Genomic DNA, 107104 nt, shown 5'->3' on the forward strand with positions numbered 1-107104 from the left:
TGAATATTACTGGAGGGTTCCCGAGAATTGTCTTCAGGGGGATACCCTTTCCACTTTACCAGGTATTGAGTCCGTCTCCCCCTCTTTCGACAATCCACTATGGCCTCCACCTTGAATTCGTGGAGGTGGTGCCACTTCTCTTCCGGGAATGGGGCTTGGGATCACTGGTTTCAATAGGGATGAATGAAACACCGGGTGGATCTTGTATGAACTAGGTAGCGATAATTCAAAGGCTACTGGGTTTACCACCCTCTTGATCTCGAAGGGACCGATGAACTTGGGGTCGAGTTTTCGTGATGGGTATGGTAATCTCAGGTTAATAGAGGATAACCAAACTTTTTCCCCGATCTTGAAACTCGGACAGTTCTTCCTCCCTCTATTATAATATTCCTCATAGTCCCTCTGAGCCTTTCTCATAGCTTCTTGGATTTGTAGGAAATTGTTTTGGATTGATTTTACCCATTCTTGTACTGCAGGAGTGGAGACTTCGGGGACGGAATCTGGCAGGAAGGAAGGGTGATAGTCATAATTGGCCCAAAAGGGTGTTTGGTTGGTGGTGGAGTGTACCGAGTTATTGTAGGCAAATTCCGCGCAGGGCAGGAGAGAGGACCAATTGTCTTGAGAGCAGGAGCAGAAGTAACAAAGGTATTGCTCTAGTGTCTGATTCGTTCTTTCTGTTTGCCCGTTGCTTTGCGGGTGGTATGCGGAGGATAGTGAGGTCTTGATTTCCAGTGCTTTGCAGAGGTCCTTCCAGAATTTGGAGGTGAATTGGATTCCCCTATCAGACACAATGCTGGAAGGGACGCCATGTAGCCTCATGACTTCCTTGATAAAGATGCTTGCTGTAGCCGAAGCAGAAGGAGTGCCACACATAGGTAGAAAATGTGCCATCTTCGAGAGACGATCTACTACTACTAGGATTGTAGTAAACTGGTCAAAAGGTGGTAAGTCAACAATAAAATCCATAGAGATCTCTCTCCAAGGGCGTTCGGGAACAGGTAAGGACCTCAAAAGTCCCCAGGCCTTGGTGTTTGCCCCCTTGTTACGTTGGCAAGTGATACAGGACTGGACATAGTTCTTGCAGTCCCTTCTCCAACCCGGCCACCAGAACAAACGACTGATTAAATCGGCAGTCTTCTGGATCCCAAAATGTCCTGCCATCTTGTGGTCATGAAAGGTCTGCAAAATCTGGGGTCTTACTGAAGGAGGAATGAATACCTTGCTGTGTGCCCATAGCAAACCGTGTTTCCTTTCCAGGGAGGATGCTGTAGTTTTGGAGAGTTGGTTAGTGGCTTGTTTGATGGCAGTTTCTAGATGGGGCTGGATGATTTGGAGGAAGTTGTGTGGAGACAGAATAGTTGCGGGTTCAGGTGGTTCTTTGGCTTCTGGAAACATTCGGGAGAGTGCGTCTGCTTTCCCATTCTTGGAACCAGGGGGCGGAAGGTGATATGGAAATTGAACCTGGAGAAAAAGAGGGCCCAGCATGCTTGTCAGGGTCGGAGGCGTTTAGCAGCTCTGAGGTACTCCAGGTTCCTGTGATCTGTAAAGATCATGATGGGTTGAGACGCACCCTCCAGCAGGTACCTCCACTCTTCCAGTGCAAACTTTATAGCGAGAAGTTCTCGATCTCCGACATTGTAATTCCTTTCCGGAGGACTGAGTTTCCGGGAAGCGAAGGCGACTGGATGAAAGAGAGCCTTCGCCCCACTTCTTTGGGAGAGGATAGCACCTAATGCAGATTCAGAGGCGTCCACCTCCAACACATAGGGAAGGCTTGGATCTGGATGTAGGAGGATAGGAGCTGATATAAAGAGTCTATTTAATTCATCGAAGGCTTCTTGTGCTTGTGGAGACCATTGGAATTTGACCTGCTGGCAGGTCAGTTGGGTGATGGGGGAAATAATTGTGGAGAACCCCTGGATGCACCTGTGATAAAAATTGGCGAAGCCAACAAATCGCTGGACAGACCTTTTGTTTGAAGGTGCCGGCCATTCCTGAATGACTTGGATCTTTTGTGGGTCCATTGAGATTGCTCCTGTGGTGATGATAAATCCAAGGAACTGGATGGTGTCTCTTTCAAATTCACACTTTTCTCCCTTCAGGTAGAGCCCATGTTCTCTGAGGACGAGGAGGACCTTCTTGACGTGGGTACGGTGCACTTCTAAGGAATTGGGAAAAATCTGAATATCGTCAAGATATACTATCACGAAGTTGTCTAGATACTCACAGAATATATCATTGACCAGATGCTGGAATGTGGCCGGGGCATTGCAGAGCCGAAGGGCATCACTAGATATTCAAAATGCCAGAATCTAGACCTGAAAGCCGTCTTCCACTCATCCCCATTGCGGATTCGGACTAAGTTATATGCTCCCCGAAGATCTAGTTTAGTAAATATCTTGGCAGTTCTTAGGAGTTGAAAAAGTTTAGGGATGAGAGGAAGCGGGTACCTGTTCTTAATGGTAATTTTATTAAGTTCCCTGTAGTCCACGCAAGGCCTGAGAGAACCGTCCTTCTTTTCAACAAAAAAGATGCCTGCACCAGCTGGAGAAGAGGATGGTCGGATGAATCCCTTTTCCAGGTTTTCATCTATGTAAGAGCGTAGGGCTTCTAGTTCAGTCTCTGATAATGGAAAGATCCGACCAAACAGAATTTCAGAACCGGGTAGCAAGTCTATCGGGCAATCATAGGGCCGATGGGGTGGCAGAGTATCAGCCTTCTTCTTGTCAAAGATGTCCAAAAAATGATGATAGGCTGAAGGGACATGTTGCAGGTTATCAGGAATAGTCTGTATGGTTAGGCAGGAGGTGGACTTGTGGGAGGTCGGCAGGTGACAGTGCTGTGAACAGTAGGCAGATGAAAAGAGTACTTCTTTCTTGTTCCAGTTGATCTGTGGGTCGTGGGCTTGTAACCAAGGAAAACCAAGAATGATTGGAAACATAGGAGAGTGGATAACGTCAAAGCGAAGAAATTCGCAGTGACCAGAGTCTGTGGATGTCAAGATTGGTTCTGTTTCCTGGGTCACAGGACCAGAGCAGGGTAGGGTGTACAGTACCCCTGAGGGTGCAACAGCAGGTACAGGGCACGAAGGGGCACAGGTTGCCAGCAGGTGACTGGTATGCAGGAAGTCTTCTGAGGGAAGAGATGCCTGTGCAGATGGCCTTGGAATGTACTTGAAGAGAACGCCCGGCAGGGGTTCTAACACCTGACTTGTGTGAAGGTCTGGAAGAGGGCTCGTGCAGCAACAGGCCGAGGGTCAAACACAAGTAATCAGTCCAGGAGCCAGCAAGGCTGAATGTAGAGGATAATCCAGAGGCAGGCTGAGGGTCAAACACAGGTATCAGTCCGAGAGCTAGCAAGGCTAAGTGCAGAAGACAGAGGATATTCCAGAGGCAAGCCGAGGGTAGGGTTGCCACTTGTCCAGGATTCACCCGGACAGTTCGGGTTTGGAATCATGTGTCCAGGTTTCAGACTGTCTGCAACCCGGACACATTATTTAGACTGGCCTTTGGCTTCCCAGCAGGGTGGCTGGCTGCAGTTGTCTAAGCTGAGAGTGTCTGTTACTCTCTTTCACACTCCCCAAAGCCAGAACTAACCCCCCCCCCCAAACACATACAGACGGGAGAGGAGAGAGGACTCGATCTGCACCTCTTCCCCCCACCCCTACCCCTCTTTGTCTGCCCACACGCCAATCCCTGGCACTGTGCCTCAGAAAAGGGAAATTTGGGCCAGAAATTTGAAGTCCAACAGCCTCAGATCCAACTGGATGAGAGGTGCTGACTGTCAAGAGGTGAGTGAGCTCACCATCCATCTCAAAATCCAAACATCTGTGACTGAAGTCTCCCCCCTTCACTCTCTTGCCTCTGAGTAAGTACACTAAGGCAAATCAGGGTTCTCAGAGCACCCCTTATATCAGAGTTCCACTTTACACCAGAGGCCACAGTCTTTCCCCTTACATCAGAGTCCTCTCCGTACATCATAGTTCTCAGTGTTCCCCCTTAGATCAGGGTTCCCAGAGCATCCCTTATGTCAGAGTCCCCAGAGATCTCCCTTACATCAGAGTCTGGAGAGTCCCCTCTTACAGTGAAAGGGAACTCTGTGAGTTCAAATGTAAAGGGGGAACTCTGTGGACTCTGATGTAAAGGGGAACTCTTGTTATTAACTTCATATGATTAGAAATGTTATTTAGTAGCAAAATCTATGTATAGTTTATACTATAAAAAAAAAAAATAGCTGTGCGCCGCTAAAGTGTTCGGGTTTGACTTGAAGAAAAGGTGGCAACCCTAGCCGAGGGTCAAACACAGGTATCGGTCCGGGAGCCAGCAAGGCTAAGAGCAGGAAGTCCATTAAACAAGCCAGGGGTCAGGTCAGGAGAGAATCAGAGTAGTCTTCAGGCAATCCGGTTCACAACAGGAAGTGGTAAACAGGAACAGTAAGCAGAGGAACACAGGTGAGCTGAGGAGACAAACCAGCAAAGACACAGAGCAAATGGTTGCCTTTTATAGGCCTACCAGAGTGATCAGGTGATGTGCAAACCCGCCGTATCGCGCACCCGTGTACGCCTCTGCGCTGGTCTACCCCGCAGGCACACAGGGAAGCACCGACGTTGAAGTCTGTTGATTCTCTGACACCTCCTGCAGTCTCCTGCTTCTCCTCTACCTCTCCCAGGCATTCCGATACTGCAGGAGGAAGATGGAGTGAATGATTGTTCTATATGCAGCCGCCCCTACCGCTCCTCCTATCCAGGTTACAGGGGAGGGGCACAGAACATGGCTGCACTCACGTTTTCTGTTGGCTTCAAGTTGTCAGGACTCAGCAGCAGGTGTCTGCTCTGGCTCCTCCCCCTTCATAGTCACGCCCCCTGGTACCGATGGCTGACCTATACGGGCTGCTGCGGAGGCCGAAGGCTTCTCATCTAGCTCCACCCCCTCTATGTTGCCCCCTGGTGCCGATGGGCTGAGTTTAACTGGCAGCCAGGCGGCTGCGGAGAGGCTGCATGAGCAGCGCGGGCTCAAAGAGCTTTGTGCCCTGCATGGACTTGCAGCCTGGCGGCCCCGGCGGCATTTGCCCGGTTTGCCCTTTGGCCAATCCAGGCCTGACTCTGACTTAGACCCCTTTTACACTGGGGCGTTTTTCAGGCGTTTTTCATAAGCCGCAACTGCAATCCCAATGTAAAAGCCCGAGTGCTTTCACACCGAGATCCCTTTCACACTGGGGCGTATTTCAGGCGCTTTAGCGTTAAAAAAAAGCGCCTGAAAGATGCTGCAACTGCAATCCCAATGTAAAAGCCTGAGTGCTTTCACACTGAGGCGCTGCGCTGGCAGAGCCTCAAAAAAAAGTCCTGCAAGCAGCTTCTTTGTAGCATTTTTGGAGCGGTGAATACAACGTTCCTAAAGCGCCCCTTCCCATTGAAATCAATGGGAAGCGCCTGTAAAACGCCTGAAAAACACTATTGGCAGCAGCATTTTGTGGGCGCTTTTAACCCTTTATTTGGCCAGTAGCAGGGGTTAAAAGCGCCCCAATAACGCTTGAAAAACACTGGTAAAGCGATGCTAGTTTAAGCGGCGCTTTACGAGCGTTTTTTGGGCGCTGACATTGTGAAAGGGCTCTTAAAGCACTTGGGCTTTCACATTGGGACTGCAGATGAGGCTTCTTTCAAGCGCTTTACAGGCGCTTTTTTAACGCTAAAGTGCTTGAAAAACGCTTGAAAAACGCCCCAGTGTGAAAGGGGTCTAACTGCTGCAAAAGTCCAGAATAGAAACCTGTGCCTGAAAAAAATCCTCAAAGGATTGTCTTACCTCTACATCTTCCTGGAGAGCCAAATTCAGTTTCCAGGTACCCCTTCCCCTAGTTTGAGTGTCCGAGGCATTCAGAGCCACAGACTCCCTCAAATCAGGAGACGAGAAAGCAGAGTTCACCTTTAAAAAAAAAAAAAAAAAACTAACTATCTATGCTACTCCATACCCTCTCTGGAATATGAATCCCATGCTGCCAGGGCAGTGCTTAATATGCACATCTACCAGGCCTGCTTATCTCACCATATCTCTAAGAAAAAATCTATTGTAACCCTGTCTATGGAGCCTCTCCTGTCTATGAAGCCTCTCCTGTCTTCAGGCCTAATTATGGTGTTAAAGTCACCTCCAAAGACAACCTGCTGGGACGTAAAAAGGAGGCATTTCCTGCCCCATTTTGACTGCGGTCCATAGATATTGATCAGGCGCAGGTTCTGCCCCCTTACAGAGACGTCCAAGACCATGCTTCTCCCCATTTCTACCTCAATTATCCGCCGGAAGATTACCATATGGGTTTTAAAAAAGACGGCAACTCCGCTACAGGGTTCAGCTACAGGAGATCAAAAGGAGGAACCACATATCCAATCTCCTTTTTGCTAGATGGACATCGGCCAAATTATTGAGCCAGGTCTCTTGCAAAAATAAAATCTCAGCATCAAACTCACTGAGAAAAAATAAGGCAATATCACAAGCTCTTGCAGATTTAATGCTGGCGACATTAATGATCGCCATCTTTATCAGAGTGCAAACTGCCATCAGGATGATTGGGGTAGTCGTTTCTTAACCACACTTTACCACACTCTCATCAGACTACAGTACTCCCCCCTCATCCATTGATTATAAAGAGAAAGATGTATCAGACATCTCATCACCTGATAAAACTGAAAAAGTGTTGCAAAGAGGAACCCCTCCTGGGTCTTACTCTGAGGAAAAAATGCCCCTCTACTTCCTACAGCATGCCCCCTTACATCCTTCAGAGTGCCCCACCACCAAGGTGGTATAGCAGTGGCTGACAGACTATCAGGAGGTGGTATTGCACTCCTCTCCTGTACATATTACCCACTTCCATACACTCCACACTCCTCTCCTGTACATATTACCCACCGCCATACAATCCGCAACCCTCTCCTGTAGATATTACCCACCTCCATAAACTCCGCTCTCCTCTCCTGTACATATTACCCACCTCCATACACTCTGCACTCCTCTCCTGTACATATTACCCACCTCCATACACTCCGCACTCCTCTCCTGTACATATTACCCACCTCCATACATTCCGCACTGCTCTCCTGTACATACTACTCACCACCATACACTCTGCATTCCCTATTTAACATTACCACATTCTGCACTATATAAGTCATCTCAGACTCTCTTTAACAATACCCCCTTTAAGCCAATATTTAGCGCAATTTAAAACACTGTCTACCACGACGCGCTTTGCGCACCATATTGTTGTTCTTCTTGATGCGAGTGTGGGGGGTGTGTCCCTGACTGGAAGTTTGGAAATGTGGTCACCCTACTCCCCCACCAGCATCAATCAGCTCTGCTGGAACACGGGGAGGCTCAGGTGAGGCAATCTCTTTGCAGATGACAGCCATACTGCAGACATCCCAACCTGCAAAAACTAATTTAATGGAGGTTTCAAACTCATTTCAGGGAGGTGACGCTTTGCGCAGAACCCCTAATAAAATGCAGCTTTACCAGTGCCAATGAAATGCAGCCTGATCAGTGCCAATTAAATGCAGCTATACCAGTGCCCAATCAAATACAGCCTGATCGCACAGCTGCTGGGGCTGGCCCTTGGGTCTGGCTGCTGGAGCTCGGCTGCTGGTCCTGGGGTCTGGCTGCTGGGGCCAAGGGTCTGGCTGCTGGAGCTGGGCTGCTGGTCCTGGGTAGGGATGAGCTAAGGCATGTTCGCATGGTCCACGTGCAGAGCCCGCCAGGAAGTTGGCGCAGCGATGCACTAATCACAGGCAGTGAGACATTGCCCCGATGTGCGGCAGCAGAGATGGGGCAATGTCTCACTGCCTGTGATTAGTGCAGAGCTGCGCCAACTTTCTGGCGGGCTCAGCACGTGGACCATGCTAACACGCCTGAGCTCATCCCTAGTCCTGGAGTCTGGCTGCTGGGGCCAAGGGTCTGGCTGCTGGAGCTGGGCTGCTGGTCCTGGAGTCTAGCTGCTGGGGCCAGGGGTCTGGCTGCTGGGACCAAGGGTCTGGTTGATGGAGCTGGGCTGCTGGTCCTTGAATCTGGCTGCTGGGGCCAGGGGTCTGCCTGCTGGGGCCAAGGGTCTGGCTGCTGGAGCTGGGCTGCTGGTCCTAGAGTCTGGCTGCTGGTCCTGGTCCCAGAAGGAAGGGGATGGGCGGAGGTGGGCTGAGGCGGGGGGGGGGGGAACAGCCCAAACTGCTGTCCCCAGCCTGCTGCATGGGTACTTTTTTTGGGGTCGGTCCAGGCCAATTCAGCAGGGAAGGAAGGGGTTGGATGATGACAGAGAGAAGACTGTGACCTGCAGGCTGTAGCAATTAAAAGAACAAAAAACTTTCCCCTGTCTAGTGGACTCTTTCACCACTTTCAGGTGCTGCTGTGCGGTGATCTCCTGTGTGACAAGTACATGACAGTCCCAGTCTGGCCCACAGATTGATATAGAAGGGACTGTCATGTGCTTGTCGTACAGGAGATCGTTGCGCAGCGGCACCCGAAAGGGGATTCCGTTTGACAGGGGAATGTTTTTTTTCTTTTAATTGCTACAGCCTGCAGATCACAGTCTTCTCTCTGCCTCCGCCCACCCCCCTCCTTCCCTGCTGTATCGGCCGGACCAACCGCTGGACTCCATCCGCTGGATGAAGGTCAGGGGGCCATGTTCACCCTCAATCCCCTGGCTGGTTGCCGCTGGTGATTCCAAGGCCTTGCATGGGGGAGAGGTGCGGAGGCAGATGGACCCGGGTCATCCATTACCTGAGGCTGCTGATACATGGAACTTGCTGATGACTGGCTGGTAAATCTCCTCTCATTATCAAACTTTTTCTTTAAACATTCCACTTCTATCTTTAAGCTTTTCCAATAATAAGGCTTATAGGGGCATCAGTCCAGGCACCTGGCGGATCCAATTTTTATTGTCGGGATGACACTGTGCCTGGACTAATTACAGTGACGTCAGCAGAGAGCGGACTTCAGAGTGCTCTCTTCTGAAAACAGGTAACAGGAGTGCAAAACGGATATCCTTCCTGTGACCCAGAGGAGAAGTACAACCAAACGAACTTAGGCTCGACTTCTCCTTTAATTTAATAAATTCAATGGGTACACTCACATGTGTCTCTGCTGACATGAGCTTGCAGGCAAAATCAGAAAGCCGAGTCGGTACTGGCTGAAGCTCCGAGCTACAAGTTGGAACCCAGCAGGTGTGATCACCTTATGTCCTAGCCTCGTCCTATGCGTTTTGTCATTTGACGTCCTCCAGGGGCCCTCCATAGTGTATGCTTGTCTCAGTTAACAGCACTAAAGACTATAGACGATATAATATATATATATATATATATATATATATATATATATATAGGATATCTATAGCACTATAGGTGAGACGAAAGCAATACACATGTGCCATCATTTCTTTTGTTTTTTTTGTTTTTTAAATAAACCAGAATGTTGTACTTTGTATTAACTTACCTATGGTATGGGCATCTGAACGCTACTTATGTTACCCTATTCTCTTAACAACAATAAAAACATATTTGACTCTAAAAATAAACCAGCATGTTGGAGCGGGCACTTTCAGTTGCGGCACAAAAATCTTGTGTCACAGCTGGTACACTGATGCAAAAACTGAACAACCCGACAAATGACAAGAATTTTCATTAGATTTTTGACTTGTCTATGGCTTCCCAATGCCGCGTACACACGATCAAACAATCCCCCCATGTGTGGGCTCCAGCGGACTTTTTTTCCCCAAAAGTCCGGTGGACTAAGAAAGTAGTTTTGCACCAAAATCCGGCGGACAATACGGCCGTGTGTGTGTGCTAGTCCGCCGTACTTTTGAAATGAACGGACTTTTCCCGCACGGAGAAAAGTCTGTTCATTTTGAGCACGGCTCCAGGTAGCTGGGACCAGCGAATGAAGCGTTGCTGGCCCCGTCACCTGGTATGGACTTAAAGGGGAAGCCCTACGCTGAAAAAACGGCGTGGGGGTCCCCCCCTAGGTCCATATCAGACCCTTATCTGAGCACGCAACCCGGCCAGTCAGGAAAGGGAGTGAGGATGAGCCGTACCAGGCCACGTGCCCTCAACATGGGGGGGTGCACCTTGTCCGCATGTTGATGAGGACAAGGGCCTCTTCCCGACAACCCTGGCCGTTGGTTGTCGGGGTCTACGGGCGGGGGGGCTTATCGGAATCTGGGAGCCCCCTTTAATAAGGACTGTGACATCATAATGGGCGGGGACATCACCCGGCGATGTCCCTATATAAGTCGCCGCACGGCGCGTGCCTGTCATTGTGGCCAGAGACAGCGACGAGTCAACAGCTCAAGAAGAGAAGACGAGAAGAACAGAAGAACAGAAGGTGGTGATGAAGACAGCGGCGATAGAAGGCCCGGGCCACCGCTTCTAAAAGAGCTAGAAGAAGGCACAGAGGTCCGGCAAGAAGAACCGAAGAGGGGGACAAGACCCCCGAAGAGGGGGACAAGACCCCCGAAGTCAGAAGAAGAGGGCGGCGACGAATAAGAAAGCCGGGCTCCTCCGCTAGTAAAAGAGCTAGCAGAAGATAGCGGAGGAGTCCGGCGAGAAGACCCCCGAAGACGGAAGAAGACCCCCGGAGCTGTGCAATAATCTATTTTTAACCCTTGTGTGTTGTGTTTTTTCTACATTTTTTTCACAGGTGAATGGTTAGGGGTACACTGTACCCCATACTCATTCACATAGGGTGGGGGTCCGGTATCCGGGGGCCCCCTTATTAAAGGGGGCTCCCGGATTCCGATAAGCCCCCCGCCCGCAGACCCCGACAACCAACGCCCAGGGTTTTAGGGAAGAGGCCCTTGTCCTCATCAACATGGGGATAAGGTGCTTTGGGGTGGGGGGGGCGCAGGGCCCCCCTTCCCCAAAGCACCCCCCATGTTGAGGGCACGCGGCCTGGTACGGCTCAGGAGGGGGGCCACTCACTCGTCCCCACCCCCTTTCCTGACCGGCCGGGTTGCGTGCTTGGATAAGGTTCTGATATGGACCTGGGGGGGACCCCCACGCTGTTTTTTCGGTGTAGGGCTTCCCCTTTAAGTCCATACCAGGTGACGGGGCCAGCGACGCTTCATTCGCTGGTCCCGGCTACATGGAGCCACGCTCAAAATGAACAGACTTTCCTCCATGTGTGGGGGCAAGTCCATTCATTTCAAAAGTACGGCGGATAGTCTGCTGGAAAAGTCCCGTGTGTGGGCAGGTCCGCTCGTTCAGACAGGCCGGCGGACTTTACGGTGGTTTGTCCGCCAGGCTAAGTCCGCCGGATAGTCTGATCCTTGTACGCGGCATAAGTGTCATTTCTGTCTACTGCTTCGTTCCTTTACTATCAGCATGAATCACAAGTTTTCCTGACACCAACAGAAAAATGGTGACAAGGGGAGAGAGCTCCAGCACAAAGCCTGTGATTGACAGCCTCAGCTCTGTTCCTGTGTGCTGTGTGAAGGGGGTGTGTGTCCCTTCCCTCCAATCAGCTTCCAGAGCTCTCCTCACTGAGCTCTACAGCAGCCTTTCTCAACCTTTTCAACACAGAGGAACCCTTGAAATAGTTCTATGGTCTGGAGGAACCCCTGCTAAAAATTAGAACACAACTCGTGATACATTAGTGTGATGGTCAGTAAGAGGAATGTTCCTAAAACTTGTGGTCATTGGGAAGAATTACCTGCTTACAGATAGCTAAAAAGATCAATGGTGTGAGTGGGAACTTATCTGAGAGGCAGAAATTTCCCAATGCTGAAGGAACCCCTAGAGACCTCTGGAGGAACCCTGGTTGAGAATCACTGCTCTAGAGTGAGACTTAAGCTCACCACCCCCTCAGACTTGCTTTATAAAATCAGCAATTTGAATGGCTGTAGAGAAGACTGCAGATAAACAGGTACAACTTATGTGTATCTCTGTGTATCACCTGAGGCCGGTCACTTCACTGGGTGTAGGTAAGGGTTTACAACCACTTTAACATAGAAACATCTTATGCAGAGAATGAAGGCGGTGTGTGTCAGTGCTGCAGGTAAGAATAACAAACCTGGTGTGGAATTTATAGTATTTTTCCTCATAGCTCTACAAAGTAGTCAGTTGTACCTGTTATTGTATAATTTATCCCTAGCAATTTGCTTGCCTGTCCTTCAAGACAGATTTCAATCCGAACCCCCTCCCCCCCTTCTTTCTTTCTATTTAGATAAGGATCAGTTTTGTTTAACCACTTCAGCTCCCTTCATGACCGGGCCATTTTTTGTACTACGGCTCTGCATTACTTTAACTGACAATTGTGCGCGCACGTGACGCTGTACACAAATAAATTGTACGCCCTTTTTTTCACACAAATAGAGCTTTCTTTTGGTGGTATTTGGTCACCTTTGCGTTTTTTATTTTTTGCTCTATAAACAAAAAAAAAAAAATTAAAAAAAATATATATATATATTTTTTTACTTTCTGATATAAAAAGCATCCAATAATTATTTTTTTTAAAAATCAAATTTCTGCAAAAATTTAGGCCAATATGTATTCTGCCACATGTTTTTTGATAAAAAACAAAACAAAAAAAAACAATACGTGTATACTGACATTACATATACATTTGCACAAACGTTATAGCGGCCACAAACTGTGGTATATATATATATATATATATATATATATATATATATATATATATATATAAATAGGTTTTTTTTTTTTTCTTTTAGTAATGGCGGCGATCAGCGACTTATAGCGGGACTGCAATGTTGAGGCAGACAAATCAGACACCTGACACTTTTGACACTTTGTTCGGACCAGTGACACCAATACAGTGATCAGTGCTAAAAAAAAATATGCACTGTCACTGTACTAATGACACTGGCAGAGAAGAGGTTGACATCCGGGGCAATCAAAGGGTTAAATGTGTTCCCTAGAAATGATTACTCGCTGTGGGGGGGGGGGTGCTTTGGCTGGGGGAACATAAAGATATGTGTCCCTGCTTAGCAGGAACACAGGATCAGCACATTCCCCTCTCACAGAACAGTTCTACTTTTCACCTGTACGATCGGCGGCTCCCGGCGAACATCGTATCAGCCAAACCTGCTGATTGGCCCCCGCTGTGTCCAATCACAGCGGGAGGGGGTCGCCGGCGGCACGTGCATGCGCCACCCCCCCAGACCGGGAAGTGCCAGATCGCATTCTAGGTACGTGATCTGATCAGGCAGCCCTGTCACAGTAAATCTACAGTGGGCAGTCTGCAACTGGAATAAATATGATAATACTGTATATACCAATATGATACTATATATACTATACCTTTATTTTATGTTCTTATTTATATTGGCACCATACACACTGTTAACAACTGTTATCCATAATATCACTTGTACAGAATACATATGAAAAATTGCACAGATAATCTCTGGTGGTTATGTGATCAATAGCTGATTTTTTTAGCTGAAATTATTAACCACTTCCTGTCTAGTGACGTACCCGTACATCGTACCCGAAATTTTGGTGGTTGTACTGGGATGATGTGCAGCTGTAGGCATCACCCCGGTAGTGTTTTTTAGAGCCGACCAGGCTCTCTTGTAATAGCAATCAGAGCAGCTCACCAGCCGCTCGATTGCTATTACATGCAGCGGGAGGGGATGTCCCCCCATCCCCCTCCCCCCAGCCGCCTTCCGCGGCTCTCCTGTCCTGCCGGGAGACCCGAGAGACTATCCGGTGCATCCACTGGTTGACTTACCAAAGTTGCAATTGCCTTTGATCAGCTTTTCATAATAGCAACCCGGTAGCGATGACATGAAATCACTTCTGGTTTACTTGAAAACCATCCACGCCATTTATTGAAATTCAAAAGCATTCAGATACGCCCATCTTGGTGTTTTGAATGCTTTTATGTGCAGAGGAGGGATTTGGGGTCTTAAAGACCCCAGATCTCTCTATAAAGAGTAGCTGTCACAAGGATGTTTACTTTCCTTGTGACAGCAATAAAAAAATAAAAAAATGAAAGCAACAGTTTTAAAAATAAAAAATGAATAATAAAAAAAATAAATAATTCAAAGTGCCCTTGTCCTCCGGTGCTCACACACTAAGGCGAACGCATGCTCTGGTCCCGCACACAAGCAAACAGCGGAGGTCATGCACATGTGAAGTATTGACGAGAACGTCAGATCATGGGCAGTAGAGCTGCACGATTCTGGCCAAAATGAGAATCACAATTTTTTTTGCTTAGAATAAAAAGATCACGTAACTTTTGCGGCGTAAAATCTTTCACATTATACGAAAAAAAATTGGGCTAACTTTACTGGTTATTTTTTTTTTAATTCATTAAAGTGTAATTTTTTCCCAAAAAAATGCATTTGAACGACTGCTGCGCAAATACAGTGTGACAGAGAATATTGCAACAACCACCATTTTATTCCCTAGGGTCGCTACTAAATATATAATGTTTGGGGGTTCTAAGTAATTTTCTAACAAAAAAAAAAAAATGATTTTAACATGAAACCACCAAATGTCAGAAAAAGGTTTAGCGTTTAAGTGGTTAAACTTCCCTCATTTACACACCAAAGTGTATTCCTAAAGGACAAATCATTACAATGTTTATACTTAAGTTCCACTGCTAAGAAAAAAAATATAAAATATTATAATATATATATATATATATATATATATATATATATATATATATATAATGTTTTGGAGTTCTGAGTAATTTTCTAGCAAAAAACTGTATATCTGTCTTTGTATTTGTATTGAAAAATAATATATTGAAAATATAATATAATATATATATATATATATATATATATATATATAATGTTTAGCAAAAAACTGTATATCTGTCTTTGTATTGAAAATAAAAAATTACCTGATTAAAAAAAAATTATAAAATATATATATAGTTTTGGGGTTCTAAGTCATTTTTGAGCAAAAAACTGTATATTTGTATTTGTATTAAAAAATAAAAAATGACCTGATAAAAAAAATAATAATAAATAAATTATAATAATAAAAATATATATATAACATTTTGGGGTTCTCAGTAATTTTTTTAGCAAAAAAAAAATACTGATTGTTACATATAAACAAAAAGGAACAGAAAATAATTTACCAGCCGCCCCAATTCTGTCAGCATTGCAGAGTAATTGTATGTGATATTTATTTCGGGTGGACTTCTCCTTTAAATGCATAACCTACATGCATAGAGAGTGTGGTACGGGAGTTATGTGGTGGTTATATTTACAGTATTGTGTTTCCTGCTGATAATTACTCTTCTAGTTCCTCTTTTAACCTTCCTTGTTGCCGCTGCAGAACTTTGTGCAGCTCGAGGTGCGATGAGAACAGCCAGCGATGCGGTAAGCGACTCTTCACTCTCATATTTCCGACCCCAAATTGGTGACTTTAAAAAAACGTTATGCTGGGGGCCGAAGTTCTTTGCCAAATCCCCGCCGACCCCCTATTAAGTGGACCTTGTGCCTTCTCTCTGCCTTCTGTCTCATCTGAGATCCCACTGTTTGTTGAGTGTTGTAGCTTACAACCATGCCCTGCAAAATAATATGGGGTTCAGGTTTCAATTCAAACAAGCTTTATTTAAAAGAATGCATTTCATGACTGCAAAGGTGTGTAAAAATGCGGTGCAAAAGGAGTCCTGAGCTGCTCAGGGCAGGTAGTGCTTAACATTCTCTCTAACCGCAGGTTCAGCTCACAAAGCAAAGGTCAGTGGTTGGTAAATTGGTATGCACGTCTGTTATTTCCAGTCATTTAACTGTCATAGTCAGTATACAAGATACCAGATACACTTTGCTACAATGTAAAGTAGTGAGTGTACAGCTTGTATAACAGTGTAAATTTGCTGTCCCCTCAAAATCACTCAACACACAGCCATTAATGTCTAAACCGCTGGCAACAAAAGTGAGTACACCCCTAAGTGGAAATGTCCAAATTGGGCCCAAAGTGTCAATATTTTGTGTGGCCACCATTATTTTCCAGCACTGCCTTAACCCTCTTGGGCATGGAGTTCACCAGAGCTTCACAGGTCACCACTGGAGTCCTCTTCCCCTCCTCCATGACGACATCATGGAGCTGGTAGATGTTAGAGACCTTGCGCTCCTCCACCTTTCATTGAGGATGCTCCACAGATGCTCAATAGGGTTTAGGTCTGGAGACATGCTTGCCCAGTCCATCACCTTTATGCTCAGCTTCTTTAGCAAGGCAGTGGTAGTCTTGGAGGTGTGTCTGGGGTTGTTATGTTGGAGTACTGTCCTGCGGTCCAGTCTCTGAAGGGAGATGATCATGCTCTGCTTCAGTATGTCACAGTACATGTTGGCATTCATGGTTCCCTCAATGAACTGTAGCTCCCCAGTGCCGGCAGCACTCATGCAGCCCCAGACCCAGGGGCGGACTGACCATTGGGCCACTCGGGCACTGCCCGAGGGCCCCAGGCCACTAGGGGGCCCCATCAGGGTTGCCAGCCTCAGTAAAACCAGGGACAGTTTGTAAAAATCTGTGTTTTTTTTTACATCTGTATCTGAAATTTGCCTTACCAACATCCTTTTGGTCTAAAAATCCAGAGATTATAGCTGCTCCACCTCTCCAGTACCTTCTCAGCCAATAGAAACATGTCTGTGTATACTGTGGGTACATGTATGTGTATAGTGTGTGATTGTGTGTGTGTATACTGTGTGGCCCCATAAACTCAGATTGCCTGGGGGCCCCATAATCTCCTATTGCCCGGGGGCCCCATGAGTTGTCAGTCCACCCCTGCCCAGACCATGACACTCCCACCACCATGCTTGACTGTAGACGAGACACACTTGTCTTTGTACTCCTCACCTGGTTGCCGCCACACACGCTTGGCACCATCTGAACCAAATAAGTTTATCTTGGTTTCATCAGACCACAGGACATGGTTCCAGTAATCCATGTCCTTAGTCTGATTGTCTTCAGCAAACTGCAGGCTTTCTTTTGCATCATCTTTAGAAGAGGCTTCCTTCTGAGACGGCAGCCATGCAGACCAATTTGATGCAGTGTGCGGCCTATGGTCTGAGCCAGTGGCAGCCTGTTCATAGAGGGCGCATGGGCGCCGCCTCCCCTATCCATGTGTCCGGCTCCCTGATCTACATATCAGGGCACCGGACTATGGCAAGACACCTCTTTATCACTTTCCTGAGCCAACAAACGTTCCAGTTCCCTATTACGATCTACTTCAATAGCCCAAATCACCAAGGGAAAGCATGTCAGTCAGTCTCCAGTGTTGGGAAATCACTGTCCGTGCCACAGCAAGGAAGTGGCGTGGCACATCTTTTCTAACTGATTTTATGGGGCCTGGAATTATAGCTAGGAGAGCTACCTCTGGTGAGGGTTGGAGAGTTGTCGCCATCAGCTTGCAGCACAGATCAAAATTGTTTTGCCAAAATTGCCGTACAGAAGTGCAGTCCCACCAGATGTGAAGTAGGGTGCCTCTAGAGCAGTGGTCTCCAAACTATGGCCCTCCAGCTGTTGCGGAACTTCATGTCCCATGAGGCATTGTAAGCCTGTGACATTAACAGACATGATTAGCAGCATGATGGGAATTGTAGTTCCTGAACAACTGGAGGGCCGTAGTTTGGAGACCCCTGCTCTAGAGGATAGGCATCTCCAACAATCATTTGAGGAAGATGGATTGAAATGTCTAATAGTTGCCCGGCATCTGTACCATCTGGTTACTAATTTAAACCCCTTTTCTTGGGATTTAGTTGCCAAGGAGAGCTTATGTGTCAGTATGAAGCATTTCAGGCTATGCGTGATATAGGATGTTGCAGTTCTGATTCCAAAGTCAGCGTGTACCGCAGGAGATCAGGAACGGAAACATGGAGTAGTAACGAAAAGTTGGGAAACGACATGGGTCCAGGGTGGGTCGGCCTGCAGGAGCATATCGTCAAATCCCGATGGTTCCGATACCACCAGGAAGAGAAAACTATGGATATAAGATAGGGCTTGTCTCCTCTGAAGCCATTGCATTGGACAGTGACAAAGCGATCGAGAAGGGGACTCTGTCATTAGAGATGGCTCTACACGGAGGACTTGGTCAAGTCTCCTACATCCCTCCTTACGCAAAAGTCCAAACTCCAACTTACTCACGGCCGATGGGAAAGCAGGGGTCCCAAAGAATGGAGTTATGGGGCCCAACTGTTTAGACACAGTACTAGCTAAGATCACTGAATCCCATATTTGAAGTGTCTGGCGAGTAGGATCAGCCAAAGGAGACGTATCCCTTTACCACCCATAGTTTGGTTGTAGTATGGTGGAACCAGTCCACCAGATGTGTGAGTACACATAAGAATCCAGGACGCCAGCCCCCCCCCCCCCCCCCCCCAGCTTTTGTGAGAGACAAGGTATCATATTTTCTCCTGAGATGCCCAAATAAAATTAGAGAACAATCAACAAAGCTTCCTAAAGTTCACAAATGTTTTTAAATGCTGCGCTTCAACAAGAGGAAAAAAATGCCCAGGCTGCTTTGTAACATGCCTTACTCACTGTATGTGCTGTAAAGGCAGTAAAACTCACTAAATTCGCCAAATAAATACCAGGTGCATCAAAACAAAAGGTGTGCAAAGTCTCAGTAGAAAAGCCTGCCCCCTGCCAGCATTGTGCAGAAAAGCTGTCTGTGTTTAAGCAGTGGCCTCTCTGCAGAGGTCCGACACACCCCCTGATGGGTCAAAGCGGAAGCTCAATAATTAGCAGAGAGAATGAGCTTTGCTACAGAAAGCAAATAGAAGAGTGTAACATTTATTAAAAGGGATATACGTGAAAAAAAGTTAAATGAATGCCACATATATAATAGAGGGGGAGGTGGACAATTACCCCCCTAGTTATGATAAGTCCAGCTACTCCATGGAAAGTCCATATATTGTATGTCACTTATATGAACTGTACTTGAACAGGCAGCTCCACCAGAGACAGGAGTAAATCTCTAAAAAACCAAAGACACACAAATGAGTACGTGTGATAAGATTATGCAAGTTTCCATTTGGCTGTTGTCTACTGCACTTAGTGGCGCCCCCCGTGTGTGTTTTTGTGTTCATGAGCTTTGCTAGTAGCCAAGACTTTCCTGAGCACACATGAAGCCGCACATCAATACAGACCCACTATTATTGGACCCCCAAAGCGATTAACCCCGCCACACGGGGTCCACTCACGATCCCCATGTAGGGTTGCCACTTTTTCTTCAAGCCAAACCCAAACACTTTAGCAACAATTGTTTTTTTAAAATCATACTCTATAGGATTGTAAATGACTAGGGACACCTTTGGGCGCTCCAAAGGGAATAGTGAAGTGGCGTGCATAGTGCCCCCTCGCTCTCCTATCAGGCATTGTTCTGAGCTACATTCCTGTCTGAACATTGTGTCCGGGTTTGAGATGGACTGAATTGGGACATGATTCAAAACCCAAACTGTCCAGGTGAATCCCGGACAGGTGGCAACCCCATGATTGCAATCTGAGGGGCAGGATGAAACGTGTTGGAGACGTGGCCTAGTGGCAGCCCAGACTAAGACTGCCAATTTATTCCAGTACTAGTAGGACTGCATTGATGCGCAGCTTCATGGGATCCATCCTTTGCTCAACAGTTGTTTGGAGCTGAGCCAAGCTCTGTCCCTGGCTATGCACTCACAGTGGTGGACACAGGATTGCTTTCTCTTCTAGCCTGAGCGGCTTGCATTTTTCGCATCCGTTCACAGCCAAGCCTTTCTGTCTGACTCAGAAGGGGTCGAAGCTCTGCAGAGAGACCACAGATTCCAGACAGAGAACAAGGATTCTTCTCTGCAGCATGCTGGCAGGGAGTCAGGCTTTCCTACCTGAATGTGGCTGCTTTAAAGAAAATGAAGGGTTCATTCACACGGGACACTTTACTGCAGGTCTGTGTCTTCCCAGCACAGGGATGCATACCAGCGCCAGCATCCCATTCATTTCTATTGGGACCCGAGGTCACAAAGACATAGCCGCTGTGTCCTAATATGACATATGGGTGAGTGTAGGTGTGGGTCCACGAGTATATACAAGGTGCCTTTAAGGACCCACGCTCACCCCCATGTCATATTAGGACACAACAGCTGTGTCCAAGCAGCTGTGTATACCAATAGAAATGAATGGGACACCGTCACGTGAATGCACACAACATCTCTGCATCCCAGGGAGGCTCAGACTTGCATGGGGCCCATAGTAAAGCGCCCTCTGTGAATGGACCCATGCACATGGAATGTATTTAGTTGATTTAACCACTTGCTGACCGCACTGTAGCTGTTATTCGGCTATAACGCAGTCGGACAGTTCTGGGAGGCCATCATATGACTTTATTACATGATCAGCTGAGCCCAATTACAGCTGATCACGATGTAAACAGAAGCCAGTTATCAGCATTCCTTTCTTCATGCTGACTGACAGCGTGATGAGAGGAGAAGAGAGCCAATAACCGGCTTTTGTAAAAGGGAGATCTACACTGATAATCAGGGTACTAAGTACTAGTGTCCTGATTTTCAGTGCAGCCTCAACAGTGTCTTGATTTTCAGTGCAGTCCCAACAGTGCCTATCAGTGCTGCCAATCAGTGCCTCCTCATTTGTGTCACCCATCAGTGCCGCCTACCAGTGCCACCTTTCAGTGCCACCTATCAGTGCAGCCTCATCAGTACCCACCAGTGCAGCCTCATCAGTGCCCATCAGAGCAACCAATCAATGCCTATCCATGCCAACTTATCAGTGCCCATCAGTGCTGCCAATCAGTGCCTCCTCATCAGTGTCACCCATCAGTGCCGCCTACCAGTGTCATCTTTCAGTGTTGCCTATCAGTGCAGCCTCATCAGTGCCCACCAGTGCTGCCTCATCAGTGCCCATCAGAGCAACCTATCAATGCCTATCTGTGCTGACTTATCAGTGCCCATCAGTGCTGCCAATCAGTGCCTCCCCATCAGTGTCACCCGTCAGTGCCACCCACCAGTGCAGCCTCATCAGTGCCTCCTCATCAGTGCCCACCAGTGTTGCCTCATCAGTGCCCATCAGAGCAACCAATCAATGCCTATCCATGCCAACTTATCAGTGCCCATCAGTGCTGCCAATCAGTGCCTCCCCATCAGTGTCACCCGTCAGTGCCACCCACCAGTGCACCCTAATCCGTGCAGCCTCATTAGTGCCTCCTCATTAGTGCCCACCAGTGTTGCCTCATCAGTGCCCATCAGAGCAACCTATCAATGTCTATCAGTGCCGAATCATCAGTGCCCATCAGTGAAGTTGAAAAATTGCCTGTTTGCAAAATTTTATAACAAACTATGAAAAGGTTTTTTTCAAAATGTTCAGTCTTTTTTAGTTTATTTAGCAAAAAAACAAACAAATAAAAACCCAGTGGTGATTAAATACCACCAAAAGAAAGCTCTATTTGTACGGAAATTTTTTTATAAAAATGATGTTTGGGTACAGGGTCGCATGACCACGCAATTGTCATTCAAAGTGTGAAAATTGGCCTGGGCAGGAAGGGGGTAAAAGTGCCTGGTAGGCAAGTGGTTAATCTGAAAAGTCAGTTGGGCTTTAAAGGGAAACTCAACTCCTTAGAAATGTTGGGTGTGTCCCCAGCAATGCGATGTACCCTTCTCCAGTGATGGAAGGGTTGCCCTCTCGGTCTAATGCCCTCTTCATTGGCCGGGACAGAATGACGAAACCGCACAGGTGCGGCTCAGTGTGCACTGTTAGAAAAAAAAAAATGCTGATAAGACGGGAAAAACATTTACGACAATTTACGACAGGTTTCTTCTGGCATAAAAATTCGACCTGTTACCATTGACTTCAGTTTCACTTTATCTGTAAGATAAAACAGCGGGGAGCAATCAATGAATAAATATTGTAAAGTTTTTGGTGTGTTAGTCAGGATTGTTGATAAGCTCAGTCCGGGCACCACACAGTACACCTCATTGGAGGTCAGCCATAGAACATTTTTTTTTTTTTCTCTTGGTCACACAGAGTCCATCTGTCTGTGTCGTCCCTCGACTTCTGCTTTTTCATTCGCTTTTTTCGGAAGTGTCTTCTGTGAAGTAACTTCATGTAAATGCAGTTTATAAAAAGAGAAGTTGTCACCCACTCAGGGGGTCAGCCCAGTTTTTGCAATTTGCTGCTTTTGTTATTTTTTTTATTTTTATTTTTTTCCCGAAAATGACAAGTCGTTGTGTTTTTCGTTGTAGATAACTGGTGTTCTGACAAGAAGAGGTTCTGCAGGAGCTGCTGTGGAAAAGGAAACCTTCAATCATCCTGGAAATGGAACTTCTCTGAGAATGTTGATTACTTCATCTTCTCCCTTTCTTCTATCCCTGTAACGCATTGCACTTCCGTTTATCGCTGTCAGTCCCTCGCTCGTTGCCGCCTAGGATCCTTCAACATGGGCTGCATGCAGGCAAAGCCATCCACTAATGTATCCCCCAAGGAGATCGATCCCCCTAACAATGCAGAAGTCTCCCGCTATGTGATAGACCCTATTTCAAAAAATCCTCCGGTAAGTGGAAGGGGTGGGGGGTTCGGGTAAAGCAAAACTCCAGGCAAACAGCTACATGAACATATAAATTAAGTGAGCTGATGCAACTTGTGAGACCCCCAAGCAGGGGCGGACTGACCATTCGGGCACTCAGGCACTGCCCGAGGGCCCCATGCCACTAAGGGGCCCCATCAGGGTTGCCAGCCTCAATGGAACCAGGGACAGTATGATAAAATCTGTGTATTTTTTTAAATCCCAAGATTATAGCTGCCCCGCCTCACCAGTACCTTTTCAGTGTGTGTATGTGTATTATGTGTGTGTATATTGGGTGTCTGTGTGTGTATACTGTAAGTGTGTGTGTGTATACTGTGTGGCACCATAATCTATTGCCTGGGGGCCCCATAATCTCCTATTGCCCGGGAGCCCCATAATCTCCCATTGCCTGGGTGCCCCATAATCTCCTATTGCCCGGGGGCCCCATAATCTTCTCCTATTGCCCAGGGCCCCATAATCTTCTCCTATTGCCCGGGGGCCCCATAATCTTCTCCTATTGCCCGGGGGCCCCATAATCTCCTATTGCCTGGGGGCCCCATAATCTTCTCCTATTGCCCGGGGGCCCCATAATCTCCTATTGCCTGGGGGCCCCATAATCTTCTCCTATTGCCCGGGGGCCACGTAATCTCCTATTGCCCGGAGGCCCCATAATCTTCTCCTATTGCCCGGGGCCCCATAATCTTCTCCTATTGCCCGGGGGCCCCATAATCTCCTATTGCCCGGGGACCCTATGAGTTGTCAGTCCGCCCCTGCCCCCAAGTCAGATGACACCTGAAGTTCAATGTCTCTCTATGAGAGCCGTCTTAACTGATAGGTTAGCCATGGCCATGCCTGACAAGGGGGACCTGCGTGGCTCTGAAACGTTGCTCTACACCGTTTTGTGATGTGATAATTTTTGGATGAAATTGATGATCCTTGGTGTGCTGGCGAATATCTACATGTGGCCAAAAGCAGGACACAAATAATAATTTTCACAAAGTCTGCTGCTTCAGTGTTTTTAGATCTTTTTGTCAGATGTTCCTACGGAATACTGAAGTATAATTACAAGCATTTCATAAGCGTCAAAAGGCTTTTATGGACTTACATGAAGTTTAAGCGAGGGGTCAATATTTGCAGTTGTTGACCCTTCTTTTTAACCACTTCAGCCCCGGACCATTTGGCTGGCCAAAGACCAGAGCACTTTTTGCGATCCAGCACTGCGTCGCTTTAACTGGCAATTGCGCGGTCGTGCGATGTGGCTCCCAAACAAAACTGACGTCCTTTTTTTCCCCTACAAATAGAGCTTTCTTTTGGTGGTATTTGATCACCTCTGCGGTTTTTACAAAAAAAGCGACGATTTTGAAGAAAAAGCAATATTTTTTAACTTTTTGCTATAATAAATATCCCCAAAAAATATATAAAAAAACACTTTTTTCCTCAGTTTAGGCCGATACGTATTCTTCTACATATTTTTGGTAAAAAAGATTTGCAATAAACGTTTATTGATTGGTTTGCGCAAAAGTTATAGCGTCTACAAAATAGGGGATCATTTTATGGCATTTTTATTAATAATTTTTTTTTACTAGTAATGGCGGCGATCAGCGGTTTTTATCGTGACTGCAACATTATGGCGGACACATCGGACACTTTTGGCGATATTTTGGGACCAGTCACATTTATACAGTGATCAGTGCGATTAAAAATGCACTGATTACTGTGTAAATGTGACTGGCAGTGAAGGGGTTAACCAGGAGGGGGTGCTGCAGGGGTTAAGTGTGTCCTAGGGAGTGATTCTAACTGTGGGAGGAGGGGCTAAATGTCACGACACTGATCACTGCTCCCGATCACAGGGAGCTGTGATCGGTGACACTGTCACTAGGCAGAACGGGGAGATGCTTGTTTACATCAGCATTTCCCCATTTTTCCTCACCGTGACACGATCGTGGGTATCCCCGCGGACATCGAGTCCGTGAGACCCGCGATCACACTCATGGAGCTCACGGTGGGCGCGAGTGCCCACAATGCCGCATCTTAAAGGGCAACGTTACAGGTATATTAATATGCCTGTACGTGCCCTTCTGCCGACAGGGAGCGGTGATCAGTGACAGTGTCACTAGGCAGAACGGGGAAATGCTTGTTTACATCAGCATTTTCCCGACCCGCGACCCTACTCACGGAGCTCGTGGCGGGCGTGCACAACGCCAGCGGCGTGCACGCGATAGCACAGCTGCAAATTCAAAGGGACGTACAGGTATGCCCATTTGTGCAGCCGTGTCACTCTATCAACGTAAATCTACATGCGATGGTCGGCAAGCGGTTAAAGACCTGCAATTCTCCCTGGCATGTTGTGAATCAACTTCTGGGTCACATCCTTACTTATGGAAGCCCATTCATGCATAATCAATGCTTGGAGTTTGTCAGAATTTGTGGGGGGGGGGGGGTTTGTTCACCTTTCTCTTGAGGATTGCCCACAAGTTCTCAATGGGATTAAGGTCTGGGGAGTTTCCTGGCCATGGACCCACAATTTACAATTTTGTTCCCCAAGCCACTTAGTTATCACTTTTGTCTTCTGGCAAGGTGCTCCATCATGCTGGAAAAGGCATTGTTCCTCACCAAACTCTTCTTGGATGGTTGGGAGAAGCTGCTCTCAGAGGATGTTTTTGTACCATTCTTTACTCACATTTTGCACTTAGGCAAGATTGTGAGTGAGCCCTTCACTCCCTGGGCCGAGAAGCAACCCCACACATGAATGGTCTCGGGATGCTTTACTGTTGGCATGACACAGGACTGATGGTAGCGCTCACCTTTTCTTCTGTAGACAAGGTTTTTCCAGATGCCCCAAACAATGGGAAGGGGATTCATCAGAGAAAATGACTTTACCCCAGTCCTCAGCAGTCCAATCCCTGTACATTTTGCAGAATATCGGTCTGTCCCAATGTTTTTCCTGGACAGAAGTGGCTTCTTTGCTGCCCTTCTTGACACCAGGCCATCCTCCAGAAGTCTTCTCCTCGCTGTGTGTGCTGATGTCCTCACACCTGCCTGCTGCCATTCCTAATGAAAGTGGGAGTTCCACCGTTCTTTTGTTTTTTTTTAAAAGCCAGCAGTTACAAATACTGCAGCTGCTGACTTTTAAAATAGTGACACTTACCTGTCCAGCGCTCGCGATGTCGGCACCCGAAGCCGATCTCTCGATCGTCTCTCGGGTGCTGCCGCCGCCATCTTGGGTATGGGAATCAGGAAGTGGAGCCTTGCGGCTTCATTTCCCGGTTCCCTACTGCGCATGCGCGAGTCGTGCTGAGCAATAGGGATGGTCCCCGCTGTCTCTGGGATCCGTGTGTTTCCCAGCAGGCAGCGGGGGACCTGCGGAAAGGGGCGTAGATTCTGCGGAAAGGGGCGTAGATTCTGCGGAAAGGGGCGTACCTTCTGCAGAATCTACGCCGGAAGTGGGTGCAGATACCTGTACTGTACAGGTACCTGCACCCCCCTCCCCCCTGAAAGGTGCCAATTGTGGCGCCAGAGGGGGGGGAGGTTCCAATGAGCGGAAGCTCCACTTTAGGTTGGAGTTCCGCTGTAAGCTCTGCACTAGTGGTGCCCCGATCCCGCAGCTGAATCATCTGTAGGACACGGTCCTGTCGGTTGCTGGACTTTCTTGGGCGCCCTGAAGACTTCTTCACAAATGCAGTGGAAATGTTTTTTTCTTATGGGATTACATTTATTTTCATGGCAAAGAGGAACTTTGCAATTAATTGCAATTCATCTGATCGCTCTTCATAACATTCTGGAGTATATGCAAAGTGCCATCATAAAAGCTGATTGTGAAAATTCTCAAAACTTCTGTCCAACTTTAGAAAAGGTTCCTGCGCTACTTTGATGTCTGACTCTGATACAACTTTAATGCCACAGTGTAAGGCCTGATTCACACTTATGCATTTTTAGTGCTTTTTGCATTTTGCAGATTTGCACTACAGTCCATTTAACATGGTTTCCTATGGAACACGTTCTGTAGTGCAAATCTGCAAAATGCAAAAAGCACTAAAAATGCCATAGGTGTGAATCAGGCCTAAGGCTCGATTCACATCTATGCATGTTGCTTTTGAGCGTTTTTGCAGTGCTTTTTGCGGTGCTTGTTGCGTTTTTGGACACGTGTTTTTACCGCGATTTTGCCGCATTTTGCGTTTTTTTTTACACTGTGGCTGCTTAGCAATCAGATATATACAGTGAAAAAAATGAAAGAAAAAAACGCAAAACGCAAATCGCGGTAAAAAAGCAGTACTTGCGTTTTTGATGCAGGTCCATTGACTTCTATTACATGCAAAACGCTGCATTTTGCATGAAAAAAAGTCCCCGACCCTTTCCAAAAACGCAGAGGCACAAAAATGCATTGATGTGAACATGTTCCATAGGAACCCATGTTAAAAAATTTCCTTGCATTTATGCAAAATGCATCAAAAAACGCGCTAGTGTGAATCGAGCCTTATGGTGAGATCCCTAGGTATTATTTTAATAAAAGATGCATAGTAACGCCTGGCGGGTGGGCCTCATGGCGAGCGGCTGCATATATACGCCCCTGTTAAAACAACTTACCGTACTCCCGGCATAGTAGCAGGCAGGTACCAGAAAGCTCCCGCTGCATACTAGTGATCATGAGCTTTCTGATCATGTGACCGCCGTGACAGCCAATCAGATTTTGCACTCTCCAGTTTTAGTAAATCAACCAAAAGTGTCCCCATTGGAAGAATTTCTAATCTCTTCCTGTTGTGGTGACAACTTCATCTGTTTTTGTTTCATTCAGTCACAGTGACAGCGGTCGTTATGACAAATCAAGAGGGTACATATCCCTAAGGCCCCTTTTCACACTCGTGCGACTTGTCCTGCGACTTGGGACTGCAAAGTCGCATGACAAGTCGTACCCCGTGATTTCCAAGGAATAACGTTCATATCTCTGCGACTTCAAGTCACAGCGACTTCAAGGCTGCATTCACACTCCAGCATTTTGAATCGCTGGCAGATTCGACCGCGTGGTTAAAGCAAGGCAGAGCCGCATCGCAAAAAATGGCCTGGTCATGAAGAGGAGGGGTAAATCTTCCGGAGGTCAAGTGGTTAAAGTCTATTGAAAAAACAAAAACTTTTATTTTTGCCACTGTCAGGTTTTTACTGTACCCTGTTAGGCCCCTTTCACACTTGTGCGACCTAAAAGTTGTGCAATTATTGCAGCAACTTTGACATGATTTTACGAGATATTGCAATCGCAGTGCGTGTCTGGCAACCTGTCAGGCCCCTTTCACACTTGTGTAACATAAAAGTTGTGAGATTTTTGCCGCAGCTTTGACGCGACTTTCCTGCGACTTGAAGCAATGCCTGTGTAATCTCGAGGTCTATGAACCTCAAGTCGCATCAAAGTAGTGCAGGGACTACTTTGGGCTGCATTCACACTTTTTAGCGTTTTGAATCGCGGTCAGATTTGTGATTCTGCCCACGATTTGAAAGCGCCGATGTATGAATGACAAATCGCGGGACTCGCATTTGAGCTGCCATTCATTTGAAGGACACCTAAAATCTCAGGTGCGGGTCTGCCATGATTGTCGTGCGATAAATCGCACTGCAATCGCGGCAACCCACATCGCAGGAAGCATGTCGCCCCAAAAAAAAAGTTCGGGAGCTACTTTTGGGGCGACATGCTTCCTGCGATGTGATTTGGCAGATACGCACTGCGATTGTAGGTGTCATCTCAAATGTGAGTCCCGCGATTTGTCATTCACACATCAGTGCTTTCAAAACATGGGCAGAATCGCAAATTTGCCCACAATTCAAAACGCTGAAGTGTGAATGCAGCCCACATTAGTCCCTGCACTACTTTGGCCCGACTTTGATGCGACTTGAGGTTCATAGACCTCAACATTACACAGGCATTGCTTCAATTCGCAGCAAAACCGCATCAAAATTGCAGCAGAAATCGCACAACTTTTAGGTCGCGCAAGTGTGAAAGGGGCCTAACAGAGTACAGTAAAAACCTGGCAGTGGCAAAAATAAAAGTTTTTGTTTTAGATAGAGTTTAACCACTTGACCTTCGGAAGATTTACCCCCCCCCCCTTCATGACCAGGCCATTTTTTGCGATACGGCTCTGCATTACTTTAACTGACAATTGCACGGTCGCGTGACGCTGTACCCAAATAAAATTGACGTCCTTTTTTCCCCACAAATAGAGCTTTCTTTTAGTGGTATTTGATCACCTCTGCGGTTTTTATTTTTTCCGCTATAAATAAAAAATTAACAACAATTTTGACATAAAAACAATATTTTTAACTTTCTGCTATAAAACATATCCGATAAAAACAATGTTAAAAATCACATTTCTTCATCAGTTTAGACCAATATGTTTTTTCTGCTACATGTTTTTGGTTAAAAAAATCCCAATAAGCGTATATTGATTGGTTTGTGCAAAAGTTTTCGTGTCTACAAACTATGGGATAGATTTATTTATTTTTTACTAGTAATGGCGGCAATCAATGACTTTCACAAAAAATATTGCGGCGGACAATTTTGGACACTAGCTGACACTTTTGAGACTTTTTGGGAACCAGTGACACTAATACAGTGATCAGTGCTATAAATATGCACTGTCACTGTACTAATGACACTGGCTGGGAAGGGGATAACATCAGGGGCAATCATAGGGTTAAATGTGTGCCTAGCCAATGATTTTGTGCACTGTGGGGGAGGTGCTTTTACTATGGGAAGGCAGAGATCTGTGTCCATGCCTTGCAGGATCCCAGGATCCATGCATTCCCTACTGACAGAATGGCAATTTGCCTTGTTGACAGATCGCTGTTCTGCCTGTGTACTGAACAATCGGCGGGTGCCGGCAGACATTGAGTCCGTGGCACCCGCTCGTGGGCTCCCGCTATGTGTGATCACAGCAGGAGCGAGACCTGCCAGCGGCGCACATGCCCGGGAGAACTGGATCAGGTATATACACAGTATCTCACAAAAGTAAGTACACCCCTCACATTTTTGTAACTATTTTCTTCTATCTTTTCATGTGACAACACTGAAGAAATGACACTTTGCTACAATGTAAAGTAGTGAGTGTACAGCTTGTATAACAGTGTAAATTTGCTGTCCCCTCAAAATAACTCAACACACAGCCATTAATTAAAATTGTGAGGACAAAAAGAGATATCAAAGACACTTAGTGGCTCAGTAGTGGATATCTCAGTTGTAACATTTTATAAGGGCACAGCCATTAATGTCTAAACCGCTGGCAACAAAAGTGAGTACACCCCTAAGTGAAAAGATCCAAATTGGGCCCAATTAGACATTTTCCCTCCCCGGTGTCATGTGACTCGTAAGTGTTACAAGGTCTCAGGTGTGAATGGGGAGCAGGTGTGTTAAATTTGATGTACTCGCTCTCACTCTCTCATACTGGTCACTGGAAGTTCAACATGGCACCTCATGGCAAAGAACTCTCTGAGGATCTGAAAAAAAAGAATTGCTGCTCTACATAAAGGTGGCCTAGGCTATAAGAAGATTGCCAAGACCCTGAAACTGAGCTGCAGCACGGTGGCCAAGACCATACAGGTGTCAAGCGTGTGTGGCGGCAACCAGGTGAGGAATACAAAGACAAGTGTGTCTTGTCTACAGTCAAGCATGGTGGTGGGAGTGTCATGGTCTGGGGTTGTATGAGTGCTGCCGGCACTGGGGAGCTACAGTTCATTGAGGGAACCATGAATGTCAACATGTACTGTGACATTCTGAAGCCGTTGCATGATCCCCTCCCTTCAGAGACTGGGCCACAGGGCAGTATTCCAACATGATAATGACCCCAAACACACCTCCAAGACAACCACTGCCTTGCTAAAGAAGCTGAGGGTAAAGGTGATGGACTGGCCAAGCATGTCTCCAGACCTAAACCCTATTGAGCATCTGTGGGGGATCCTCAAGTGGAAGGTGGAGGAGCACAAGGTCTCTAACATCCACCAGCTCTGTGATGTCATCATGGAGGAGGGGAAGAGGACTCCAGTGGTGACCTGTGAAGCTCTGGTGAACTCCATGCCCAAGAGGGTTAAGTCAGTGCTGGAAAATAATGGAGGCCACACAAAATATTGACACTTTGGGCCCAATTTTCTCACTTTTGTTGCCAGCGGTTTAGACATTAATGGCTGTGTGTTGAGTTATTTTGAGGGGACAGCAAATTTACACTGTTATACAAGCTGTACACTCACTACTTTACATTGTAGACAAGTGTCATTTCTTCAGTGTTGTCACATGAAAAGATAGAATAAAATATTTACAAAAATGTGAGGGGTGTACTCACTTTTGTGAGATACTGTATATATGTGATCTATATATATATGTGAACTGCCTGCAGCGGTTAAGCCAAAAAAAAAGAGGACAAGGGAGGTCACCCTCCCCAGCAGCTACCTGGTTGATCCTGCCAGGAACATATGCTTGTCTCAAAGAGTAGGCCATGCACGTGTACACATGGCTGTAATGAAGCTGCCAAAGGCTCATTAACTGCTACAAAAAAATGTAGGACAGAGCACCTTCATCAGCTTCAAACTATTTTGTAATCTGCAGAATAAGCAGGAAGCTGTATAAATATATAGAATGTGCCATTGAGAAGGAAATGAGAGTATAGTAAAATGCCACAAAGTCCATTGATGTCAGGGTGAACCTTTGTGACCCGCAGAGAGCTGTATAGAGGTGTGTTAGGTATAAGGAAGTAATGGAAATATTGGCGCAGTCACATACACAGTCCAATGACCTGAAGATGTTATACATATCAGTCAGCACAATATCACTAACACAGGGCTTTGAATCTAAGAGCCTGTTAAAAAAGCTAGGAGCCAGTTTGTGCACGTGCGAGGTAATATGTAACATGTATATGGCAATCAATGTTTTCATGCGTAGGTGCCCCAACGCTTGCGTTTACGTTTGTACGTGCGTATATGTGGGGATGGGGGCCTCAGAAAATCCCCCTATGTGATGATTTTTTGGTGACAGGTTCTCTTTAATGAGGAATGCCGGTTCTAAACAACCCTGGATGTCTCCCCTGTGCTCCATTGAATTGCATTGCATTACATTCTTTCCTGGCCATGCTGGGGAAACTGTCAACTGGGACCCCGGAAGTGAGGTCATACACGTCGCTTCTGGGTCAGCAACAAGATGGGGAGGAGAGCGGACCTGTGTCCTCTCTCCTCCCTCCCCTCTACCCTGCGGCATCTTCTATGCCGAGACATAGCTAGGGAGGGGGGGGGGCTCTTTACTCGTCATACACGTCGCTCCTGGATCAGGAACAAGATGGGGAGGAGAGCGGACCTGTGTCCTCTCTCCTCCCTCCCCTCTACCCTGCGGCGCCTTCTATGCCGATACATAGCTAGGGGGGGGGGGGGGCACTTTACCCGTCTTACACGTCGCTCCTGGGTCAGGAACAAGATGGGGAGGAGAGTGGATTTGTGTCCTCTCTCCTCCCTCCCCTCTACCCTTGGGCACTCAATAAATAGCGGGGGGGGGGCACTTTACCCGCCTTACACTTCGCTCCTGGGTCAGGAACAAGATTGGCAGGAGAGCAAACCTGTATCCTCTGTCCTCCCTCCCCTCTACCCTGCGGCGCTATCTATGCCGATACATAGCTGGGGGGGGGGGGGCACTTTACCCATCATACACGTCGCTCCTGGGTCAGGAACAAGATGGGGAGGAGAGTGGATGTGTCCTCTCTCCTCCATCCTCTCTACCCTGGGGCACCCAATACATAGCGGGGGAGGCACATTACCCGTCTTACACGTCACTTCTGGCTCAGGAACAAGATGGACAGGAAAGCAGACCTGTGTCCTCTGTCCTCCCTCCCCTCTACCCTGCGGCGCCTCCTATGCCGATACATAGCTAGGGAGGGGGGGCACTTTACCCGTCATACACGTTGCTCCTAGGTTAGGAACAAGATGGGGAGAAGAGTGGATGTTTGTCCTCTCTCCTCCCTCCCCTCTACCCTTGGGCGCCCAATATATAGTGGGGGGGGCTTTACCCGTCATACACGTCGCTTCTGGGTCAGGAACAAGATGGGGAGTGTCCTCTCTCCTCCCTCCCCTCTACCCTGCAGCGCCTGCTATATACGATACATAGCAAAGTGGGGGGGACACTTTACCCGTCATATGGTTGCCCGAATGCCTCCACCAGACAAGTGATCTGTAGGCAAGCGTCAGGGCTAAATGTAAAAAAAAAAAAAAACCTGCTCGCCGCTTCGAACAGCATGTCCCATGTGTCGGGCGGTACAAGTTGTGCGCCCTGCAACAGTCAATGGGCTGACAAAAGCCCAGGCGCCAGGACCCAATTTCTAGTCGCCATGGTGACCTGGCGCTTGGGATTTGTCAAACCCTGCATTAGCAGTAGTATTAGATGCACTCACACGTATCCCCTAGGTAGGAGGAAATGGAAAAATTGTCACAATCTCATTTATTAGGGTCAAGCAACTTCAAAATATTTGCCTATAACAGGAAAGCTGCACATGCAAAATTCTCTGATGTGCTATTCTGGACATCAGAGGATTTCTCATGCACAGCTTTCTTTTCAAAACCAGCAGGCACTTACATCCTGGATCTTTATATGAGTCATAAACCCCACACCGCTTACTGGCATCCAAAATCCCTTAAAGGGCCAGGAGGAAAAATTGGACTATAAAGGCCAAACATGGAGAATACAATTCATATAAAAAAAAATCATACATTTTATTATATAACATATTAGTATAATATATCATGTATTTTTATTTATGGTTAAATACCAGTAGTGCTTTGGGTAGAGTAAACCCTATACGTTTATACAACAATAGTTGTTAACAAATTTAGTCGATTACAATGCTGATGTCCTCATGTGTCAACGCGTTTCACCAAGATTGCTTCATCAGGATGCATGAAAACATTACAATAGGATATCTAAACAAAAATAATAACATTTAAATACAATACAAAGAAAACATAATAATAGAATGTACAAATGCATTCCCTACATAAGACATACCTCAGCACCAAAGCACCCACACACTCGCTCAGTGAATGCATTTGTACATTGTATTATTATGTTTTTTTATCCATTTGCTGACTGCCTACCACATATTTACTGTGGCAGGTTGGCTCTATTGCATGAAATCACATACCCGTACGTCATTTCGTGCAATAGTCACTGGATGGCGCGCACGTGCTGCCAGAGGCGAGACTGGACACAGGGAATGCCAATCAGCAATCTTTCCCCAGTCACAAAGTATCGGTGATCACAGAGCATGCTCCCCACGCGCCACAGGAGGCGCACAAGCACGGGAGGACGTCCATGTATGCCCGTCTTTCGGCTATATCGCGGGCATCAAGTGGTTAAGATATTAAAGCGGAACTAAACCCTCCTCATTTTTACAGCCAAGGAAACTGCCAACTTAGGCTCTGTTTGATCTGAAGTTGCCATGGTTCTGAACCTGTGATCAGTTATGACACCAGCCATTTGACGGATTGACAGTTCAGTTGAGAGCACAAGCAAGTGTGACAGTTTTCATGGCATGCTTTGAATGTAACCATAGTTGTATGCAGTTTTTTTTTTGCATTAGGGTGTGCACCCCAAAGCTCAAACACACATGCATGTGAGTGTCTACATATATATGGCCCTGGCACAGTGATGCCCTCGCTGCCACACAGAGCAATAATGCTAATGTGCACTAGGTGATTAGGGTGTGACCAGGCACACCCAGCACACCCTGTGTGTACGCCTATGAATGTAACTGTTTTGGGGTAACAGTTAAATTGATGGGTTTAGTTCCGCTTTCTAAAGTGCTATTTAAAAGGAGAAGAGCAGACTGAGCTGTGAAAACTGAGATATCAGCAGTGTTTAATCGCTTGGTTCTCAGTTTTAGAGCCAGTGGGGGACCGATGCTGCATTCAGCTAAGCAAGTACGACAAAAAAAAAAAAACATACTTCTCTTTTAATACAATTTTTTTTTTACAAACCATTACATAAAATAGTGCACTATACATTCAAAACCATGCTACAAAAATTTAGAACAGAGCACCTCCAAACTGGGCCCATCCACATCTATATTGCAGAGAAGATGTAGTATCAAAATCCATACAGTATAAGTACAAATATGTGTAAACCTGTTGTTGGGTTCAAAACACCTTGATGTGTTTTACAGACAATCCATTTCTTCGGGATTAAAAGGGTTGTTAACCCTCATGTCTTCTAATAACTGGCTCTCCAGCCCCCGTTTCTGTCCTGTATTCCCTCGCCAGAGACGTGCTTTTCCCCTCTGCCCGTTGTCTTGGCTCTTGATTGGTTAGATTGATAGCAGCGCAGCTATCAATCAAATCCAATGACACAGGTGTCAGAAACCACGAAATCAGACCGAGACAGAAGTACAGTTAAATCACACTTGTTTAATAATAATAAAAGAAAAAAGAACAAACGTAGTCAAAACATAGCCAAAGTTCAGTAACCGAAACGGACAGTCAGCAAAGCCAGAAGTCAGGGATCAACGTAGTGGAACAGCAAGCAGGATCTGGAGCCAGAAGGGATGTCAGCAAAGCAAGTCTTTAAAGTGGTTCTGCACCTAAAAAAAAATTAACAGCCAGCAGCTACTAATATTGCAGCTGCTGACTTTTAATAAAATCACACTTACCTGTTCCAGGGTCCAGCGATGTCGGCGGCAGATGACGAGCGATCGCTCGTCTCTCTGCTGCCCCCGCCGCCATCCTCTGTCAGGGAATCGGGAAGTGAAGCATTGCGGCTTCACTGCCCAGTTCCCTACTGCGCATGCGCGAGTCGCGCTGCGCGTCTCTGCTGGTCCCCGCTGTGTCCTGGGAACTGTGTGTTTCCCTGCACACTGGGGGGGGGGGGGGGGCAGGGCGTCTGCGGGGGTCTACGGCGGTCTGCCCGGAAGTGGGTGCAGATACCTGGATTATCCAGGTAACTGCACCCCCCTCCCCCCTGAAAGGTACCGATTGTGGCACCGGAGGGGGGGAGGGATCAGATTAGCGGAACTTCCCCTTTAGGGTGAAGAACCGCTTTAAACAGGAACGCAGGAGACAGGCTCTGTGATGTTGACCAAGGCAAAGGCAGAGATCCACTGGACTGGACGGCTTAATTAGGCAGGACTGATGAGCAGGATATCATCAACAGCTGAGTAACTGTGGAGAGATAGGAGCTGGCAATTAGCTGACAGCTGAGCGGCCAGCTCAGAGAAGGAAGGGCTGAGCCCAACCCTGACAGCCGTGGCCGAGTCCTACATTCGGCGTCTATGGAATGTGCACCCGCAAGGTAACCCCCCTGGGAGAGCGCTTCTCCTAGGGGGTTATACGATGCAGGGAGGAGCTACCAGTGCCACGGGGGACCCCGGAAGAGGAGGATCGGAGCCACTCTGTGCAAAAGGAACTACACAGTGGAGGTAAGTAAGTAAGTTTGTTATTTAAAAAAAAAAACGAAGCCTTACAATCACTTTAATATCATAGATGAGTTCCAGGCATGGTACATTTTTACATAATTACATTGGTCCAGTTTGGATGTCTGTGGAAACAGGAAATCACTGTATAAACAAATCTACTCCAGTCATCTGATTTGGAGGGACTGTCCCTGATTTGTTACAATGTCCCTCTGTTCCTCATTCCTCCTCATTTGTTTCTCATTTTGGTCTGATCTATATAGATGTATATATAATGCACTTTTTATCTATCAAAAAGTGTTTTCCAGTGGTAAACCTTTCATGCAATTTCTAAATTTCTGCTTTTGTAAATTCCAAAAGCCAATATAAAAGGAATAATAGTGGTTAAAAAAAAGCACTTGTGAGTTTAACCAATCTTGTTTTTTTTGTACAATTCTCCTTTAAGGGGGCGTGGCAATGGGGTGTGTCCTATACCTGCATACTTTTGCTGATAGGTGTCCCTCATTCCCAAACTTAAAAAGTCGGGAGGTGTGATCTCTACTAGCTTCAGGGTCCCATGCTGAGTGGCTGACCTGATGCATTGTAAACACAGGAGGTCAGCCACTGACTACGGGCACCACTGAGTGAATGTGTTGCATTTTCTGAATGAATGCAAAGTGTTCCCTGGTTGGACGAGACGGAGAGGCGGGGCGGTAACATTACATATGGAGTCCGGTGCTAACCTTATTAAGTAACATTTTTGATACCCAATTGCATTAATAAAAGTTCCCTCCAGAGTCTTCTTTTCAATTTCTCTGCAACAATGAAATAATGTGGTATCAAAAATAGGCGGAGCTTTACGAGAAAGCGCCATCATACACACGTCCCTGGGGGGGGGGGGGGTGGAACCCGTCATACAACACTGAGTGTGTAGGAGAGCGAAAATTGCTAAATATAGATAGGTATGTGTTGAAAATCAACATCCCAGACTTTTTTTTAGCTTAGTTTCGCTCAAAATATCACATGTTATGAGATTTTGTCATGCGTCTTCATTACTCTAATGCAGTTTTCCACTTCATACCTCCAAATAAACCTCCAAATAACACACTATCTTTAGTAACTGCTGAAGGGTTAGTCAGCCGAGAGAGCGTGCCGCGCATGCTCCCGGCACAGTTAACGAAAAGCTTTACGATCATTGGACCGCCGTGACAGCCAATCACGGTGGTCACGGGATCATAAACCCCACCCCGCTTACTGCCATTCAAAACCCCTTAAAGGGCCGGGAGGCTCCAATAGGTTGAAGGATAAGTTCCCCTTTTATAACATGTTACACCCATATTCAGGGTATATGTTACAAATTACCTGCAAAGAAAAAATGTGCATTTATTATTTTTTCCTAAAAGCTGAACTTATCCTTTAGTTTATTTCTTTCTTTTATTATTTCAATATTAAAATTCTCTCAGATAGAAGCAGTCCTTCTGGATCGGCACATCCTTGGTAAAACCTTGGAAGCCGTCTCAGGACCCCACGCTGTAGGGACAGTCTATAATGTTGCTTTAGGCGCTGGATCCTGCTTGGGTACTCCTCTCAGCACTTGGTGCGAAGCGTGTAGTTAGCCGCAGGGTGCTATACGGTTCCAGTGCTGTGGGGTTTCTAATCTGCCCCATTTTTTTTTTTTGCGAAGTTTAGAGACATGTTTATTTATGATACAGAATTTAACCTGGAAGATGCCTGCATGTATTGATAAAGAGGCGCACTGTTAAGCCCTTGTACACACGGTCGGACATTCTGACGGAAAATGTCCGATCGGACCGTGTTGTCGGATAAACCGACCGTGTGTGGGCTTCATCTGACTTTTTTTAGTCGGAATTCCGACCAACAAAGTTTGAGAGCTGGATATAAAAAATTTCCGACAACATGATCCGATCTGACTTTGACCGATCGTTGGTAGAGAATTCCGATTGGACAAAGTGCCACGCATGCTCAGGCCAAAGCTATTGGCTACTAGTCTGAACGTAGTCCTGTCGTAACTAAATTACTTCATCACGTTACGAACGATCGGATTTTCCGACCGTGTGTATGCAACACCAGTTTCGGACAAAATACAATGGATTTTGTTGTCGGAATGTCCGACCATGTGTACAAGGGCTTACTGTTTGATTGCAAGACGGCAAAAAAGTAAAACTACTCTGTGGTTGCAAAACAGACCCAAACATTACTGCTAATATTTATTTTTATGCCAAATAAATAAGCTTAGTTAAACCTCCTATCTATTATCATCATGCAATAAAGTAATAGAGCATCCTGAGGATTCCTAGTTAACAGCCCCTTTGAGTAAAGTGCACTACATCCCTCATATGTGACAAATATAAATGACAATCATGGCCAACATCCGTAGTGTATAAATTAGAAAAAAAAAAAGGAAAAATTGGACTATAAAAGGCCAAACATGGAGAATACAATTCATATTAAAAAAAAAATAAAAATCATGAATTTTATTATATAACATATTTAAAAAGAATATACATCATGTATGTATATTTATGGTTAAATACCAGTAGTACTTTGGGTAAAGTAAACCATATAGGTTTATACAACAATAGTTGTTAACAAATTTAGTCGATTACAATGCCGATGTCATGTGTCACACGCGCGCCATCCAGACGCTATTGCACGAAATGACGTACAGGTACGTGATTTCGTGCAATAGAGCTGACCTGCCAGTGTAAATAGTTGTTAACAAATTTAGTCGATTACAATGCCGATGTCCTCATGTGTCAACGCGTTTCACCAAGATTGCTTCATCAGGATGCATGAAAACATTACAATAGAATAGCTAAAGAAAAATAATAACATTTAAACACAATACAAAGAAAGCATAATAATACAATGTACAAATGCATTCCCTACACAAGACATACATCAGCATCAAAGCACCCACGCACTGTCTCGCTCAGTGAATGCATTTGTACATTGTACTAAACCCTCCTCATTTTTACAGCCAAGGAAACTGCCAACTTAGCCTCTGTTTGATCTGCAGTTGCCACCGTGGTTCTGAACATGTGATCAGTTATGACACCAGCCATTTGACGGTTTGACGGTTCAGTTGGGAGCACAAGAAAGCGTGACAGTTTTCATTCATGGCATGCTTTGAATGTAACCATAGGCGTGTGTAGTTTTTTTGCATTAGGGTGTGCACCCCGAAGCTCACCCATGAGCAGACTGAGCTGTGAGAACCGAGATATCAGCAGAGTTCAATCGCTTGGTTCTCAGTTTTAGAGCCAGTGGGGGACCGATGCTGCATCCAGCTAAGTACATACGATAAAAAATAAAAAATCCCATACTTCTCTTTTAACACAATTTTTTTTTTACAAACTATTACATAAATTAGCGCACTATACATGTAGGACAGAGCACCTCCAAACTGGGCCCTTCCACATCTATATTGCAGAGAAGATGTCGTATCAAAATCCATACAGTATAAGTGCAAATACGTGTTGTTAGGTTCAAAACATCTTGACGCGTTTTGCGGACAATCCACTTGTTCAGGGTTAAAGCCTCATGTTTTTTCACCTTAATGCACCCTATGCGTTCTAGTGTTCCCTGGTTGGACGAGACGGAGAGGCGGGTGGTAACATTACATACGGACTCCTGTGCTGACCTTATCTAGTAATATTTTTGATACCCATTTGCATTAATAAAAGTTCCCTCCGGAGTCTTCTTTTTCAATTTCTCTGCAACAATGAAATAACGTGGTATCAAAAATAGGCGGAGCTTTACGAGAAAGCGCCATCATACACATGTCCCCGGGGGGGTGGAACCCGTCATACAACACTGAGTGTGTAGGAGAGTGAAAACGTGCTAAATATAGATGGTGTGTGTTCAAAATCAACATCCCAGACTTTTTTTTTAGCTTAGTTTCACTCATATCACATGTTATGAGGTTTTGTCATGCTTCTTCATTACTCTGATGCCGTTTTCTACTTCATACCTCCAAATAAACCTCCAAATAAACCTCCAAATAAACACTCCATATAAACACTCCAAATAAACCTCCATATAAACACTCCCGGGTAACTTTAGTAACTTCTGAAGGGTCAATCAGCCGAATCTGAGAGTTATAGTCTCCGGTTCAGAATATGATGAAGAGATAACGCTTGTATTCCTTTCCCACCCTGGAAGGACAGAGCGAGCGAAAAAGTCAACAAGACTTCCTCTTATGGGGCCAAAATGTGTTTTGTGTGGACTGACCCCATAGAGAGTTCCCCTTCGTACTGTCCTGAGTACTGAGACAATGTAAAATGGCCCTAAACTGTAACCACATAGAAAACCTGCGACTGATTGATACAGATTACGATGTCTCCATGTATTTATTTGGCACCTCCAATTAAGAAAATATGAATTTTGGTCTCTCTGCAGTGACTAGGCTTCCTCCTAGGCACATCATAGATCGGCGGTCTCCAAACTACGGCCCCAGGGCCGGTTGCGGCCCTTTGCTTGCCTTTATCCGGCCCTTGGGGTACTATTCCTCCCACTGATAGGAGACACTATTCTGCCAACTGACATCAGCTATGGGGTACCATTTCACCCAATGAAACCAACCATGAGGTACTGTTTCTCCATCTAATACCAAATGTGGCAATGTTTACTCCCACTGATACCAGGAAAATTTCCACCCCCACTGGCCAACACCAATGATGAAGCACTATTCTTCCCACTGACACCAATGATGGGGCACTATTCTTCCCACTGACACCAATGATGGGGCACTATTCCTCCCACTGACACCAATGATGGGGCACTATTCTTCCCACTGACACTAATGATGGGGCACTATTCTTCTCACTGACACCAATGATGGGGCATTATTCTGCCCACTGACATCAATGATGGGGCACTATTCCCCCCACTGACACCAATGATGGGGCATTATGCTGCCCACTGACACTAATGATGGGACACTATTCCCCCCACTGACACCAATGATGGGGCATTATGCTGCCCACTGACACTAATGATGGGGCACTATTCCCCCCCACTGACACCAATGATGGGGCACTATTCCCCCCACTGATACCAATGATGGGGCACTATTCTTCCCACTGACACTGATGATGAAGCGCTATTCTTCCCACTGACACCAATGATGGGGCATTATTCTGCCCACTGACACCAATGATGAGGCACTATTCTGCCTACTGACACTAATGATGAGGCAATATTCTGCCTACTGACACTAATGATGGGGCACTATTCTGCCCACTGACACCAATGATGGGGCACTATTCCTCCCACTGACACCAATGATGGGGCACTATTCTTCCCACTGACACCAATGATGGGGCACTATTCCCCCCACTGATACCAATGATGGGGCACTATTCTTCCCACTGACACCAATGATGAGGCACTATTCTGCCTACTGACACTAATGATGAGGCACTATTCTTCCCACTGACACCAATGATGGGGCACTATGCAAATGCAAGAAAGGAGGGGCTATGGACCTTTTAGGTACAATTACAAAAACTATTGAAATTTAAAAATATATAATTTTTATTTACAAATATAACAATAAATTCTTAGACATCTTTAAAAACTCAGAAACCATCACAAATTGATCACAGAAGATGTTACCGCTCTGATACCATAGCCATAATGTAGTTAATAGTAGGGAGAGAAGACAAGCGCAATTAAGGCCGGAAAACCAGGGTACCAATTATTTTCAGGTGAAAGGTAGCTTAGTATAAGAAGGCCAAGCTAATCAAACAGGCAGTCAAAACGAGTAAAGCCAATTAACCGTAAATATAATTATCTTCCAGCCAACGCCACGAGCGGCAAAGCCATACAATGTATTCAGAAGACATTGTATCGCTTTAACAGCCTTAATTGCGCTTATGCGGATTTCTTTAATTTATTTATGTTGACTTTAGCCTACTATAATTAATAGTGCCTCCTACATTAAGCCTCTTTTTTCAGTGTTCCTGTGGCTGAAAAATAATGATACATTTGCCCCTCCCCCCCTTTCTGCTGGGATATTGCAGATTTATACTTTAGGTGTTATTTCAATACCACCATAAATCTTCTTTATCTCTTTGCTACAGCTATCATAACTAGCTCCAGAAGAAGCGTGAAGACACGCGAAACGCGTCGAGCATGAGCATAGCCCCAGCATCTGACCGTCCTTGATGTTCCCCAATTTTGTCCATACACCGTTTCCTGGATTGTTTAATATTCAAGAGAATCTTCTCTCCCCACTATTAACTACATTATGGCTATGATATCAGAGCGGTAACATCTTCTGTGATCAATTTGTGATGGTTTATGACTTTTTAAAGATGTCTAAGAATTTATTGTTATATTTGTAAATAAAAATTATATCTTTTTAAATTTCAATGTTTTTCGTAAGGGTCCTTTCACACGGGATGGATCAGTGATGATCCGCCCCATGGACATCCGCTTGCTCAGTGAGGATCGCTCCGTCGACTCCGCTGAGCAGGAAGATGACAGGTCGGTCTCTGCACACTGCGCTGGGATGGACCTGTCAGAGCGCCGCTCTCCCTTATGGGAGATCGGATGACGACGGACCTGTCAGAGCGCCGCTCTCCCCTATGGGAGATCGGATGACGACGGGCCTGTCAGAGCGCCGCTCTCCCCTATGGGAGATCGGATGACGACGGACCTGTCAGAGCGCCGCTCTCCTCTATGGGGGATCGGATGACGACGGACCTGTCAGAGCGCCGCTCTCCCCTATGGGAGATCGGATGACGACGGGCCTGTCAGAGCGCCGCTCTCCCCTATGGGAGATCGGATGACGATGGACCTGTCAGAGCGCCGCTCTCCCCTATGGGGGATCGGATGACGACGGACCTGTCAGAGCGCCGCTCTCCCCTATGGGAGATCGGATGACGACGGACCTGTCAGAGCGCCGCTCTCCCCTATGGGAGATCGGATGACGACGGGCCTGTCAGAGCGCCGCTCTCCCCTATGGGGGATCGGATGACGACGGACCTGTCAGAGCGCCGCTCTCCCCTATGGGAGATCGGATGACGTCGGACCTGTCAGAGCGCTGCTATACCCTATGGGAGATCGGATGACGACGGACCTGTCAGAGCGCCGCTCTTCCCTATGGGAGATCGGATGACGACGGACCTGTCAGAGCGCCGCTCTCCCCTATGGGAGATCGGATGACGACGGACCTGTCAGAGCGCCGCTCTCCCCTATGGGAGATCGGATGACGACGGGCCTGTCAGAGCGCCGCTCTCCCCTATGGGGGATCGGATGACGACGGACCTGTCAGAGCGCCGCTCTCCCCTATGGGAGATCGGATGACGTCGGACCTGTCAGAGCGCTGCTATACCCTATGGGAGATCGGATGACGACGGACCTGTCAGAGCGCCGCTCTTCCCTATGGGAGATCGGATGACGATGGGCCGCAGTGTCCTTCGTCACCCAATCCGATCCGCAGACGGATGGAAAAGTAGGTTTTTCCTCCGTCACACTTGTTCGGATCGGAGCAGGTCGGGTGTCAGCAGGCTTGTCACCGCTGACATCCGACGCTCCATAGAGGTCTATGGAGCATCCGTTCAGGTCCGCCTAAAAAACTGACAGTTCAGGTCCGCCTAAAAAACTGACAGTTCAGGTCCGCCTAAAAAACTGACAGTTCAGGTCCGCCTAAAAAACTGACAGTTCAGGTCCGCCTAAAAACTGACAGTTCAGGTCCGCCTGTCAGTTTTTTAATGAACGGATCGGTCATGTGAAAGAGGCCTAACTGTGCCTAAAAAGTCCATAGCCCCTCCTATCTTCCATTTGCGACTTTGATTCAGGACGTGGCACGCTTACCTATCAGTTCTGTATCCACCATACCACTTGGTGCGTTGATACATTTACCCCTTTTTTCATAATGATGGGGCATTATTCTTCCCACTGACACTAATGATGGCGTACTATTCTTCCCACTAACACTAATGATGGGGCACTATTCCTCCCACTGACACTAATGATGAAGCACTATTCTTCCCACTGACACTAATGATGGGGCACTATTCTTCCCACTGACACTAATGATGGGGCACTATTCTGCCTACTGACACCAATGATTGGGAACTATTCTGCCCACTGACACCAGTGATGGGGCACTATTCTTCCCACTGACACTAATGATGAAGCACTATTCTTAACACTGACACTAATGATGGGGCACTATTCTTCCCACTGGCACTAATGATGGGGCACTATTCTTCCCACTGACACCAATGATGGGACACTATTCTTCCCACTGACACCAATGATGGGACACTATTCTTCCCACTGACACCAATGATGGGGCACTATTCCTCCCACTGACACCAATGATGGGACACTATTCTTCCCACTGACACCAATGATGGGACACTATTCTTCCCACTGACACCAATGATGGGGCACTATTCCTCCCACTGACACCAATGATGGGACACTATTCTTCCCACTGAAACCAATGATGGGACACTATTCTTCCCACTGACACCAAGGATGGGGCACTGAAGCACAGAAGGAATTTGCGATACTATTATTTCTTAATACCCTGTTTCCCCGAAAATAAGACCTAGCGTGATTGTCGGTGATGGCTGCAATATAAGCCCTACCCCCCCCAAATAAGCCCTACCCTGTTTCCCCGAAAATAAGCCCTACCCTAAAAATAAGACCTGCAAGAACTTTAACTTGGGCTTATTTGGGGGGTAGGGCTTATATTGCAGCCATCACCGACAATCACACTAGGTCTTATTTTCGGGGAAACAGGGTAGCATCCCAAACATGGGGCGATTTTGCTTCGATTGACGAATGACAAATTGCGGTACAATCACAGAAAAAATTGTGACCGAAAATGCTCCGTGCCAAGATTTGGTACATGCGCTTCTTTTTCAGCATTTTTGGAGCAGAGTGAGGCCAATTCAAATGAATGTTGCCACTTCAAAACCGCTCACGTAAAAAAAACAAAAAAAGCTAAAAAAAATAAAAAATAAAAAGAGAGCAGCTGCAGATCACTGAGCTGTGAACTGAACCTCCTCAGAATGCTAAATTTTGCACTTGTCAGCAGATTTGAGGTTGAAATTTAAAGTGGAATTTCTGCTTGAACCATGCTTGGGCCGGCCCGGTCATCAGATCCTGCAGCTCTCGTTTCTCTGTTAGTGCAGGCCTGGTGCAAGGATTTTTGATACCTTAGGCAAAACCTCATTTTGCTGCCCCCCTTGGCTCCACCCTCTTTGCTCTGCCCATGTATACCCCACCTTTTTAATGAAGCCTCACCAGTGTCCATCAATGCATCCTACCAGTGTCCATCAATGCATCCTACCAGTGCCCATCAATGCAGCCTCACTAGTGCCAATCAATGCAGCCTCCCCAGAGCCCATCAATTCAGCCTCACCAGAGCCCATCAATGCAACCTCACCAGAGCCCATCAATGCAGGCTCACCAGAGCCCATCAGTGCAGCCTCGCCAGAGCCCATCAGTTCAGCCTCGCCAGAGCCCATCAATGCAGCCTCCCCAGAGCCCATCAATGCAGCCTCACCAGTGCCCATCAGTGCAGCCTCGCCAGAGCTCATCAATGCGGCCTCACCAGAGCCCATCAATGCAGCCTTACCATTGCCCATCAATGCAGCCTCACCATTGCCCATCAACGCAGCCTCACCAGCGCCCATCATTGCAGCCTCACCAGAGCCCATCAATGCAGCCTCACCAGCGCCCATCAATGCAGCCTCAACAGAGCTCATCAATGCATCCTCAGCAGCACCCATCAATGCAGCCTCACCAGCGCCCATCAATGCAGCCTACCAGTGCCCATCAATGAATGTTTTCTTGCTTCCATTTATTCGGGAGCCAGGACACAATCCTCCGCCGCCATTGCGCCTCTGACACTATGTGCGAACAGAGAAGCGACTGCCTGCTGATGCTGAAACTTAGTTTCTTGCTGCAGAGAGAGGAGAGTAAGAACCCCAGTGGCCAGGCGCCCTAGGCAGCAGTGCGCCCTAGGCGGCTGCCTAGTTTGCCTAGTGGTAGCACCGGCCCTGTGTTAGTGAGCAGCCAGCTGCAGGGGAGAGGAGAGAGGGCTGACAATGGCTGGGCTATGGGTTTGGCTTGGGTGACATCACCATTCCTAGAATTCCTAGCCATTGTGACATACTCCGTGACACAGAGGAGCTGGAGCTGCAGGTTCATGTGACTGGACTGGAGCGGGCTGAAGACAGATAAGTATACTTACTTGTTTGCTTAGGAAGAAGGCAATATAGGAAGCAGGAAGGAGGGGGAGGGGTATTATGGTTAGGCAGGACATTCACTTTAAAGCCTATCTTCAGGCTTATTCCCAAATAAGCTGCGCTATACTGATCCGATAAATGCTATGTGAAGCAAATGAGTGAATAAATAAAGCATGAAATCAAAAAATATTAACAAAGTGCAGACAGGGAAATGCATATACTAATGTTCAAATATTAGTCCATCATCCCATCAACAAAAAACGTTTTGCTTGTAATCTCCAACGTGTTTTAAACACACCACACCGATATAGGAAAAGTGTCATCAGAGTTTGCAGGAAAAAAGAGGACTTCCACCACCAACACTACTGCCGCTTACCAGCTACACTGATCCCATCTCAGAGACCAGATATCGCCAAATCAAAAACGCTTCCTCTGAGTCAGGACTGCATGGAGGGTGTATCCTCTTTAAGCGCTTGGTTCAAATGGTTAGAAGAATCCTACGGCCACACCGCTTATTCCAATGGTTAGAAAAATCCTACGGCCACACCGCTCATTGCCCAGCACATATAATAACGAAAGGAATCGCCATAGTGTGATATAGTCACGAAATTTAATATAATAAAAAAGATTGCACTTACATCAAGTAGAAAAAACTTTGCTTTGTAAAACAAACAAATTCGCCGGCCGGCTTAGTAACGCTGCCCGTCGCTTCCGGGTCCAGCGTAGATCGCGGTGACGTCAGTACGTCGCTCCTCCCTACGCCGTTTCGTTATAGGTAACGTCTTCCAGGGGCACTTACCTATAACGAAACGGCGTAGGGAGGAGCGACGTACTGACGTCACCGCGATCTACGCTGGACCCGGAAGCGACGGGCAGCGTTACTAAGCCGGCCGGCGAATTTGTTTGTTTTACAAAGCAAAGTTTTTTCTACTTGATGTGAGTGCAATCTTTTTTATTATATTAAATTTCGTGACTATATCACACTATGGCGATTCCTTTCGTTATTATATGTGCTGGGCAATGAGCGGTGTGGCCGTAGGATTTTTCTAACCATTGGAATAAGCGGTGTGGCCGTAGGATTCTTCTAACCATTTGAACCAAGCGCTTAAAGAGGATACACCCTCCATGCAGTCCTGACTCAGAGGAAGCGTTTTTGATTTGGCGATATCTGGTCTCTGAGATGGGATCAGTGTAGCTGGTAAGCGGCAGTAGTGTTGGTGGTGGAAGTCCTCTTTTTTCCTGCAAACTCTGATGACACTTTTCCTATATCGGTGTGGTGTGTTTAAAACACGTTGGAGATTACAAGCAAAACGTTTTTTGTTGATGGGATGATGGACTAATATTTGAACATTAGTATATGCATTTCCCTGTCTGCACTTTGTTAATATTTTTTGATTTCATGCTTTATTTATTCACTCATTTGCTTCACATAGCATTTATCGGATCAGTATAGCGCAACTTATTTGGGAATAATTATTTGAATTGTGGGTATCTCACGGTTAAAGCTGCTGCTGCGTTTATAATTCACAATTTATTTTTTTTTTTATTTTTTTTTGTTTCATTACTTCACATTAAGTTTACATAGGAACAGCGCTGTATTTTTTAGGTTTTTATTCTATCTTCAGGCTTGCTTGTATCACCCCCCTCAGTCCCACTGTGATGCTAGCCGTCATTCAGACTGGAAGACTGAGGCCACCTTGTGGCAAAGAGAGAGTACTTCGGGGGGGGGGGGGGCAGTTTTGGATTGAACATGAATGTTGCAGTAAGCACTGCTTTTTTTTTTTTTTTTTTTTTTTTTTACAGTAAAAGAAAAGCTGCTTGAGGTTCTGATTATTTCTGTGCTCTGCCAAAAAAAAGTGTAAAAATAAATTATCAGTCCAGGCTAGTTCTCTTCTCCCTTGACCATAGAACGTCTTCCGCTTTTCTCCTCCTTATAACTTAACCACTTAAGGACCAGGCCTATTCTTTACACTTGGTGTTTACAAGCTAAGATATATATATATTTTTTTTTTCTTTGCTAGAAAATTACTTAGAACCCCCAAACATTATATATTTTTTTTCAGACACTCTAGAGAATAAATTGGCGGTCATTGCAATACTTTATGTCACACCGTATTTGTGCAGTGGTCTTACAAATGCAATTTTTTTGGAAAAAATACACTTTTTTGAATTAAAAAATAAGAAAACAGTAAAGTTAGCCCAATTTTTTTATTTTTTTTTTATTATAAAAGATAAGGTTATGCCGAGTAAATTGATACCCAACATGTTAAAAATTGCGTCCACTCTGCGACAAACTTTGACGCTTGAAAATCTCCATAGGTGAAGTTCAGAAATTTCTACAGGTTACCAGTTTTGAGTTACAGAGGGGGTTTAGGGCTAGAATTATTATTATTTTATATTATTATTATTATATATATTATATTATTAACGATCGCAGCGATACCTCACATGTGTTGTTTGGACACCGTTTACATAGGCGGGCGTGACTTACGTATGCGTTCACTTCTGCGCATGATTGCAGCGGGACGGGAAGCTTTAAATTTATTAATTTTTTTTCTTATTCATTTTACTTTTTGTTTTTTATTTTTAGACTGTCCCTTTAAAAAAAAAAAAATTGGGATCACTTTTATTCCTATTACAAGGAATGTAAACATCTCTTGTAATAGAAAAAAAGAATGATGTCAGATCTGGGGGTCAAAAAGACCTCAGATCTCACATTTACACTTAAATGCAATAAAAAAATAAAAAAAATTCCCCTTTAAGACCATTTGACGGAAGTGACATTTGGCGTGGCTTCCGTCATCCGATGGTATGGAGCCGAGTGGGGGCCATCTTTCCCTCACTCGACACAGTGCCTCTGGATGAAAAGGATCAGATCGTCTCCGTCACCACCGACGGCTCAGGTGAGTGGCAAAGAAGACTGCGGGGGGTTAACCTCACCCGCCACCGATAAAAATGATCTCACGGCCGAATCCACTTTTATCTGACCGCCCGCCATTTTTTTTAAAAACGGGGTTATGGGAGCTATGTGCTGCCATAACAACGGTATTCAACGTCAAAGTACCGACGTATAACGGCGGCGGACAGTCTGGAAGTGGTTGAAGAATATGCAAACCCAACACTTGGTATGCCTGATATGTGGCTGCTGTACCACGTACCTGTATGAGAAAGACTCCTGTATGTTTGTATTGCTTCCTTTGAGTGAATCCCCTTTTGATCCTGCTAGTCCCTCTGCTTTCCTATTAAAAAACTGACAACACTTGGAATGAGAGCACAACGTGGTCAGATCTCTAGCTGTGCTCAGAGCGAATCGAATAATCAGACTTTTGCTGACACGCCCCTTCTACACAGCCAATTTACTGAGAAGATCAGTGTGCTGCTGTTTCTCTTCCCGAGCTCCTTATGTAGCTGAGAACAGAGGGAATGTGATCACTTATAAAAAAAGGAACAAAAAGGGTTAATAATATTTTTTTTTAATCTTTACACGCTTCTTTTGCCTTACATTGCTATTTTAAACGGAAGGGGTTGTTTTAGAGGGTGAGAGTTTAAACATTTTTTAGGGGTCCTTTCACACAGGTTTTACCAGTTCAGTCACATTTTACTGCTAAGAAGAAAACTGCTGAATACGGATTCAGGTTACATCGGTGTACATCAGCTTCATATCTGTCTTTAATTCATTTTAGTTTATGTCACTTCACTAATCATATATTGTAGTTTAGTCTGGATCCATGTGAAAAACTGACTGGCAGCTCCAGACTGATCGCCCAAGGGAGGCAAAAGAGCCCAAGGGGGGCAAAGGGGTCCAAGGGGGGTGAAAGGGTCCAAGGGGGGTGAAAGGGTCCAAGAGGGTCAAAGGGGTCCAAGGGGCGTGAAAGGGTCCAAGGGGGGTGAAAGGGTCCAAGAGGGGCAAAGGGGTCCAAGGGTGGCTAAAGGGTCTAAGGGGAGTGAAGGGGTTCAAGGGGGGTGAAGGGGTCCAAGGTGGTGTGAAAGGGGTCCAAGGGGGGCGAAAGGAGTCCAAGGGGGGCGAAAGGAGTCCAAGGGGGGCAGAAGGGCCAAGGGGGGGTTGTTGGGAAGTACATCCGGGAGAGAACTCAGGCACTACTGACACTTCTCGGGATTTCAGTGCAGCAGTGGCACTGTGGTGTCGGCATACTATAGGAAAAGATGAGCTCACTGAATTTCTGACAGATCAGCAGCTTCTTTTCTATATGTAGCACTAGGAGTTGCGGACGTTAGGGTTCTCCACTACTGTGCAGCCAGTCACTTAGCATTTCCTTCATTCACTCCAACACAGAAATATCAGTCCTTGGCTTGTTTTGTGGTTTTATTAGGGGATGATAACTTTGGTGGGGTAGGGAAATTATGGGATGCCCAACTTCAAAATGTGCAAACACAGAATAAAGGGACAGCTTCCTCCCTATTTACACAGATCGTGTTCCTTCTTCCCACACAAACTTGGTTCCTTCGTACAGCACCTGCTGTTTCTCTCCAGGTGGGACTAGCAGTATATCACTAGTTCAGCAAAGGCTCATTACAGGCAGAAGCTCTCAGCCTCTTTGGCAAAGCACTAGTAATGGAGTGAACAGCATAACTCAGTCCCTTCTGCTTCCCTGTGGCCACTGATCCCAGCTCCACTTGCTTGCAGAATGCTAACCAGCCGGGCTGCCACCAGCCACGCCTAGCTGATCTTCATCCCAGTCCTCCTGAATGAATCTTTGCACCAGTTCTGCATGACTGCCTCATACACATGGAGATTCCCCAGGGCAAGGTTAGATGAATACTTGGCACACCGTGGCGTTAAAAAGAGCGCAGCTAACAGTCTCTCCCCTTGTCTTGTCACTGCACCCATGCAGGTCTACTCACTGTCTCTGCTTGTTCCTTCCCATCATGAATATCTTGAAATGCCTCCTGTGGTGGAATCCTTCCAGGCCAGTTTTCCTGAGCTCCAGCCCTCAAGGACCATGACTGCCTCCCTCAGCACTGCTTCTCCATCTACCACCCGAACCCCCTGCTGGCAGGGCCCATGTCTATTTATGGGATCTCCTTAGTTCCCTTCCAGGCCCACTCTAGGGGATTGGTCAGGGGTCCATAGATATTCAAGACAGCTCCTCCTCACTCCCACCCACTAGTTCCAGAACATTCTCCAATGCTCTGGAAATGGAGGGGGGGGGGGGGTATCAGAGAGTTGCCAGGATGAGTCATCCAGCCCTGGCCTCTAGTAACCCTGACCCAACCAAATGAGGTATAGTTTACATACACTACTACTACTAGTAGCACACACACTAGAGCAATGATGGCAAACCTTGGCACCCCAGATGTTTGGGTGGGCCTTAAAGCAGAACTAAAAAGAATAAAAAATTGCTAAGAGCCAATAAAATACACTTACCTGCCAGCCCTTCCTTCTGTGAGCTGGCTGCTCAGCTGTTGGCTAATTGCCAGCTCCTATCTCTCCACAGTGACTCACCTGTTGATGATTTCCTGCTCATTAGTCCTGCCTACTTAAAGAGGAAGTAAACCCTGATGGGTTTACTTTCTCTCCCAGCAAAGGTAAAGCATAATGGGCTACTATGCATCGTATAGCAGCCCATTATGTGTCACTTACCTGACACAGGAGCCAACGCTGTCACCGCTGTCCCCTGTAGCACAGAGCGTCCATCTTCTTCCGGGTATCGCTGCTCCGGCCACTCACATCACCGGAGCAGCGATGACGTCACTCCCGTGCATGCGCACGGGAGCCGCCACTAACGGCATATCTCTGTTAGCAGCGCCATGCTGCTAACGGCGATAGTGCACCTGCGTGCCGCTGTCTTTTAGTAAATATCTCCTAAACCGTGTAGGTTTAGGAGATATTTCTTAGACCTACAGGTAAGCCTTAATCTAGGCTTACCTGTAGGTCAAAGTGGTTTGTAAGGGTTTACAACCACTTTAAACCATCCAGCCCAGATGATCTCTGCCTTCGCCTTGGGCACATCTCTAGAGACGCTCTCCTGTGTTCCTGTTAAAGATTTGCTTGGCTGACATTCCTTCTGGCTTCAGATCCTGCTTGCTGTTCTACTATGCTCCTCTCTGGCTCCCTGATGTTTTGGCTTGTCTGACTATCCATTCCGGTTCTGGCTATGTTTTAACTACGTTTTCTCTGTTTACCTTTTTATTATTATTATTATTATTATTATTAATAATAAAACAAGTGTGATTTAACTGCACTTCTCTCTCAGTCTGGTTCATGGTTTCTGACAGTAGGCGAAGACCATGAATTCAGAAGATGCAGTCAATCCACTTGTTGGTAATATTTCTTCCAAAATGGATGAGCAGGATCACCGCATGGATCAGTTTGCCATGGCGTTACAAACGCTCCTGAGCCACACGGCTCACCTGGAATCCCTCACTGTGGCTGCTCCGGTACAACCTGAGTCGCAGGCCATCCCTGCTGCCGCTCCGTCTCTGGGCAGACACCCGCCTCGTATATTACCTCTATAAGAGGTATGTCTGGTTCCGCTCCACTTCCCCAGCGATTTGGGGGCGATCCAGTTCACTGCAGAGGGGTTTCTCACCAGGTTGAGATACACAGGTCACATGTAGGGCAGCCCATTCACGTCAATGAGCTGCCCTAAGTGTGAGAAATGTGGGAAAGAAGTGACTCTTTTCCAAAAATCCGACACCCCACTGCAGCACCATGCAGTTCGGTATGCGTTTAAAAAGGTGCACTTTTGCAGATGCATGGGGTGCCATTTACAATTACTGGCACCGCCACACATCCGCTGAAGGGCAATGCATTTTTCTGCACGCCGGGAGAGCATGCAATTTTGCATGCATTCCCAACACGCAAGAGATCTGAACATAGCCTTAGGTTTCCGTATTGAACTGCGCAGAGTGGCAATGTTGTGAGCGCATTTCGGATCTGCTGACTTTCTTATTTCTGTCATTGCTTGCAGACAGGAAGAGGGAGCAGAGTGAGCAGGAGGATGACCTCATCAGTATGCCGACACTCCTTCTTTGTCCTGCAGTCAGTCAGTGGTTCACTGACCACATTGTATTGTATTACCTACAGTAGAGAAAAAGGAAGAGGCCACTAACCTGGCCCTGGTGTCTGGCAGGGGTGCCTGGATCCCAGGGACCAGCAGAATAGAATGACTCAATCTTTGGCTGTAATATCGTTCACTTATTTGTATAATGACTACTGGTTTCTTTTTCCCCGAATTTGGCTTTAAAATACAATAACACTTTGGGTAAAAAGGGAAATGGTAAAAGTAAAAAAGGGTCACATGATCCAGGTTCCCTTTTTCTAATATGTAATATGGAAAGTAGTGTGCCTTTTCCTGACGGGTCCAGAAGCAAATCATCAGCTAATTCCAATATTTGGGCAGCATTCAACAAGCAACAATGCTCCTCTTTTATCAACCGCTCCTTTGTTAAAGGACTGTCTATATGGCCTGCTAATGGCCAATCATATTCAAGCTGCACAGGAAACTGAGACATGGAGAATGAAGGTTTACATTTGATTGGTTTCTAGAGAGATTTGGGGTAAATGAGAAGAATTTTTTTTTTTTTTGCAACCAGTTAGAAAAAAAAAAAAGTTTTCCTTTAGGCCGGGTTCACACCACAGCGATGCGGGAACGCCGTGAATCCGCGGCGTTTTCCCGCATCGCATTACTCCCGCCGGCAGTTCACACTGCCCTATGCGGATGGCTGGGAGTGTCAATGATATGTTAATGACACCCCCAGATCCGTCCGCATATCGCAGTGCGATCTGCCGACTCGCACAGGAATCGGATCGCATGGTGTGAACCCCCATGCGATCCGATTCTGTTGCGGACCAAAAAAAGGGTCCCGTGCGAGTTTGCTGCGGGAGCGATGCGAATTCAGCCATACTATCTGTATGGCTGAACTCGCATCGCTACGGAGATCGGATGTGATTTGCGGTGCGAATCACATCCGGATCTCCCCCCCGCAGCAGTGTGAACCCGGCCTTAGGGCCCATTCACAGGAGGAGCTGCATGTGAAGCGCGTGGGAATGCTATGCGCTTCACATGTAGTTCTGTGCAGTGCGATTTCAGCCCCATTCATTTTGAGTGGGCTGAAATCGCACTGCACCAAAACTTAGTGCATGCACTGCTTGTTGAATTGTGTGCCAACTGCATCGCATTGGAACTTTTGTATCATGCAATCCGGTGCAGGCGAAAGCAAAGCAATACCCCAGCAGAAGATCGCAAGGGGCACGTGGCTCTCCCGCACTGTGTTTTAGTGTGGATGGGCCCTAAAGCACTCTCTGCGTTTACTGCTTCAGGACCGCCCACCGCACTTATACAGCAGCAAGGCAGCCTTGCGGCGCTGGACCACCCCCCCGACGGTGCTGTCATTCGCTACAGCACAAGCCGATCGGAGGGTCCCGGCCAATGATTTATGGGCAGAACTCGCTGAGCGAATGACAGAAGAGAGCCCTGTGTTGGTAAACAACACAGAGCTCTCTACAGACAGCAGCGTTAGGGTCGCCACCTTTTCTTCAAGTCAAAACCGAACACTTTAGCGGCGCACAGCAATTGTTTTTATAATATAAACTATACATATACTTTGTGATTAAATAACATTTCTAATCATATGAAGTTAATCACAAGTGTCCCTCTTTGCATCAGAGTCCACAGAGATCCCCCTTTACATCTGAATCCACAGAGTCCCCCTTTTACATCAGAGTCCACAGAATCCCCTTTTTACATCAGAGTCCACAGAGTCCCCCTTTTACATCAGAGTCCACAGAGTCCCCCTTTTACATCAGAGTCCACAGAGTCCCCCTTTTACATCTGAATCCACAGAGTCCCCCTTTTACATCTGAATCCACAGAGTCCCCCTTTTACATCTGAATCCACAGAGTCCCCCTTTTACATCTGAATCCACAGAGTCCCCCTTTTACATCTGAATCCACAGAGTCCCCCTTTTACTTCTGAATCCACAGAGTCCTCCTTTTACATCTGAATCCACAGAGTCCCCCTTTTACATCTGAATCTGCAGATTTCCCTTACACTGCAGACTCTGATGTAAGGGAGAACTCTGGGGTCTCTGACACAAGGGATGCCTTGGAAACCCTGATTTACTGGAGAACACTGAGAACTCTGATGTATGGAGAGAACTCTGATGTAACATTGCTGCCTCTGGTGCAAAGGGGAACTCTGATGTAAGGGGTGCTCACTCAGAGGCAGGAGAGAAAACAAGGGAGGGACGGGGAAGACTTCAGTCACAGACAGGGATGGATGGTGAGCTCACTCACCCCCTGGCAGTCAGCACCTCTCATCCAGATTTATCTGTGGAAGCTGGGCTTCAAATTGCCGGCCCCCACTTTCCTTTTCTGAGGCACAGCGCCAGGGATTGGAGTGTGGGCAGACACAGAGGGGTATGGGTGGGAGGAAGAGGTGCAGATCCATCCCTCTCTCCTCTCCCATCTGTATGCGGGGGGTTGGGGGGGGGTGTAAGTGCTGGGCAGTGTGAGAGAGAGTGTAACAGACACTTCTGGCTTAAACAACTGCAGCCAGCTACCCTGCTGGGAAGTCATAGTCCAGTGGGAATGTGTCTGGGTTTCAGACAGTCTGAAAACCGGACACATGATTCCAAACCCAAACTGTCCGGGTGAATCCCGGACAGGTGGCAACCCTAAGCAGCATTGTGCACATTTTTGTTTTGTCCCTGAAAAGGGAGTACAAACCCGGCCATTAAGCAGTAAAAACAGCACACATGGTAAACATTGTTAGGCACACAGTTAACCCTTTGATTGCCCCTAAATATTAATCCCTTCCCAGCCAGTGTCATTAGTACAGTGACAGTGTACATTATTAGAACTGATCACTGTATTAGTGACACTGGTGATGTCAGTATTAATCAGTTCCCCCCAGCGTCAGTTAGTGTCCGATTGACCACCGCACTATTGCATCCCCACTATGAGCTACTGATCACCGCCATTACTAAATAAAAAATAAATAAATATAAATTCCAGTATATATACCATAGTGTGTAGTCGTTATAACTTTTACCCAAGCCAATTAATATATACTTGTTGGGATTGTTTTTACCAAAGACATGTGGGAGAAATACCTTGTGTTTGGCCAAAAAAAATAAATAATTTAGGTGTATTTACTTTCCTTGAAAATACACATTTGATCAACAGCTGAGCCAATATTGTGCAACATAAACAATTGCAACTATCACCATTTTATTCTCCAGGGCCTCTGCTCTCAGGAAATAGATACTGGTTCAAAGGCAGTGTGCTTTTTTTCATTTATTTACCTATTGGAAAAAAAGCAGCATAGGAAGTGAGACTCCATAACAATTGAGGACAGATCTGGAAACTGAGACCCCCTTATAACCTCAGCATCGTTTTTGGCAGGCCCTTGAAATGCAAACTTTGAATACTTGACTGGCGTCAACCTTGAAGACATTAGTGTGGTTAATGCAAACGTTACGTGTGAATTCCTCAAAAGCCTTTCTGCTTCCTTGTGCTGCACGTTGATGAGACGGCAAAAAGGTTTCCTTCTGCGTAACCAGCACTGCTTCCTCATTCCCCTTGCATTGCATTATCCAAGACCTTTCTCACTTGCAGTTAATGTTTTACTCCAAACTACTACAAATCTTTCCTCACAGCAAAACTATTTCGTTTTCTGTTCAGGTGAATTTTAGTTTTTTGGTTATCCAGCTGATCTCCAGCTATTACTTAGATTGTGTAGGGTTTGGAAGTTTAAAGCTGAACTCCAGCCTTCCCTCCAGTCTTCCCCAGTTGTACCAGTTCTTCTCCTGTACTGAAATGTCTTAGCCCCTGTACACACGGTCGGAGATTTCCACAACCAAATCCGTCGGATTTTGCCCGTCGGGTTTTGTCCGTCGGATCTTGTCCGAAACTGTTGCATACACACGGTCGGACAAAGTTGGAGAAAAATCCGATCTTTCAGAACGTGATGACGTAATTTCGTTACGATGGGACTACATTCAGGCTAGTAGCCAATAGCTTTGATGTAGGAATTTGATCTGAGCTTGCGTGGCACTTGGTCCGATCAAAATTCTCTACACATGATCGGATTACGTCCGACCGGCCCAGTTGGTCGAGAAATATTTCCAACATGTTGGAAAATTGGGTCCGACGGATATTCCGACGGAATCAGTCCGATGCATACCACACACAGTCGGATTAGTTGGCAAGTATGAGGCAGCTGCTTTGGGCCCCACAAGAATAACAGGGCCCAGGGCAGCTGCCCCTTTTGCCCTGCCTTAAAGACGGCCCTGCCAATAGGCCGCCTAAGTTCCACCTATTCCTGTAAGCTGCCTTGGTTTCACCCATTGCTATGGGATTCCTTGGATACACATATTCCTACAGGCTGCCTAGGTTTCACCTCTTCTTGTTCCTTTAGGCTGCCTTGGTTTCACCTATTCCTACAGGCTGCCTTGGTTTCACTCATTCTTATTGGCTTCACATATTTTTATAGGTTGCCTAGGTTTCACCTCTTCATATAGGCTGCCTAGGTTTAACCCATACCTATAGGCTGCCTAGGTTTAATCCATACCAATAGGCTGCCTAGGTTTCCCCTACTCCTATAGGCTGCCTTGGATTCTCCCATTCCTATTGGTTTCCTTGGCTTTACCTACTCCTATAGACTGCCTTGGATTCGCCCATTCCTATTGGCTTCCTTGGCTTTACCTTTTCCTATAGGCTGCCTTGGTTTCACCCATACCTATAGGCTGCCTAGGTTTCACCTTTTGTTTTGGGCTGCCTAGGTTTCACCTTTTGCTTTGGGCTGCCTTGGTTTCACATGTTCTCTTATAGGTTGCCTGGGATTCACCTTACAATACCCATAGGCTTCCTAGGTTTCACCTACTCCCATAGGCTGCCTAGGTTTCACCTACTCCCATAGGCTGCCTTGGATTCGCCCATTCCTATTGGCTTCCTTGGCTTTACCTACTCTTATAGACTGCCTTGGATTCGCCCATTCCTATTGGCTTCCTTGGCTTTACCTTTTCCTTAAGGCTGCCTTGGTTTCACCCATACCTATAGGCTACCTAGGTTTCACCTTTTGCTTTGGGTTGCTTTGGTTTCACCCATTCTTATTGGCCTCCATGGTTTCACATAATAATGGTTGCCTAGGTTTCACCTCTTCCTACAGGCTGCCTTGGTTTCACCCATTCATATGGGCTTCCTTGGCTTCACCTATTCTTATAGGCTGCCTTGGTTTCACCTATTCCAGTGGACTTCCTTGGCTTTACCTATTCATATAGGCTGCCTTGGTTTGTGTATTTTGCTTTGGGCTGTCTAGGTTTCACCTTTTGCTTTGGGCTGCCTTGGTTTCACATGTTCTCGTATAGGTGGCCTAGGATTCACCTTACAATACCCATAGGCTTCCTAGGTTTCACCTACTCCTATTGGCTGCCTTGGTTTCACCCAATTCCTAAAGCCTACCCTGATTTCCCTTGTCCTTAGGACATGTTCATTTCTGGAAATCCCCTGGGGACATCACGCAGAGATCGTCTCTATTGTTTTGGGAAGTTGCTTAAGAAGTTGCTTCATCATCATGTTGCAGATTAAATGGTAGGAACTTGCTTCATCTAGTAGGGCTGTATTACATAGGAGGGGAAGTTTTGACACTTCTTTGGTTCCTATTTTTTTGCAGTCACAGGAAATTATTTAATGAAGGTTTCTTGTCAAATATAAGCTAGAAAGACAGCTTAAAGCAGAACTATCACTTACAGCAAATTGATAACTTGACACTTCGGGCCAATGCACAAGTGAGTGTGACAGTTATTCGCGGCATGGCTTGAACGTAGCTTTTTTGGCAAACAGTTAAATTGATAAGTTTAGTTCCGCATTACCCTTGTGAATCTGTACTTTGTCCCTTTAGTACATACCTTCCTACCATTCCTACCATTCCTTCACCCCCTCTGCTCTTTTCAGCATCCTGGAACAAGAGAGGGTGCCCCGTGGTCCTCCTCAACCATAGCTTACACAGGGCTGCGGACTGTCCCCTCCCCCCCCCCCCCCCCCCCACACTTGAAAGCAACTTGATCACAGCTAAAAGGAAAAGGAATAAAGGTCGTGCATGTAAAAGAAAAACGTTAATATTGCCTTCTTGAATGAATGAAATACTTGTATAGCGCACAATGCGAACCGAATCGCGAACTGAATCGCCTTCTTCTGCTGCGTGTCATGGCTTTTGCTCTCTACAACTTCCAAACTTCTTGGAGTATCCGAAGCCTTGGTCTCCTGCTGAGCTCAGAGGTTCCTTCAGTCAGCCAATGTGTCGGTAGAAGTCCTAGAGAGGAAACACAGAGCGCAGAGGTAGACCAGGCAACTGACTAAACATGCGTGGGTCGTTTCTTTATGAATCTAAAGTCGTACGAAATTCTTGTTATTTGTAGATTTAAATGTATCCGAATAACAATAGTAATGAATTCCAAGGAGTCAGAAATAAATAAAAAATGAAACAACTAAATATATTTGTTTTATTTGGTTGATGCGATTTGTGAATATCTTGTTGTTTAGGAGCAGGCAGTCGCCTCGTCCTAAATCATGACTCATCTGCTGTCAGCGGGCTTCCCAGCTGACAGCGGAATGTAAACTAAACAGCCCGGAATAGCTGGTTGTTAAGGAGCGGGAGACCGCTATTGTGACTGTAAACAAAAGAAGAGTCGGCATTAGGAAAAAAAAAAAACAGCGTGGGGGGTTCCCCCAATCCATACCAGGACCTTCAGGCCTACCCTCATGTTTAGCTGTCACTGGCATGTCGCTTGGTAAGGTTCCCCCCTTGCCCCCTCCCCTTTCCTGACCTGCTGGGCGGCATGCTCGGATAGGGGGCTGGTATGGATTTTGGGGGGGCACACTTTTTTGGGGGGGCATGGAGTTCCCCTTAAAATCCATACCAGACCTAAGAGCCTTTTTTGGGATCTTGGGGGGGGGGGCACACATTATTTTTTTTGCCAAAAAGGGCTGGCATTTATTGGGGAGGGAACCCCCGTAGTTTTTTTTTCTAATGCTAGAGTTTCTTTTGTTTACATTCTGCTATTAAGGATGTGGCGGCTGCCTAACAACCAGCTATTCCGGGCTGCTTTGTTTACATTCTGCTGTCAGCGGGGAAGTCTGCTGACAGCAGATGAGACATAGTAGGGTCGTAAACCCTTGCAGTTTTTCACCTCAATGCATTCTATGCATTGAGGTAAAAAAACCTATTGTAGTGCACCAGCTCCTCAGAGCCCGCCTTTTACTTACCCGAGCCCGATCGTTCCTGCGCCGGGGACGAGCACCCCCGCTCCAGCCGGTATGTCCCGGGTCCTAATTGGATAGATTGATAGCAGTGCAGCCATTGGCTCCCACTGCTGTCAATCAAATCCAATGATGTGGGAGCCGGGGGCAGAGCCGAGTCCTGTTGTCTGTGTCAATGGACGCAGAAGCAGGACACGGGAGTGCGCCCGCATTGGTCCCCCGAGGGAGAGCGCTTCTCTGACGGGGCACTCGAGAAGAGGAGGAGCCAGGTGCGCCGCTGGGGGACCCCAGAAGAGGAGGATCGGGCCACTCTGTGCAAAGCCAACTGCACAGAGGAGGTAAGTATGACATGTTTGTTTTTTTAAAAAAAACTGAACGTTTACATATCCTTGAAGTTCACAGGAGCCACTCTCTCCTCAACAACCAGATATTTAAATGACATAATGAAAATTTTTCAAATCGATTCTAACTTTTTTTGACAAGGTAGGCATGGGCATATAGAGACTTCCTAAGCTCCTCATCCCCTCTCTGAATGGGAGCCACTTTAAAAATGTCACCAGCTGCCCGCCACTGTGCACTCTGAAAGGACATGTTCCAATGCCTACGGGCTACTAATTGCGAGTTCACTTAACGTGGTTGCAAACCTCAGACATGAAATATGTACAAAGCATGTCCCTCTATAGTGTGAACTTGAGTGTGATTCAATTAAGAGCGCTGTTATTTCTGCCTGCTACTTCGTTCCTCTGCTATCTGCATGGATAACTTCTGACATGTTTTCCTGACACCAAGAGAAAAAAGGTGACAGGGGAGAGTGCTCCAGGAGACTGGCAACCTCAGCTTTGTTTCTGTGTGCTGTGTGAAGGGGGGGGGGGGGGGCATCAGAGTGTAAATTCAGCTCTCTACCCCCCTTTTCCTGAATGCTCATACAAGCTTTATAAGTTCTGGATTTTGGGGGGCTGTAGAGAAGAGGAGACCGCAGATAAACAGGTACAACATATGCAGGAGGATTTGTTTCATCTCTGTGTATCATCTTAAGCCAGTCACTTCACTGGGAATATGTAAGGCCGCGTACACACGCGCGGACTGTTGGCCCAACTTTGTCCGTCCAACAGTTTGAGCGAACAGTCCGCTCAAACTTAGCATGGACGGACATGGCCACACACGACGGACGAACAGTTTGCTGAAACCGTGCGCGATGACGTGAACGGCACGTACGACGGGACGAAAAATACGACGTCCTATACACTGCAATGCAACCTTCCGACGTGGAAATCCTTTCTGAGCATGCGCGAGACTTAGTTGGCCGAACAAGCCTACACACGAGCGAACAGTCCGCTGAAACCTTGTTTCAGCGGACAGTTTTTCGGAATTTCCGTAAGACCTTTATTCGGCCAACTGTCCGCTGAAACTGTCCGCTGAAGCCCCACACACGAGCGGACTGTCCGCCCAAACACTGTTCAGCGGACAAGGTTGGGCGAACAGTCCGCGCGTGTGTACGCGGCCTAAGGGTTTACAACCACTTTAAATCTGGAACGTATTTTTGGTTTGGTTTATTTCTCTGTATACATATATAGTTACAAACTATACGGTATAAACAGTGCCTTGAAAAAGTATTCATACCCCTTGAAATTTTCTACATTTTGTCATGTTACAACCAAAAACATAAACGTATTTAATTGGGATTTTATTTGATAGACCAACACAAAGAGCACATAATTGTGAAGTGGAAGGAAAATGATAAATGGTTTTTAATTTTTTTTACAAATAAATATGTGAAAAGTGTGGGGTGCATTTGTATGGCGCCCCCCGGAGTCAATACTTTGTAGAACCGCCTTTCTCTGCAATTACAGCTGCAAGTCTTTTTGGAGATGTTTCTACCAGCTTTGCACATCTAGAGAGGGACATTTCTGCCCATTCTTCTTCTTTGCAAAATAGATCAAGCTCTGTCAGATTGGATGGGGAGCGTCTGTGAACAGCAATTTTCAAATCTTGCCACAGATTCTCAATTGGATTTAGGTCTGGACTTTGACTGGGTCATTTCATCTCATGAATATGCTTTGCTCTAAACCATTCCATTGTAGCTCTGGCTGGATGTTTCGGGTCGTTGTCCTGCTGGAAGGTGAACCTCCCCCCAGTCTCAAGTCTTTTGCAAACTTCAACAGGTTTTCTTCTAAGATTGCCATGTATTTGGCTCCATCCATCTTCCCATCAACTCTGACCAGCTTCCCGGTCCCTGCTGAAGAAAAGCATCCCCACAACATGAGGCTGCCAACACCACGTTTCACAGTGGGGATGGTGTGTTCCGGGTGATGTGTAGTGTTAGTTTTCCGCCACATATAGTGTTTTACTTTTAGGCCAAAATGTTCAGTTATGGTCTCATCTGACCAGATCACCTTCTTCCACATGTTTGCTGTGTCCCCCACATGGCTTCTCACAAATGGCACTTTTTCTTTCAACAATGTCTTTCTTCTTGCCACTCTTCCATAAAGGTCAGATTTGTGGAGAGCACGACTAATAGCTGTCCTGTGGACAGATTCTCCCACCTGAGCTGTGGATCTCTCCAGAGTTACCATGGACCTCTTGGCTGCTTCTCTGATGAAGGCTCTCCTTGCCCGGCCGGTCAGTTTAGGTGGATGGCCATGTCTTGGTAGGTTTGCAGTTGTGCCATACTCTTTCCATTTTCAGATGATGGATTGAACAGAGCTCCGTGAGATGTTCAAAGCTTGGAAGATTTTTTTAGAACCTAACCCTGCTTTATACTTCTCCACAACTTTATCCCTGACCTGTCTGATGTGTTCCTTGGCCTCCATGCTGCTGTTTGTGAACTAAGGTTCTCCAACAAACCTTTGTGGGTTTCACAGAACAGCCCCTAGAGGCGATTCAGTTCGCATTGTGCGCTATACAAGTATTTCATTCATTCACAGAACAGCTGTATTTACTGTATATTGAGATGAAATAACACACAGGTGGACTCTATTTAATCATTAGGTGACTTATGAAGGCAATTGGTTCCACTAGGTTTTAGTTAGGGGGTATCAGAGTAAAGGGGGCTGAATACAAATGCCTCCCCACACTTTTCACATATTTATTTGTAAAAAATTCTGAAAGCCATTTATCATTTTCCTTCCACTTCACAATTATGTGCCACTTTGTGTTGGTCCATCACATAAAATCCCAATAAAATACATTTACGTTTTTGGTTGTAACATGACAAAATGTGGAGAATTTCAAGGGGTGTGAATACTTTTTCCAAGGCACTGTAGAAGTCGGTTTATAAAAAATAAATAGCACACAGTTTCGATTATTTATGTTAAGCTGATAACATTCAGTTCGCAAAACTGTGAAATTTTTGGAATTTGTGCTCCATTAGGAATGAGAAAATGACGTTGTGTGTTGTATTATTTTTTTCAGAAAAAACCTAAGGAGAGCTCAGCTGGTGGAGGTAAGTGCCCTGAGTGCACCTAGAACCCCCGATAACCACCTTTGTTTGTGCGGAAAGCCATGAATTCATCCAAAATGTATGTTTTTTTTTATATATCGGTGGAGCCACACAGGCCCCGGTTTGGGTCTCCTGACAATATGTTTGTTTATCTGTTAACTTGCAGGGGAAGAGGGGGACCTGGTGGCTCTCTATGACTATGACGGTGTCCACCCTGAAGACCTAACATTTAGGAAAGGCGATTATTTCCAGTTACTGGAGGAGTAAGTTATACCAATTCAGTCACCACCTGACCACTCGGATCCTTTCTTCTCTGAATGCTTTACAGATCTACAGTATGTGTAGGAAAGGAAAGTGTCTGTGTTGCCTGAAGAAGTGTCATGCCGCGTACACACGATCGGAATTCCGGCCAGAAAATGACCGATGAGAGCTTTTCATCGGAAAATGCGACCGTGTGTGTAGGCTCCATCGGAATTTAGCTATCCAAATTTCCGCCAGCCAAAAATTATAGCATGTTCCTAATTTTCCCAACGGAAAAACTTTCTATCGGAAATTCCGATCGTGTGTATGCAATTTCCGACACGCCAAAAACCACGCACGCTCAGATTCAACTACGAGACGGAAGCTATTGGCTACTGGCTATTGAACTTCCTTTTTCTAGTGTTGTACGTTACCGCGTTCTAAACGATCGGAATTTGGTGTGACCGTGTGTAGGCAAGACAGCTTGAGCGGAATTCCATCGGAATTCCGTCGGGAAAACCATCAGAGCTTTTTCCGACGAGAATTCCGATCGTGTGTACGCGGCATAAGGGCCCCTTTCACACGAACAGGGCTGCACAGTGGTGTAGTGGTTAGCACTTTCACCTAGCAGCAATAGGGTTGCTGGTTCAAATCCCGACCACGACACTATCTGCCTGGAGTTTGCATGTTCTCCCTGTGCCTGCGTGGGTTTCCTCCAGGTACTCCGGTTTCCTCCCACACTCCAAAGACATGCTGGTAGGTTAATTAGACCCTGTCCAAAAAAAAATTGGCCATTGTATGTGTTGTAACTGTGTCGGGACCCTACAGGTTAAAGGACCGCGTAAAAGCTGCTGGACACCAGTGGCAAGAAAGCGCCCTGAGGCGATTCAGTTCACATAGGTAGCGCTATACAAGTCATTCATACACAAGGTCCACCTGTCAGTTTTTTAGGCCGACCAGAACGGGCGCTCCATGCAGGTCTATGGAGCGACAGATGTCAGTGATTACCATGTCCGCTGACATCCGATCTGATCCGCTAAAAATCAGACATATGGCGATACATTCGCATTCCGTGCTATCGGATGAAATCTGATCTCTCCATAGAATTGGCGGCGCTCTGGCAGGCCCCTCCCCGCTCAGTGAGCAGAGACAGACCTGTCATCTGCCGGCTCAACGGAGATCAACAGAGAGATCTCCTGCTGAGCTGGCGGACAGAGCTGAGCGGATCCGCCTCGTGGGAATGAGGCCTTAAAAGCCAACCTCAGTTTTTTTTTATTTATTTTTTTATATGCAGTCATGCTCTTTTTCTAAAATAAAAAAGTGCCTTTTGCTGCACCATGTAGCTTCTCCAGGCGCTGTCCTCCACACACGTATCATGCTGTGGTCCAGCACCAGTCCAACCCTGGGATAAATGACATCCAGCGTTATTCAACCCACTTTTTGTGAGTCCGGGGAGTCACGGACCCGCCCCTTGTGTGTTATCACATCACCTCAGTGTCACAGCACACTGCTGCAGAGAATGCGATGCCAGGGCCACTCTCAGCACCATTGAGGACCACTCAACCACAGAGAAGAGGTGAAGAGGACCCTCCATGTCAAATGACTTGGCAGAAAACATCTTCTAAAAAGATATGTATGCAAAAAAAAAGTTCACGCGGGTGCTGTACAGGTGATCTGTAATTGGGCTTTAGGCTAGGTTCACACATGTCCGGTGCAAATTTCCTAAGCTGCAATTCAGATGTGGTTCAGATGTCAGTGGTTTGTGGGGGACTACGGGCAGGGGGCTTATCAGAATATGAACCCCCACAACCACCAGCCAGGGATGTGGAGAGGAGGTCCTTGTCCCCCAAAGCAACCCCCTGCATGTTGTGGGCATGTGGCCTGGTATGATCCAGGAGGGGAGGCACTCGCTCAACTCCCCTTTTCCTGCCTGCCAGGCTGCACGCTCGCATAGGGGACTGGTATGGATTTTGGGGGGACCCCACCCCATTTTTTTTTATTTGGGTGTGGCAGTTCCCGTCATAATTCTTTTGGGGGGAGACCCCACGCCATTTTTTTTTTGTTTTGTTTGGTGTGAAGTTCCCCTTAAAATCCGTACTGGAAAGAGCCTGGTATGGATTGGCGTGGGGGGGGGGGACTTCTACAAAAAGAGATTTCATATCTAATTTGTTTTAAAAACTGATCCAATATGCGATTCGGGTGCTTTCCCATAGAAGGCAACGAGCCTGGAATTCACATTTGAACCGCACTGCAGTGTTCAAAAATTGCACTGGACTATTTTTAAATTTGCAGCAAATTTGCACTACCGCTGCACCGCATATATGTGAACTGGCTCTATAATTGAATGCGGTTCAAAACGCATCCAATTCGCATATACACTATATTGTCAAAAGTATTGGGACACCTGCCTTTACATGAACTTTAATGGTATGCCAGTCTTAAGTTGGCCATACGTTTTAAAATGTTCTTATTCAAGTTCCTTTAGACGCCTTTCACACTGGGGCGCTTTGCAGGTGCTACAGCGCTAGAAATAGCGCCTGCAAAGCGCCCTGATGGAGCTTCTCCACATGTTTATGGACCTTGCTTTGTGCACTGGTGTGCAGTCATGTTGGAACAGGAAGGGGCCATCTCCAAACTGTTCCCACAAAGTTGGGAGCATGAAATTGTCCAAAATGTCTTGGTATGCTTCCCTTCACTGGAACTAAGGAGCCAAGCCCAACCCCTGAAAAACAACCCCACACCATAATCCCCCCTCCACCAAATGGTTTGGACCAGTGCACAAAGAAAGGTCCATAAAGAGATGGATGAGCAAGTTTGGGGTGGAGGAACTTGACTGGCCTGCACAGAGTCCTGACTTCAACCCAATAGAACACCTTTGGGATGAATTAGAGTGAAGACTTGCGGGCCAGGTCTTCTCGTCCAACATCAGTGCCTGACCTCACAAATGCTCTTCTGGAAGAACGGTCAAACATTCCCATAGACACACTCCTAAACCTTGCAGACAGCCCTCCCAGAAGAGTTGAAGCTGTCATAGCTGCTAAGGGTGGGCCAACTCAATATCGAACCCTACGGACTAAGACTGGGATGCCATTAAAGTTTATGTGCATGTAAAGGCAGGTGTCCCAATACTTTTGACAATATCATGTATGTGAAAGGAGCCTTAAAGTGGAATCTAAACAAAATTGAATTAGTTGTTGGGAAAGTTTTAAAATGTTTTTTGTGCCTAAGCAGCACCCTGAAAATGTATCTCTTGATTGAAATTTCTTGAAACTTTCAAGATTCTGAGTGTGCCTAGAGCCGGCCGTGGGTTCAAATCTCAGCCAGTTCAGCAAGAATTGACTTGGGTACAATCAGCATGTTGGATTTTTAGGATGCGATTAAATAAAAAATCGCATCATCTATAGCTGGCTTAGGCACTCTTGTGCCTACATCCTTAAAGCGTCATACCTGCAGTGTGAGATCATCGAAGGCATTAATACCTCTGAATGCGAGTCTCAGGAGACTGGAAGTGAGATTTGATGAGGTCACCACTGTGCTGTTCACGGTCTCTCTTCCCCTTGCTGGAGGCTGCGACATGAGGAACTGCTGGAGTTTCTGTGCGATACTTGTGCAGTTTGAGTGCACCGCGGTTTTAGCCAATTCGTTTGAATGGGCTGAAACCGCACTGCACGAAAAGTAAGTCCATCCACTACTTTAAAAAAAAAACGCACTGCAACCAGATTGCATGTTACTTCTATACCATGCGACCCGCTGCAGGCAAAAATACTGCGTTTGAGGTTTTGTTAGCATTGCTGCAGACCACAAGCGCAGTGTGTTTTGAACAACAGTGCGGGAATGTGGAATGCGGGTTTCCTGCATTGCGTTCTGGCCTGCTGCAATGTTACAAATGATTTACATTCCTAAAAAAAAGGGTGTAACATTTCATATTAACGACAGTCAGTCTATGTTGACATCTATGCAGCTGCGCTTGATGCGTTTTTCAGGCACATTTTTCAGTGCATTTTGCGTTTTAAACCGTCAGTTTTGCGGGTTTTTTTCCTCTTTAAATGCACTGTATATAGCTGGTTGCTAAGGAGGGGGCTGGGAAGCCAGCCGCCACGTCCTTAGCAACCGATGAGTCAGGTTCCCCGCTGAAAGCTGAATGTAAAACTAAATTTGCAAAAAATAAAATAAAAAAATGGTGTGGCGTGGGGGTCCCCCCCCAAGATCCGTACCAGACCCTTATCTGAGCATGCCACCCGGCAGGTTAGGAAAGGGAGGGGATGAGCGAGCGTACCAGGCCGCATGCCCTCAACATTGTTGGGAGGTGGGTGCTTTTAGGGCAGGGGGAGCTCTGCACCCCAACCCCAAAGCACCTTGCTCCCATGTTAACGAGGACATGGGCTTCTTTCCGACAACCCTAGCCAGTTGTGATCAGGGTCTGCGGGCAGAGGGGCTTATCAGAATCTGCCATTGAAAATGTGCAACAAGTTAAAGAGGAAGTAAACCCTGATGAGTTTACTTCCTCTTTCATTCCCTGCAAAGGTAAAGCATAATGGACTACTATGCATCGCATATTAGTCCATTATGTGTCACTTACCTGACACAGGAGCCAGCGATGTCACCGCTGTCCCCTGTAGTCCGGCGCATCCATCTTCTCGGTGGGGTCTCGCAGCTCCGCCGCTGTCATTCAGCAAAGCTGCGATGACGTCACTCCCGCGCATGCGCACGGGAGCCGACACGCGCGGCATCGCGCGGCATCTTCGTCATTGACGAAGCCGTGCTCAGTGCGCCTGCGCGCCGCTGTCTAAGTGCCTGTCTTCAGGCAAATATCTCCTAAACCGTATAGGTTTAGGAGATATTTCTTGGACCTACAGGTAAGCCTAGATTAAGGCTTACCTGTAGGTCAAAGTGGTTTGTAAGGGTTTACACCCACTTTAACAAGACTTACAAATTCAACACTGCCACAAATGTGTGGAAAGTTATAGCAATATCTAGGAAAAGTTTTACATAAATAAATAAATAATGATCATTGTAAGCACGAATGCTATTGTTAAATGGTTTGTCACATCTCTGTAAATGATACATTCTGCTGGAGAGCTTCTGCATTTGAAAAGCAACAGACTTACTGGCTGGATCACCAGGTGACAATAAAGAGAAAAAACAAAAAAATAAATAAATAAATAAATGAATGCAGCCATCACATCAAAGAAATGGTAAGCTGCAATTGGGTATAATACTGCTTTAAGCTTGATATAGATGCTCAGGAAGACATCTGACCATTTTCAATATGACTCGCCCTAAGGGACCAAAGGTGCACAAAGTGTGGCTAAAACCTCAACCCAGGACAGATATGAATCAGGCAATCTGAACAATTTCCGTCATTAACTACTTGAGAAACGGGTCTTTTTCCGGAGAAAGCCGTGACTTGTAAACTACCTTCTGTTCTCAGAAGGAAACTCTCTACAACTTCCACACATGCCAGCTACAATCTGGTTGGCCATTATGGGCAATGCAGACACTTTCTTGTACTTGTTTTTATAAATCCAAGTCTGGAATATATGAAATCCTCCACGAAGAGCCTTTTTCTCTGCAATTACAAAGTTCATTTGCTGTCTCTGTAGGTCCGGGGAGTGGTGGCATGCACGCCTAATACACACAGGAGAAGAAGGATATATTCCCAGTAATTATGTTGGAAAAGTTAATTCTCTCGAGTCCGAAGAGTAAGTTACATCTATAGTTTATCATTTTCGTTTTTTCCCAATATTCCATGGACTAGTTGTATGTGCCGGAGCACCTGGGAGTGGGATTTTGCTGTTTTCCTAAAACACCTCCATATTTACATATGTACATAGTTGGCCTGGCTGAAAAAAGACACAAGTCCATCCAGTTCAACCAATAGAAGCAAATATATATATATATATATATATAGCTGGGGTTTTTCGACCTTCCTCTGGATCAACTGTATATATATATATATATATATATATATATATATATATATATATATACACACACGCATATATATAGATCTATATATATACACACAATCCTATACCCACAGTTGATCCAGAGGAAGGCGAAAAACCCAGGCAAAGTATGATCCAATTTGCTCCAGCAAGGGCGATGACCTTAAAGTGGTTGTAAACCCTTACAAACCACTTTGACCTACAGGTAAGCCTAGATTAAGTCTTACCTGTAGGTCCAAGAAATATGTCCTAAACCTATATGGTTTAGGAGATATTTGCCCGAAAACAGGCACCGCTGTCTACGGCGCATGCTCCATAGACAGCGGCGCGCAGGCGCACTGGGGGCAGCATTCTCAACGACGGAGCTGCCGCGTGTGTCGGCTCCCGTGCGCATGCGCGGGAGTGACGTCATCGCGGCTTCGCCGAATGACAGCGGCGGAGCTGCAAGACCCCACCAAGAAGATGGATGCGGCGGACTACAGGGGAAAGCAGCGACTTTGCTGGCTCCTGTGTCAGGTAAGTGACACATAATGGACTACTATGCGATGCACAGTAGTCCATTATGCTTTGCCTTTGCAGGGAATGAAAAAGGAAGTAAACTCATCAGGGTTTACTTCCTCTTTAAGCCCAACGTTCACATTGGGCCAATTTGTGACATGTCAAATCCCATGCCAAATCAGTGGCATTGGCACCGTCCGAATTCATGCGACGCCGACTTTGCCGCGCAGTACGATTCCCAAAAGTAGTTCCTGTACTCCGGGGGTGATTTCAATACAAGTCTGTGCACGAACCCCCACAGATGTCCCTGAAATCAGACTGCATTGCCAGTTTGAAAACGTGTGAGTTCAGGTGAAGGCTAAAATGAATAACTCAACACCAGGTTCGTTATAGGGACCCCTTATTTATTTATACATGGTGATCATATCCCCCTTATGTATTTATACATGGTGATCATATCCCCCTTATGTATTTATACATGGTGATCATATCCCCCCTTATGTATTTGTACATGGAGATCATATCGCCCTTATGTATTTATACATGGAGATCATATCCCCCCTTATGTATTTATACATGGAGATCATATCCCCCTTATATATTTATACATGGAGATCATACCCCCCCCCTTATATATTTATACATGGTGATCATATCCCCCCTTAAAGTAGTTGCATAGTCAAATTTGTAACTTTTACCTACAGCTAAGCATATAATAAGGAATTACCTGTAGGTAAAAAAAAATATCCCCTCACAATGAGCTGCTGACTGCAGCAGCACATGCACACAGGGGATTCTCGGCTGAAAGCCCGGCAGATGCCGGACCCTGCCGGAAAGAAGTCTCCCGCGAGCATGCGTGGGAGTGACGACATTGTGGCTCCAGCCACTCACAGCGCCGGAGCCGACATACCCGGAAGACACGCCGCGGGAACATGTCAGCTCCCTCGGCGTGGATCGGTTGAGATGCTGGTACCTCGTTCTAAGGTAAGTATTTCATAATGAGCTAGTATGCGCTGCATACTAGCTCATTATGCCTTTTGCCATACAGGTGTGGAGATATGTGAATCGGTTCCATAGAGAGCCGGTCATCGCAATGGTGTGAACCCAGCCTAAAAGTTGGACTTTACTAATAATGTTGAATGTTGTGCTTTCCTATGCAATTCTATCTTTTCCCCCAGTCAATGACCTTTAGCTCAGAGCCCTGCCCAGAACATCTCACCATTTCTCTAGCCAATGACTTGTAGCTTAAAGTGGAACTAAACCCATCAATTTACATGGCAGGAATCTAACACTCCCATTGGTTGTGCTTTCAACCAAATTGTCAAACCATCCAATGGCTGGTGTCGTAACTGGTCAGCTGTGCAGCACCATGGCAGTTGAAGATCAAACAGAGGCCAACATGGCAGCTTTCTTGGCTAAAAAGGATAGCGGAGTTTAGTTTTGCTTTCCAGAAGCCACTGCATCTCAGGAGGAAGTCTAGTCAGGTCTTATAAGGGAGAAGCTCAGTTACCTTGGAGCTGTGTTTGACAACCTGCTTCTCCTTTGAAAGTTTGGTGGACCTATTGGGGAGATTTATTAAAACTAGAGCACTCAGAATCTGGTGCAGCTGTGCATAGTAACCAATCAGCTTCTAACTTCAGCTTGTTCAATTAACCACTTGCCGCCCGCCGACCGTCAAATGACAGCTGGGTGGTGCGGCTCTCGTTCTGGGTGGCCGTCATATGACGGCCTCCCAGAGTGGCTGATTTTGCATATGCATATGCGGCAATCGCGGCCGTGCTTTGTTTATAGGACATGGTTAAAGAGCCACGGCTCTTTAACCATGTGATCGGCTGTATCCAATCACAGCCGGTCATATGTAAACACAGAGATACCGGTAATCGGCGCTCCTCGCCTCACTCTAACAAAGTGTGAAGAGAGACGATCACCGGCATCTTCTCACAGAGAACATCTAGGGATGTAATCAGGGCACTGATCATTAGGGCCCTGATTACAATTAAGTGCCCACTAGTGCCAGCAATGTGTGCCCACCACTGCCAGCAATCAGTGCCCACCACTGCCAGCAATCAGTGCCCACCACTGCCAGCAATCAGTGCCCACAAGTGGCAGCAATCAGTACCCACAAGTACCAGAAATCAGTGCCCACAAGTGACAGAAATCAGTGGCTATCAGTGCTGCGCATCAATGCCCATCACTGCTGCCCATAAATGCCACCCATCAGTGCCGCCTATCTGTGCCCACCAGTGCTGCCTATCAGTGCCACATGTCACTGCCACCTATCAGTACCCATAAGTGCATCATATTAGTGCCTCCTCATTAGTGTCACCTCATCAGTGCCCATAAATGCCGCCTCATCAATGCCCATAAGTGCCACCTCATCAGTGCCCATGAGTGCCACCTCAAAATTTACTGACAGAAACTAAGAAAAGCGTTTTTTTTTTAAATAAAAAATGTCAGTCTATTTTTTTTTTTAGGAAAAAATAAAAAACCCAGAAGTGATTAAATACCACCAAAAGAAAGCTCTATTTCTGTGAAGAAAATAAGAAGGTCACGTGGTTACACTGTAGCATGACCGCACAATTGTCATTCAAAGTGTGACAGCACTGAAAGCTTATTAATGGCCTGGGCAGGAAGGGGGTGTAAGTTCCCTGTATTGAGTTGGTTAAAGAGGTGTTCCAGCCTGAAATTTTTTAAGAGTCAGCAGCTACAGTACAAATACTGTAGCTGCTGATTTTCACTATATGGACACTTACCTCACTAGGGAGCCTGTGATGTCGGCACCGCAGCCAATCTTCAGAGCGGCTGTCGGGTGCTGCTGCCACCATCTCCACTAAGGGAAACCTTTCGGCTTCAGGGCCCGGTTCCCTACTGCGCATGCGCGCTGCGCTTTCTGATTGGCGGAGGAGGTGGGTTGCTGCGCCTTCTCCCGAAGGCAACTCCTTCTCCCTGTCAAAAACAAATGTGGCACTGGAGGGTGGGGGGGGGGGAATCAAATAAGCGGGAGTTCCACTTTTGGGTGGAACTCCGCTTTAAGACCCCTTTCACACTGGGGTATTTTTCAGCGCTTTAGCGTTAAAAAAAGTACCTGTAAAGCGCTTGAAAGAAGCCTCATCTGCAATCCCAATGTGAAAGCCCGAGTGCTTTCACACTGAGATCCCTTTCACACTGGGGCGTTTTTCAGGCGCTTTAGCTTAAAAAAGAGCACTTGTAAAGCGCCTGAAAAACGCCCCAGTGTGAAAGGGGTCTAAGCTTTGACAATACAACCTAGAAGCTGATTAGTTACTATGCACAGCTACACCAGATTCTGAGTGCACCGGTTTTAGTAAGTCACCCTCATTGTGTCACTAGAGGACAGCTGACTACAGGTTGGAGAGACAAAAAGAGCAAGAAGGAAACCTACAGGCAGGTGGTCTGGGCAGACAAAAGCAAAATTAAGGCAGAATAGGTATAAGACCAGAGCTTCAACACAGTCCAAATCAAATGAGCGACTCTGTGTAGCGCACACAGATAAGAGTCAATCAGAACCTTTTGATCAGGCGCAAAGCTGAATGTCCAGCAGTATATTTAAGCAATACTGATTGAGGCAGGTGTGCTCTGAAGCTCAGGTCATGCTGCAGTGCGCACCTGCCCCAATCAGGATTGCTTAAATATACTGCTGGACATTCAGCTTTGCGCCTGATCAAAAGGTTCTGTTTGACTCGTATGCTGAGTAATGACCAGCAGATGGCAAAAGGTTCAAGGGTTACACAAGATGGCATATGCTAGATAAGGGTGGAAACTAGATTTGGGCACTAAACAGCTAAATTTTCATCTGGAATTCCAGATTTATAGTAGTTGTGTGGAAATAGGAAATAGCTCGGGCTGCTTTAAACATGATAGTCTCCTCTTGTCCTGATGAAGTAAAGGGATGGGGCACCTTTGGATTACCATATTTTATTTTTCAGGTGGTATTTTAAGGCAGTTGGAAGGAAAGAAGCAGAACGGCAGCTGCTGTCATCTGAGAATCCGATTGGAGCCTTCATGATACGGGACAGCGAGACTATGAAAGGTGAATGAATGATATATTGCGGTATGAAATCTTCCCTCATATTAGATCGGGCAGCATTGCGCTCGCTTCCACATACTTTTATAGTAAGCCCAGAGTTGGACTCCTCGCCAACCTATCATAGATACAATGTGGCACTATTACTGTCTCCAGTTATTTTTATATCCTCTTCTTTTGACTTTCAGGCTGCTACTCGCTATCTGTCAGAGACTACAACCCTAAGACTGGAAACGCAGTTAAACATTACAAGATTCGCACCTTGGACGATGGCGGATTTTATGTTTCACCAAGGAAAACTTTCAAAACTCTGCACGACCTGGTCAACTACTACCAGAGTAAGATCCCAAACTCTGTTCCTCTTTTATTAGTATAAAAACATACTTCTGACCACTTCATCCTATTCTGACACTTCTTACATATATGTAAAAATATGCATTTTTTTTTTAATAGAAATATACTTAGAACCCCCAAACATATATTTTTGAAAGCAGAAGCCCTAGAGAATAAAATGGTGGATGTTGCAACTTTTTGTTGTGCTGAGTAAATAGATACCAAACATGTCTCTCTTTAAAATTGCGCACACCCGTGGAGTGGGGGCAAACTTTTGTACATTAAATTATCCATAGGCAACGCTTTAAAGTGACACTAAAAGGTACAGTTTTTTTTTTTTAATAACAAACATGTCATACTTACCTCCACTGTGCAGTTCATTTTGCACAGAGTGGCCCCGATCCACCATTCTGGGGTCCCACGGCAGCTCTCCTGGCTCCTCCCCACAATAGATAACCCCCTCTGGGAAGCTCTCTCCTGAGGGGGTTACCTTGCGGGCACGCTCCCGTGTCATACACTCAGTGTCCACAGCCGCCAAATGTATGACTCGCCCCCATCCGCCCCCCCCGTGCCCGCGTCATTGAATTTGATTGACAGCAGTGGGAGCCAATGGGTGAGCTGCTATCAATCTATCCAAGGAACAGCCGAGAAGTCGTGGAGAGAGCGATGCGAGATCGTGCCTACACAAAAATTCAGGGGTTCCGGAAAGTAAAACGGGGGGGGGGGGAGGGGCTGGGGGGCCGGACACTGCAAGGTGTTTTTTCCCCTTAATGCATAGGATGCATTAAGGTGAAAAAACACGAACCTTTACAACCCCTTTAAAATCCTTTACAGGTTACTAGTTTAAATTTACACAGGAGGTCTGACGCAAGAATTATTGCGCTCATGATAATTTTGCAGTGATACCTCACATGTGTGGTGCGTGTAAGGACAGGGGGATGGGGCGCTCTTATTTTTTATTTTTATTTTTTATACTGTCTCTTTACATTTTTTGCGAAAGAATGGAGAAACCCCCTAAGGTGGAAAAACCCTTAGGCGGTGTTGTTGCCTTTAAAATCCCGTTAGGGGGTTTCTCCATTCTTTCTACATACCAGGGATGTGGCAACCACTTACCACTTTCTAACATAGTGAAAACATCTCTATCGTTACATTTTTTTAAAACAACTTTATTGCCATCACAAGGGATGAACAACATCCTGTCATACCCCAGATCTCTCCTCTGTCCTTAAAAACATCTGATCAAACCAAGCTTGGTTTGATCCTTTTACTTTCCCAAGCCATGTTTGTTCACATCCTTGCGAAACCGGGAAGTGACAAGATACGGCTGTTCTTTTTTTTTGTTTTTTAGACCATAGAGATGATTGGGGACATTCTGGTCTTCAATCATCTCTATGGTCAGCTGGCAGAACCACTGGCTTCAGTCCTGGGCTTCCTGGTGGGATGGAAGAGCCCCGGGGAGGGCTGTCTGTAAAAGAGATCCCTCTGCTAATTAGACATGTGAAATATTTTGTTTCGGAATTTTGTTTTCGTCCAAAAAATACATTTATTTAGTTACTCCCAAAATTCATTTTTATTTATTTTGTTTAGTTAAAAAAATGCATTCATCCGAAAATCCAAAATAATTAAGGTTGAATCTGTCATTGAAGGCTGATGGTGTCTGTCGAATGTTCTAAGAAGATTTGACAGAGCAGCTAAACTGTACAACGCCGCAAATCGTACATTTCCGGGCGAATGTTCCGCCTATAAGCTATAGTAGAATTCTAATGTTGTATGACACTAGTAATAATTATATTTATTAATTATTATTACTAGTCAACCAACATTAGAATTCTTTTATAGCCTATGGGCGGAGCATTTGACCATAAATGTCCGCTGGCCGCGACTGCTTCGTCGAATCTTCATGTTGAATTTTTTCTCTCTGTGTCGAATAATCTTGGACTAATAGAGTTAGGTTAGGCACATTCAACCTTTTTTGCTATTGTCTCTATAATGTCGAATCTTTTCTCTCTATTTTGAATCTTTTCTCTCCATGTAGAATAATCTTGAACTAATACAGCTAAGGTTAGGCACATTCGACCACCGGTTCACAGATCGCTATTGTCGAATCTCCTATCTATATCAAACTGTTGCAAGGAAAAAATTAAAACAAAGCATTTGTTTATGTCGGATCTTTCGGTTTTCTGATTCTGCACGTTCGTTATCGTTTGTTAAAATGATAACGAAAATACCTGAAATTCGGACGAAAATGCATTTGGGTGAAAACGAATGCACATGTCTACTGCTAATTAGTCACTAGCTGATCGACTTTACAACAAAGAACATTGTTGGCTGAAAAAAAAAAAAAAATGATGCCTGTCTGTAGGCATCATCCTGGTATAACCACTTCAACCCCGCCACCTACTGGTACATCACAGAGGCTGAAGTGGTTAAGATCATTCAGAATCATCTAACTTTTGGATGGAGTGGTACTTGCAAATCATTATTTTTGCTATACTGTATACGCATGTTTTGTGTTACTCATCTGAAACCTCTTTGTTGTGTGAGGAAAATGTCATGTGTTAACTCTTTTTTACACTTTTCTTGATCTTTTTTCTTTTTTTGTAGACAACCTGGATGGCTTGTGCCAGAAACTCACCTCAGCGTGCAAGTCCGATCGTCCAGAGAAGCCATGGGAGAAGGATGCCTGGGAGGTTTCCAGAGATTCGTTGAATCTGGAAAAAAAGCTTGGCGCTGGGCAGTTTGGTGATGTTTGGTTGGGTAAGCCATACATATCTTATTGTGCTTGAAAACTCAAAGGATGAAAGAAGCCCCCAATAATAAGCAGCACTATCTACATCTGTTTCCGAAACCATTCCTGAGATTCACTGATAGTGCAGATCTTCTGGGTGACACGAGTAGGATTTGTATGGATCGCTAATAAATATGAACTGTTGGTAACATTTGGGCTGCTTTCGAAAAAAAATTAACGTGAGTCTAAAGGCAGAACGTTTTTTTACCTGAACGGAGAAGTGCAGCCAAAGAATACAGCAGTGCATTTCGTTCTGTACCCCTGTGACCCGTTTTCAGCAGACAGCGAGCCAAAGCCCGCTGTCAGCTGATGTCACAGAGCCGGTCCTGGCTTGGGAAAGATCGCTACCATATGGTTGGGATCCGCCCACATGCTTGGACCGGCAATCCCACCCCCCCCCCCCCCCAACCTCCACATTTCAGCGCTCCAGTGAGTGCTGGAGGGGCAGAGCAGACAGCAGTGACTGACAGTCAGCCAGCTCTCTGTTCAGGTGGCTCAGAGAACCAAGCGATCAGCAGTGTTTGAGCGCTCTGTTCTCAGCCTTAGAGCTGGCGGAGGACCGATGCTGCAACTCAAATTCCCATATTTTCCTTTTTCTTTTAGAAAGAGTCCATGTTTGAGCGCTCTGTTCTCAGCCTTAGAACCGGCGAGGGACCGATGCTGCAACTCAAATTCCCATATTTTCCTTTTTTAGATCAACTTCAGTTTTTTCGTTTTTTTTCTTTTAGAAAGAGTCAAACCTTTTGCTGAAATATACAGCTTCTCCAGGCGCTGCCCTCCACAGACTTGTCATGCTGTGGTTGATCATGATTCTAAAATTAATAATAAATCCTGTACTTGGGCGGCACAGTGGTGTAGTGGTTAGCACTCTCGCCTAGCAGTGAAAAGGGTAGCTGGTTCATATCCTAACCATGACACTGGCTGCCTGGAGTTTGCATGTTCTCCCTGTGCCTGCGTGGGTTTCCTCCGGGTACGCCAGTTTCCTCCCACACTCCAAAGACATGCTGGTAGGTTAATTGGCTTCTCTCCAAAAAAAAAATTGGATCTAGTATATGAATGGGGACCTTGGCTTGGGGGCTCCTTGAGGGTGTAGGGACCGATGTGAATGTGCGATGTACAATGTGCAGGGATAGGGACAATTGTAGACAGGCACCAACACTCACTCAGGTTGAACTGGATGGACTGGTGTCTTTAGTCAACATTGCTAACTATGTAAACTATGTAAACTTCTCTTTTAATGTAAATCTTCTGCAAGCAGCGAGTATAAGTACAGGAAAATTTAAAGAAAGCTTTAAAGCAAAATTATTGCATTGACCTGCATGGAAAATTATCCTAATTATTATTATTAATATACAGGATTTATATAGCGGTTTTCTCAGTGCTTTACAACATGAGGGCAGACAGTACAGCTACAATGAAATTCAATACAGGAGGAATCAGAGGGCCCTGCTCTGTATTACATCTCTGTACTGATGTAGTACAGAGTGACACAGAGACACATAGGAGGTTGTCGCCTGGTCCCATAAGCAGAATTAGAACTTACTGCATACATACCTCACAACTTTTTGCGATGGCAATGAGGGACACCTATTAGCCAAAGTACATAGGCAATGAACACCACCCCCCCGCCCCACCACGCCTCCTTAAAGAAGAATTATACAAAAAAAATATTAGTTAAATCGGAGTTCCACCCAAAAATTGAACTTTTGCTGCTCTGGTTCCTCCCCCCTTCCAGTGCCACATTTGGCACCTTTCAGGGGGGAGCAGATACCTGTCAAATCCAGGTATCTGCACCCACTTCCAGAGAACGTAATGTCTGGCCCCTCCCGCTGCCTTCTGGGAGACACACAGGTCCCAGAAGACAGCAGGGACCATTCAAAGAAAAGTGCAGCACGACTTATGCCGCGTACACACGGTCGAACTGTTTGACGTACTTAGTCCGTCATACAATCCGACGGACAATCCGGCGTACTTTCCACTGAACGGACTTGACCACACACGGATACACAAACAGTCCGATGAAAGTTTGCGCGATGACGTACAGCACGTACGACGGGACTAGAAATAGGAAGTCCAAGACACAGCAAAGCCCTGTAAATCCTTTCTGGGCATGCGCCATTCTTAGTCCGTCGGACTAGCATACTGACGACCGTATTGTCCGCTGAAACCAAAGTACGACGGAAAGATTTTTGGAAAAACCGAAAATCTTAGTACTCCGGACTGCACGCTAAAAAAGTCCGCTGAAGCCCACACACGAGCGGATTGTCCGCTGAAATGTGTTTCAACGGACTAAGTACGTCAAACAGTTCGACCGTGTGTACGCGGCATTACTCACACACAGTAGGAAACATTTAGTGAAGCCATAAGGCTTCACTGCTTGTTTCCCTTAGTAACGATGCCGGCGCCAGCACCCAGAGCCAAGGGGCAGGTTGGCTTTGGGTGCCAACATCACGGGCTCCCTGGACAGGTAAGTGTCCTTATATTAAAAGTCAGCAGCTGCATTATTTGTAGCTGCTGACTCTTAATTTTTTTTTTTTACCCAGGCGAAACTCCGCTTTAAACCCGCGAGTGTTTTTTTATTTTTACCACTACTATTTCTTTATACTGGCTCTTCAAATTTAGTAATGCAACAATTTAAAAAATTGGATGAAAGGTTTAGCACTGGGAAACACTTTTTGAAAGATAAAAAGTGCATTTTATATACAACTATATAGATCAGGGGCTTTGCTCCAAATACGGGACAGGTGGGAGCTATGCGCATTGGACGACCCAATGCAGATTTAGAAGCGCAACAGCCTTTTTTTTGTGCAAAGTTACTGTTTATGGTTCCCATTTTCTAAAGGTCATACAGATATGAAATAATTAAGAAATAATTAAGAAATAAAAAATATGAGCCACTTCTTTTTAGCATGTGAATGGCGGGGACAGACGCACGCGTGATTCCATGCACGTGAGGCTGAGTCTGTTTTAGGAGATCTGCTGATTTTCAGATTAGCAGTCTTCACAGCCTTATGGACAAAGACACACTTGTTTATAGATAATATAGACACATAGACACTGCCATCAGAAACTATAGAATTTTTTTATATTATGCAAACCCTAATTATTATTATTATGTAAACCCTAAAAATTAACTCTTATTTGCTCCCCTTCGCTCTGTAAAATTTACCATTATAAGCTACTGGTCATATCTAGTTAGCATTTGTAAAAAATACCTGTTGGTCCTGCCTAAAATACAGTGCTGCCCTGTGCACTTTGCAGTCTTTTCTCTAGCAGTCTTATTGGCTCTGCTCAGCTGTATGAACTACTGGGAACAACTGAACTACAGAACACCTCCTGCTCACGTTATCAAAATTGAGAGAGGGGTGGTGTCCTGTAGTTCTGTCCTTGGGTTTCAATGCTGTTCCTCCATAGCTACAGTAGAGAGAGTGAGCTTTGTCACCCTAGGACAGGATGTGTGTTGCTGTCAGGATCACTCTGTGAAAATAAAGGGGGAAAAAAGCCTAAAAATCGAAAACAAATGCAGCATTACAACTAAATGCAGGTAAGCTGCAATATATAATACAATTTTGTTCTTGGGTTTGAATAAGCTTTAAGGAAGGGAAGTAGTGGCGGTCGCTAGCCATCGATCACACTATGGACCATACATGAATGATGTTTTTGCAGATGACGGGTGGAGAATTCGAGGGTGGGGATGAAGGTAAGTAGTTTAGTGTGCAGGCTATACAGAGGGGAGTTTGTTGGTATGTTTAAAGTGGTAGCAAACTCAAGTGGTTCTAAAGGCTTGAGGTTTTTTACCTTCATGCATTGTATGCATGAAGGTAAAAAAACTTCTGTGCATCGGTCCCCCAGCGCCCCCCAGCGCCCCCCCCCCCCCAATACTTAACTGATCCAGTGATGTGCACAAGAGACTCGGCTCCCCAGAGACTCTCCCTCCTCAGTGACTGAGACATCAGCAGGAGCCATTGGCTCCTGCTGCTGTCATTCACAGCCAGTGAGCCAATGACAAGAGCAAGGGGGCAGAGCTAAGCTGAAGGTAAGTATTTCAGTGTGCAGGCTTCACAGAGGGGGGGTTTGTTGGTATGTTTAAAGTGGTAGTAAACTCATGCCCCCTCGCTCTTGTCATTGGCTCATTGGCTGTGAATGACAGCTCTGCTCTGCCCCCCTGTAAATGGACACACAGAGCCACGGTTGTGGTGCCCCCATTGCAAGATGCTTGCTCTGGGGTCACTGGGCAGGAAGAAGGGGCCAGGAGCGCTAGCGGGGGGGGGGGGGGACCTGAGAAGAGGAGGATGGAGGCTGCTCTGTGCAAAAAATTATTGAATTTTTGCGAAGTTGTCCTTGTAGTAAACTGCATCACAAAAAAAGAAAAAATGTGGGCCCCCGGGCAGTTTAAGTCATAAAACTGCATACCAGCACTTTATGACAAGCTTACCTGAAAACAAAGCCCTCCAGCAGAGCGCTGTCACCGCTGTAGGCTCTTCCAGCTTCCTTCCAGGTTCATGGGCTTCGGCTGTATGAATGTCCGAGCCTCGATGACGTCAAGGCCGTGGCACAGAGTTTTGAATGGCAAGCACAGTCCATTCAGAGCCCAGTGTGTATGCACCAGTGACGTCACTCACTGCTGCTAAAGTAAATATCTTCTAAACCAGGGGTCTCAAACTGGTGGCCCTCCAGCTGTTGTGAGACTACAAGTCCCATGAGGCATTTGAAGGCTGACAGTTACAAGCATGACTCCCTCAGGCAGAGGCATGATGGGACTTATAGTTTTGCAACAGCTGGAGGGCCGCCAGTTTGAGACCCCTGCAATCTAAACGGTGCATGTTTACTGAACCTACAGGTAAGCCTTATTCTAGGCTATAAGTAAAAATTAACCGCATGAGTTTACTACCACTTAAAACATACCAACAAACCCCCCTCTGTGTAGCCTGCACACTAAAATACTTACCTTCATCCCCACTCTCTAATTTCCTGCCCGTCACCATACAGCCTTTGCAAAAACATCATTCCTTCCTATGTATGGTCCATAGTGTGATGGATGGCTAGAGACCTCCATAATTACAGATCATCCACAGAAGATGAATAGGATGTGTGCAGTCGGCATAGTACCATGCTAGGATGATATTCGTGCAAAGGTGCTGGGCAGGAAGCTTTTATGTAGACTAGGGATGAAGGTAAGTATTTTATTGAGTAGCCTACACTGAGGGAGGTGGGTATATTTACAAAAGTTGTCCTTTAAAAAGCATTGAGGTGTTTTCATAATACACCCATACCTACAGAAATCAACCCACAAATTCATTTTCTGTGCCTATTTCTTGCTCCGGGCCGCTAACTTTCCTCTCCACTCCTTCATTTAGCCACATACAATGGGCACACTCAGGTGGCAGTGAAGACGATGAAACCAGGAACCATGTCTCCGGAGGCCTTCCTCGAAGAGGCAAACATGATGAAAACATTACAGCACGATCGCCTGGTGCGTTTGCATGCTGTGGTGACACTGGACGAGCCCATATTTATCATCACTGAGTACATGCAAAAGGGCAGCTTGCTGGATTTTCTGAAGAGTGACGAAGGCAATTCTCTCAAGGTGCCGCAGCTTATCGACTTTGCCGCTCAGGTAAGAAGCTAGGGATTATTGAAAAACATTTGTCTGCTTAAAATCTACAGGGGGCAGCACCTGTAGCTATATACTAGAGGAGGTGGTAAAAGACTGTAGACATGCTGCAGGGTTTGTTGAAGGCTGGAAACTTGCTGCAGAACACAGCAGATAAAAGGATGTTGAATATGCAGCTGTAAGAGATTTCGGTCATTACTGCCCCTTTGCAAGTCAATGCTCCTACTTCCCCTACTGGAATCTGCAAAGGTCCACAGGCTGGGCACCAGAAAAGGGCTTAACTACAGGGGTCACAAGGGTCACCATTACGACCCAACGCCATGCTCCAGGGGGCCCATGGGGCTCCCCACTGCACCTGGACAGGAGGGGCAGCTTATAGAGAAACAGATGCCCTCCATGTTCCTCCTGAAGCCACCGAATGCTCCCTTCTCCTCCTCTCCCTCCTGCAGTAATTCAGCAGCTGCAGAAGGAACATGGAAGGCATCAGTTTCAGCTCTGTTGGGTTCCCCCCTCCCCTCTCCCGCCAGCTGCTGCAGGGGATATGTCAGGATGGAGAGCAGGGAGGGGGCTGGTAATTATGTTATTCACTGACATCTTCCTTATCCGAAATGACTCTGTGCATTCATAACTTTGGCATAGTAAACTATGTTTACTTTGCTTCAGTTTATTAATGAATGTGAAGCTCTATCCAGGGATATTCCTATCCATTCATTCTGTGCAGCTGAAACTGGAGGACACAGCCCTCAATCTCCTTTCTGTCTCAAAAGTGAAACATCGGAGGTCTGATAAGAACCCTGATATTTCATTAAAATCAACAACAGGGCTCCTAAAAAATAATATTGAAAAAAAAATGAAAATGGCAAAAAATTGAAAACTACTGACACCAGCGGTGGAACTACCTGGGTCGCAAAAGTCGCACTTATGACCGGGCCCTGACGTTCTACCACTGGGCTCAGAGTCAAGGGCTTGGAGGAAGGGGCACCCAGCCAGGGGTCAGTGGGGGCCCTTCTTGGTTTCTTGCACCGGAGCCCTGAAGGTTCTAGTTACGCCTTTGGTACCAGAGATCTATACAGAAGACATTTGTATAAAAACAAATTGTGTTGCTAAATCAGAAACTCAGAGGCAGCATGAAAGTTTAGGAAGGTAACCTGGCTGCAACATTCAGACCTTAGGTGACCTCCTGCCCCTGACAGGTAAGGCCGCGTACACACGGGCGGATTGTCTGCCCAACTAAGTTCGTCAGACAATCCGACAGACAGTCCGTTCAACTTTTGAATGAACGGACTTGACCACACACGATGAGCAGACAGTCCGCCGAAAGCTTGCGCGATGACGTGTACGACGGGACTAGAAATTCGACGTCCAATACACTGCAATGCAACCTTCGGCGTGTAAATCCTTTCTGAGCATGCGCCATACTTAGTCCGTCCAACTTGCCTACACACGAGCGGACTGTCCGCTGAAACCAAGTTTGGACGGACAAAATTACGGAAATTCCGAAAGACTTAGTCCGTCAGACTGTCCGCTGAAACTAAGTTGGGCAGACAATCCGCCCGTGTGTACGCGGCCTAAGTGTCATTCTAAGGGCTCATGCACACATTTTTGCAGCTGCTTTTAGGCACGTCTGGCATTTTCTTTTTCTTTTTTTTTTTTACTGCCTCTGAACTCTTCTCCATGTTAGCCTATGTGTCCATGCACACATAAACTTTCAGAGGAGTTTGGAGGCATAAGTGTTTAGGGGCATAAAAAACAGCGATGTCCATGCGTCCAGGAGCAGAGGCTGTTTGGCTGTAAAAATGCAAAACACTGAATAAAAAAACCTGCTTAACGCTGTAACAAGCTTTTAGCCGTTTTGGCCGTTTTTACATTTTAGGAAGTGTTTTTACTGTAAAAACGCTTAAAAAACCTAGAAATCAAAAAAACACAGCTAAATACTCTTAACGACCGTATTGTCCGCTGAAACCAAAGTAAGACGGAAAGATTTTTGGAAAAACCAAAATTCTTAGTACTCCGGACTGCACGCTGAAAAAGTCCGCTGAAGCCCACACACGAGCGGATTGTCCGCTGAAATGTGTTTCAACTGACTAAGTACGTCATACAGTTCGACCGTGTGTACGCGGCATTAGATGCTATTTAAAAATGTAGCTAAAAGCATGTCCAATTTCCTCTCCTAACCAACACATCAGGTCCAACACCGCACTCAATACTCTCCTCCTTCTGCCCTGTTACCACCGAAGAAGTTGACAAACTCCTCTCCATGGCCCACCTTACCACCTGTCCCTTGGACTCTGTCCCCTCACAATTACTGCGACCACCTAACTGCTCTTTCCTAAACTCCCTAACCCACATCTTCAACCTCTCTCTTTCCTTTGGCACCTTTCCCTCCCTGCTCAAACATGCACTGGCCGCCCCCATACTTAAAAAACCCGTTTGCCTCCAAGCTCATCGAACACCTTGTCCACAACAAATGAGTTGCTACCTCACTGACAACAACCTTCTCGATCCCCTAAAGTCCGGCTTCCGCCCACAACATTCCACTAAAACTGCCCTACTAAAACTCCCCACTCCTCCTCAGCAAACTCCACTCCCTTGGCCTCCATGATTCTGCTTTATCCTGGTTTTCCTCCTACCTATCTTCGCGCACTTTCAGTGTCACTTATGGCGCGTACACACGATCGGACTATCCGGTGGACTTAGCCTGGCGGACAAGAAACCAAGAAGGGCCCCCCCTGACCCCTGGCTGGAAACCGCCGGACTTTGAAGCGGAGGTCCGCCAGACTTTGCAAACGAGCGAACCTGCCCACACACGACCAGACTTTTCCGGCGGACTAGGTGAAGGCGGCAACATTGACTTCCTTCGCTAGTCCAGTCTACCTGGGGCCGCATTCAAAATGAACGGACTTTGCTCCGTGTGCGGGCAAGTCCGTTCATTTCAAAAGTCCGGCGGACTAGCACACAGACGGCCGGATTCGGCAGTCCGTGGACAAATTTTGAGTCAAAACTTCTTTCTAAGTCCGCCGGACTTTTGGGTAAAAAAAGTCAGCCGGAGCCCACACACGGACGAACTCTGGTGTCCGATCGTGTGTACGGGGCATTAAAATTCCATCTCCTCCACTCCCCTTCCTCTTTCTGTTGGGGTACCCCAAGGCTCCATCCTTGGGCACCTCCTATTCTCACTCTATACCTCTTCCCTGGGCCAGTTGATAACCTCCCATGGCTTCCAATACCACCTCTACACCAAAGACACCCAGATCTATCTCTCCACTCCTCAACTCATGGATCACAGACTTACTGAATGTCATATCAGTATGTATGTCACAGCACTTTCTCAAACAATCTTTCAAAAAACTGAGCTTGTTATATTTCCTCATTCCGGCCCCCCCATGACTTTTAGATCATTAAGATCAACAGCGCAACAATTAGTCCCACCACACATGCCAGGGTGCTGGGTGTAATCCTTGACTCTGACCTCTCCTTCAGCCCCCACATCCAATCACTGACTAAATCTTGCCACCTTAACCTCCGGAACATCTCCGAAATTCGCCCCTTCCTGACAAACGACGCCACAAAGCAACTTATTCACCCCTTCGTTATTTCCCGCCTCAACTACTTAAACTTTCTCCTTAATGGCCTACCCTTACACAGGCTATCCCCCTTCAGGCTATTATAATGGCTGCTGCTAGACTAATACACCTCACTTACCGATCCGTGGCTGCTGCACCTCTCTGCCAATCCCTTCACTGGTTCCCCCTACCCCACCGTATAAAATTCGAAATACTAATCATGACATACAAGACCATCCACAACATCGCCCCCAGCTACATGGGGCTGACCTGGTTGATTATACACTGAATAGCTTGTTTAGACATTGCAATGCATTACTGATAATAAATCTAAAATAATTGGTATGCATATTATATAATAAAATAATAATAATGTGTAGATTAATAATAATAACGAGTTGTAGATTTTCTAGCAACAGGACCTTCCTAAATGATTTATTCAGTCTATAAACAACAAAGTAAGCCCTTCACCTACATAACTACAATCCTTTAGTAAGATTATGGTATAGTTCACATTAATTACTTTTTTAATAACTTCTCCTACATAGTTGGAAAGTCTAAAGGAGGTGATGACTTTTCTTCTTTTTCACAGATTGCAGAAGGAATGGGGTTCATAGAGCAGAAGAACTACATCCATCGCGACTTGCGAGCAGCCAATTGCCTGGTATCCTCCACTATGGCATGTAAGATTGCTGATTTTGGCCTGGCTCGTGTGATTGAGGACAGCGAGTATACAGCCAGAGAGGGTAAGTACAGCCCACCCTACAGTATGTACTAAATAATGTACTACCATACCATTTAGCTTGCCTGTTTCTTGGAGACTCCATTGGTGAGACATCTTCTCTGATTTCTGGAGTTTGCTTGTAGGCAGGTGCAGTCTACAGTCTCCACTGCAGGTGGCGCTCGACCGTAGCGACAATACCGCTCTAGGGGGAAGTCATCAGAAACTGTGTTTCTCTATGGTTTCCTCGGTCTCCTGGAAACGTGATCAAGTTGGATGCACTGGATCCAAGTGACCCTGGCGGCCATCTTGGGTCATGCAGATTCTTTTTAAGTCCCTGCTCCCAGGTTTTGGCACACTTTTGGCGAGTGGCTAGTGTAGAGACAGGATACCCATCTGTCAGGGACAGCACTAGCCTTAAGGAGAGGTTCCAGCGGAGTAGGGAAAGAGTAGGGCCTACGTCTGCCTCTTCGGGAACCTTCCCTTGTGGTCCGACCGGCCAGGCCGCACTCACCTCCTCATTACAGATTCTGTCTACAGCTTGGATCCACAGACCGCTGACTCTGAACTGTTATAAGTGCCCCAGTTGGCTGAGCTTCCCCGCCGGACCTGTTTGTACTATTTGACAAGTTCTGTAATGCATCGTTGTTGGCAAACCGGGACTACATGTGCTTTCTGTCACTGCACCTACCCAACATGCATACCCATTGGACCCTTATGAGAATTTCCCACTTATCCTTCTGGGTTTTTAAGTATTTCATATCAGAATGCAACAGTAAGTGTGGGAACACCACAAGGTAGGCAGATCCAGTAACTACTGGGGGAAGCTATAACCTTGAAAATTCCCCAAAGCTATCAAGTGATTCAACCTAAAAAGATTCCATATTAATCTTGAAGATGGTATACCCATATACAATGTTATCTAATGAACTAGTGTTTTCTGTTGACTTTAACAGGAACTGTATCGCTTAGACATCACACATACAATGTTATTTAAAACCCAATTAAACTTTCATTTAAAATTTGTTTAATATGTCCCACTTTCACCTAAACAAATGATATTCAAAGTCTTAAAGTTCCTTTTCTTTAGAGAGGAATCACAGACTGATTAGAAAAGCCTGTCCTTTGCCAGCATGCTGCAGTGAAGGGCCCTTCCTCTGTGTGGAAGCAGTGGTCCCTCTGCAGAGGTTTAACATGTCCTCTTCTGAGTCATACTTATAGTTTTGCATTTAGCAAAGCTAATGCTCCCAGCTGATTGGACAGCTCTGACTTAGAAGGGGGCATCTCTGACTTCTGCAAAGAGAACATGTTTTCACACAAAGAGCAAGGTTTCTACTCTGCAGCTGGCTGGCATGGAAAGACTTTTCTACTCAAGATATGGCTGCTTTCTGTCAGAAATTCTGTAGCTTTGTAGCTTTGCTGCTTAACTGCTGACAGGCAACAGGAACATTATTCTACAGAGAAAAGACATCCATACAACATCTACAAATGTAAAGAAAACAAACTATGACTTTACACACCTTTGCAAAACATGTATAAGTCAGATGATCTACATAACTGCCAGCCAGCTAGCATTTTCAGAAGCAGCTCATCAATGGTTCTCTGTATCTCTCTCAATCAAGTCATGTGACATATTGTTTTTGTTTTTAAACAGGAGCCAAGTTCCCAATAAAATGGACCGCTCCCGAGGCTGCCAACTATGGCTCCTTCACCATAAAATCTGATGTGTGGTCCTTTGGCATCCTTATGACTGAGATAATTACCTATGGAAGGACGCCATATCCAGGTGAGGGAGCTGCATTCCCTCCAAAGGGTCAGCCAGTATTGTAGATGGTATTCAGTTAAACTTTCTAAATAGAACTGCTGATAGGAACAATAGCAGGGACAGTCCTGATGTTTGGCCTGCCTTTGATAAGCCAGTCTTTACTCTTTGCTGAGGACTAAAGCTGCCTACACAGCGAGGGAAAAAAGTATTTGATCCCCTGCTGATTTTGTACATTTGCCCACTGACAAAGAAATGATCAGTCTATAATTGTAATGGTTGGTTTATTTTGACAGTGAGAGACAGAATAACAACAAAAATATCGAGAAAAATGCATTTCTAAAAAGTTTTAAATTGATTTGCATTTTAATGAGTGAAATAAGTATTTGACTCCTTCGCAAAAAATGACTTAGTACTTGGTGGCAAAACCCACGTTGGCAATCACAGAGGTCAGACGCTTTTTGTAGTTGGCCACCAGGTTTGCACACACCTCAGGAGGGATTTGGTCCTACTCCTCTTTGCAGATCCTCTCCAAGTCATTAAGGTTTTGAGGCTGACGTTTGGTAACTCGAACCTTCAGCTCCCTCTACATATTTTATATGGGATTAAGGTCTGGAGACTGGCTTGGCCACTCCAAGACCTTAATGTGCTTCTTCTTGATCCACTCCTTTGTTGCCATGACCATGTGTTTTGGGTCATTGTCATGGTAGAATACCCATCCACGACCCATTTTCGATGCATTGGATGAGGGACTGAGGTTCTCGCCCAAGATTTGACAGTACATGGCCCTGTCCATTGTCCGTTTGATGCAGTGAAGTTGTCCTGTTCCCTTAGCAGAAAAACACCCCCAAAGTATAATATTTCCACCTCCATGTATGACGGTGGGGATGGTGTTCTTGGGATCATAGGCAGCATTCCTCCATCTCCAAACACGGCAAGTTGATGCCAAAGAGATTGATTTTGGTCTCATCTGACCACAATACTTTCACCCAGTTCTTCTCAGAATCATTCAGATGTTCGTTAGCAAACTTCAGACGGGCTGTACATGTGCTTTCTTGATCAGGGGGACCTTGCGGGCGCTGCAGGGTTTCAGTCCTTAACCACTTGCCGACCGCCGCACGACGATGTACGTCGACAGAATGGCACGGGCAGGCATATGGGCGTACATGTACGTCCCTGCCTTCCCGCGGGTGGGGGGCCCGATCGGGCCCCCCCCCGGTGCCAGCGGCGGTCGGTATCCGTTCAGGAGCGATCCGGGATGAGGGGGCGGCCATTCGTTCATGGCCACCCCCTCACGATCGCTCCTGACGAATGGAAGTGAAGCGTGACATCACTTCCTCTCCTGTAATGTAAACACAGGCAGAGGAAGTGATGTAATCTCTCCTCCGTGTCGGTATTTTTCGTTCCGGCACCGAGGAGAGAGGATCGGTGAGTTGCACCAACACACCACACGTACAGTAGTGCCAGGCACACTCTCACCCCCCCTTCACCCCCCCAATCACCCCTGCACCCCCAGTCACAGTGACACCAATTGCATTTTTTTTTTTGCATTGGTGTCATTTGTGACTGTAATAACTGTTAGGGCAGTTAGGGTTAGCCCCCTTTAGTTCTAAGGTACCCCCCTAACCCCCCCAATAAAGGTTTAACCCCGTGATCACCCCCCGTCGCCAGTGTCACTAAGGCTGGGTTCACATTGCAGCGGTTTATGAGAACGGATGTGATTCGCACCGCACTGCAGTGCAAATCACATCCAATCTCTGTGCGATTCGAGTTCAGCCATACAGATAGTATGGCTGAATTCGCGTCGCACCCGCCGCAAACTCGCACGGGACCCTTTTTTTGGTCCGCAGCAGAATCGGATCGCATGGGTGTTCACACCATGCGATCCGATTCCTGTCCGAGTTTGCAGATCGCACTGCGATATTGATCTGGGGGTGTCATTAACATTTCACTGACACTCCCAGCAGTTTGCATAGGGCAGTGTGATGCGGGAACCCGCCGCGGATTCGTGGCGTTCCCGCATCGCTCCAGTGTGAACCCAGCCTAATAAGCGATCGTTTTTCTGATCGCTGTATTAGTGTCACAGGTGACGCTAGTTAGGCAGGTAGGTATTTAGGTTCGCCGCAGCTTTTTATAGCGCCAGGGACCCCCATATACTACCGCATAAAGCCCCCTGATTGCCCCCTAGTTAACCCTTTCACCAGTGATCACCATATAACTGTTACAGGTGACGCTGGTTGGTTAGTTATTTTTTTATAGTTTCAGGGAACCCGCCATTATTACCTAATAAAGGTTTAACCCCCTGATCACCCGGCGGGTGATATAGGTTTGAGGGTCAGATAAGGTCTGCGTCGCCCCAGGCAGCGTCAGGTTAGTGCCAGTACCGCTAACACCCACGCACAAAGCATACACCTCCCTTAGTAATATAGTATCTGATCAGATCTATATTAGCGTCGCCAGCAGTTTAGGTTTCCCAAAACGCATTGTTAGCGGGATCAGCCCAGATACCTGCTAGCACCTGCGTTTTCCCCTCTGCCAAGCCCAGCCCAGCCCACCCAAGTGCATTATCGATCGATCACTGTCACTTACAAAACACAACACACATAACTGCAGCGTTCGCAGAGTCAGGCCTGATCCCTGCGATCGCTAACAGTTTTTTTTGTAGCGTTTTGATACAGTCGCTGACAGCCTAGGTGCTTTTTTACCTGTGAGTCTCACTAGTGTACCTCTAAATTTAGGGGTGTCTACTTTCCAAAATGGGGTCATTTGGGGGGGGTTTGTGCCATCTTGGCATTTTATGGCCTTCAAAACTGCGATAGGTAGTGAGGAGTAAAATCAAAAATTTACACCCTTAGAAATCCTGAAGGCAGTGCTTGGTTTTCGGGGCCCCGTACGCGGCTAGGCTCCTAAAAAATCCCACACATGTGGTATCCCCGTACTCAGGAGAAGCAGCAGAATTTGTTTTGGGGTGTCATTTCACATATGCCCATGGCATGTGTGAGCAATATATCATTTAGTGACAACTTTGTGAAAAAAAAAAAAAAAGTTTGTAATATTTCCGCAACTTGTGGCAAAATATAAAATATTCCATGGACTCAACATGCCTCTCAGCAAATAGCTTGGGGTGTCTACTTTCTAAAATGGGGTCATTTGTGGGGGTTTTGTGCCAACTTGGCATTTTATGGCCTTCAAAACTGTAATAGGTAGTGAGGAGCGAAGTAAAAAATTTACGCCCTTAGAAAGCCTGAAGGCGGTGCTTGGTTTTCGGGGCCCCGTACGCGGCTAGGCTCCCAAAAAGTCCCACATATGTGGTATCCCCGTACTCAAGAGAAGCAGCAGAATTTATTTTGGGGTGTCATTTCACATATGCCCATGGCATGCGTGAGCAATATATCATTTAGTGACAACTTTGTGAAAAAATAAATAAAAAAATAAAAGTTTGTAATTTTCCCGCAACTTGCGGCAAAATATAAAATATTCCATGGACTCAACATGCCTCTCAGCAAATAGCTTGGGGTGTCTACTTTCCAAAATGGGGTCATTTGTGGGGGTTTTGTGCCATTTTGGCATTTTATGGCCTTCAAAACTGTAACAGGTAGTGAGGAGTGAACTCAAAAATTTACGCCCTTAGAAAGCCTGAAGGCGGTCCTTGGCTTTCGGGGCCCTGTACGCAGCTAGGCTCCCAAAAAATCTCACACATGTGGTATCCCCGTACTCAGGAGAAGCAGCAGAATTTATTTTGGGGTGTCATTTCACATATGCCCATAGCATGTGTGAGCAATATATCATTTAGTGACAACTTTGTGAAAAAAATAAATAAATAAATAAAAGTTTGTAATTTTCCCGCAACTTGTGGCAAAATATAAAATATTCCATGGACTCAACATGCCTCTCAGCAAATAGCTTGGGGTGTCTACTTTCTAAAATGGGGTCATTTGTGGGTGTTTTGTGCCATCTTGGCATTTTATGGCCTTCAAAACTGTGATAGGTAGTGAGGAGTGAAATTACAAATGTACGCCCTTAGAAATCCTGAAGGCGGTGCTTGGTTTTCGGGGCCCCGTACGCGGCTAGGCTTCCAAAAAGTCGACCACATGTGGTATCCCCGTACTCAGGAGAAGCAGCAGAATGTATTTTGGGGTACAATTCCACATATAACCATGGCATGTGTGAGCAATATATCATTTAGTGACAACTTTGTGTAAAAAAAAAAATAATAATTTTTTTTTGTCATTATTCAATCGCTTAACCACTTGCTTACTGGGCACTTAAACCCCCCTCAGTCCCAGACCAATTTTCAGCTTTCAGCGCTGATGCACTTTGAATGACAATTGCGCGGTCATACAACACTGTACCCAAATGAAATTTTTATCATTTTTTTCCCACAAATAGAGCTTTCTTTTGGTGGTATTTAGTTACAGCTCGGAGTTTTATTTTTTGCTAAACAAACAAAAAAAGATGCAAAAAAATAAAAATAAAAAATCATGTTTTAATAGTTTGTTATACAATTTTGCAAACGGGTAATTTTTCTCCTTCATTGAAGTGCGCTGATTAGGCGGCACTGATGGCTGCATTGGTGGGCACTGATGGGCTGCATTGGTGGGCACTGATGGGCTGCATTGGTGGGCACTGATAGGCTGCATTGGTGGGCACTGATAGGCTGCACTGGTGGGCACTGATAGGCATAGTTAAGGCGGCACTAATAGGCACAGATAAGGCGGCACCGATCGGCACAGATAAGGCGGCACTGATGGGCAAAGATGGGCACAGATAAGATGGCATGGATGGGTGGCACGGATAAGTGGCACGGATGGGCACTGATAGGTACCACTGATAGATGGGACTGATGGGCACTGATAGGTGGCACTGATAGGTGGCTCTGATAGGTGGCACTGATGGGCGGCACTGCTGGGCACTGATGGGCGGCACTGCTGGGCACTGATGGGCGGCACTGGGGTGCAGCACCTTTGCGGCAGATTGTGGGCACTGTGGGTGGCACTGTTGGTGGCACTGCTGGATGGCACTGTGGGTGGCATTGTGGGTGGCACTGTGGGTGGCGCTGGGGGCACTATGGGCACTGCTGGGTGGCACTGATGGGGGGCACTTACTTTCATTCAGGATGGCACTGCGGTGGGCAGGTGGGCACTGGCAGGGGGCAGGTGGTCAGCTGTATTGCTGGCCGTGATCGGGACTGATGTCCCGAACACGGCCGCCGGTGATCGGCTTTTTTTTTCTCTCCTCGCGCTGTCAGCGCGAGGAGGAATAATAGCCGATTACCAGCTCCGTTCTGTCACATGATCAGCTGTCATTGGCTGACAGCTGATCACGTGATAAGGGGTCGGGATCGACCCCTAACACGGATCGGTGATCAGGCGAGTCTCATGGACTCTCCGATCACAGAGCGCGCCGCGCGCGCCCCTCAGGGGGCGCGCAGGCCGCTCGTAACCAGGACGACGTCAATAGACGTAGTCCTGGAAATGTAGGTCCGCGCTAATGCCGTCATTTGGCAATAGCGCGGATCTCAAGTGGTTAAAGGAAAAAAAAAAAATATATTCAATGGGCTCAACATGCCTCTTATCAATTTCCTTAGGGTGTCTACTTTCCAAAATGGGGTCATTTGGGGGGGTTTTGTACTGCCCTGCCATTTTAGCACCTCAAGAAATGAGAGTCATAAACTAAAAGCTGCGTAAATTCCAGAAAACTTACCTTAGTTTGTAGATGTGACAACTTTTGCGCAAACCAATAAATATACAGTTATTGACTTTTTTTTTACCAAAGACATGTGGCTGAATACATTTTGGCCTAAATGTATGACTAAAATTGAGTTTATTGGATTTTTCTAATAACAAAAATTAGAAAATATAATTTTTTTTCAAAATTTGCGGTCTTTTTACGTTTATATCGCAAAAAATAAAAATCGCAGAGTCAGTCAAATACCTTTAAAAGAAAGCTCTATTTGTGGGAAGAAAAGGACGCAAATTTTGTTTGGGTACAACATTGCATGACCGCGCAATTACCAGTTAAAGCAGCGCAGTGCCAAAGTGTAAAAAGACCTCTGGTCATTGACCAGCAAAATGGTCCGGTCTGAAAGTGGTTAAAGGCGTAGTGTTTTACCAATTGTTTTCTTGGTGACTATGGTGCCAGCTGCCTTGAGATCATTGACCAGATTCTCCCGTGTAGTTCTGGGCTAATTCCTCACTGTTCTCGTGATCATTGAAACTCTACAAGACCTTACATGGAGCCCCAGCCTGAGGGAGAGTGGCAGTTATTTTGTGTTTTTTTCCATTTGCAAATAATCGTACAAACTGTTGTCACCCTCTCACCAAGTTGCTTGGCGATGGTCTTGTAGCTCATTTCAGCCTTGTGTAGGTCGACAATCTTGTCCCCGACATCCTTGGACAGCTCTTTCATCTTGGCCATGGTGGAGAGATTGGAATCGAATTGATTGCTTCTGTGGACAGGTGTCTTTTATACAGGTAACAAGCTGAGATTAGGGGCACTCCCTTTAAGGGAGTGCTCCTAATCTCAGCTTGTTACCTGTATAGAAGACACCTGGGAGCCAGGAATCTTGCTGATTGATAGGGGATCAAATACTTATTTCACTCATTAAAATGCCAATCAATTTCTAACATTTTTGAAATGTGTTTTTCTGTTGTTATTTTGTCTCTCACTGTTAAAATAAACCAACCATTAAAATTATAGACTTTGTCAGTGGGTAAACCCACAAAATCAGCAGGGGATCAAATATTTTTTCCCTCACTGTACACAGGACAATCTTGTATTTATTAAAGGCCCCTGCCCCTGATGGCCTCTGTCTGGAGGAACAAATAATATGGGGTGATTTAAAAAAACTAAAAAAACTTTCCCGGTCACTGCTGTTCCCCCTCTCCCAAGGTAAGCAGCACTGGAAGATCCCACTTTTGCCTTGCCGTCCTCTGCATCTATTTTCAGAGACAGAAACTTTTCTAACATTACTGTTCAATGAGCACCAAGGCTTGACAGCTGCCAGAGGATGCTTGGACCTTGGCCGCACAGCCAGCTGTCTTTTCATGCATATGCAAGAAAATGTCACCAGCACACCAAGGATCTCCAGAATGGGTCCAAAGCTTTAATCAGCGATCACGTCGTTACAGCAGATTGCAACGTTTCGGAGCCACGCAGGACCCCTGCATCAGGCATGTGACAAAGTGTGATACAGAACAAAAAATATTTAACGAACCATCCACCAATCAGTGAACAAGAAAAAAAACTCAGCCCCGCCCCCTGACATCATAATGACTCTGAAACTTTGCAATCCTCTGTAACCATGTGATCGTTGCTTAAAACTTTGGACCCATTCTGGAGATCCTTGGTGTGTTGGTGACATTTTATTGCTTGCACTTGAATTGGTCCCAGCCGGTGATTTCTTCAGCACCCACTCATAAGCATAACCATTTCTACAGGAACGTGTGCATTGGAGAGTGCGTTGGAAGTTTTTATACATACGGGAACCCGATATGCCCAAGTAAATGCTCAAAAAAGGCCCACACGGTGCAACAACTCAGCTGGGTGTCCTGCAGAAAAACTACAATGGATTTGTGGCAATTTTATTTTTTTACATTGTATATGCTTTTAGCCCCTTTACACCAGCTCCCTTCAACTCTTCAAGGAGTTACCAGTGCCTGCGGCCGGTAGGCTGGCTCTCAATCATGTGATGACTGTGATCAAGTGTCCATCTTACCAGCTTTGTAAATAGTGATCGCAAGCTGTCGGTGACACCTTGGTCACACACAGAGCAGCAACGCTGACTAAAGTAGGATAAGGCTAGAGCCAAGATATTCCAATTAGACGCCAAGATACTCCAAGTGCCTAAAGAGTTATTTCAGAGATTTATGTATATATTGAGAGGATAATTCAAAATATTTTGTAGAAACCATCCTAGTAATCACATTACTAGGATAGAGGGGTGAAGTCATGTCCTTACTAGGATGGGGGAAGGGGCTCAACCGTTCCCCCATCCTAGTAAGGACATTACTTCACCCTCCCTATCCTAGTAATGATATGACCTTGTCCCCCCCCAACCTATTATTGGCATGGCTTCGCCTCCCCCCATCCTAGTAATGACATGACCTCGCTCCCTCCCCCCCATCCTAGTAATGACATGACCTCGCCCCCTCTCCCCATCCTAGCCCCCCTTCCCCCTTGCCTCCCTTCCCCCATCCTAGTAATGACATGACTTCACCCCCCCCCCCCATCCTAGTAATGACACGACCTTGTCGCCCCCCCCCCCCAACCTATTAATCGCATGGCCTCACCTCCCCCCATCCAGTCAATGAGAGCAGAGGAAGGGTGTGGACTGGGGAGAGGGCAAACAACTGGAAGCTGATTACTAGATTATAAAACTTGGCTGGGGTACTGGGGGACACAAGGCGGATTGGAGCTGGACTCCAGCTCTGGGATTTTGTGGAGGATATCAAATGTAATACAACAGCAGGGAACAGAGCTGTGGGCCCCCTGTAGCTAGGGGCGGGGTCACAATTGCAACCCCTGAGACCCCTGATGCTACTCCCATGCTCTAACTGATATTTACTGTTATCTTAGCTGTCCGAAGACGTAGACCGCAATAAAGACTTGACTATTTCTAACCATTCTGTATCCAAAAACCTTAAAACAAATGTTTTGGCTGGAGTTACACTTTAAAAAAGTAACTGACACTCTGCTTTCTTTCCAGGTATGTCAAATCTAGAGGTGATCACAGCTCTGGAACGTGGCTATCGCATGCCATGCCCAGGAAACTGCCCGCGGGAGTTGTACAACATCATGCTGGAATGTTGGCAGCAGGCCCCTGAACAGAGACCGACCTTCGAATACCTGCAAGGTGTCTTAGAAGATTACTTTACAGCCACTGAACACCAATACCAGCAGCAGCCCTGAGGGGCGCCAACCCGCACCACACATAAAACCCATGCAATGCCAACTCTGTGTTGGACTTACAGGCCAACCTTATCGCCACCAAGTTATTAGCATTCCATCTACACCAATTCATAGCATAAGGAGAAAACTGTTTTGTGCCATTTTATAAATTGTCAAATTTTATTCCTGAATTATTAATATTTTACACCTGGTTTCTCATTGCTGTGAAGGTTAGAGCAGCATCTTACAGAAAGGACATTGATGTACAGTGCCTCTGGAAGGTGCTGTTTGTAGATTATTTTTCATGCACAATTTTATTATTTCTTTTACACATGAAGTAAGAAAGACTGGAATAGCACTGTGAGTAGCACTGTGCACATTGAAAACTCTGCACCAGCGCTGTGCACACAGAAAGCTCTGCACCAACGCTGTGTACACAGAAAACTCTGCACAATGCTGTGCACACAGAAAACTCTGCACAACGCTGTGCACACAGAAAACTTTGCACCAATGCTATGATAGTTGGAAGCTGTGAACCATCACTGTGCACACAGGAAACTCTGCACCAACGCTGTATACACTGGAAACATTGCACCAGAGATAAGCTTGGACATCGTCCAAGTTCATTCCATTCTGGCCCGCAGCTCATTGAAGTACAAGAAAGTAAGAGTTAGGAGGACGCCTGAGCTCATCTCTGCCCTGCACCAGCATTGTACACCCTTAAAACTTTGGACCAATGCTATGCACACTGGAAGTTCTGCATCTGCACTGTGTCTGCTGAAAACCCTGCACCAGCACTGTGCACACTGAAAACTCTGCACCAGCAATATGCACACTGAAAGCTCTGCACCAGCACTGTGCACACTGAAAACTCTGCACCAGCACTGTGCACACTGAAAACAGCACCAGCACTGTGCACACTGAAAACGGCACCAGCACTATGCACACTGAAAGCTCTGCACCAGCACTGTGCACACTGAAAACTCTGCACCAGCACTGTGCACACTGAAAGCTCTGCACCAGCACTGTGCACACTGAAAACTCTGCACCAGCACTGTGCACACTGAAAGCTCAGCACCAGCACTGTGCACACTGAAAACTGCACCAGCACTGTGCGCACTGAAAGCTCTGCACCAGCACTGTGCACACTGAAAACTCTGCACCAGAACTGTGCGCACTGAAAGCTCAGCACCAGCACTGTGCATACTGAAAACTCTGCACCAGTACTGTGCACACTGAAAACTCTGAACCAGCACTGTGCATGCTGAAAACTCTGCACCAGCACTGTGCACACTGAAAACTCTGAACCAGCACTGTGCATGCTGAAAACTCTGCAGCAGCACCGTGAACACTGAAAACTACACCAGCACTGTGCACACTTCAAGCTCTGCACCAGAACCGTGCACACTGAAAACTGCACCAGAACCGTGCACACTGAAAACTGCACCAGCACCATGCACACTGAAAACTGCACCATCACCATGCACACTGAAAACTGCACCAGCACCATGCACACTGAAAACTGCACCAGCACTGTGCACACTGAAAACTCTGCACCAGCACTCTGCACACTGAAACTTTTTATAGTGCACTGTGTGACCTGCACTCTGTATGGTGGCAAATGAAGCACATAAAAAATGATTAAAATTGTGTGCATGTGTTTATCTACAGCCAATAAAGGAAGGTCACTTATAAATGTGGACAGTACAGCCGGCCAATCATAGGGTTATGGTTGCACATTTGTGATTTTCTGTATTAGTTGAGTGAGTGATAAGTGCAGGGAAAGGACTCCTCCACATTGTTATTAATATGTACACTTTAGTGATGAGCAAATCAACTCACGAATCATTGTAAAGTCTGGAACTTGCAAAAACTTTAACCCATACCCTACTGAAACCAAATGGGGGGAGGGGGTAAATCTGGAAAATTAGCTGGCCATTTTCAAGACTAAAGACGCGTACACACTATAAGAAAAAATAATTTTACTACGATTTTTGTATAGTATGCACACAACTTTCAACACCCAATTCCAAATTTTCGTACCAAAATTCCCAAAGAGGCAAACTCCAAAATCGGCATACTCTCGTACGGGTAGAGAACGAACGATTTTTGTTTAATGTGTACTGTTTTTGTACGATTTTCATACAAGAAAAATCAAAAACAATAAACAACAAAAAAAAGCCTTCGTCATAAGAGTATATTTGTAAGAATTTTCGTACAAATTTTCTTTCATCGGTTCCGATTTGCTGTGAAACATCGATAAAAATCAGACGAACGTTCTCCCGATTTTCTTATAGTGTGTAGCCTGCTTTAGAGGCCAACGATTGTCAAAAAAAGGAATGGGGGGCTGTGCACTGCGGTAGAGGAACAGACCAAAGCCATTTTTTTTTAAATGCCATTTATCAGGCAAAGGGTCCTCTCTAACCACTTAGCAACCGCCCTATAGTAGTTTGATTGCTACAGGGTGGCAGCTGTGCACCGGATCACGTATATATACAGGATCCTGCACTTCCAGGTAAGGGGGCGCAAACACGTGCCATCGGTGGCTCACTCCCACTGTGATTACACACAGCGGGAGCCCAGCGGCAGGTCCCGCGGACTTGATGTCCGCCGGCACCCGCCGCTAATCGAGCAGAGAGGGAGAACACCGATATGTAAACAAGGCAGATCGCCATTCTGGAAGGAGGGACGGCATGGATCCTGTGTCACAGCACAGCAGGGACTAGGATCCATATCTTCCCCTAGTAAAAGCCCCTCCCACAGTTTTGAAAAACACTGGTGAGGCACACAGTTAACCCTTTGATCGCCCCTGATGTTAACCCCTTCCCAGCCAGTGTCATTAGTGCAGTGACAGTGCATATTTTTTTTAGCACTGATCACTATATTAGTGTCACCTTGTTCCATAGAGTGTCAAAAGTATCAGTTGGTGTTTGAATGTCCGCCACAATATCACAGTCCCGCTACATGTCGCTGATCGCCGCCATTACTAGTAAAGAATAAATAAATAACAATATCCCATAGTTTGTAGATGCTATAAAACTTTTGCACAAACCAATCAAAATACAATTATTGGGATTTTGTTTTACCAAACATTTGCAGCAGAATAGATATTGGCTTAAATTTATGAAAAAATTAGATTTTTTTTTTTTTCAATTTTTTTATTGGATTTGTTTTATAGCAGAAAGTAAAAAAAAATGTTTTTTTTTTCACAATTGTCGGTCTTTTATAGTATGATCATATAATAATATATTGATTTCATATGGTTGTGTACTCTTTGTCTGCCCAATATTGTCCATTTTTTTTTCTCTTTTTATTGTAGAGTATATTAATTACCAGTTTGATTTGGCTGCAATGTAAGAGCCAGTTTTTATTATGAAATACAAATCTGAGTGCATTATTTCAGAGACAACTGCCAGAAATATTGTATAGACTGACTGCATTATGTAAATGGTTTTACTAGGATGCAATTGAAGAGGGAGATATGAGACATGTTTTTACCATGAAATAAAATTATTTTCTGAGACAAAAGAAATATCTTGTATTATATGGACTCCATGCTCGCTATCATCCAGCATCCTGCCCTGCGCTGTTGCACAGAATAGGTTTAGAAGGGTACATGACCAACTTTGGTACCGTATAAATCCAAATTCAAGAAATAGCCAGCAATCCTTAACCGCTTCAGCCCCGGAAGATTTTACCCCCTTCCTGACCAGAGCACTTTCTACAATTTGGCACTGCATCGCTTTAACTGACAATTGCGCGGTCGTGCGATGCTGTACCCAAACAAAATTTTCATCCTTTTTTTTTCCCCACAAATAGAGCTTTCTTTTGGTGGTATTTGAGCACCTCTGCGGTTTTTATTTTTTGCGCTATAAACAAAAAAAAGCAAGAATTAAAAAAAAAAAAACAATATTTCTTTATGCTTTGCTATAATAAATATCCCCAAAAATGTTTTTAAAAAACTAATTTCTTCATCAGTTTAGGCCAATATATATTCTTCTACATATCTTTGGATAAAAATAAAAGAAATCGCAATAAGCATATATTGATTAGTTTGCGCAAAAGTTATAGCGTCTGCAAACTATGGGAAAGATTTATGGCATTTTTATGGCATTTTTATTTTTTTACTAGTAATGGTGGCGATCTGCGTTTTTTAGCGGGACTGCGACATTGCGGTGGACAGATCGGACACTTTTGACACATTTTTGGGACCATTGACATTTATTCAGTGCTATAAAAATGGGTAGGGAAGGGGTTAACACTAGGGGGCGATCAAGGGGTTAAATGTGTTCCCTCATGTGTGTTTCTAATAGTATAGGGATGGGACTGACTGAGGTGAGGAGACATATCGTTCCTACTTACTAAGAACACACGATAGGTCTCCTCTCCACTGACAGAACAGGGATTTGTGTGTTTACACAAATCCCCATGCTGGCTCTTGTGACCACGATCGCGAGTGACCGGCAGGCAATCACGCCCACCGGACACACACATTGGGTCCCCCGTCATGCCCATAAATTGTTTTTGCGCAGCCGTGCCATTCTGACGACGTATATCAGCATGAGCCGGTCGGCAAGTGGTTAAACACTGTGTAATAGAAACAGAGGTATTATGCCCCGTACACACGACCAGACTTTTCAACATCAAAAGACGGAATGATTCCGGCAGACTATTCGAACGTGTGTGGGCTGCAGCGGACTTTTGATTTGCAAAAGTCTGACAGACTTTAGAAATGGAACATGTTTCAAATTTTTCCAACAGAACTCTGCCGGACCCAGTTCCTACTGAGAAATCCGCTCGTGTGTGTGCTAGTCCGACGGACAAAAACCGACGCTAGGGCAGCTATTGACTACTGGCTATGAACTTCCTTATTCTAGTCCAGTCGTACGTCATCACGTTCGAATCCATCGAACTTTGGTGTGATTGTGTGTGGCCAAGTCCGTTCATTCGGAAAGTCCATCAGAACTCTGTCAGAACTCCGTCAGAACTCCGTCGAAAGTCTGTCAGACTTAGTCCCTCGAAAAGTCTGGTCGTGTGTACGCGGCATTAGTTGTATATATTTTCAAATCTGTGTTGAGGCCACTCTAACTGTGACAGTGTGGGACAGGATGATGAATGTAGTTTACTGCCACTAGCACCCCCAAATTATTTATGCTACCCTTCTCTTAGGACATTCAAATTTCTTTGCTGACTAGCTTTGTGCATTGCAAAAATGCACCATGTTTTAAAAACTGAAAATTTCCTCTCAAATACATACCGCAATTTTCGTTTCCTGATGGACTCCATGATAGCATACATATAGGTTTATTCCGCTTCCTCTTCCACTCTATAGGACCCCACATCCATAAAGCCAGGGTCCGTGTTCCGTAACTAGTCTACTCATGACACTGGAGTAAATCAGGTGTAGCGGCCATAACCCGTTGCAGGGCGGCCTTGACTGAATGGGCTTACCGGTTACCTTCTCCTGGCCTGCTCCTCCACTTCTAGGGGTTCCCAGGGTTGATACCCAACGACTTGTACACTGACACAAATAAAGTCCTTTCAAAAGGTTTTATTTTGCAGTAGAACTTTCACAAACACAGTCTCTTAGGGAACAGAGGGCACGGGTGAAGAACTCAGGCACCTTGAACTGCAGGTTTAGCAAAGTCTCTACTTCCACCCAGAGAGTAGCCACTCGCAGCTGGGTACTTCAAGGCTGAACAAATCTCTAGCCAGAGGTCATGACAGTCAGCACGTTGACTCAAACTTTAGCAATCAACCGAAGATAAACAGGAACCTTTTTTCAACTGTAGCTGGAATGTTTCCCGCTTCCTTTGAGGTACTGGAAAAGTGTGGACTTGTCAATGTCCTTCCCAACTCAGTAACCATGCACTTCTCAGGATGCCACTTGCCGGCCCTCCTCTGAAAAGTACTCCCCCGGTCACTTGCACAAGCTGTGGTGCCCCTCCAAGCCGAGGGCACACCCGGACACTTTGAATCCTCCCTCAGTTACAGAGCCTCGGACCAGCAGGTTCCGAGACTCAGGAACAGACGGATCCCTACCCCAGACCAGTCGGGTCTATCAGGGGCCACTGACAGGAACATGCTGCGGGATGTCGAACATCCTGTGACCGGGACCCCTCACGGGGCTACCCCGGTCCTGGAACCAGAACAGACCACACAGGTCTCTCGAACAACTCCGGAACCCCGAACATGTGACCCACACCTGCTTAAGTACCCCCTCCCAGACTCCTCAGCAGGCCCGGCACTCCCGCTGATTGGCTCCGAGAGGACCATACCCAAACATCCAACCAGGCCTGGTTCTAGCCTGTCATGTGCACCTCACCGCTCACATGACCAGGCAGAACATCAATCATGGCCTGGCCAGACTGGTGTTAAGGTTTACCTACACAATTAACCCTCAGTACTGTAGGGTCCTGAGGCAAAAACTAAATTTACAATGCGTGTGACATTTGATTCCAAATATCATCTGCTACATAGGAAAGGAAAATTACGGTAGGTATCTGATAGGTATTTTTTTGTTTTCCTGACAGACTCCATGGCGGCATAGGTATGGGAAATAACTAGCCATACACACATGGGTGGGCAATGCTGAAAAAAAACTAAATTGACAGAGGATAAAGAAGCAGGCTCTCCATGGGTGCTCAACCTGTGGCCCTCCAGCTTTTGCGGCACTACAAGTGCCATGAGGCATTGCAAAGTATGACTCCCAAAGGCAGAGGCATGATGGAACTTGAAGATCAGCAACAGCTGGAGGGCCACAGGTTGAGCACCCATGCAAGCAAAAGCAAGCAAAGAGCCATATCTGGCCGCAGTTGTGGCCCTTTGCTTGCTTTTACCTGGCCCCTGAGGCACTGTTTCATCCACTGATACCAATAATGGGACATAATTCCCCTCACTGACACCAATGAAGGGACATAATTCCTCCCAATGACACCAACAATGGGGTACAATTTCTCCCATTGGCACCATGAATGGGGCTCAATGACATCCATGATGGGGCACAGTTGCTCCCAGTGACACCAAGAATGAGGCACAATTACTTCCACTGAAACAAACAAAGGGGAATTATTTTTTCCCATTGAAATCGTAACCTTTTCTACTCCCAATGGCCACAGTCCAGCTGGCCCTGCTGGGTAAAATGGCCCTTTATTTATAAAGTTTAGATACCCTTGTTCTACACAATAGTGAGCCATAAAGGTATTGATCGAGGACCAAGAAGCCGCTCTATACAGTAGATTACATCAGGCGCCACATGCCACAAAGCCACCCAAGAAGTAGACACACTGGTCGAATACGCTGTCTCTGCCTCTGGAGGAGCCAAGCCCTTAGCTCTGTAAGCCTGTTGGATAGACTGAACAATCCATGCCACAATCATCCTAAATGAGGCATGTTTGCCTCTGTTCTTCCTGGCAAAGAGAACAAATGATCCGAAAGTCTGAAGGAAGCTGTAGCTTGTAAATACAACTATAAAGTCTCACCCACGTCCAGAGGATGTACATTGGTGCTCTCCAGTACTCTGAAGATTGGCAGAACAATTTCCGGGTTCTCATGAAATACTGATGTTACTTTGGGATTTGAGTCAAGCATACTGTAGGTATCAGCTCCACCCGATCTGGGAAGAACGTTAAGAAAGGTTCTTCATGACCAAGGGCTCCAATTTCAGAGACTCTTTTTGCTGACTTGATGGTCGCAAGGAAGGAAGACTTGATAGAAAGGACCTTAATGGAGATTGACCTTGCACAGTAACAGCTGCAGCATCCATCCTGGGCATTTCACGGCCACCCACTGATAGCAGGGCAACTCAGCCAACCGCATGTCGCCTGCCAATGGCAGGGCCCTAGATCTTCAGCAGCAACAAAACTTGTACGCCCTTCTCCACCTCGCTGATAGCTAGGGATCACTGGAACTACCAAGGGTCGTTTCACCCGGAAATTCTTTGAACAAGACCTGCATGCTGAACCACCAGAACCTGGCCACAAACGCTACAATTTAACGGAAAAAAAAAGGTAAGGAAGCAACTTTCATCCAGCAGGTCCTATGAGGACAAAAAAGGAACATGGCCTCTGGCTGTGAGCCAAAATTTATGGGAGTGGGGTCCTATAGAGTGAGAGAGGGGACGGAGTAAAGCCATACGTGTCCTGCCATGGAGTCTATCAGGAAAAGCTATTTATGCATTGCTGAGACACACTGGAGATCTTCAGCTTGTTACATAGTTAATCTGGTTGAAAAAAAAAAAAAAAAGACACAAGACAAAATGCACACAAATGGAAAACCCTCCATATACACTATTCTAAACTCACAGTCGATCCAGATTAAGGCAAAAAAAACAATAAAGCATAATCCAATTTGCTCCAATGGGGAAAAAAATCCTTCCTGATCTCCCAAGAGGCAAGCCTGACTATATCCTATTTGTTACCGTGTATGTTCAAGGGTGAAACATCTGTTGGATTAGTTACGGGTCATACTTTCCGGAGAGGCCTTGCTGAAGCAAGGTGGCCACCACATAGATTTGCAAGTATGTGCATCTAGCACCTTTGTTTTTAATATGTAGTGTTTAAGGAGTTCTGGCTCTAACTATCATTTAGACCCATTTACAATATGTCAACCTTTTTACTAGGTCACGATTTAAGAGGGAGAGACCAGGCAGGTTTTATCATGATAGCAAAATTCAAAGACAACAACCGCGCTCTTCAGAATCACTATGAAACCCAGGTCTATCTAAGTGCTCAACTAAATTTCAAGTAAGAAATACATTTACAAAATATTTCATAATAAATTGTGACTACCAATAATGGAAAATTATTACCAAATACTTACCGTAATTTTCCTTTCCTGGCTTGGCGTCATGCCATCACTGCGGGTCAACTCCGCCCCCTTGACCCCAATAGGACCTTGATGAATAGTAGTATGAAAGG

At 46.0% G+C, this 107104-nt stretch overlaps 1 protein-coding gene across 2 annotated transcripts; it reads left to right on the forward strand.

The window, feature by feature from the left end:
• The first annotated feature begins 15177 nt into the window (after positions 1 to 15177).
• On the forward strand, positions 15178 to 101718 carry HCK (HCK proto-oncogene, Src family tyrosine kinase). 2 transcript variants are annotated; one of them, XM_077460496.1, is made up of 12 exons: positions 15178 to 15333; positions 22180 to 22487; positions 63761 to 63791; positions 63955 to 64051; positions 69632 to 69730; positions 74419 to 74522; positions 74705 to 74854; positions 77454 to 77606; positions 82995 to 83254; positions 87407 to 87560; positions 89190 to 89321; positions 98005 to 101718. In XM_077460496.1, exons 2-12 carry the CDS (start codon positions 22374 to 22376, stop codon positions 98205 to 98207), a joined length of 1497 nt encoding a protein of 498 aa, XP_077316622.1. In that variant the 5' UTR covers positions 15178 to 15333; positions 22180 to 22373; the 3' UTR covers positions 98208 to 101718. The 2 variants fall into 2 exon arrangements, with proteins under 2 accessions (XP_077316622.1, XP_077316621.1); XM_077460495.1 differs by lacking the exon at positions 15178 to 15333 and adding an exon at positions 22032 to 22086.
• The last annotated feature ends 5386 nt before the right edge of the window (positions 101719 to 107104 follow it).

The sequence above is a fragment of the Lithobates pipiens genome, unplaced genomic scaffold, assembly GCF_037356315.1.
Source record: "Lithobates pipiens isolate NorthernLeopardFrog02 unplaced genomic scaffold, aLitPip1_a1.2 Scaffold_28, whole genome shotgun sequence".
NCBI classification, from domain to species: domain Eukaryota; kingdom Metazoa; phylum Chordata; class Amphibia; order Anura; family Ranidae; genus Lithobates; species Lithobates pipiens.

What these genes read in the sequence shown, in the direction of transcription:
- HCK (XM_077460495.1), top strand. Translation starts at nt 22,047, where the DNA reads ATGCAGTTTATAAAAAGAGAAGTTGTCACCCACTCAGGGG. An exon ending in AGTTGTCACCCACTCAGGGG is followed by an intron (nt 22,087 to 22,179) that starts GTCAGCCCAGTT and finishes TTTTCGTTGTAG; the next exon opens with ATAACTGGTGTTCTGACAAG. An exon ending in TGGAAGGACGCCATATCCAG is followed by an intron (nt 89,322 to 98,004) that starts GTGAGGGAGCTG and finishes CTTTCTTTCCAG; the next exon opens with GTATGTCAAATCTAGAGGTG.